The sequence below is a fragment of the Brachycentrus maculatus genome, unplaced genomic scaffold (genome assembly GCF_059751285.1).
Source record: "Brachycentrus maculatus isolate JH-2025_06_01 unplaced genomic scaffold, ASM5975128v1 h1tg000564l, whole genome shotgun sequence".
Lineage (NCBI taxonomy): Eukaryota > Metazoa > Arthropoda > Insecta > Trichoptera > Brachycentridae > Brachycentrus > Brachycentrus maculatus.
In genome coordinates, this window is record NW_028281307.1 from 350,046 (window position 1) to 494,224 (window position 144,179).

Sequence of the window (144,179 nt, forward strand, 5' to 3'; positions counted from 1 at the left end):
ATTAACGGACCACTTACCATTGCATCAATTTGCTCCAGTGCCCTACGAGCCATAGGGTGCCGATGTGAAATAAATAAGAAAAATAAATAATAAATAATAAAGATACAGGTATAATATTTTGAAATTTCGCACGCCAATGCAATCTTATGTTTATTCAAAGAACAAAAGTTTACATACAATGTACACAAATAAAATAAACAATTCTTTTAACTTTCACCCTTATCATAAGACTTAGATATAACTCACTTTGTATATTTCCATTCGATTTTATAATATTGTGGAATAATAATGTATGTATACATTGTGCATTTTACTGAAGGTCAGTTTTTCAACCTATGTAATAACTACCATAGGTTGCAAAAATTGTTTTATGTAGACATGCCAAGTCAGAAAAGAATGCATCTTTTCCAGAATCCTAAGCTATAGCAATTAGATATATATTTCCTCATTCTATACTACAAGTCCTTATTAAAATAATTTTGAAATTCATTCTAGTTGCACCTATTTAACAAACATTGTATATTTTAATCTTTGTATATTTCCGTTGTATATTTATTGTGTATTGTTCGGCATATATAGAAAATTTTAATTGGCATTTATTTATTTTTTTAAACAAAAAACAATAACGATATCTATCCACACTAACTACAAAGTAAATGCTTTAAATATTAATAATGTTGAGATATTGTTTAATTTATTTCTTGTTTTTTTTTCACATTTTTTAATATTATAAGCTTATGTTTTAGATTTCACTTATCGAGTAATGAGTAATCTTGCAGCATTTAAACGGAGCAACGTCATTCTGAGAGGTTGGTTCATGCATTTGATGAGCCTTCATTGGTTTAATTGTGTCGGAATTACAAACACCTTCATTCACTTAAAAGATGCAAGAGGAAAAAATTATGTATATTGAATTAAGAGACATTTCTTGCATGTTAAAATCACCCGTTATTATTTTTAAAATGATTTTTATCATTTTTGTAGGACTTACCATTTAAATAAACCATATTGGGTACACCAAAGCAAAACCAAGAAGAAAAATGCATGGTTTTGAAAAGTTGGTAATAATTCACCCTAGGCAATGCCATAGGCGTCAGTTTCCCTCTTCTAGGACCCCAAGTTTTGAGATTTTATCTCCCGCATTCGAAATTTTACCGGCCTCAAGGATTAAAGTAAATTGACTTAAATGTTGTAATTAAGATATAAAAAGTTTTATCCATTTAATATCTGCTTTATTTCTTTACAGATTTCGACAAAAATTGTATAGATTTAATCAAATAAAAAATTACGTTATAAATATTTACCTACTACATAATTTTATGTGTCATTAGTATCAATATTTAAAACACAGATTAAGTTGAAAGCTTTAAATTTGGTGTTCGTGAAGTATAATAGCTGAAAAACTAACCTGTATTTAATATTTGCAGAAGATAAGTAGACTTAGAGCGGAAGTTTTGGTACATCTTATCACTTTTATAGAAATTGATGTTCATGACTCATTGGCACTTAGTGTTACAAGATCATATTTGTATTTATTCACAAATTCAAAATCATAATGATATGTAATGAATACATCTCTAAACCATTTATAAAAGATGCATTTTTTTAATTTTTATTTCTTGATAAAACCTCAATATAAATTATTTTTATTTTTGTAGATTTCAAAATTAAACACTTTACTTATATGAAATATTTGATAGACAGTATTGACATATAAAATATAGCGTACTTAGTCTTAGTTATATATCAACGGATTAATTTTTACATGGAAATCTTTTATATTTTTTTTAAGTATGTAACTTTTACACAAAATTAAGGAAATTTTATTTATAAAAAAAAATAAAGTGCGTTTAACTGAAAAGAGTGAATTTAAACCAATTACCAAGTGAATAAACTGACAGAAAACAGTAAAATCTAGAGCAATAATACATGAAATTTAATAAAATAATATCCTTAAATACGATACACTGACGAAAAAGTTGCACTAGTATCACACACAAAGTCCTATTTGCTGCTCCTCTTCTTCCTTCAATTTTTAAAATCCGTTATTTTGTCCGAATTTCAGTTCTACCCCAGCCCATTATACCGAGTATCATATTTGATACATGAAAGTATAACCCTTATCCTCTCCCAATGGTGCATAGGGTACTATATATGTAGTATCACAGTGTTTCTTGATCGTCAATTACATGAAGTGGTGGGACAACAATGGTGCAAAATGGCTTGGTTGCAAAAACAAAAACATAACAACACAATACTTTTATTTTCATTGGACAATTAGCAGAGCAGTTATATAAGATTTTTTTGGTCCATATAAGGTCTATTGTGACCTCCCTCTGTTTTACAGCTCACTGCCAAGATCTACATGAGTCATGAAACTCACGACCTGTCTTGGTGGTAGGAGCTTCACCTTCTCGGAGTCCAGTAGAGGTCCTCCAAGGATTTGACTTCGTTTGCGAGCGAGTGCGTCACAATTATAGGGAATGTGGGTTGGCGTTTCGTTATATAACATACAAACATTTCAAAAATGGTTATAGCATTTGTCGTGGATATATAATGCTTAATGATACAGTATTCCAGTAACGAGTTACCTCTCTACTAGAGCGTACTGCTTGTTTTAGGAAAGGAGTAGGAACGCTTTACAAAATATATTTTAAACTGAAATTATAACTAAAATTTATTAGGTTAAAAAATTAGTAAACTCAAAAAAATGTGTGTTATAACAAAGTAAATTAAAAAACGAAATATGCATTAACCATATGTTTGTAATCTAAAAGTTTGCGAATGAACGGTTTGAAATTATTTTAATAAAAATATAAACAATAATCTTAATCGTCAAAGATGAAGAAGAATATGGAAGTCTGGGCATTTGCGGAGCTGACGACCGTCATAGGCTGGTTTAAGTGATCACTTTACACACGTGTAACATTCACCTATTCTACCCATTATTGACAACCACACTACTCAAATTCTTGGAAGTTCTACATATATGAACCAACTTTGAAACATTGTTCTTGAATAACTAGAATTTCACTAGAGACATCGATTGGTGAGATGAAAAGGAGCTTTTTATTGAGCAGAAACTCTTATATTAGTATATGAGGTCCGAATCCAGGATTATAATCACACACATGAGAAACGCCAGAAAACATAATTTTCATTTTTATTATTTTAGCTTATAATTTGACCAGTTAATTTATTTACAACATTTTGAGCGTGTTCAAATACTTGTTCACAAATTTGGATTATCTCCAATTATAGATTGAATAATTGGAGATAATCCAGATTTGTGAACAAGTATTTGGACGCACTCAAAATGTTGTAAAGTAATTTTAATATTCATTTTTATATCCCTTTTTTAATTTTAAATCTTATTTAAATAATAATAAAAGTATCCTCATTTAACCCTTATTTGGATGCAATGGTGCTTAGGCACTGCATCGTATAAAGGCAATGTTATCTTGATCGTTGAATACGCGAAAGAAAGGGCAAGTCTGCGCTTCATGTAATATTCAAATATTCCAGGGTAATATTAAATAAATTAAAGAGTTATAAATCACTTTTATTATTGACCCCTCTAGGGATCTAACCCGGGAACTTTAGCACAGTAACCAATAGTACCGACCAATAAAGTATAGAGGCGGTAATAGTTATAAAATGGCTAATTTATGTAGCGTCGATTTCGTGAGAAATCACCTTAAAGGCGCTTGATTGAGTAAATTTTAATATTCGTCATAATTTTACACTATCTAAATTTCCAAAGGAATGGGGAGTAGAATGGAAGTAGGAATAAATAAAAACAACAATTTATAAACAATAACAATTAAAAATATAAGATGATATAGATCAGTGGTCTCCAAACTCAATAAGGATGTGAGGTACTTTCAGAAATTGAACTTTTGAAATTCCCTTTTTATAGTATTTTTTATCTTGGGCCCTTATCGTACTATATATTATTTTTTATGAGTTTACATAAATAGAAAATCAAATTAACGATGAAACAAAAAATACGTACTTTAAATATTTATTTAAAAACATAATAATAATTTTAAAAAGGTGTGATTAAAAATATACATAGTAATACAATTTACTAGGCAAATTATAAAATTTATTAATCTAATTAAAATATAACTTTGTTTTAAAATCACTATAAATATTTTATTTGCTTCTTTTTCAAAATAACAATCAGTCTTAAAAAAGAAGCGGTTAGCTTCCAAACCGGTGGGAATTATAATTAAGTTAGAATGAAATATTTAAAGTGATTTTAGAAGAATGTTTTGTTTTAATTATAATATGGAAAATCACAAAGTTGGTGCTTCAAATATAAATTATATTAAATTAAAGAATAAAAATCCTCGGAGAATAAAAAGCCTCGGCGAGCTACAAGGTACACCTGCCAAATTAAGAAATTTTATACGTACACTTTGGTGTACCTCTAAAATTTCTTGATTAATAATAATTCTGGAGGTCCCGAGCTCGTTTTCCAGGGGGGGGGGTCAAATAAATATAAATGATTTTTTTTAGTCTGATATTTATTCAATACTACCCTGGTCTGGTGCGCGAAGCGGAGGGCTAATCACCTTTCCTTCATGTGTTAACCATCAAGATAACACTGCGTTTATATGATGCAGTGCCCTATGCACCATTTGGGTGCATAGGGCCCTATGCACCGGATAAGGGTTGAGAGAGAGAGAATTATTATATCCCACATTTTGAAAAACAAACAATATTATGAAAAATAATTGTTGAATTAATAATGAAAAATTGTAAAATGTCATATACTTATTATACATTGAATTTCATCGCGGCACACCTTTATCTGGCTCACGGCACACCAGTGTGCTACGGCACTTCTGTTGCGGAGCACTGCTGTAGACGATAGTTGAGAGGAGAAGTCGGAAGAGTCGGAAGATGTTCTTATTGAAGGGTGTAAGCAAAGCTGAGATCGGTTAAAGCGAGTTCATTTTGCGAACGCCAAAACAGGCAAATCTGACGCAACACTGCCCGTTAGTGACGGTCACAAACCAACATCGCCTAAACATGGTGGCCACATGGCTCTTTTTTGCTTTTGGAGTCTTCTTCTTCATAGCTGTGACGTCAGGCAGGGTGGTGTCTTGATGCAGCATATATCGCCCCCGTTGAAGCAAAAGTCGCAAGTTCAAAACATATTTATTTCGTTTTCCACTCTGAAAATTCAAAACGTGTGAAAGATCAGGTATTTATTGCGTGATGTTAAGAATTTTAATGGCTTTTTTGTCATTTTAAGAATAATTCTTTTGATCTTACTCTGTAGTTGGGTTGACATTGCCATTTTTTAACAAAATATTACCTAATTGTGAAGGTCAACATGATTAAAATGGTTTTTATTTTGTAATGAAATAAGGGAGTGAGAATTTTTTAATATAAGTATAAAGTTTTGTTGTTGAATCTACAAAAAAACTTCAGTCAAAATGTCAAAACGATGCTAAACGACAAAGAAAAATATATAAATCAATACATTGACTCAAAATTAGTTTAAAATTAATTTTTATTTATTCTTTACTCGCATGTGAAACAAATCCATGATCATTGCATATTCATTCATCTTTCAATAGTGGATTAATGATCACTTCATCCAGTTAAATGCCAGGTCGTAAGCCCTGGGATGCTAAGACTTCAATCTTCATTCGTGTAAAAACGGTAAATGTTTTATCTCAAGTTGAGACATCTATAATATCAAAATTTGTTGTTATTTTTTAATTTGGCATTCACTTTGTGGTAAAAAACTATTAAAATATAAATCAAACACGTTTTTTACCCCTTGAATATTATATTTTTACTAGTAGTTTCCATTCAGTTATTAATATTTTAGTTTATATTCAAACCCAAGATTTGCATCTGTAGCTTCCAAAACTAGTCGTTACAATATAATACTCAAGTGGTAAAAATCAAATTTGTTAATAGATTTATATTATCCACTGACACTTCGTGATGGAATTGCAATTTTAATATATTATTAGATTAAAACCAATATTTTTAGCTTTTCCACTTTATTTTTATTTGACCAGCGACCGGGTTTCGTCGTTACCGACATCATCAGACTGGTCTGATGATGTCGGTAACGACGAAACCCGGTCGCTGGTCAAATAAAAATAAAGTGGAAAAGCTAAAAATATTGGTTTTAATCTAATTATATATCAAATTTGTTATTTAAAATTCAAAATTATTTATCGATGTAACAGTAAAATTTCTAATTTTGGTGTCTTGATGTCCTGGTATCTTCAAAGTGGCATACGACTCTTATTCCCTGAAGTCCTGAAGATGGATACAGAATCATCCTAAATGGAGACAGGCCGTCCATCTCATATCGCTCACTCCTTTCAAGAACGTCATATATCAAAAATCGTCAATTTTCGGTTGTGCATGTTTTCGGAATGTCCAGAAACTGTACATATCCCAGCAAAAGCGACACATTTTAAAATTAATATTTACCCACTACAGGGCAAAAAGTATTGTTAAATTATTTGTTTTAAAAATAGTAAATATTTTTTTAATGGAGAAAAAACATTCAGGTTTTACCTAAAAAGATCTGTTGCACAGTAAAAAGTCCGATAAGTGGCTTGATATTTATTTTTAATACATTGTTTTATATTTTTAAACTTTAAAAACGGTCTCCTGAAAAATCAAGTTTTTTGATTTGTGACGTTTTTGAAAGGAGTGAGCGATATATGCAATTACTGGGGTGCATTAATTGTAGTCTCGATGAGAAGGTGTAGTGGAAGATTCCATTCACGATAATTCTGGTCTGGAACATTTTGGCTTGTCTTCAAGCTCCTGGGTGAACCAAATCTTCATTTCAAGGGATACTGGAAGCACACTATCTAGAAAAACATTAAACAAAAACATGTATATTATACCGGTGTGTATGTATGAGAAGATGCATTAATGTGGAAGAAGCGAAGATTGTGTGTAAGGACAGATTGGTGTAGGGGTTGTATTCTCTCTGCCTACCCTTGAGGAGAATCGGCGTGATGGTTAGTAGATTATATATATATATATATATATATATATATATATATATATATATATATATATATATATATATATATATATATATATATATATATATATATATATATATATATATATATATATATATATATATATATATATATATATATATATATATATATATATATATATATATATATATATATATATATATATATATATATATATATATATATATATATATATATATATATATATATATATATATATATATATATATATATATATATATATATATATATATATATATATATATATATATATATATATATATATATATATATATATATATATATATATATATATATATATATATATATATATATATATATATATATATATATATATATATATATATATATATATATATATATATATATATATATATATATATATATATATATATATATATATATATATATATATATATTTATACACACATCGCCATTCGTCATTCTACCAATTAATTATGAACCATTGTGACTAGAATTACTCATTGGGAATATATGAACGATTTTTTTCTCTAAAATAAGTAAATAACTGCACTGCTAAGTTAGTGAAAAACGCTACTAATTATTGACAGTTTCGTTTTATAAAGTGGTCACTTAAACTAGTCAATGACAGGTCGTAAGCTTTAGAAAATTCGAGTGGAGTTCTGAATTTGTGAAGAAAGATCTGCAGATGAAATAATATTGTGAATCTAAACATAATTGAAGGTGACTGTTCCTTTGGAATTTGCTGTTCGTGTATTCATAATGATAAGGTTTAAAAGTACTTTTTTTTCTTTCTGAATTTGCCACTCATCTTATTTCATAAGACTATAATTTTAATAAATCAAAGGGCAAAGATATTTTACATGTAAATAAAACCGTTTTTAATTAATGTTTTACGTAGTAAATACCACTATTCATTAAAATCTACTGCGACACGTGTTTCGATCCATTCCGCATCATTTTCATACACCGTATGCGAAAATGATGCGGAATACATCGAAGCACGTGCCACAGTAGATTTTAAGAAATAGTGGTATTTACTAAGTAAAACATTAATTAAAAATGGATAGATTTTACCACAAAGTGACTGCCGAATCAATTAATGACAAAATAAATAAAACTGATGTTAATTTAAATAATCTGGAAAAAATTAGAAATAAGTAGAGCAACTAATGAAGACTTACCCATATTAAAAGACTAATCAAATTAAATTAACTTCAAGTCCGCTCTTAAAACTATTCCCATCGTGATTCCTTTATCTTTTTTCTCTCTAATTCAAAGTAAAAAAAAAACATAATAATAATAGTCATGAACTAGTGTTTTTAGTAGTATTACACTAAGTGAACGATGAATGATAAGGAGAGTGTTATATTACTGTTGTAATAAGGTAATAAGGTAATAATAATGCTTTTAGTGTAAAATTATTTTGAGGTCCGTCTAATTGTGTATTATTATAACATCAGCTTCTAATTTACAAGCAGCATAGTACGAGACGTAATCAGTTGATTACGCTGGAAAAGGCCATCTTTTGTGTTCAGTAATCGAGCAAACAGTTCCAATATTCTTGATTTATTACCCGTTCTTTATACCGAACAGTTTGAACAGCTGCCGCCACTGCGTTGCATTCTCACAACTCCAGAACAAAACCATATTTACCGAGACAAACATCGAAATATTATCAAACTCGAGCCGTATTATAAATTAAAAGCAAGATTTTGTCCAAAAAGACACGTAAGAGAACGTCTATTGACATTAGGGCGCTTTGTTGGACGACCTAAAAGAATCTGTTTGTTCTCGATCATAAAAACACTTGAATAACACTAACAATGGACGATATTTCACGTCTACGAGATTCTCGAATCTTGCGTCTCGAGAATCATAGCATGTGTTCCTGAATAAAGCTATCTTTATACTGTTAAATTTAAAAAAATCCTTACTCAGTACCTACATTTTAGGACTGCGTAAGGATTTTTGCTGTGCCATTCGTCAAAAAGAATAGAATTTTGTATCAATTTTGTTAATTGACTCGGCAGTCATTTTGTGGTAATTTACATTTATTTTTAATTATGGAAATATGAAAAATTCTTTGAATCTAATATGACACGTGTTTCGATGTATTCCGTATCATTTTTTGTCGGGTTGTGATCCCGTGACTAGTGTCGCAGACTCTTGAGTCTTTCTGGGTTCGAACCCACTCAACTACAATTTGATACCTATTTTGAATAATGAGTCGCTTAGGCTCACAGAAATAGTATGAATAATTGTGAATAGTTGTGACTTGTGTGAATAATTGTATAATGTGACTAGTATGATTCATTTGGAGCAAGTATTTTTCTAAATAATAAAAATACGAATATTTATCTGAAGCCAAGTATAAATTTTAGAGTTATGTCCTTACGACGTTGAAGGGTGACGAGAGATTAGAGGCTGTTTCTTTGATAACAGAGGGAATGTTTTAGTCATCGTCTTATTTGTTAGTAATGGGTTTCGAATTTTTTTTTATGAATTTAAATTGGATCAAAATGTTAGAGATTATAAATTTTCTGATGAATATTTTTAAGGACTACTAGGTTATTGTTGTTTCTTATGCGATTGTTATATATTAAATGATTATCTAAGTCTTAAAAATATGTTATTACTTAAACAAAATTCATGTTCTCTAATTCTGATTTCAAGAAAGTCGTTTATATAAAATTAACTTAGTGTAAGAAATATTAAACAAAGGAATGCAAATATCAAAATCTTATTTCGCCAAATGTTGGTCATTTTTAGACTAATAAAAACACTATTGAATTTTATTTTTGCAGCAATAAACGTCATAAAAAAGATTTAGAAAAAATTTATGAACTTTTACACAAGAAATATGTATATGAAATTATAGTTATTTAAATCATAAAGAGTAAACCCACTCACAATTAGGAAAAGGCTTATAAAGTTATAGAGTTATAGCCTAAAGAAGAGCACGAGCCGTATCCAGATTTTAGAATCACTTGGACCTCAGGTAAAATAATGAAAAGATGTAATGTAACGATTAAGAAAAACATAAAACAATAAAGTTAAAAAAAATTATTACTTTTGCGAGAATTAATATTGGTATGTAGATTTTGTTTTATTTTTAAAATTTAGCACTAAAGATGTCTTTAAATTTGTTGCTCGTTTATTATTTTTTTTTAAAAAGCGTTTTGGATGGTCAGAAACATGGGCAGAATTACATTTCTTTTGTATAAATGCATGGAAAGTGATCACTAGCGCCAAAAAATGAAGAAACTCTGTAAATGCCCGAAGACTTTTTTTATCCCCATTAATTGTTTTGTCTCTTTCAGATACATTTCGTCAATTAATAATGATAATTTTATTAAAAATAATAAATGTTGATAATCTGTATATTTAGTTTTTTCCCATATTTTCGTATAGTACTACTTCCATAGCCTAAAACCTGATATGTTTTGAATATTGAAAGCATTAACTTTGTGGATCTTATTGATATATTATTTTGAAACCCAACAACTTGTAAACTGTTCCTTTATATATATATATATATATATATATATATATATATATATATATATATATATATATATATATATATATATATATATATATATATATATATATATATATATATATATATATATATATATATATATATATATATATATATATATATATATTTAGTAATAAATGTAACCCTGAAGAGGGCAACAGGTTGTTGCCGAAACTAGTTGGTAAAATAAAAATGTGAGTGGATCAGAACACAAAGTATTTTTATCTCTCGAAATAATATAAAACCTGATAATCCAAAGGATTAAAACGATCAAATGTTACTAAACAAGTTAAATATATTAGATTATGATCCCTTTATGTAAATACGAATTTTTCATTTTCTACTTGTGAAATGATAATTATATAAGAATTAGAGATTTTTTGATAATCTTAAATATGTTATCCTAAAAATAGGTCCTTTGTCCTGCCTCAACCAATTCTAAAGATTATCTGCTTTTGATGGTAGAATCCATTTTAAGAAATGGAATAAAGTCATGCGGCTATTCTACAAAAACAAATTTGGTACAAAATCTTCAATATTTTTAATAATTTTTTTATATATATGTATAACCAAAGGGATAAAACAAAATTAGTACATAACCATATCAAGTCGCTTCTAGTACGTGGAATATTGTGAGTGGATTTCATAGTTGAGCAACAAAATAGTAAAAAGTATAAGAATCCTATGGTCTTCAACAATAACAAAGGTTTGATGGTACCAAGAGTGAACAATAAATATGGAAGTAGAAAACTTCTATATCCAAATCTTTCCATTTTTTATTTGGTGCCGTCGGAGGTAAGTGAGCAAACAAAATTATGAATGGAATGGGTAAATGATCAAGAGTTTATATTGTAAATAAAAATCATTAATTTATTCCGCAGTCCTTTTGTAGTAGTACCTATCGATTTTTAATTTAGGTATTATTTATTAAATAAATACCACTATTTCTTCAAATCTATTGTGACACGTGTTTAAATGCATTCCGTATCACTATCAAATACCGTTCGTAAAGCTAATTCTAAATTTTAGGGTTGTGTCCTTGGGACGTTGAAGGATGAAGACAACATCTCCTACCTCATCTTAATCAAATAAAATAATAATTACTTCTAAAATAATTTTTTTTCCTATATTATATTATGTTAAAAAAGATATAAGAATTTAAAAAGAGTTCCACTGACAAGACACATATCGCTCACTCCTTTCAAGAACGCCATAAATCAAAAATCGTCTATTTTCAGTTGTGCATGTTTTCGGAATGCCCAGAAAATTTTCTGTATCACAGCAAAAGAGGAATATTTTTAACTTAATATCTACCCGCTACAGGACAGAAAGTGTTGTTTTTGCATTTTGAAGAAAATGTATTGTTTAATTTTTTTTTTAAATATTTGAAATATTTTTCAAATGGAGAAAAAACCTTCAGGTTTTACCTAAAAGATTTGTTGCACAGTAAAATGTTCAGAAAGTGGCTTGATATTTATTTATAATATATTGTGTTATATTTTTAAACTTTAAAAACGTTCTCCTGAAAAATCAAGTTTTTGATTTATGACGTTCTTGAAAAGAGTGAGGGATATGGTAGTTTGGTGGTTGTCTACAAAAAATATGTTTGAATTATGTATACGAATTTTTAAATGTACGTTTATGTATGTCTATATTTAGCCAATAAATTAAACTAAATAAAAACATATAAGTGTGTAATTTTTATATGCGTAATATTTATAATTTTGAAAATAACAAAAAATTTAGACAGATTGTTTTTCAATTTACCTAAATTGCTAATTAATGTATAAATGATCAATTAAACGTAATTCCTGATTTGTTAGATATATTTATATTCGTTTATACTTAAAAAAATAATTATATAACGCTCTCCGTATCATTCATCGTTCACTTTATGTAATTCCACTTTATTTTACTTTTGGTATTACACAAAGTGAATGATGAATGATAAGGAGAGTGTTATATTACCATACTACATAGTTAACAAAGCTTATAATGTACAAAATAAATTTGTTAAAAACAAAAGGTATATGCGTGCAATTTTTAAATACGTTATAGTTAACATTGTGAGAATAACAACCAAAATATTTAGACGAAACGGTGGTAAATTTACTGCAATTGTAATTTTTTGTATGAATGATAGATCAACCTGTTTTGTAAGATATGTAAGTTTATTCTTGTAAATATTTAAAAAAAAAAGAGATTATTTAAAAAACGGCTTATTTGTGCAAATTTAAAATACGTAATAGTTATAATTGTGATTATAGCTACCAAAATATTTAGAAAGATATGTGATGAATCAACTTAAATTGACAATTATTGTATAAATGATAAATTAAACGCAATACCTGATGTGTAAGCTAAGGACCAACACGTGCGATGGCCTTTTGGTGCAAGGAACGGGTCACAGAGCGAGCGTGTTGGGAGCCTAGAGAGCCTGCTGGGACTGCCTCGTCCGCCGAGAGAACTACATCTTATGGACTTGTCGCCACCACACATGGAACGGATACTCCTCTGTGGCCAGACACATATGGGATATACAGGTGGTGTCATTTTAATTTTTAAGATAATTATTTTGATACTAAATATCAAATGGATTTACAACATTTTGAGTGTGTCCAAAGACTTGTTCAAAGAGTCACTTTCATATTATTTTTTGACATCTCATCAAAGATGATCTCTGGCGTTTCTCATGTATGTGATTATAATCCAGGATTCGGACCTCACATACTAATATGAGAGTTTCTGCTTAGTAAAAAGCTTCTTTACATCTCACCAATAGATGTCTTTAGTGAAGTTCTAGTGATTCAAGAATAAGGTTTCTAAATTGGTTCATATATATAGAACTACCAAGAATTTGAGTAGTGTGGTTGTCAATAATGGGTGAAATTGGTGAATGTTACACGTGTGTAAAAGGATCACTTAAACCAACCTATGAAATGCCCAGACTTCCATAGTCGTCAGCCCCGTAAATGCCCAGACTTCCATATTCTTGGAAGTTCTATATATATGAAGCAATTTTGAAACATTGTTCTTGAATCACTAGAACTTCACTAGAGACATCTATTGGTGAGATGAAAAGAAGCTTTTTATGGAGCAGAAACTCTTTTATAAGTGTGTGTAGTTTTTAACGTGAGGTCCGAATCCTGGATTATAAACACACACGACAAACGCCAGAGAAAAACATTTTCATTTTTATAATTTTAGCTTATAATTTGACCGGATAAAATTAATAATTAAATACAATTTAGAAGACTCTTAAACTCAGTGTTTGATTTCAATATTTCATATGTATGTTGAAAAATAATACCACCTGTATAAAACATTGCTACAAATGCTTGTTGCAATAAGGTGTGTTTACCAACAACCAATACTACTACCCCACAGAACTATTGTAGAAGGCGAAACATATGTCTACTAAGTAAATAGTTATGTCTGTTTTGATCTCCTCATGAAGAAAGCAGAATTCTAGACATTTCGGAAGACCACACAAAAATTACCTAAATTCAAATTGCACGTTATAAAATGGTATCTTTCCGTTCAGATCAACATTCAAGAGAGAGATTTTTCTTATTTTATTTATTAATTTTGTTTATTTATTTTATCATATACATAATTATGATAATGTGCCCTCACTGAGTTTTTCAATGCCGAATGCACATTTTCAAAATTTATGTAACAATGTAAGAAAATTGTTTATGCAATCAAAAACGACATGGCTGAATGATGCGATCTATTTCAGATCTGCGCACTTCCATTATACACTTATGATTAGCACATATCAATTTTTATATTTTCAATGACTTTGTATATAATGGAAGCAGGTTGTATAACTTTGTTTTTTAATAATAATAATTTCTTTTGACCATAAGAGGTATATGAAAGATTTTGTTTCATATGTTTCTATGTTATGGATCTTTAGTTCTATGAACGTAACCATAAAGTTTTTCAATTGATATTAAAGTATCAAGGTTTTTAATATCTCAACATTGATGAAAATTCTTCCATTCTTCCTTATTCCCATGTAATAAAAAATGTTTATTGACATTGTCCGCCTCCGTAGTGTAATGGTCAGCGCGCTCAGCTACCGTTCTGGAGGTCCCGGTTTAGATTCCCAGAGGGGGGTCTAATAAATATAAGTGATTTTTTCACTCTAATATTTATTCAATATTACCCTGGGCTGGTACCTGAAGCGGAGGGCTGATCACCTTTCCTTCGTGTGTTAACGATCAAGATAATACTGCGTTTATATGATGCAGTGCCCTTTGCACCAATGCCCTTTCGTTTTGTTTAAAAACGATCAATTAGTACAGGATCATTGTTGTATTAAGTATAGTAGTAAAGGACAGCTTCGTTAATCTTTCGTGTTATAATCATTGATTTCAAAGTTTTCAAAATAGCTAATAAAAGTATTATTTCTCATGACAAGTATTGTTTGTAATTTAATTTAATTTGTTCTAACCGTTATTATTTCATAATAATATATTTGTGAGGATAAATAGTAGGTATGATTTCTCCCACACGCGAGCTGGAGAAGCGATGTATCGAGACCACAGATTGATATGGCAAGAATAAAGGATAGTATCGATGTCGAATTGACCACCTGAAAAAATACTGCACCGCAAGTGTGTCAACGTCTACTTACTGCAACAGTAGTACCTACCTGGACGTAATCAATAACTATGAAGTACCAAATTATTATTCAAATCTATTATACAATACTTACAATGTACTGTAATTAAATCTACGCCTACGTAAGGAGCTAAAAACATAAATGTAATATGAAAATAAATCAATTAAATTAATATTATTTTTTGACATCTCATCAAAGATGAAGAAGAATATGGAAGTCTGGGCATTTACGGGGCTGACGACCGTCATAGGCTGGTTTAAGTGATCACTTTATACACGTGTAAATAAATTATCTGGTCAAATCATAAGCTTAATAATAAAAATAAAAATGTTATTTTCTAGCGTTTCTTATGTGTGTGATTATAATCCAGGATTCGGACCTCACACACTAATATAAGAGTTTCTGCTTAATAAAAAGCTTCTTTACATCTCACCAATAGATGTCTCTAGTGAAGTTCTAGTGATTCAAGAACAAGGTTTTTAAATTGGTTCATATATATAGAACTTCCAAGAATTTGCGCAGTATGGTTGTCAATAATGGGTAGAATTGGTGAATCTTACACGTGTGTAAGGTGATCACTTAAACCAGCCTATGACGGTCGTCAGCCCCGTAAATGCCCAGACTTCCATATTCTTCTTCATCTTTGATGAGATGTCAAAAAATAATTTGAAAATAACCCCTGTAATTGGAGATAATCCAGATTTTGTGAACAAGTATTTGGACACACTCAAAATGTTGTAAAAAAAGTTACATTAATATATCGCATTTTGACCCTTCTAGAAATCGGACCTGCTCAAAACAGTGAATATATGTACATTAATGATTATCTTACTAGGTATTGAACCAGAGATTTCGTGCATGTTTGCTAGTGGCGCTTTATTTTTTTTACACAATTTATTCGACGTCTACGTTTTATTTAAATCGTTCGTGCCATTTTTTTAGTTTTCTGGTGGAAAACACTTGAAAACACGTGTCTCTAAAACTGTTATTTTTAATTTACGACTGATTTTTTTCGAGGAACATCAACTTTGTCGAGTTCTTTGCCAAATATTTTGTCTTTCGCGATGATAATTTCGTGTAAGAGTAATTAAGTCGGGTTATTTCGGAGTCATGTGACCATCGCGGCAGTGAGTCTATTCTGGACCCTTGCCTTAGGCCTATGGGCAGTTTTGTCACCGCGATGTACGCGTCAGTAGGTAATTCGGTAATGATTATGTTGATTCTACGTTCGGGAGGTGTGGCAAGTGGCCACTAGCACTGGTCAGTGTTTTTTCGATGTCGAAACGAAACACATATTGAATTGAAAGGGAACTGACATTATTGGTGTTTTGTGGCAAATGTGAGTGATTTTTATTATTTAAAATCAAATAAAAATTTACTTTATACATCACAAATATTTTTTGAAATGCCTATTTGTTAGAGATCTTTCCCTTCTATTTTAAATATATATATATATATATATATATATATATATATATATATATATATATATATATATATATATATATATATATATATATATATATATATATATATATATATATATATATATATATATAAATATATATATATATATATATATATATATATATATATATATATATATATATATATATATATATATATATATATATATATATATATATATTTATATATATATATAAATATATATATATATATATATATATATATATATATATATATATATATATATATATATATATATATATATATATATATATATATATATATATATATATATATAAATATATATATATATATATATATATATATATATATATATATATATATATATATATATATATATATATATATATATATATATATACATATATATATATACTCGGTAGACACTTAAAATGTTTATTTATTGTAACTGCAGACAGTTGGTAGAATTTCATATTGAATTGTTGGGTAATATATCCAAAATAAACAAGGTTTGTTGGATGGCATTCTACATTTATTTGTGTATATGTTAATACGTGACCCGTTTCGTCTTCTTAGGACATTATCAAACACTCAATGAGCGTTGTTACCCAACAACTTAAAATGTTGATATTTCCAATTAAATGTAGCACATTCTATTGGAAATATTTGCAACATTTATAAGCACTCCATCCAATATCATACAATGGGTTTTCTTTCACCAACAAACTATGTAATCATAATTTTACGAGTGTGTTTGCTTAAAAAAAAAATTGAATAAATTAATAAAAATTGTTTTGTTTTCTGAAAGGGTTCATATAATTTATAAGATAAAATCATATGACATCAAAATGAAGACTAGTGAACGGCAGATATATTTGTATCTCGGGCTTTTTTGTAAAAGACAAATGAAATCTCACGTGGGCGCTACTTATCAAAATAGAAGATTTGTTTACGTGACAAAAGCGTCCTTGGCGGCCCAAGAAATCGGAATGCACACAATGTTTATATATATATATATATATATATATATATATATATATATATATATATATATATATATATATATATATATATATATATATATCGTAGTCATACAGGTTAAAGTGACCAAGTGAATTTTTCACAAAAAACGTGATCATTGACTGTTTGATATCTTACTAGCTTAATATTGTCCTGAAAAAAATCCAAATGATTAGATTGATAAACTTGGAAGTATAATATATTTACTTGTTGAAAATGACTAACTGCGTTGATGTTTATTTTCTTGCCAAGCAAAAGTGACTTAAATGGTCCTCCTGAACATTTTACGATTCGTTAGTTGGTCACTTTCTCCTGTACGACTACGATATATATATCGTGGGTATACTGGCAAAATACAAGTAGTTTGAAATGATTTATTTACTTATGTGGTGTTAAAAGTAAATTCAAGTTTAATAGCTGGTATTAATGCAGGTTAGAAATCATAAAGAACACGAACAGGGATTTTAGAGTTAACGTTTTTTGCCAGTAGGCCCACGATATATGTGAAATTTATATAAGATTATTTTCTGAATTTTGTTCCTGAAAATAATAATTTATTTATACCATGTTTATTCATTTGGAATTTTCAGTGAAGCGGTTGTCAGTCATGGGTACAATTTAAAAATTTAACACAGTCTATAAACAAGTATATGAACTTATTTTATTATAGACTGAAACATTTTTTACACAGTGTAATATATTTTACACAAATGTTACACAGTCTATAAAATAATAAATATGTAAAATATACAACTTTTAAGTATTCTTTGATTTCTGTGAAAATTGTTCTGTGTTTCCGTTTGTTTTAAGTTCAAAAGTAGTGTTATTGATGGTGGATCTTTGTAGAAGACCGTTTGCCCCATTGATTATGCCCGCTTTCCATCGCCCCCCTAGACGACGTCAGTACCTCAAGGGAAGCGATATTGCCCACTTTAGGGGTCACCGTTCATCCGTCCCCTCCGTCACTGTTACCTGATCATAAATAAATAATACATGTAATGTCATTACCTACTTTGCTTGCCAACATTATGAGATAATCTGTCATCTGATAAGCGTACATGATGGCTTCCTCGACATTCATTACCCCTGACAACAGCTGCGGACTGATTTCGGAGACTGAAGAATAAATTGATAAATTACACATAGAGATTCTACTCACTCATAACTTCTCACGTACCTGCAGTTATTATTTGGCTAATCATAATACCTATTCATTAGTAATTTAAAAATAACACATTATAATCAGGGGCGTGCATTCAATATAAACAGAAAATCAGTGCCTTCTCTGCCTTACTAAGAGCAAAAGTAGGCCCTGATTTTCTGTTCATATTTTATAAAAAGCTTATTCAAATCAACCACATACTGCCGAGAACTCACATCGCTGAGTCCTTTCAACAACGTCATACATTAAAAAAACATGATGTTTCAAGAGATTGTTTTAAAATTAAAAAATATAATGAAATGTATTACAGATAAATATCAAGCCACTTATTGAACTTTTTTACTGTGCAACAGATCTTTTCAGGTAAAACCTGAATGTTTTTTCTCCATTTAAAAAGTATTAAGTTTATTTAAAAAAATATTAAACAACACCTTTTCTTCAAAATAAAAAACTACACTTTCTGCCCTGTAGCGGGTAAATATTAAGTTAAAATTATGCAGCTTTTCCTGGAATATAGTACATTTTCTGGGCATTCCGAAGACATGCACAAATGAAAATTTACGATTTTCGATATATGACCTCGTTGAAAGGAGTGAGCGACATGTGCAAGAGCGTTTCAATTATATGATACATTTAGGAAATCCAAAATTTGAGTAGTGTGGTTATCTTCGAAACAAACATTTCGTCTGAAAATGCTTTAAGGATGTTATATGAAACAGTAGGGAGATATAATTTTCCCCCTCCCTATTTGACATTTACGACATTTTAAGCACTTATCTCAGTTACATGCTACGAAAAATGCCTCTATTAGCGATTACGATTATGTTAAAATGATTCTGATAGTCGAGTAAACATAAGTACACTGTTTTTGAGAAAATACTTCTTCTTTATTTGGATATGTATTTTTCCTTATTGGTAAAATATTTTTTCATATTTAAAAATATCAATAATAAAACGGATAACAAAAGTGTTACATTGGCAGTATTTGGTTCTCCTGTGATGTATTAAAGAAAAATCCATCCAAACAAAATGTGGGATTGTACCATTTATGTTAATCCATAAATAAAAATAAATTACAAATATCGTTAAAAATAAATGTATTTCTTTATTCTAATTTGACAAAGCTGTTCAAAAAATATGAATAGCATAACAATTTACTGAACAAATGATAATAATATTAGTAATAAACATGTTTTATGTGCGTGAATGGCAAATCTTCAATGTTTTCAGCAGAAAATAAGTAATTTGTTTTTCACTTTTTGCGTTTGTTAAAAAAATATCGGTTTGATAGTTTGTCTTGTTTCGATTATTGGCCAGTATGAAATGAAAACTATCGATTTGGTTTATGATAGCGTCTAACACATTACATGAAGATCAAGTACTTCTTATTCTTGGATATAGGAATGAAATGTGTTTGATGGGATAAAGATGGTGTGGTTATTCAGAGTGAGGGGCTTCGTTGCATTATGGGAAATGAACTTAAGGAAAATAAGAATAGTAGCAATGGCTAGGGCAATCATACTTGCATACCCGTACTCATACTGGGTTGTGTCAGCTGATAATTCAAGCCGCACGATATTTGTATGAGCTCCTCGACATCAAATATTTAAATTCATGTCATTTGATCACTGCAACAAAAATTATCTTACTAAGGGGCAATAATTAGCACGAATTGAGAAATAGTTTAAAATACACTGAATGATACTATAAAAAAAGTTTGGTTTATATGTAAAATAATATTATATTTTGTATATTGATTAATCATGTATTATAATATCATATAAATTTACTGATCTTTATTGTTATATATTCGATAGTAAAGGCTCTAGTGCCGTGTAAATAAATAAACTAAAAATATAAAAATAAATATTGATAACCAATCCGCCAATACCAAAATTCTCTGCTTTAGAAAGGCACCTGATTATTTTCAAAATATGGGGTCTACTGGCACTCTGTTGGCAAAATTGCGAACTATACCGTATATTTTTTATGATAACGTTGTCGCCACTGGCGCCACTGCCTCCGTCCGAATTCGGCAGTAAATTTCTGTCATAATATGGTCGCGCTGTCAATTTTCGTAGTCTCTTTCTGACAGTTGCTTTAATTTGATATTATTTCCGTGTCAAAGTTCAATGTTATCGCCATTTGATAAGTGACCATTCACGATAACTATTTATAATTCCCTAAGCAAACTGTGCAGTGATAATACAACTAATATTGAATATTCTCGTCAAACAGCGCGCGCTCTCAGCCTTACAAACGAAGATAGAAAAGTAATTTAGTGAGTGAAAATTCATATATTTTACATTGGTTAAGTGTATTTTATATTCTTTATTAATTATTTCATGTATTTACGACAAAAATAATCATTTCGATGTACATATTCAAGTAAAAAAAACGAAAACATGAACCGGTTCCAAAAAAATATAACGTTTTTTTATGTTTCTCGTACCTGCATGATTTTACGTAATCGCAAAAAATATAATTATGTATTTTACACTATGTGTTATTGTATTAACCTTGAAACCGAGACATGATAATGTTATTTGTGTTATGATGTTTAAATTATTAATTATGAAGGATCGTTTGTAACATTTTCGGGTTGGATATCGCTATCATTCGATAGCTAAATTTTAATTATTTGTTTTTTGATAAATGAAAATCGGATTATTTACTTTAAAATGTTAATATTTTAATGTTTAAATTATTATCTGCTTTATTTACGTCTGCTTATCTGATGCTGTTACGATTTTTGTTTGTACTGTAAACTTAAATATTAGAAACATATTTACGTTACTTATAATAAACAATGTTGATTCTAGAGATAGAATATTTCTCAATAATTACTTTTTACGTATATTAATGATTTACTGTATTTACAATTTTATTTTAGCAAATAAAAAAATAAACACTGGTGACCATCCACATATATTTATATTTATACATACTTAAATACGTAGTTACGTATATTTGGATTAGTTTTAATATTAGAATACTTCCTAAGATAGTCATAAAATAAACCGTCACCCAATTTCAAAATTCACTATTTTAAACGATGATTTGAATATAAAAATAAAACACTTGAAACAAATCACTTTTAATTTTATTAAAGTAAACGTGATTAGTTTCGAAAACGTCTGTAGTTTTCGAAACTAGTCGTGTTTACATTAATAAACTCAAAAAGGGGTGGATGTGGAAGTGTTCTATTTTGATATTTAAATAATGTTATTGCACTAAATTTAAGCCAAATCAATAAATAATAGCTTTTGATGTTGATATTTAATTCCATTTTTTTGTTATTAGAGACAGTTTTAAAACACATTTACTATCTGTTTTGTGTAACTTACTATGTTTACTTAATTTTATCATCAATAATTATTTTCTAAATTTTGGTGAATAATTCTAGGTTATTTTCTACCACCCTCATGTTTGATTATTTTGTGCATAGTTATTTGACTAAATTAATCCCCTTGCCAGGCAAGGTTTATCAAACATCTCGGAGTGTCCAAATACTTTGTGAATACCTAGGTTAGAGTGTTATTATTGAGTTTAAATTAATTTTTATATTCATAGAGAATATTAGCAAAAATAAATTTATGTAAGTACTTATATATTTTTAGACCATTGAGAGTCAGTGTATTAAGAAGTTGTATTGCAGTTTAAAACCAGGAAATTCAACTATCCACTTTCATGTACTAATTGCATTGGTTTGCCTTGAAAGTTGTTCATTATAATTTACATACTGTTGATCATCCATAATACATTTAGTATACAATGAATACATTACTAAATGGAATAACACATATGAATATATTAGAATAACATTCCAAGACATTTTGAATTGAAAAAATAATCTTAAATAATTATGCTTTCATTCCTATGTAAAATGTATCAGATATTTTAACCACTTTATAGTTTAAAAAAAAAAAAATTTGGGTTATTATTCTATACAAATTGTTTCAAATTCATACTATTTTTGTGACCTTACGATTAAAAGAAGATATCAAATTGTTGTACAGTGGGTTTGAACCTAAAAACCCTTGACTCAAAGTCTGCAACACTAACCACAGGACTACAGCCGAAACATAAAGACACTGACTGAATAAAATATATTTATTGATTTGGCATTAACTTTGTGGAATAACATGATGATTTAAATATAAATATAAATTATTTGTACAATAACACTTTTTGAGTTAATTAATATAAACATGACTTGTTTCGAGAACTATAGACATTCTCATCAACAGTTTTTATTTTCACCTGTGATGAGAACATCTGTATTTCTCGAAACTAGTTGTGTTTACATTAATAAACTCAAAAAGCGGTCTTTAAAACGTTTCTTTTTTGTATTTGAATAAATTATATGATTACTCTTACATATTTATATTATTTTTATTGTTAATTTATTTTCAAATAAGTCGAGTACATGAAGGCAATGTCAATAACTTCTCAGCAAACAATGAAAAAATCAAATGTGAAATATATTCACATTGTAATTAAAGTATGTTATTAAGTTATTGGCTTTTTGCTAAAAACGGTTCAGTGTTCATAAAATTTAAATGACAATTGCTCGTATTCTTGAATCACATTTGACAACTGATTTTTAACATAATTAAATTCTTTCAAACATATCCACATAATACTAGACAACAGCTATAGAGATGGCGTTTGATGTATTGAGAGAATAAAATCATATATTTTTGGAAAATATTGGTCAGGAATTGTAAAAGGGTTATCAGTAGAAGTAAATAAATAATCACAATACTGCCACAACAATAATTAGGTTAAAAACATTTTTTTTACAATTCAGTAAATCATTATCTTACATTTTGACAGTACAACGTAAACTGTAATAGCTTGGCATACGTAACTTGTAATGTTAAAAGTAGATACATCACAGACAATGCATATGAAATATTGCACAGGTCGGTACTAATAAATTATAATTAATGGGAATTAATGTTTAACAATGGTGGTATGTTTGCTTTAGGGCTTTAGACACAGGTTTCTACTCCGTGGTCTACCATGGTTGTTATGTCTAACGGTACTAGAACACTTTTGATGAGGAAGACGGATACGCGCAAATGGAAACAATAATTTATTTTCCTAAAATTACAAAATTATAAGGGCGAAAAGAACAAAGCGACACCAATAAACAAAGAGCTAGCGCGACGTATATACATTTTAATTTTAATCTCATCTTAGCGCCCAAATATTGGTCCACCCTTTATAAACGATTTTAAAGGAGTTACATGTGGTGGGGACAATATTGTAAACAAAATAAAAGTCGATGAACTGCGTCTCTGTTCTTGTGAACTGTTCTTCTCGCATACATTTACGAATATAATTTTAATACACAAATTCTCATAAAAAATACACAAATTTAGAAGGAACCAATGGTTCTATCATAAACCACGATTTTCATAATAATCAAGGGATTTTTGAAAACTTAGTACTTAGAATGATATTTTGATTACACGCAAGCTTGCATTTGATGAACAATTCACCTTTACTAGGGCAAAAAAGTAAAATTTTCTAATGATAATAAAGTCATACAAAAAAAGAGAGGTGAGCTTTAAGTCAACTTTTGTTGCGGTATCCTCTCTTAGTCTCTTTCTTCTTCTTCTTTCTGTGCCGTATCAGGCCCCGCCGACATTAGCAATCACTCTGGCGAAGGCTTCTCTATCTTGCGCATCCCAAAACAGTTCCCTCATATGTGTCATCCCGGTTCAATCTCTTATGCTGCATAGCCAAGATGTTTGCCTTCTGCCAGGACCACGCTGCCCCTCAATTTTCCTCATCAGTATTGTTTTAAGTAAACTGTACTTCTCTCCCCGTAGAATGTGACCCAGAAATGAAAAGTCTCCTTAAGCTTAGAATAAGCTTGTAAATAATTAAATCATTATAAACTTTATAAAATTAAACAACTTTGTTTTAACCACTTTTTTATTATTAGTACACCTTAACCTACCGGTTTCGACAAGAACCTTGTCATCATAAAGGTTTATTAAATTCTCAAACATTAAAAAAACATTCAATTTTTTTTATGGAGTGTGTGGAAGTTTTTGATAAAGAAATGTAATTAATTATGAGTATTTTAATGTTTTTAATGTTTTGGAATTTAATAAACCCTGATGATGACAAGGTTCTTGTCGAAACCGTTAGGTTAAAGTGTACTAATAATAAAAAAGTGGTTAAAACAAAGATGTTTAATTTTATACAGTTTATAAAATGTGCCACAAAGTATCTGCGAAAAACATTCAAGAAATAAATCATAATAAATAATTTTTCTAGAAGCGCTGGAAGATGGCTTCTCCTATTGCCGTGAACCTCGACAAGCCGCGATACGATCAAGGAACTTACTGGGGAAGAGCCAAGCACTTCCTGACCATCACTAATCCGCTCAATCTCCTCGCCACTTCGGGTGACTTGGAGAAAGCTAAGCAGGTCATACAGAAATACAGGTGAAAATTACTTGCTTGTCTTGTATTATTTGTGGACACTATCTGCGGTTATACAATAGGGTCAGAATCCGTTACACTTTACGCTGTGTAAAAAGGTGGGGTCTGATCTTCACATTTCATTGTAACGTAACATTTGTGGCAAGCATCCGACTTCGGATGGAGCACTCGGAACAACCAGCGAGCAGCTCGGCTTGCTGTACTGACTATACGAATGCTCGCATCGTAACGTGTTACGTTACGACGAAATGACTCCGGTCAGACCCCACCTTAAAGGTCAGGTTTTAGTCCTGTGGTTAGTGTCGCGGACTCTTGAGTCAGAGTTTCTCGGTTCGAATCCACTTTCCATAAAGTACCTTCTCAGATCATTTATTTTGGATCCCCGAATGGGTTTTATTTTATATATCGTAGTCGTACAGGAGAAAGTGACCAAGTGCATTAGTTTACAAAAACGTGATCATTGACTATTTGATACCTTACTAGCTTAATATTGCCTAAAAGAAATCCCAAAGCGATTATAAACTTAGAAGTATAATATATTGACTTGTTAAAAATGACTAACTGCATTGATGTTTATTTTCTTGCCAAACAAAAGTGACTTAAATGGCCCTCCTGAACTTTTTATATTTTATTAGTTGGTCACTTTCTCCTGTACAACTACGATATGTCAGGCAGCTAGTTAATTTGGGTATTGGCAATATAATTTAAGGACCTTACTCCAAATTTAGTAGTGTTTATCGGCTCCACATGTATTTTGTTATGTCCTCGGTATTATGATTATGAATTTCTTTGAATGATTGCAGAAAGGATGGTGAAGTTCCGGCAGAGCTCGGAGTGGAGGGGCTGTGGAGGGCCAAGAACCTGTACGACTCGGCCTTCCATCCCGACACCGGGGAGAAGATGCTGCTGCCGGGCAGGATGAGCGCCCAAGTCCCGTGCAACACGGCCATCACCGCGTGTAACCATTTCTTTCTTAATCTACGGCTTATGTAACACTGCTTATCCTGGCCCTACTAAGGGATCTACTTTATAAGTTTTATAGCCTTTACTTACTTGTGAGTGGATTCACTCTTTATGTTAACTATAATTTCTTGTAATTCATACTATCTCACTAAGATTGCCTGCGAAGGAAGGCAACGGGTCAGTTTAATTTCACATAGCGTGTGAAGAGATGAAAAAAATCTACAGCATTGCAATTTAGGACATTGAAAATGTCAGTGTCAATTGCGTGACTTACTGTTACGTTCAACAGATGGCGCTGCCATCGCGGTTGTATTGTGCTGGGTGTTAATGTAGCGGTGTTTTGTTGCAGGTATGTTAATGTTCTACCGTTCTACTCCCGCCGTTGTATTTTGGCAGTGGACTAATCAGTCTTTCAATGCGCTGGTCAACTATACCAACCGCTCGGGGGACTCGCCCATATCGCAAAAGTAAGTCTTATCAAGCTTATGCTTTGACCGTTTTTTTTTATTACATTTTGAGAGTGTCCAAACACTAGTTTTGAGCATTGTGCTAATGTGAGCATTCAATTCACAAAATAAGGTTTCTCCACTAATGGGTTATTTTAAAATAATCACACCCGAAATGTTGTGAATAACAATATTTTTATATTATCTTGTTCCAGACAGCTTCTCACCTCATATGTGTGCGCCACAGGAGGTGCATTGACAACTGCTCTAGGGCTTAATGCCCTCACAAAGGTAACCCTTCTTTTTTTAATAAATGAGTGTGTCTATACAATAATTAAAATATTTTCTTTATATATTATGCATATTCTTGTGCTTTCCAGACCATGCCAAAGGTTGTGGGGAGATTGGTTCCGTTTGCCGCTGTGGCAGCCTCCAATTGTATCAATATTCCAATGATGAGAATGAAGTAAGTACTTTGTGGTATGAGCATCTGCTCTTCACCTTCCCCTCTCGGTGATATGTATTTACTGCAACTTGACTTATAAGAAAATCAATAAAAAAATATAGACACGGGCTCAAAATGTTTGTATTCCTCCGTAATACAATTATGTATTACATGAACGTATAATAATATTAAGTTATCGATTTGCAGCGACAGAAATAAATAATTTTTGAAAAAATCAGGGATAAAATCACCAATACACAAAAAAGTGTCAATTTATGAGATTTATTTATAAATATGGATAAAAAAGAATTTGTTTACCTGCATTTTTCTTGTATGCGAAAATGATTCTTACCGTGTGAAAAATGTTTGATAATTCATTCTATATTTGAATGCATTATTTTTAAACACGAGAAGTTTCTCTGTACGCTTTTTTCTATGATTTTCAAATTTGCATAGACAAAATGTCAAAAAGTCTTGCCATAGGTGAATGTGTAAACATTTTCATATTATTTCTCTGCAAAATGTCAAAATGGTGTTGCGTGACTATGAATGAGGTAAAATCATGGTAAATTTTTGTTTATTTATATGAAGGTGAAATGCGAATATAATTTTTTTGTGGAAAAAGCAGGGAATAGTAAATATCAAGTTTTACTCTATACCAACCGAAATGTACATGACAAAAATGTTTATAACTTTTTAACTAACCAGTCTGGGTGTATGGACTGAAATGAATGTCAGTGTGAATTTTCCTTAAAGGAGTATGCACGTTAATGAACTTCAAAGTCCGTCTGTCAGTTAGTATGATGTAACTTGTATAGCAATGACATCTGTGGATATTTGTGTGTAATTTTGTCATAATTGAAAAATATTTCCAATACGTTTTTTAAAAAAAAATATTTCTACATAATTTCTATCTACATAATACATCGATTTAATGAAAAAAAATTTTTTTTCGCGTAAAAAGAACCCACTCCCAAAGAAAGTCGGACATCAATTTTTGTACTCCCGGAAAGGGTAATAAAAACATCTGTAGAGTTTTTGTTTTTATATTTTCTCATGACTTCATTTAGTTGTAAAAAGTATAATATTAAAGTTAAGAATTATCTGACCATTTTCAGGCCCTATCACCTGTGATTGGTCGGCTTAATTAATCTTGGTTTAATGCTTTGCAGGACTAATCTCCTATCAGTTTACTTAAAGATATTTTAACACATTCAAAATATAATTTAAATTAAAAATTGCCGGGTGTCTTTTTCTAGGGAAATATCCGAGGGTGTCCCGGTTGAAACTGATGCTGGGATGCGGATAGGACGTTCTGCTTCCGCAGCCAAGGAGGGTATTGCACTCGTCACCATGTCAAGAGTCTGTATGGCTCTTCCGGGAATGGGTAATAATGCTTTTAATCTTTTAAGCTGCTGTGTTATTCAATTTTTCACTTGAGAGTAGATATTTCTAGCAAAAAGGCTGGAAATATCTACTTGTATTGTAAAAAACAAGCCAATTTTACAAAAAAACAAAAGCTATGATAATAGTTTTCCATGAATTGATTTATCAGTCACTTTGTGGTAAAATCTATCCATTTTTAATTAATCTTTTACTTAGTAAATACATACCAGTATTCCTTAAAATCTACTGTGACACGTGTTTCAATGCATTCCGCATCATTTTCAAACACCGTATACGGTGCATGCATCGAAACACGTGTCACAGTAGATTTTAAGGAATGGTGGTATTTACTAAGTGAAACTTTAATTAAAAATAATAGTTTTTTTTTTAAATTCAGAGTATTTATTTGTCTAGGTGCTATGTTTGCTCAGTACTTTCATACTATGAAACAATTAAAGGCATTCAAAATATAGTTACATCGTAGAATGCTTCGTATTCCATGGTCCGATATGGTCAACAATGTTAATGTGATCTTTGGAGCAAGAGTAAGAAGACAGTTGCTGACTGATCTGATGCATGTGCTTAGAGAAGAGAAACCTTTTACACCTAATCATGAAAGGCAAAATAGAAGATCAATGAGGTGTGGGCAGAAGCCAGATTTCTTGTTTTTATAAGCGCCCTTGAGGTATTATTTTATGGAAATGGCCTTATATAAATCATTCAAAATTATAATTTTGATTACAACCTCTTACAAGATTTAAGTAAAGTTATAAAATTATGCCAAAAATACAGTGTCATTCTGGAAGTCCTGAAGAGCAGAAGATGGACATTTCCTTAGAATGTCACCTGACAGCATTACCCCATGTCTCTTCTTCCGACTCCGAGGATTCCGGCGCCCCGGAAGGCCGCTGACGGCCATTCACCGACTATATTCAGCGGAACTTCGGGATGCCGGTCGCATCTGACAGGAAGCCAAAGAGATGGCGCGTGACAGAGTGACTTGGAGACATCTCTTGTTGGCCATACGTTCCACCTAGGGAGCGAACATGGAACAAAAGATAATACTATGATGGTTGATGCATTGTTGCAGTGTTGACGCCCGTGGTGATATCGCTGCTGGAGCGTCGGGGCGTGTTTGCGCGGCGCCCGTGGCTGGCGGCGCCGCTGCAGGTGTCGCTGGTGGCCGCGTGCCTGACCCTGGCCACGCCGCTCTGCTGCGCCATCTTCTCCCAGCGCGCCGCCATACCCTCCACGCGCCTCGAGCCCCAGCTGCAGGTCAGATCCTTATATATCTCACTATTAATAATGATGCATATGTTTCGTCACTTGTGAACAATGGACAAGTGTTAGTCGACGTCTGGGGGACCTGACATGACACGCACACAAGAAGAAACATGATTCTCGGTCATTTTATCTGTCTCTGCATTTAGCATGATACACATTGTTGTATGTATTTTAACCAGGGCTCCGATTCCGATTCCCATATTTACTAACAACACGACTCCGACTCGAAATAGCTCAATTTTATCAAGTTGTTTCCTACCTTTGCATTTATCCATTTTTTTCATGTTATAGAGATAAAAATAAAACAAGTTCAAACTTTAGTAATTATTTTTTATAATTATTGAAAACAAATTTGCTTCTATTAAATCTGTATTCGTAAAGGCCTTCAAATCAGAATTGAGAATTTTAAAAGCCGAAAATAACCTCTGATATCTGCAATTACAAAAATTAACAGAGATATTGAGACAATTTTGTTTATGTAACGCAATGATATCAACACACGGACGTGACCAATGCAGAGCGATGGCTAGCAAAAAACTGCGCGCCAATTGCGTGCAAACAAAAGGAGAAACAAATGCTTCTTTTCAAAAGAAGACAAACATATTTTCGTAGACTTTCTGCATTAAATGGATCTCGGTGATTCACCATTTCCAGAAAGTTTAATATTCGTGCACAATACACATTCATAAATTTTAACAAAAAAGCAGTCGGAGTAGCTCATTTTTTTTTGTCTCCTCAACTCCAATTCCGACTCAACAAGCCTGATTTTAACAAATCACTGCATTCTAATATGCACGTATTTTTATCTACCTATATAAGTAAAAATGTTATATTTGTTCAATCTATATCTTAAATCTACTAAAGTTATTCATCGATTGCCTTGATAGTTAACTAGCTATAGTTAACACACTATCTGCGGGCAGATTTGCTCTCATAATAGAGATAAATATCTCTAAAAAGAAGTGATAACATTTAACCATACTGTATACACCGATACGAGATCAAAAGATGCCGCAAATGTCATGCGTAAAAATAACTTACACGCAATTTACGATGAGTCGAGTGAAAAGGTAAAATTACCCTTCCTGCCGAACACCACCAGTCGAGTGAAATGGTAAAATTACCCTTCCCGCAGTGTGTTCATTATAAAATTGAGTTTAAAATGTATTGTTATTTTTATTTTCAGGCCGAGTTGAAAAAACAATTCCCGGAAAACGCTCCAGCCCTTCTTTATTACAATAAAGGATTGTAAACTTAATAATAATCTGAAGGTTTTACACGTTTCTTCTTTATCATTTTTGCTGTTATATTGCATTTAGACTCTGCCATGAAACTATAGCCATATTTATGCTCAATGATTTAATATACGCTGCTTACCCTCGTAAGGAAATGATGTTATGGTTAGTTAGGTAGTTACAGTTTTGACAGACACCGTGTTGTAGTTGGGTAGACGCTCGACTACAAAACTGGCGTCGCGGGTTTGATTCCCGCCAATTGCGAAATAAATTCAAGAAAGATTTATTTTCAAATGGTCTGAGTGTTTGTGATGTATTTTTCACATTTACCTTCCCTATCCTTACTATCCTACCCGCAGACAAGCCTCTAAATGTACAGGATTTGCGGGTTATTCCTTTAAAAAAGACAAAAAATATTACATCAATTGAGTAGTTCACTTGCAAACCACGTTATGTTAAAAAATTATGTTTTTTATCCAATGGCGGCTATCGGTAGAAAATTAAATCTTCTACCAATTTGAGTTTTTTGAGAGATTTTAGAATGTGAAATGTTGATCAAAATAGCAAGTTTTGCCAGAGTATTGATTTTTCCATACCATTTTATTCCTAACTTAACAAGTTTTGGCAGATTATGTTAAATACGGAAATGAAAATTTTAAATTTTCTACCAATTGGAGTCATTGGCTAAAAAAACTTAAATTTTTAACATAATGTGGTTTGTAAGTGGACTAAAACGGTAATGATTTAAAAATTAATGTGTTTACATGAAAAAATCATTTTCACCATTTACCTAAAATCTTTTTCATCATTTACCAAACATTTCTTTGGTGTACTTAACTTTTATACCATATTTCTTGATGTTGTAATTTTGAAAGTATATCCAGAATAATACTGAGTCAATTTTAATAATAATAATATGTTAGTAAATTGACTAATAATATGTAATGAAAGTGAATTTGTATGACAATAATATATGTTGTATTTGTGGTCCGTGTTTTGTCGTGTTATATGTGCGTTGCATCGTATGGATGAGTTGCTGCATCCGGGAGTATAATATAAGCCCTGTCAAATTTAGTTTTACTAAATTCGACGTGTAGTGCCATCTGTGGACTTCTTTATGAAGCTTCGTTAAGTTTTAATACTTCACATTTTAAATTTTAATCAAATAGGTATTTGTCTTGGGAAAACTGAAGATTACTTAAAACGTGGTGACAGTTTTATCCCATTTAAAATAATGATTAGTTATTTTTGGTTAGTCTATGATATCGTAAAAAAATTGTCAAAAAAGTTACTTCATATGAATAATAAACAAACAAAAAAATATGAGCACAAAATATGTAATAGGCTGTCAGGATTTTTATTGTCAATTATTTTTACCCTACAAATATAGATAACATTTTTCATTGCCTGTCTTTGAAGTATGAATACAGTGGAACTTCTATATTCGCCATCATCCCGTTTCTGAGGGAATATATTTAACTATTTTTCCCTAAGAACAAACCGGGGTGTGGCCCATGGTTAGTATTGCGGACTTTGAGTCAGAATTTTTGGGTTCGAACCCAGTCTACCATAACATAAAACCAATTCTTAACAATGGGCCCTTAGGCCTGCCATAAATGGCATGACATCGAAGTATTTGTGTATATAATGAAAACACAAATATTTGTAATTAAATAATAAAAACCTAATTCAGTTAGTACATTATCAACCTCAAATGTGTCAAAATCCAAGATGTTTACAAATTTTGAAGATTTTTTTGACATCGAAATTTGCCAAATACATATAGGGGCTGATGTGTATAGTGGTTCCATTGTCATTACAGCATCTCTCCCTTATTGCAAGGTACTTTATTTGGGATACTATTATATTTCAAGTAATAGATAGCTATTTTACTAATTGCCTCAAAGAAAAAAGTAACATCATTAAATGGTGTTACGATATTATCATATTAATTAAAAAAATACTTATATACATTTGAAAAAACAGTGTTGATTGATAGTGATTGAAAGACAATACATATTAAAAATCATAATAAAAATGTCACGTATGATATTTTAAAAATAAATATAATTATTACTTGTATCATTTGTATAACTGTGTCTTGTTATTTATTTTATAAGGAAAATGTATTGTTTAAAACATTTATACAAAGATACTATTTGTGAAGGTCCTCACCAAAACGTTACAATTCCATTATAAATGATTTTAAGTAATCAGGAATTCTAGCTTGCAAAATTGTTACGTTTTGGTGCGATTTAATGATTTCATATTGGTTTAACACAGGATTGGTCACGTGTTGTTTTTTTTTTTGTGAGGTCAAGGGACCTTGCATCCCTTATGTCACTGCGACCATATTAGGTCTATTGTGATCTCATTCTGTATCACAGCTCACTCTCAAGACCTACATGTGTCATGTAACTCAAGACCTGTCTTGGTGGTAGGAGCTTCACCTACTCGGAGTCCAGTAGTGGTCCTCCAAGGATGTGACTTCGTTTGCGAGCGAGTGCGTCACAATTATAGAGAATGTTGATTGGCGTTATACAAAATCTGCATACTGGGGAGTCATGTAGTCCAATTATTCATGTAGTCACGTGTTGTTGGAACTTTAATTAAGATTTCGATAGAACACAGTAAACAGAACGGATTTGCATTTAAAAGTTTTTTCAGTGCATTATTGGAAATGTAACCTTTTGGTGAGGACCTCCATATTTGTGAATAGGTAGTTAAATATTATTTTAGGATATTAAGTGAATGAATTGTTTTTTTTTTGTGAAGCATGACCAAATATAAATGAAACCTTTTCTGAGGATTTTACTTTGGTGTTTTATAATATGGAAACAAATTGTGTAAGGTGGTTTAAAGTTAAGCTAGTTAATTCAATTCTTCCAATTTTTTCTACATAGACCTTTTTATTTTGTGGGTCAAAATAATTTTTCCGCCTCCGTAGTGTAATGGTCAGCATGGTCGGCTACTGTACTGGAGGTCCCAGGTTCGGCTCCCAGGGAGGGGCGTGTCAAATAAATATGAGTGATTTTTCACTCTAATATTTATTTAACATAACCCTGCGCTGGTGCCTGAAGCGGAGAGCTGATTACCTTTCCTTCTTATGTTATAACAATCTTGATAACACTGCAGTGCCCTATGCATCATTTGGTGCAGATAATGGTTTTTGAAGATTATTGTCAATTAATAATTCAAAAAGCCGAAATGGGCCTTGGTGTTCAAAATAAATTAGTTTATAGAATTATCCACAGCTATACAAACTATTTTATGTTTTTGTGTTGCTTATTCTGCGCCTACTTAAAACTTTTTTCTGAACTTAAAACATTGATAAAAATTATGATGTGGGTCATGTTTTATATAAGGCGTTGGTTGATTTGAATATGCACTTGATACGAAATAATCAAATTTTGGAGAAAACAAATGAACTTTATATTGTTCAGTCCCAAAGTCATACATATTGTGTCAATTCAAGCCTGTTTTATTTAAAAATAGACTCATTATGACATCTGTGGACATCTTCGCATAGTTTGTTTAATTATTTGTGCAATTATCAAAATCACAATTCAAATTTTAATAAAAATATATACCTATGTTATGTTTTAGCAGAACTGATGATTGACATTGACTTAACTGGCTCAATTTTTTTACCAGACCCGCAAATTGGTAGCGATTGTATTTTAAATTCTGATTTTAGTTAATTTATGATATTGAAACAAAAAACTCAATACATACTCAGATACATTTCACATAGTTTGAAAGAACTCGTTACCCAAGGGAGATAAGTAAATTATTGTATTTGAATATCTGTATTTGTGACATGGCTCATTATACATTTATATTCATGTTCATTCATTGCATTCCATTTTATAGGCAAATATATATTACTTATAAAAATATATTTAAAAAAAAACTGTTTTCCTGCAAAAAATTACATATTTTATAAATTTATTTTATTTTACTTTATTAAATTGTATATCATACTATATATATTATATGATTTTTTTCTTTATATTTTAATGAATTTGTTATGTTTCTGATGGTGTATGAGTATCCTGATGTATGTTCACATGTTATTGATGTTTAATAAAATAAAGTTAATTTCATGTTTTATTTATTTATTAACCCTCTTGTACACAATGTATATCGCTCACTCCTTTCAAGAACGTCATAAATCAAAAATTGTGAATTTTGAGTTGGGCATGTTTTCGGAATGCCCAGAAAATGTGTTATATCCCAGCAAAAGAGGCATATTTTAAACTTAATATTTACCCGCTACAGGGCAAAAAATGTTGTTTTTGCATTTTGATGAAAAGGTATTGTTAAATTATTTTTTTTAAATATAATAAATATTTTTCAAATGGAGAAAAAACCCTCAGGTTTTACCTAAAAAGATCTGTTGTATAGTAAAAAGTTCAGTAAGTGCCTTCATATTTATTTTTAATACATTGTATTATATTTTTCAACTTTAAATACGTTCTCCTGAAAACTCAAGTTTTTTGATTTATGACGTTCTTGAAAGGAGTGAGCGATATGTACATTGTGGGTTTATTGCCATCAATCAATATTCACTAACTAACTAAAAATACACTCGTAATATGTGTAGTATCATAGGTGAGAATTCTCAATTTGATTGAGCGTGAAATCCAGTGTTTGATTCCACCTATGGTCAGAAGGTAAAGCTATTTACTAAAAAATGTTCTTAACACGTTGACTGTCATAGCAATTTTCTGAAATCCACTCTAAAAAGCCAGTATTGATTGTCAAATCAAACACAGATTTTTTGAGTCTACTAAGTTGTATTTTATTGTTTGAAAACGTTCATTCGATTGAAAATGCCATAACTAGGCGAAACAATTGTCACAATATTAATTTTTATGTGTATTAGTCTATAAAGTTGTATTAAATTGATAAAAAAAAAAATATATAACTTAGTGGACTCAAAATGTGTTTGATTTAACAATTAATACATAAATTAAAATGGAATTCTACAAATTAAACGCCAAATCAATAAATAATAAATATGTTCATATTATTTTTGACATCTCATCAAAGATGAAGAAGAATATGGAAGTCTAGGCATTTACACCAAAAGTAATAAGTTTAGTGAACACTGGTTTAAACCAGCCTATGATGGTCGTCGAAACAATTATAATATACCAATCTCTTTGTTAAGCTCTAAACAATGTGAACATAATTATCAAATCCCGTCACCAGCGGTTTGTAGGCGTAAAAAATACCCTTTAAAATGTGTTAAGATTAGTAGGAGTAAGGCATAATAAAAATCAGTTATACTTTGTTACAGTTTATTAGACTCCCATCTGAAATACACATAACTCATTCTCCAACTCTTGGCAATATTTATAGTACAGAGATTATCTTCTCCTTATAACGTTTCTATATAATAAATAAAAATAATTTAATAAACACTGATTTCTTTACAAAATGATTAACATTTATTTACGATATTTATATTAGAATTAGATAGAGCTATGTTTTTATTATAGTATATAAAACACACAAGATTAAGTGTTCATGAAGCCTTTGAATACAATGAAGTATAAATTATTAAGAACGCCTTACAAATAAAACATTTTATAGACTTAGAAAAACAAACAAACTTAGACATACAAAAGTCCATTACAAAATAAACTGGCTTTAGATATTTACTAATTTAAAACTCAATGCACTAATTTTTAAACTTAACAAGGTGTAGTTTCTCAAATAACAGTGAATCGACAGAATAAACACGAAAATGATAAATACATTGTTTATGTAATACAGCACACAGATCCTGCTGTTTATTTCACAAGAATATCACTACATGGCGCTTCAAACTCGCTCGTGAATTGGCACCAGGATATTGTACACATACAAGTTCCAAGCAGTATAGATAGCCAAAGACACGGGCAGAATGGTGAACGTTATACAAGTGTATAAGGTGATAAATTTAGCCAGCCGATGACAGGTTAAATGCCCAAAACACTTCCATTTTCCCTTCCCATATAATTGACTCATCTCTGTGAGAGATCGGTTATGAATTATTTTAACAATCTCTTAGAGTATAAAACCAGTATTTGTCTTCTCACAAAAGTTTGGTAAAAATCTAAATATTGTAAATATGTATATTGCAGTTTTTGGGACTCTAACCCTGTTGCGTTAGCCGACATCGTTGATAATGTTAATTTTAAACTTTGGTCTATAAAGGATAATTATCAAACTCGTAGGAAATTAAGTTCTTTGCATTTAAAGATTTTATTTATATATTTAACAAACTTTATAGAAGGAAAATCACAATTACGATATGAATTTAACATATCAAAGGAAAAATAAATGTTGTATGATAGGAATGGAACCCGGGTCGCCTGATGTCTCCTTAGGTGATCTATCCACTAAACTGCAAAGACATCCATTAGAACCTAAAGAAACACTTTTGTCATTGTATATTTTAACACCATCTATTGTCAACTATGGAAACCAATTGTTAATCCTTATCCGTCTGTAAGAACCAGAAAAATATAGAATTTTTTACAAATGGACTATAGATGGCAGTACTATATTTGTAAAGTGTTTAAAATATCAAAAATCGCTTTTATAGCAGATAAATTTGTTATAGCAGATGACCAAGCGAGGTAAAATTTAGTTATTGACTTTTCTAGATGACAACCGAGCTACTTTATGTTCAAAGTGATCACTTAAACCAGACAATGACACCTCGATATACTGTACTATTTATAAGAATTTCTGGTCGTGGTGGCGGTTGTATAGTCGAAGTGATGTATAAGAGAAATATTTTTTTTACGAGCGTCTTTTACAAGACGAAATAACTAGTAAAATAAAATAAATTCAACAGAATTGTCAATGTATAAATGTAGAAAGTGTCAATGTATTAAAAATAACGTAACCAGGGGGTAGACGCACTTCTTTATATATTATTGGGGAGAGCAAAAAGTATTTTAACTAAATAAAGAAACATAAATTAACATACGGCATTCATTTTCTTCTTTTGGTATGTAAACTAATAAATTACACAAAATTATCTCATCAAACTTTTAGAAATATATAATTGTAATGATTTTAATTTAAAAATAAATTAATACAGTTTTTAACCTTTGAGCGAGTATGATATCTCAAGAAAGTATGCGTAGGAGGTACGTCAGATACTTTTATTCCCAAAACATAATTCTTTATATGTAAATGACTTTTCAATATAAAGCATCAGTTTTAATTTACCTATTTTACATCCCATTACATATTTGTCTTGGAAGAAATCACTCCCTCAAGAGGTTGAATATTCGAGATTTCTTTAAATATCCGAGATTCTAATGAAATACGACATTTGGTAGTACGTTTCGAAATCAGATTTACAGAATAAAATAACAACTTTATAATTTTTTTCACATAAATTTGGAAAGTAACCAACATCATTAGACCAGTCTGATAATGACCGTTACGACGGAACTCTGTTGCTGGTCAAATAAAATTCATGTTGAAAAAACTATATATACTTAGTTATTATTTTATTCTATAAAATGCAGTTCAAGTAAGAAATGTCAGTACAAAACCTATATTAGATTTATTATTTTCAACACCAGTCAACAATTGTAAAATAATATTTTATTACAATGTATAAGATGTATTGATTATAATCGATGTTAGTTCCGCTTGGTAGAAAAAAAAACAAATGATATGCTGTTTTTTTTAAATATTTTTCGTATTTGAAATGGCCGCTTTTAAGATTAAACCATAGAGCTATTTCCAGACTTTTGAAGTGAAACTTTTGTAGGCAAATTGGCCTGAATCAGATAAAAATTGAAACGATTATCTTTCTCAGAATTCGAACGGCAATTGAAAGGAAAGAGTGGAAAAATCGTTCTACTATCTTCGTTGCATACGTCATAGAGAGACGTTTACTACGTAGCACAGAGAACCAGTAGACCTTTGCATATTATACTGTACATTAGCTGGATACGTTGTAATATCTATTAGTAAACAATTTCCACTACTGAAGGTTAGATATTTGTCAGGAAAAGATCTGGACAAAATGCCAACGATAATGAGTGGTGATTACAACATCAACTTCAACTAAGACGAAGGTCAACCATTGATAATATTTTTGGATGTAAATTTCAAGTGATAAACGAACACTGATAAACGTCAGTCTACAACCAAATCAGTCACTACCGTCGACGCATTATTCTCTCGTTATTTAGAAAAATTGCAGTCTAAATTATGTATTTGTCATAGTTCAGCTACCAATTCTTTCTTAGAGTATGAATTCACAAAATTGGAGAATAAAAGAAATATTTCATCTAATTAAAAGAGATTTTCTTAATTAAAATTCCATACAACCATTTTCTTATCCTGAAATAATAATATGGACAACAAATGCAAAGAAAACACTGCATAAAATCAACTGTTTCTAGAACCTAAAAAGTTTCACTTCTAACGTATAAGAATCATAATTTTGCTCAATGAAATGTACAGTGTCTGATTTTGAACCTCACTAAATTAAAATATGACGAAACTTCCCGACATTAAAATATAAAATTATATATGGACTGTTGTGAACTAAGAGATATTCACTGGAACTGATTCACTATTTTCAATCAGAATGTATTCATATAACATAATTAAAGCAATACAGAATTACTCGTTCTTATGTTACATAAAATTTATGAATGTTTTCAATACTTAGAATAAGAAGATATTATTTTCATATTTTTACATATCACGGACTACCCAAGAAAAGTAAAAAAATTTACCATATGAAGTTTTTATTTTTTTAAATTATATTTGAAATTATCATTAGTATGTAAATGATTCATTATTTCTTAGTCAGGGTATTACATTCAGAATTTTTATATTATTTAAAACGTTAACTAGAATTTACAGCAATATATTGCAAAAACAACAGTTTTAAAAACGCATTATTTTGGTCATTTCTCGCAGTACCTACATATGCTCATAACGCTCACTCCTTTCAAGAACGTCATAAATCAAAAATCGACAATTTTCAGTTGTGCATGTTTTCGGAATGCGTAGAAAATGTACTATATCCCAGCAAAAGAGGCACATTTTTAACTTAATATTTACCTGCTACAAGGCAAACAGTGTTGTTTTTGCATTTTTATGAAAAAGTATTGTTAATTTTTTTTTTAAATATACTTAATATTTTTCAAATGGAGAAAAAACCTGCAAGTTTTACCTTAAAAGATCTGTTGCACAGTAAAAAGTTCAGTAAGTGGTTTGATATTTATTTTTAATACATTGTATTATATTTTTAAACTTTAAAAACGTTCTCCTGAATAATCAAGTTTTTTTTATTTATGACGTTGTTGAAAGGAGTGAGCGATGTATATAAATGATTAAATTAATCAAGAGTTAGGATTTTTTGTAATCGGTTATTACGCATGGTTTGCCCCTGATAAAATAAAGATGCACTGGAGTGGTATTTTTTCCAGATTATGCACAAGTGACAAGTTATAGACTCATAGTAATAACATACATAGTATCGATTTGGAGTAAAAAAACGTAATTAATAATACATTAGGTACTGTTACATACTTAAGGAGTTGTTTTTAGTAAAAGCAAAATACAATAATAATAAAAATAATACACTTAGAGCTACGTATCTTTCAGCACCATTATTATTACAAAACAAACTTAAAATTACACTTACGATTTCGAGTTTAAAAAAAAAAGAAATTCACACACATGTTAATAAAATAAAGTACAAGGTTTCGATTTATATAAACAACTTAATCGGTAGTATACATTTCACTTTACACATATTACAACTCGAAGTATTTACAATCATGGTAAATAAAAACATTGTTTTATTAAATAATACTAATATTTATATAGAATGACTACGAATTAATTAAATCATACACGTTTACACACATGATTTGAATATTTGCGAAAAATAATAGCGTATTGCGTCAACAGATGGCACTTTGTTTAGTAATATTGTCACCTGAATGCAGAACCGCCAACAGCTGCATATGGGGAAATATAAAAGCGGAGGTATTAAACATAGTTTTTTCAGCTATTTACTATTATTTTATTTTAAATATTTAGATTCTTAATCTTTTGATAGCTATTAAATTAAATTAAGAATATTCTGTACCACAAAAACAGCAGCATAAAGTACACAATATATGAAAAAAATGAAATTTACTTGAATGTGACAAAGGATAGTTCTGGGCTCAGGCTCATGTTTTATTTACTTATTAATTCTTTAAGGCGGGATAGTCACTAGCCCACAACTTAATTTTCTTTTATTTTCCCAGGTAACGTTTTACGTAATTGAATTTTTTGCTTAAAACTCCGTTTTCCCATTAAAAAAAGGTTTTTTGCGAAATAAATTGGAAGAAAATCAAATTTATATTTTAAAAATTTTTTCTCGAATTTGTATACATACATACATACACACACGTACAGTGTATCTCGGCGGCGTAATGGTTAGTTAGTTTGTTTTTTTTTTTCAAAGAAAAAGGTTAGTTTATTTCCTGATATATTGAATTTCGCGCAAATTGACATTGAGATTGCGTAAACATAAATCAAAGCTTGGAACAAACTTCGTATAAAAGGCATTCACCAATGTAATGATATATCGCTCCGAAAGAATATTAGACTTAAAATTTACTCTACATTTTTGTTGTTGTTGCAAAAATATTTGAAAGATAGATTGCAAGTCAACCAGACGGCGAGTCTTGCTCCAGACGCGCCGTGACGTCGTCTACGCGTCATTTTTATTTGGTTTCATTGTGGAAATTCAAATGGATAGATTTTAATAATTTGGTTATCTCTTAGTTCTCAACAGATGAAAATGATTATCATGTGAAAGGATCAGGACCGTCGAGGCGCTGTTTAGAGCTGCCCAAAACGAGGACAATTTATTTCAAGTGATATTCGACGTCACGGGAACCTGACATTTCACGCACAGAAGAAGATTCTCTTGTCATTTTTATATTAATCTATTTGCTCAGAAAAAAAGCGAAATTACCATTTTCAATAAAATATATAAAAAAATGCAATCAATTGGTGATCGCATTTTTAGTGAAATCAATCGGTGAAATACATAGTTATTTGTTTCTATAATGACAAGTAGGTCTAATAAATATAAAACGTAAAGCAATCAAAATATTATTGGATTTTTAATATCTTGTTTATTGAAAGGAAAACGGTATTTGAGTCGAGGTTTGTGTTTGAAAATTGGAATGAAGTTGTATTAGAGTGGGGTCGTATCTAGAGGCTCAGACTTGAAGTGAATGTGCAAGTGTTAAGGAGTCGTCATTTTTATTGCAGGGTAAATATTAATAATTTTGTTGAGAAAAAAGTTTTTTTTTAAAAAAAGTAGGCACAGTAGTAAAAAAAACATTTATTGTATTTTTCGTGAAGTTTTTTCAGATATAATTTTTTAAGGTATCATTCTGATCAACATACAGGGCTATAGAAAAAGAAATCTATTAAATAAATGTGTTTTATGCTTGAAAAAGGATATGTTTTTTTGTTGTTTTTTTTTTGTTTTTCAAAAACGAAGCACAATCTATACATTTAGAAGAATTGGTACATTGTTTAGTTAATTAATTTTTTATAAAAAAAATGATCCCGTATATTTTACATACTTTTTTTTACTGCTAAAATTCAAATATCCTAAAAACGTCTCTATGTTATATCAAATAAAAATTTATTTTAATTGAAGCCTATGTGTAAAAAAATAAGAAGTTCGGTAAATAAGGAACAAAAGTAGGTTACTTATAACTTACAAATAAAATACACTAACAGATTGTTTTTAAATCTTTTTCACAAATATGATTTTTTTTATTCTTAATTTTGAATATTCCTACCATCGAGATAAATTAAGACCGAACTAAAAAGAAGTATTTTTTTCACTAATTATGTTTAAGTAACGCAATTAAAAACAATAGCAATTAAATATGTATCATTCTATATTGCTCTATGTCGATAAATAATGACAACATAAGATATAGAAATTAGACTGCTCTCGTGCGTAGTATTCATTTCCAATGAAATTAACGGTAATTACCGTAAACACAAAAAAAAACAAAAAATCTACGTAAAATTTGTTCAAACGCAAATACGGCAGTTAGTCAGAGAGTGTTTTGTTTGTACACAGTTTATGTTTTAAATAATTTATTAAAATAAGTATGTTAAAAGTAACTTTTCATTCATTTGATGACATATCGGATTATTAAAACCTTATTCCAAAGAAGAGGTAATTGTAAATACACGTGAAAAGAAAAATCTTTTTTTGCATAAAATTTTAATTTTCAGTTTCATTTTCACAAGCTGTAAAGTAACAAAAAATGTGGTTACAGTCGAACCAGAATATAAGAGAGCCGAGACATTTTTCTCCCGAAAAGAGGTTTTTTTTATCCAGGCTTTCTTTTACAGAGAGGTAAAATGACGGGACCTTCAGCCAACTCTTTCAGCCTTAGATCATAGGACTTGTTTCAGTGTACATGACTATCGGAAAATGTACGACGATAACAAAAGCTCTCATTTTACCAAATACTTTTACAACAAACACTTAAAAATAATTGTAACATGTTTTTGTGAACATGAAATATTGGTAAAAAAAACTAAGACACATGTTAGCTGTAACTACATTCTTTACATGTGTTGCCTCGGAGCCCTTACAGATTGATTGTCCGCCGTAAATTTTACGAATGTCCCTAGTCTAGCGATATATCTGACCTCATATAATTATTAAAATAAAAATTCTCTGAAAAAACAGGTATTTTTTGTTGATTGATTAATATAAAATTTAATCACGTTTTAGTAAAAATCGCCAAAATTTCGACCAGAGTTTATGTAGAATAAAAACTAAAAAAAGCAGCCGGTGGCCATTGTTTCTGATAAATAATATTACTTTTATATTTGGAGATGTTTTTTTTAACGGAGTGCGATTTGTTCAAATTAAGTTAAATACATCAAATTGGTTCATTTTGACCTCGAAATTTCTTGAATCATAATCATTAATAATAATTTCCTATTTAAAATAAATTATTTTTAGGCCAAATAATTTTTATTTTTCATACAAAAGAAGAAACAAAATGTACAATTTTCAATATTTGGAAGACATTCACATCAATATATTACAATACATTTAATTTACAGTTTCGAAGCCAAATAGCGCACGCATTTACTTAAATACTTCTTTATTTAGCTTTTACCATTCAATTAAGGTACTATTTTATACAGCTACACACCAAAAACAGCAAATAAACTTACATTGCCTTAATACTCATATATTAAACTACACGTTATTTATTACTCGTACATTACACATTACATTACTTATGTTTTGTTTCACTGATAGAGCTTGGCAATAATGAATAGGTAAATGAAAATAAATTTGTAATTAGTAGCATTATGGTAAAATTTCGTATATTTGTGTGCGTGCGTGTGTGTGTGTGTGCGTGTTTGCGCGTGTGTGCGCGTCTGTGTGTGTGTGTGTGTGTGTGTGTGTGTGTGTGTGTGTGTGTGTGTGTGTGTGTGTGTGTGTGCGTGTACGTGTGTGTGTGTGTGTGTGTGTGTGTGTGTGTTTGTCTGTGCGTACGTGTTTGAGTGTGTATGATGCGTTAAGTTCGCTGGGAACGAATAAATGTATGAATTTGTGTTATTTACTCCCTTTCATAAGCTTGTATTGTTTTCGTGCATAAATATAATATATGTAGATTACTCTTTGGTATAAATACAGTGGAACCTCTCATAACGAGCACCTCTCATAACGAGTAATTCGCATAACGAGCGAAAATGAATGTGAAAAAGTCGCTCCCTTAGCGAGCGATGTTTTGCATAACGAGTAACAGAGGAAAGGCAAGTCCCTTTTTCAAGATATTCACACGTGAACCGGGACTTTTGCGGCTTGAGAAGGAGGTTTACCAAGAGGACCCTCTCTTCGGCTTGGAAAAAGCCTTGGCCAGAGTGTTATCCAATGTGAGTTTGATACAGTAACTGTGGAGTCTACAGTCAACGAGATTGTGTCATTAGCCAATATCATACACCTCGAGGTGGATAAAAACGATATTGAAGAGCGTGTGTAAGAGTGCAGACAAGAGCTAACCACCGAAGAATTTATGGAGATGCATTGTGTTTCATAACAAGAAATTATGAAGGAGAGTTTATTAATGGAGGAGGAAGAAGTAGCAGAGCAACAATATTCTAGTGCAATAAGAGAAATGCTGAAAGCATAGGAAACTGTTGCATCGTACATAGCATCACTTTAATATGAAGGTGGCTATTCGTGCTACAAAATTATTCTATAATAATGCTGTGACACATTTTCGCTGAATTTTAAAGCGTTGGCAAAAACAAATGTCTTAAAACAGTTTTCTAGATAAAGGGATTAACTATTTGTCATTAATTAATATTTTTCTTAACATTTTTTTCAAATCTAAGTTGAATACCATGTTTTTACACTCCTTAACAAATAATAAGTAATTTTATTTGAATAAACTTATAAAAAATATAAATTTATATAAAATATGGTATTTTACATTGATTTGTATGGAAAAAAATATTTCGCTTAACGAGTAAGATGCTGGAACGAATTAAACTCGTTATAAGAGGTTCCACTGTTTATTAACTAACTGCGTCATTTTACTAGAATGAATGAAAATAGAGTGTCCGAATAATACGGATGCTTTAATCTTGTTTTGGTAATTCATAAATATGTATCAACAAGTCACGGCACAATGTTTTAAAAACGCTAGGAGTCAGTTGTAATTTTTTTCCACATACATAAATAATATTTAAATACAATCAGTGAACACGTTTTAATTAAGTAGTATTTTTTAAAATATGTATTTAAAGTAATTTTTTGACACATGGTACCGGTAAAATGTGTTTCGTGAATTAAGATTTATTGTTGAGTTTGTCAGTAATGCAAATGTTTTTAGTTCGTTCAACTGAATACTGGATTTCTAATACTGAAACGTTCTTGAAATACTCCGAATGTTCAAGGTGAAATGAAATCTCTCCAGAATAGTTCGCGACAGGAAGAAATACACTTCGCTTTCATTTAATACAGATTACTCGTAATTAATTTGCTTAATACGTAGTTATTGCCAGTCTCTACGAAAATGAGCCATATTAGTTATTTCAAGTCGTTTTGTAGCTTAAGTTTAATTATGATACAACGTGTAGGTTAGTGAAGCGTTACAAATCCCCGTCGATTTACATAAACGATTCCTCGTACACAATTTACCTTATATTACATTTAATATAGGTTATTACGCTAAGCAAACTTCTTAGAACTACCTGTTCGGCTGGCTGTGTACTCCTTTACGGCGAATATACACGTCTCTCGGTATGAACACGGATAGGTACACGTCAATTCGCTCAAGTTATAATCCTCACTATCGGAACACACACACAGGAGATAGACCACATCGCAGTACGACTAAACTATATACATATGTATAATATTTAATCTAAAACGCTTATTCGTAGATTGCTTTGATTATAACCGCTACGGTTTCACAGTAAGTCGTATATTCGATGCAGCGCAGTAAGTCCCGTTTAGGCCCTAGAGACTGGTGTCCTCGGCTCCCTGCGGGGGGCGCCGCGAGCGTTAGAGGCTCGCGGGGGGCTCGGAGCCGCGCCGGGCGCGCGCCAGCGCCTCCAGGTCGCCGGAGGAGCGCCGGCACGACGCGCAGAACACGCTGCGCAGCGTGCTGCGGAACGCCTCTCTGAAGTCCCGGTTGAAGTAGGCGTAGATGAGCGGGTTGAGGGTCGAGTTGAAGTAGCCGATCCAGAAGAGCAGCGCCACGACGGGCTCGGGGCAGAAGCACGCCTCGCCGCACACGCTCACGGACACGTACCACAGGAAGAAGGGCAGCCAGCACAGGATGAACACGCCCATGATGATGCCGAGCGTGCGCGCCGCCTTGTGCTCGCGCTTCATCTTGCTGATGGAGCGGTCCCGGCTCGGCGTGCCGTGGCCGAGCCCGTTGTCGTGCGGCAGCTCGCGCGAGTTCCTGTGCATGAGCATGGCGTTGCCCTGCCGCAGGTGCATGGCCTTCTCCTGCCGGTTGGCCTCGCGGAAGATGGCCAGGTACGTGAAGATCATGATCGTGCACGGGATCCAGAACGATATGGAGCTGCTCACGACCGCGTACGCCTTGTTCACCTTGAAGTCGCACACCTCCGGGTGCCGGGACAGGTAGGCCAGGTGGTCCTCCGTAGTGTACCAGCCCATGCGGATGGGCAGGAAGGAAATGATGGCGGGCGACAGCCACGTGTTGAGTAGCATGACGGCCACCACCTTCTTGGTCATGTTGATGGGGTACTTGAGCGGCTTGACGATGGCGTAGTAGCGGTCCACGCTGATGCAGCACAGGTGCAGGATGGAGGCCGTGGAGAAGTAGACGTCCGTGGAGTTCCAGATGTCGCACATGACGGAGCCGAACATCCAGCGGCCCGTGAGCTGCACGCTCGCGTTGAAGGTCATGGCCACCATGGCCACGAGCATGTCGGCCAGCGCGAGCGACACCACGAAGTAGTTGGTGATGACGCGCAGCTTGCGGTGGCGCATGACGGACACGATGACGAGCAGGTTGCCCAGGATGGAGGCCACGATGACGAAGAGCATGGCGAACCCCTTGGCGGCCAGCCCCAAGCTGTCGGTCCAGGCCGCGGCCGGCTCGGCGGACGGCTCCAGCGTCAGCTCGTCCTCCATCTGGAAATGCAAACGTTCGTAACATGTTATTAAAAGTTATTGGATTGGAAGTATAAGTCCTATGTGTGTTTAAAGATATACATTATTTTACCGATTTCACATATCGCTGGTTAAGTGCCAAAAGGAGACAACGAAAAAAAATTATTCCAATAATTATATCTAAATCGTCAAAATTTTCATATTTGAAAGACATCCATGGATCCAGCATTAAAAATTGAAATGTCCATTTCTAATGCTGGAATCATGGGTATATTTTTCTAATATAAAAATCTTGACGATTTGGATATCATTTTAAGAATAAAGAGTTTCTTTTGCATTGTTGCCCTTTGGTATCTAATCAACAATAATTTTAAATTCAAATTGGAAATAATGACAATGATCATGAAAATGTTGAAATTGGTTAAGGAAATTTTATATTTTTTCATTAATTGATTCGGCAGTCAGTTTGTGGTAAATCTATCCATTTTTAATTAAAATTTTACTTATTAAATACCACCATTTCTTAAAATCTACTGTGACTCGTGCTTCGATGTATTCCGCATCATCCGCAGCATACGGTGTTTGAAAATGATGCGGAATGCATCGAAACTCAAAACTAAAAACACAGTAAGGCACATTTGTTTGTAGTACCTCCTTTTTTCTGCATTTCTGAACTAATAGATTCTACTAAGTCCAAAAATGCAACAAAAAAAACGTTCTACAAAAAATGTCCCTTACTGTGTTTTGAGTTTGCACAGCCGAGTAGATTTTCAGAAATAGTGGTATTAAAATTGTATTAAAGTACTAAGTAAAATTTCAATTAAAATGTTATATTTTTATTAGAAAAAAGTAGAATAATGGAAAAGAGATAATAAGAAAGAATTTGATGATTTGGAAGAAAATATTGAATGTTATGATGAAAATGTTGAATTTCATGACCAAATCCTGTTAGTTAATAGGCTTACCTTTGAATAGAAGTTTCCAATGAGCCTGTCCTTAAGAAATCGATTGTCTCCAGACCACTTTATTAATTGTAATTAAGTGTTATTATTATTATATTTATTGCTTTTGTTTTCTGAACTACGGATTCACGAATTCGCCACCGGAAAATGTTCCAGACGGTTAACATAATCTTTAGTCCTTTTCTGTCGCGAACTGCGGCTCTTACCCTTGATTCTATTACCGGATTTCCCAAAAAATGATCTACTACCGGTTAATCTATACATATTTTACAAATTTGTAAATTTTCATTACAAATAAAACTTCGAATCGCGCATTAAATGCCAAAAGAAAACTTAAAATCACTTTAGAAAGAGGTTTTCACATCGTCCTCATTTCAGACAATTTAGTTACAAAAAACGGATAGATTTTTTCCATCGGTGCCGGTGAACTGCCCGGTGTTATCTGAAAAGAAGAAAAAAGGAAATAAATCAACAATAATTTCACTATAACTGGACATCTCAGAGGAGGGTTGGATGATTTTAGGGCTAAAAATATTCCCAGAGTAGATATAAATATTCAACCCTTCGATCCTCCGTTCCAGATTTATGGACATTTGCCTCAGTAACTTAACTTATTTTGGCGAAAATACCTGAGACGCTCTTTGTTTTTATTCCGGGAATATACAGAATCGTACGATTTATTGATACAAATCTCTTTGCCTGTTTACGAGTAGACGCTAAAGCATAAATGCTTTCGGAATATAAATGGCTTAATTGAGAGACCTTTGCGAATTTTAAGTTTTACTTGGACGGGCTTTCTTTGCCGCAAAATGGACAACTTTGCGCCATTTGAATGATTCTTTTTTATATCAAAGTCGTGACCGAATTACAAAAAATGTTCCTCAATAAACAAAATAATATTATATACACATAATCATATCTTTGATCTATCCCACAAGTTCCCAACCTTTTTAGGTCCAGCGCCCTCCTGCCAAAAAAAAAATTCAACCAAGAGAATGACTGTACGTCTCCACCATAGACAAAGCGGATGAATAAAATAACATTGCCATACCTAAGACAGCGTCGGCATAGATTGTTTCACATTCCTATACACAGGACCAACCTGCCGATGGTTATGCCTGTAGGAAGAGCTACCGCTATGTTGAACAATATCACATTGGATATTGATCTGTTCCATGTGTCCGAAGGAGTTTTCCGAAGCGGGATTCTTCTACACCTTTAAGTCTTATTGCTTACTTTTATTATAATATATACGCCTTGAATATTGTTTGTAATGTATATATTATTTTTTTATTAAATAAATTGAAAATTGAAAATTGAAAATTGAAATAACTAACTAGCTAAACATCACGCCGCTTCTCCGCAAGGGTAGGCAGAGGGAATAGAACGCCACACCACTCTGTCATGTTTGTAAGCCCTGGGATGCTCAGACTTCCATCTTTATTTGTATAAAAATGAATGTTGCGACCTTTTTAAGGCCCAATATACGATAAATCGCGCCTTAACTTTCTTAAAACCCATGTAAAATTTGACGCAATCGACTTTTTTTGCTTACAAAACAGTTTTTGTATTGAAGACATAAGTTTTTCCTCGAAATAAATTTATAATAATGAAAAAAAAGAGTTGTTGAAAGGTAATGAATGAGTTTCAAAAAAATGTGATTTTTTTCAAAATATATTCTTAAAAAAATCAAATTTCAATAAACATATAAACAAAAAAAAACATCGTGCGCAGACCGGTTTTTCGCGCAGCCGTTACGCAAAACGAATCACCCAAATCGCGAGTTACCCCTTGATGTTTGTTTTGTGATAAAACCACTGGATTGTGATAAAATAAAACGGTAATGGTCCATGGTCTTTGGTGCGAAGTACGAAGACTACCCACCTGGGTACCAAGTTCCTCGAATTACGCTCCGAATAAAATTTGGGTTGCTAAAATTGATAATTATTCAAATAACGGTCATAAAATAAAGTATATACTTCCTTCGGGGAGAGTGCCCTACAAGACTGTTCGAAATATTAAAGAATATGTTTATTCAATAGCCTTATTTCGCTGAAATTGTTTTTCGCAGATCAAAGTAATGAATAAATAAATATTAAAGTCTTCGTTTCTTGGAAGTTACTGACAAAATTATTACAACTCCTTAAAACTTTTACATACCTCCGCTGAATTGAAATTTGCTATTACAAAGCATTTTAAGAACGTTAAATATAAGTTGGTAGGTAGCGATCTAAATATAAACGTTAAATTTAAATTGAAAAGTAAATATTATAATCTATGTATTAATACCGAGAAAAACATGGCACGATCAGGTATGCCAAATACTTGAAAGTGGTCAGGTTAGGAGTCGTAACAATCGGCGGGTATGTATGAGGAGATGCATGAACGTGGAAGAGGCGAAGAATATTTGCAAGGACAGAGTGGTATGGCGCTCTATTCTCTCTGCCTAGCCCTGCGGGGAAGCGGCGTGATGGTTAGTTAGTTAGTTAGTTAGTTATGTATTAATGAAATTAAACAGTTACAATTTATCAATCTTTAATAATCTATAATCTATAGATATATTCCAACAAAGTGGTATTTGTGAAATTTCGTGTGAAGATTGCGATTTAAAATATATAGGCCAAACCGCGAGAAATGTAAAAATTAGAATTAAGGAACATCGTAGCGGTCTTGTTAGTAATTATTTTTCGGAATTTGCAAATCACATTATAGATACAAATCACTCATTCCACTCTCATAAACTAAGATTATTACAGTAATTAAAATGTAACTTTGTATTAAAATCGCTATAAATATTTTATTATAACGTAATTATAATATCTACATATTTTTTTTGGTATACGTACCTTTATATTTTTTTGTTAAGTGGAAAAAATATATATACTAGTTAAAATGTATTTTTTTCAAAACACAATAAATATTTATTTATAACTTAAGTATTAATCGGTCTTGATAAAGAAGCGGTTAGCTTCGAAATTGGTAGAAGTTATAATTAAGAATGAAAAATAAAGAAGGATGATAAAAGTCTTTAAGACGACAATGTTATCCTTTATTTTTAATGGTTTGAGCTGTGTTGAAAATATTAGGCATTTTCTATGCATTGCTTTATTTGCAGATGAATACTAAAAATACATACACAAATATTGACCCCTTTAGTCAGAGTCGCACCCTTATGTCGCGTCAGGTAGACACACAGTCGAGGGTACCGACGCACGAAGCCTCGCAGATTGGAAGAGGGATATAATCCCTTGAAGCCTCCGGATGTTCCCAGGTGGCAAATTAAATTCGGATATCCGCCTTCTAAGGGAATTACGCGGAATCACGTGACTCCTTCGCTTTATTTGTAGTAGAAAACAAATTTTGTAGAAATATTTCTGCACGAATGACATTGCAGAACTCAATGTCAGCGGGTGAGAGATTTATGCATTACATTCTGAGAATCTGTTGGCGTAAATTGATGACTTGGTGAACTGAATTCTACTTCAAAAACGGATTCAATTTGTTGAATTTTATACGAATCGTTTTTTTTCTGTTTTACTTTTTCCTACTTAATAAGTTACAAGAGGGATGTTTTAAAAAAAAAATATATATTGAACAATTAATTAAATAAAACTAAGATGAAGAAGAATATGGAAGTCTGGGCATTTACGGGACTGACGACCGTCATAGGCTGGTTTAAGTGATCACTTTACACACGTGTAACATTCACCGATTCTTCCCATTATTGACAACCACACTACTCAAATTCTTAGAAGTTCAATATATATGAACCAATTTGGAAACATTTTTCTTGAATCACTAGAGCTTCACCAGATTCATCTATTGGTGCGATGACAAGAAGCTTTTTATTAAGCAGAAACTCTTTTATTAAATGCTCAGACTTCCATATTCTTCTTCATCTTTGATGAGATGTCAAAAAATAATATGAAAAATACTCCTATAATTGGAGATAATCCAGATTTGTGAACAAGTATTTGGACACACTCAAAATGTTGTAAAACCAATAGTGTAATCTTGCGTCATTTAAGTAGCTAGTAACGTCTTTCATGAAGGTGTTCCTATAATAATAATAACATCAAGTACCTACACGCTACACTAAAATAACATATCATCATTAATAAAAAAGAGTTTAATCTAGGAACGTCAATCAAAATAATTAGTAAAATCACGTTAATATGCTCACAGCATGTAAAGAAATGCTCAAATAATTTTTTCAAAAATAAACAAATGGTGGGATCATTAAAAATAATTAAAATCTATAAAAATATCGATTCAGGGATATTAAAGGAATACTATTTTAATTAATAAACTATTAGCATCATTTCAAAATACTACTACCCTCATTAAAAAGAACTTCTAAGATCATTTAAATGTACTACTAGCGTCATTAAAAAAAGCTTCCAATGCTAACCTCATCATTTGAATTCGTCATCAAAAAGTAATTATAGCGTCATTAAAAAGAATTTAAATGGTTTGAAAGAATTACTAGCGTCTTTAAAAAGAACTTCAAGGTCATTTTAAAGTACTTCGAGTGTCATTAAAGAACATCTCAGGTCAATAAAAAGAACTTCTTAGATCTTTAAAATGTGCTACTAGCGTCATTAAAAATAATTTCTAAGGTCATTTAAGGTTCTATGTACTAGCGTAATCAAAAAGAACTCCTGCGGTCATTGAAATGTACTAATAGAGTCATTAAAATAAACTTTTGAGGTCATTTAAACTACCACTCGTATCATTAAAAATACTATTTGTAGGTTTAAAACTATTATAAAACCGAGGAAAATGTATGAAATATTTATTGCTTTATTTTCTGCTTAAATGGCGTTACTCCCACAATAATTTAGCACCGTCAGACGTCTTAGTCAAGTAAATGACTTTGCGTATTTTCATGTGATTTAAATTTCTTTGAAAATATAATACAATACCATTTATTTGGAGTTCTGATTTAAAATGTGCTACTAGCGTCATTAAAAAGAATTTCTAAGGTCATTTAAAGTTCTATGTACTAGCGTAATCAAATCTGCGGTCATTAAAATGTACTATTAGAGTGATTAAAATTAACTTTTGAGGTCATTTAAAGCACCACTCGTATAATTTAAAATACTATTTGTATGTTTAAAACTATTATAAAACCGCGGAAAATTAAAGAATATTTATCGCTTTATTTTCTGCTTAAATGGCGTTGCTCTTACAATAATTTAGCACCGTCAGACGTCTTAATGAAGTAAATGACTTTACGTACTTTCATATGATTTAAATTTTTTTGAAAATCTAATACAATACCATTTATTTGGAGTTCTGATTCCAGATTGGGAATTTATGGGTTGCGATCGGTTTTCATTTATTTTTTGTTCGCGATGTGTAAAGAAAAATATGTAACCACTGATTGGTGTAAATAAATATTATAAAACTCATTTTCCCTTACATCTGGGACCATTATCATCCATGTTCTTTGAAATATGAACTGAGTTGAATTTAAATAACTCACGAGAGATTACTTTTTCTGATTTACGAATGTTATTTTCTACACTAAGTCTTTACTTATCAACAAAATAATAAAAATGTTTTTGTTTATCTTTATCAACAAAAATATTTAAAGATTTAAACTAAAGGTGTCTTAATAGAGACGAGGCATATTTTTAATACAAAGGAATATGAAAGTCTGAGCAATTCCTGAGCTGGTTTAAATAGTTTCTTCATAAACTGTGAGATTTTAAATATCCTGCCAATTTTGAAATTATTTTTATAAAGCTGTATATATTCAATGTTGTAACAATCGTTCTTGTAGCTGAGTTGGAAGTGACAGACAGTGCTGCCATCCATTGAATGTTATTGAAAACTTTAGTGAAGTTAATTACTTTCTCTACTCACTCAGTACACATAATTACGTGGTTTCCTCCCAGCAATGAGCAAATGCTGACGAAATCCTAACACAGATTTAAATAAAACATTTTTTTAGTTGAAAGAAACAAAAGTCCACTTAATGATCCATAAACCTTGTACATAATAAGCAAGGTAAATAATAAATGAATTTCCCATCTAAAAAAAAGTTTAGGAGTTTCTTGAATGTTTTTCGCAGATACTTTGTGGCACATTTTATAAACTTTATAAAATTAAACAACTTTGTTTTAGCCACTTTTTTATTACTAGTACACTTTAACCTACCGGTTTTGACAAGAACCTTGTCATCATCATCAGTATTTGAATCTTTTTAATGTTTTAGAATTTAATAAACCATGATGATGACAAGGTTCTTGTCGAAACCGGTAGGTTAAAGTGTACCAACAATAAAAAAGTGGTTTAAACAAAGTTGTTTAATTTTATAAAGTCTAGGAGTTGGTCATTTTAGGGACCAAGCCTTCGTTGTACCGGGTTTTGAAACATAAATTTACCGTGAATTCGTGTTCTATCATCGTGACTGCAAATACATATATTCCCCAGGGAACACCTATATCGTAACACCTATAACACTGATGCGTAATTTATTGTTATTATACCATTTAGACAACTTTATGGTGCAAATGAAGGATAAATCAGATCCAGCTTATTCCCTTATCATATGCCTGAATTCTCTGAACATTATAGAAATTTGACAGTATTTTCATTGAATTATCGTCGTAGAACCCATGTAGGTAAAACAAATTATACAAATGCAATACGATTTATTTGTACATTAAAAGCATTGTTTTATTTGTTTTATAGTAAAATTACACTCTCTTTATCATTCATCGTTCACAGATGTAATACCACTTAAAAACATTGCTTCATGACTGTTGGTTTCATGAAGTAGTATTTATTTTTTAAACGTAAAGTTATTGGTAAAGACTTACCCATAATAAATAATCAATTGAATTTATCTTCAAGTCCACATTTGAAGATTTTTTTATGTTCTTTCATTCTGTTTTAAATAATATTTTTTATTTATTGTTTCGGCATTCGATTGATTTGTAAATGTAAACAATTGTTTTTTAACATTTATAAAAGTATGTATGTAAGTAGCTTTCGAAACCTGGTAATGAAGTAGTGTTTTTAAGTGGAATTATACAAAGTAAAAGATAAATGATAAGGGAAATGTTATAAAAGGATTCTTTAAAAAAATTAAAAGAAATAATAAACAAAACATTTGTTTTACAATACTTATTTTGTGTTTTATCATTATGTCGTTCAGTTAAATTGAATTTGGTCCATGTCATATTTCATCGAGTCATTATTTGTTGCAAAACAAGTGTTAAAAATATGAAAATGTCCAGATAACTGATAACAAAGAAAAGATAAGGGTGGTGTCGAGTTTTATCATTCAACCCCATGTAACTCGATATGCAATAAAATATCGCTCGACCACAAAGCGCGGGTGGAGACGGGGGGATGATATTGTAAGGGTGTTTTAACTTTTAACAAACTTTAAAAGGTTGTTAACGCATATAAACATAAAAATTTTCAAGATAAATATCCTCTGAACTGAGTAACTTTCAAGCTATATTTAAAGTAAAGTTTTCCAAACTTTTAAGCTTCGTAGACCACTTGCCTGATTGAAAATTAATTTTCCTACAATTTTTTAGTTCAAATCGACGGCCCCTACGTAAAGTACTCTATCTGTTACTTTACAGGAGAGAGCTTAGAAGATTTTTTTACGTATATTTTTTTATTAATTCAATGTTTTATCTGAAATTCTAATCTCGATTATACATTAAAAAAACACGATAAAATGATTTAAAACTTTATGCTTTGTAAAAATTAAGTTGTTAGCGTTTTAAGAGTTCAGTTCATTTAGAAAATTCGATGTAGATAGCGTCTTATACGCCTGATAACTAGGCGTAATTTATTTGAATTTTTTGTTTCTTTTTATTTGTATATAACGGTCAGTTGATAACATACACCAAATATCTCAAAATTGACAAAAATGTAATTAGAACACTTAACGTAGGGCGAAATGCTTAACTACAAATCTGGATTATTTCCAATTGATGTCATTTTTTGACATAATTCTTTGATGAAGAAGAATATGGAAGTCATTTACAGGGGTTACGACCATCATAGGTTTGGTTAAGTGATCACTTTACACACGTGTAAGATTAAAAAGTTCCACACATGATTAACAACCACACTTGTCAATTTTTTGGAGCTTCTAGATATATTGATCAAACACAGTATGTGCGAGTTCACAATAGCCATATAATATATATTGGTGGAGATATGTACATATGTAGTAGTGGAAATAATCCAGATTTGTGAACTAGTATTTGGACATACTCAAAATACAGTGGAAACCTTCATGAAATGTACCTATAATATATCTTAAATATTTTTAATAATTAAGTTTATAAAAAATATTAGGTTGTCTAGCTTGTGTGTTAGCTTAGAGTGTCAGTAATAAAGACTCTAAGAGGCAAGAGTCTTCGAGATAGAATAAGAAACGCCAGGATCAGGGAAATATGCGAGATCGAAGATGTCGTTAGGTGGGGAAGACAACGAAGAATACAATGGGATGCGCATATGAAGAGAATGGTACCATCCAGACTCCCCCACGTCGCACTGTACGGCCAACCGTATGATAGACGACTCCCGGGAAGACCACCAAGATATGGGTCGATAGCTGGGAATCGACATCGCAGGAGGCTAATCCCTCTTAAAAACAGGCCACAAGGCCTACAACAAAATGAAGAAGAAAAAATCATTTATTTAAGTTTTTTTTAAGTTTTAGGTAATTTACGCCAGAATAATTTTAAACATGTCGAACACATTCTATAAAAATGTATTATGTAACACGGAGAATAAGTTAAGGTTTTGAATCAACTAATACAGAGCGATTTGTTTGATTTTATATTTAAATTAAATGAATTTATTTCTTCCATTTAGAAATAAATCGAAAGAAGTCAACCGATTTCGGATAAGTCATTGAGTTTATACAATTTGCACATGAAATGAAACATTCATGTCTATTGAAAGACAGAAAATACATTTTCTTAGAATCAAAATCCTTTCACTGAAAAATGTGTTTCAATTTTCAATATTAAAATGTATTTAAAAGAACCTTTGTATTGATTGAGTGAAATAGGAAACAAATCACACATGAATTGGCAGTGATACATTTGAAAATGCTTTAAAAATGTACTATACTAACATATCTATGTAAAAAAAAATACTATTTTTTTACCGATTGCTTTTAGCACAACGTTGTATTTATAAAGGTGCGTGTGTTTTAATTTTTATATGTGTTTATATATAAATCAGTTTTAATGTTTTTATTGACATCTCAACATAGATGAAGAAGAATATGGAAGTCTGGGTATTTGCCAGGCCCATTACCATCATAAGCTGGTTAATCTTTATCGAGAGATATCAAAAAAATGTACAATTAACTGCTATGTGAAGAAAACTCAAATTTATGAACAGGTATTTAGACAGACACAGATGTTGTAAATAAAATGTAAATGTTCCTTTGCTAAAAATCTTAAATTTTTCAATTAAGTCACAAGTAAAAACACCTCTGATAGCTAAAAACATACAAAAACACGTATTTTATTCCGCGATGGCAGCGCCATCTGTTGAACGTAACAGAAACTTGCGCAATACAAGACATAGCTCACTTCAGGTGGCGTTTAGTCAAAAGTTGCAGTAGGTTTGATAAAAAAATATATAAAATTCTTAAGTTTGGAATAAACTAATGTTGTCAATTGGATGAGATAGGTATCTTGGCGTAGTTGCTTAGACGCTCGATCGCGAAACTGGCATCGTGGGTTTGATTCCCACAATTGCATAATAAATTTAGGAAATATAAAATATTTATTTGCAATTGGTCCGGGTGTTTGAATTTATTTTTTACATTAATCTTACCTATCCTTAATATATTACCGGCATACCAGCCACTACAATAGTTTTTGTGTTTTTCCTTTGAAAACTAAAAAAAAATTTATGTGTTTATCTTTTGAACCATTATTATAGTATAATTGATTTTTTTGTGATTTTTGTGGGTTGTTAATTATGAAAAAAAATACAATATTAACACCTTCAAAATTCATAAAAATTTCAGGACAACATATTATGAAAATAAAATAAAGAGTAAGTTTAGAAAATTTTGTAACAAGTATAATTTTTGAGAGACACCCTCATTTATGTCCTTAATCAACGATATTGTTTTATATTACAAAGTTTTCAAAATAACACAAGTTCTCGTTAATAAACCTCCGTCTGAGTTGTTTTGTGTCTGAAAGTTTCTTTTAAAATTTAAAGAGGAAGACCCGACACGGAGAGGAATGAAGTTTAATAGAAATGCAAATAAGGCTGTATCCTTATATCACCCTTCTAGAACAAGAGAAACCAAACTCCGAAATCGTAGATAGTTAGTTGACCTCGCCTAAGGGTTTGTGAATGACGTCTTTATCGTTTAAGAGTAACAAAGTGAAAGTTTCCATTATTTATTGATTCGCCATTAACTTTGTGGAATGATATGATTATTTTATTAAAATTAAACATTTGAATATTTATTTATTTATTGAACGGCTGAAGCCTTTAAAGTAATACATATAAAATATATACAGTATCTAACACAAAAATAAAAAATACATTAATGAAAACACTAATAGAGAAACAAAAAGCCTTGTAACAAATAGTCTTATAACATAAAATCACAATGAAAAAAATAAAATAACAAGCAGTAAGCACTAGCAAATACACATCTCCTTCAAACACTATCGGTGAGCAGTAAGAGAGAGTGAAACACAACGTTTAATTTTATCCATTATAACATGGAGAAGAAATGCTGAGAAAGTACAATCATAAAGTATAATATACCACTTTAATGAGTTTTATTTATATTTACGACTAGTTTCGAAAACGACAGATGTTTTCATCTTCTGGTACAAATTAAAACTAACGAAATAAAATGTTTTTAGGTGTATAAGTATATAGGTTAAAAAATATAGGGAGGGGGGTTAAGGAACAAGATTTTTTGTAAAAGGAAACATTGATAATAATGGTGACGTATTTCGAAACAGTATATACTTAATTAATGTTTTATCTGAATTTAATATTATTTGTATTATTTAAATTTATTTGTATGTTACTCATTAAAGTGGTATATTCAAGTGTTTAATTTTAATAATAAAAAAGTGAAAGTTTAATTCGTTCTATTATGAATTTCTCGATTCTACAACATTTTGAGTGTGTCGAAATAATTATTAACACTCAAAATATTGTTAATAAATTAACTGGTCAAATTATAAGCTAAAATAATAAAGAGAAAAGAATAATTCTGGCGTTTCTCGTGTATGTGATTATAATCCAGGATTTGGACCTCACATACAGATGAAAGAGTTTCTGCTCAATAAAAAGTTTTTTTCATCTCAGCAATAGATGTCTTTAGTGAAAATCTAGTGATTTAAGCACCATGTTTTGAAATTTAACCATTTACATATATAGAAGTTCCAAGAATTTGAGTAGTGTGGTTATCAATCGTGGGTAGAACTAGTGAATGTTACACGTGTGTTAAGTAATCGCATAATCCAGTCTATGACGGTCGTAAGCCCTGTAAATGCCCAGACTTTTATATTTTTCTTCATCTGTTGAGATGTCAAAAATATTTGTCTTATTTACATTAATAAATTCAAAAGTGGTCTTATACAAATGTTTTGTTTTTATTTTTAAATTAATTCTTTTTCATTTTGACGTGCTTATCTTCTACTTGAAATACTCATTCCTTTCAAGAACGTCATAAAACAAAGAACTTGATTTCCAGAGGAACGTTTTTAAAGTTAAAAAATATAATAAAATGTATTAAAAATAAATATCAAACCACTTATTGATACAGATATTTTTAGGTAAAACATGAATGTTTTTTGTCCATTTGAAAAATATTTAGTAAGTATATTTAAAAAAAAACAATTAAACAAAATCTTTTCATAAAAATGCAAAAACAACACTTTCTACCCTGTAGCGGGTAAATTTTAAGTTAAAAACATGCCTCTTTTGCTGGGATATAGTACATTTTCTGGGCATTTCGAAAACATGCACTAATGAAAATTTTTGATTAATGACGTTCTTGAAAGGAGTGAGCGATATAATAACTATTTTTATAATACGCAGGTGGGTACAAATTGCATTTTAAATTTTGTCAATTTAGTGATGTGGAATATTGCTCTTTAGTCAATTTATAGAATAAGTCGCGAAATGACGTCTTACTTGACCTTTAATTGTCTTTCTTTTTATCGATTTAGAGTTTCATGAATATAAAATGTGGTAATTATTTGTTCCTCATATTGTGATGAATTGTATTTATTTTATTTTTATTTTATTTATTATTTTATTTTAAACTTCATGTACAGAAAATAAAAAGTACATTGGCGGGCTTATTGCTAAAAAGCAATATCTTCCAACCGACCAAAGACGGACTAGTGATATTGATCAAAACGTTTGATACCATATATAGCCGTTTGCAATCAGTGGGCAGATAGTACTTGAACATTTAAAAAAACATAAATTACAAATTGACATTTAAAAAGAAACATAAATTAACAAAAGACGATAATGAGGAGGGCAAAGGAAGAAGGGAGAATAGGGAAGGAGGTAGAGGGAGGAGGTTTGATCGACAGTTAGGATTCTAATGACAGATAGTAATGTCTCAGACGTTTTTAAAAGTTAATACATATTATTGTCTGATGTAATAGATTTTATCAAAAAACTAAAAAACAATTAATTAACAATTAGACAAAAAAGTATTCTAGGATTCTAAAGATAAATAGGTAGAATTCGGTAGCAAGTTTAAGAAAGAGAGGAGGGGTCAGGGGAGGAGGAGATGGACAGTTAGGGTTCTAAGGTAAGATAATGATGTTTCAGGCGTTTTTTGAAGGTTAAGATAGAAGGTGCATTTTTTACATGTAGAGGTAGTTCATTCCAGAGTCTAGCCGCTTGGACAGTAAAGGAATTACTGAGGAATGCTGTGTTGTGGCAAGGAATGTTATGAAAGTATGTTACTTATTTACAAGCAGTATCTGACATCTGATTTCAAATAGCTATTTAAGATTCAAATATTGACCAGTATCACTAGTCTGTTTTTATAAGTAAAAAATATTGGTTTTAAGCAATAATTCCCGGTATGAACAAGAAATTTAATAAATAAATATATCATACAACTTTTTTTTACTACTACTCTTGTGGAAAATTGAATTATTCTATAAATATAATCGACAACGGAAGGTGTGACCATAACAAAAAAACCTTTTAAAGATGAATTATAAATGTTTCAGATAGACGAAAGAATTCAGGGGGAAGGGGTTTAAGACCCATCAGAGATTAAAACCTATCACGGACTGGCTTAAGTAAAGGGTTGACTTGGTATTTAACTCTGAAATACGAAGATACATCTTAAAATATAAGATAAAATAAGAGTAACCATAAAAGAATAAAAATAAAGATTGAATTTTGTGAATTTTCAATGAATAATTTTGCGAAATATCAAACGCTTTTCTCTGTCTAAAAACTGCATTATACTCGTAGGAGTTAGGTGACATTTATTCTCATCACACGATATTATTCTATCTTGCCTCGGCTACAAAATGGATAGCCACATAATTGAATTGAATTCATCAAAAGGTTATATCTTTTTAATAAAATTCTTGATCGATCTACGACGACATTTAATCGAATGAAAAATAAAATGGATAAAAGTTGATAGTTTTGCTATCGCTAATCCTTATAATGGATCCTTAAATTACTGTAAAATGGTTAGTATTCTTAAAAAGATATAGAAAAATTATAATAAAAAAAAATCAGGCAAGTCTTCGAGATAGAATAAGAAACGCCAAGATCAGGGAAATATGCGAGATCGAAGATGTCGCTAGGTGGGAAAGTCAACGAAGGAGACAATGGTATGCGCATGTGAGGAGAATGGAACCATCCTGACTCCCCCACATCACACTGCACGGCCAGCCCCATGATAGATGACTCCCGGGCAGACCACCAAAGAGTTGGGTCGATAGCTGGGAATCGACAGCACAGGAGTCTAATCCCTCTTAAAAACAGGCCACAAGGCCTACAACAAGATGAAGAAGAAGAAAATTATTTATTTTAGAGTATTTTTTAAGTTTAAGGTAATTAACGCCAGAATCATTTTTAACATGTCAAACACATTCTATAAAAAATATTATGTAACACGGAGAATAAGATGAAGAAGAAGAAGAAGAAGAAAAAAATTGTATTCGTAATTATTCAATTATTTCAACTCAAAATTTTAACAAAACTTGAGCGGTTTATTTATAAAAATTGGAATCAAATTGTAATCAAACCGAAAAACAAACGGGGTTCGCAATATTGACCAAAGACCGTTAAATCCGATACTACTTTTATTATAAAATACTTAAGTTTCAGGTAATTTTTTGTGTCTTCCTATGTAAGCCATAAGTAAAATTAACTTAATTCAAACAACTCAGTAACTATGGTATATTGCTAACTTTGAGTTATAGAATTGTATACATTTATCCCTTTGAACGAGATAGCGAGTCTTACTGTGTAGAATTTTTCTCTCTAAAATTTCACGAAATTACATTAAATTTGGAGCTTATGTAGGAAAATGATATGCAATATTAAGATACAACATTTTGAGTGTGTCTAAATACTTGTTCACAAATCTGGATTATCAGCAATTATAGGAGTATTTTTCATACTGTTTTTACATCTCATAAAAGATGAAGAAGAATATGGAAGTCTGGGTATTTGCGGGGCTGACGACCGTCATAGGCTGGTTTAATTGATCACTTTAACCAGTTTTTGACGGTCGTCAGCCCCGCAAATGCCCAGACTTCCATTTTCTTCTTTATTTTTGATGAGATGTCAAAAAACAATGTTAAGATACTCGGATGTAAGGTAATTCTAAATGAGAGATTCAGAATATTTTTTTAAAAATATTAAAAGCTTTAACTTTGTGGTCTCACTCATTCTGAATGCGTCATTATTCATTTGTCATTTTTTACCAGTCATCCCTTCACGTAGGTTAGACTTTGGCCTTTAGTACATGTTGATCTTCAGTTCTTAGTGCATTTGATTAATATTTTGTGAATTTGGAAGCTATGGTAATGACATGTCGCTCACTTCTTTCAAGAACGTCATATATAAACAATCGACAATTTTCACTTGTGCATGTTTTCGGAATGCCCAAAAAATGTTCTGTATCCAAGAAAAAGCGGCATATTTTAAACTTAATATTTACCCGCTACAGGACAGAAAGTGTTGTTTTTGCATTTTGAAGAAAAGGAATTGTTAATTTTTTTTTATGTTTAATATTTTTCAAATGGACAAAAAACATTCAGGTTTTACCTAAAAAGATCTGTTGCAAAGTAAAAAGTTCAATAAGTGGGTTGATATTTATTTTTAATACAATGTATTATATTTTTAAACTTTAAAAACGATCTCCTGAAAAATCAAGTTTTTATTATTTATGACGTTCTTGAAAGCAGTGAGCGACAAATTATTGTTTGCATGCTGGCGAAGTGATTATCGAGATTATCTAGTACTTCTTGAAACCGGTAGACTTAAAGCTTAGTAAGTGGTTATATACTAAAATTACTTACAATTTTTCAAAAAAACTATGATAACTGAGTCGTAAAAAGTATTGTTGAAAAGTTAACGTCTGAGAGATGAACGGATATATAAAGTGTTCCTTACAGATAATATTATGAGTAGGGTTAGAATTTATGATATTTTTTCAGCAATTTAATATTTCACATGTTCTTTTGAAAAACACTACAAAAAGATAACATAAATAATCGGTAATATGTTTATTTGAAGACTATATAGCATTAAAATTAAAATACGACTGAACTTTCACAAAATGAACAACAAACAGAATGTATTATAATGATTGCTTTGCTTTTTCAGGAGGCTTCAGAATAAATGAAGAGCCTATCTTTCTGATTGATGTGAGTTATAAATGTCCGAAAAATGTTTTCATTTCGATTCTCCTGCGTATTTATTTATCGGCAAAGCCATATTTTCCACTTTACGACCCTTGGCAGTTTTTGGGGCAAATATGGCACGAAAAGGCAAAATAAGGGCTTTAGAGGAAAACATAGTATCACAGGGATAATATTTTATAATTATACTGAATGAAATAAAAGTATAATTATAAAGCTTTTTGTTCTTTTATTTTATTTGATCAGTGACCGACCGAGTTTTGTCGTAACCGATATCATAAGACTGGCGATGTCGGTAACTAGAAACTACTTAAATGCGAAAGCTTAGATGGTCAGCTGTAGTGTCCCTCTGAGACAAAATAAAATTTCACTCATTCGTGGAAGCCTGGTTATAACAGACACCAATAGTAAGGTACAGAAAAGGCTATTGAGTTGGTATAGGCACATAGGAGGCAGAGAACCTGATCATATTATGTCATCGAAAGACATCTAGAGAAAGATTAAGAATTCATAAATGTTGCAGAAACAAAACATTAAAGGCCATCCCTTGCCTTAGTGACGTTGCCCATGATAGAAAGACTTACAACCTGAGGACGAGGATACCTGACCCCTAACAGTCTACAAAGACGATAAGTTGGGATAGAGCCAGGAAGATGATATATATATATATATATATATATATATATATATATATATATATATATATATATATATATATATATATATATATATATATATATATATATATATATATATATATATATATATATATATATATATATATATATATATATATATATATATATATATATATATATATATATATATATATATATATATATATATATATATATATATATATATATATATATATATATATATATATATATTTATATTATTATTATTATTATTATTTTATTTTTTTTGAGACCTTAATATCGATGAAGAAGAATATGGAAGTTTGAGCATTAACGGGACTTACGACCGTCTTAGGCTGGTTTAAGTGATCACTTTACACACGTGTTACATTCACCAATTTTACATTCACCAATTTTACCAATGATTGACAACCACACTACTCAAATTCATGGAAGTTCTTCCATCATATATGATCCTATTTCGAAATATTGTCCTTGAATCACTGGAATTTCACTAGAGACATCTATTAGTGAGATAAAAGAAGAACTTTTTACTGAGCAGAAACTCTTTCATTTGTGTGTGAGGTACGAAATTTGGATCATAATCACATGCATGAGATACGCCATATAAATATGGTATATAAATTTGTGTTAGTAAATAAAGTTGATGTTTACGTTATTTCTTATGGGCACTTGGGGGTAGTTTGTGAAAGTTACATGTCGTAAATTGAAGCATCATCGCACTTCACGCCCTCATACCTGTACCGGGTTTTTTCTCAGGACCGCGGAGGCTGGCAAGATATATTCGTCGACGAGTTACTCTAAATGTTTTTCCATCAGAACCCTTTGAGTGCCATTAGGGCTGCGCTAAATAGAGATTTATGGAAATCGGCCACCTGAGCGGCACCACGCCACAGCCAGCCCTAACTGGGCGCTTCAGGAAGGTGAATATACAACATTTTTGGCGAAAATTAATTTCAAAATCAAGCCTTCAGTCATGAACGAATATAAAACAACGTTATATCGGATGAATCAAAACAAAAAACGCGCACCACTCGAAAACAAACCAATTAACCAACTAACCACCACGCCGCTTTCCGTAGGGGTAGGTAGAGATACTTGATACACCAATACGCTACACCAATCTTTCTACGGAAACAATCTTTGCCTCTTTGACAGTTAGTAAATTTATAACCGTGGTGCTGATGTCTTATTTCTTCTAGTTCTAGATGCAATATTGTATGAACATTCTAACAACATTAATGCAAAATGAAACTATAGTAATTGACGATCAAGATTTATCCACTATGCAAAAAAAAACCACACCCCTCGTTTTTTTCACAGAATATTTTTATAAATGAAAAATGAATAATGTCTCAATGAAAAAAAAAACTTAAAATTATTGCAAGTAAAATCTTGTGTTTTAAAATAAAATAGGGAAATGAACTTCAAATGAACCTTTATTATTGTTTTTTTACAAAGTTGTTTATGCCCTTGAGGTCGTATTTAACGAAAAATGGACTATTTAAATTATTTAAAATTATTTACAACATTTTGAGTGTGTCCAAATACTTGTTCACCAAATCTGGATTATCTCCAATTGCAGGAGTTATTTTCATATCATAATATGAAAATAACTCCTGTAATTGGAGATAGTCCAGATTTGGTGAACAAGTATTTGGACACACTCAAAATGTTGTAAATAAATTATCTGGTCAAATTATAAGCTTAAATAATAAAAATTAATATGGTATTTTCTGGCGTTTCTCATGTGTATGATTATAATCCAGGATTCGGACCTCACATACTTATATAAGAGTTTCTGCTTAGTAAAAAGCTTCTTTACATCTCACCAATAGATGTCTCTAGTGAAGTTCTAGTGATTCAAGAACAAGGTTTCTAAATTAGTTCATATATATAGAACTTCCAAGAATTTGAGTAGTGTGGTTGTCAATAATGGGTAGAATTGGTGAATGTTACACGTGTGTAAAGTGATCACTTAAACCAGACGATGACGGTCGTCAGCCCCGTAAATGCCCAGACTTCCATATTCTTCTTCATCTTTGATGAGATGTCAAAAAATAATATTTAAAATTATAGTTATTAATACATAAAAAACGTGTTTCAAATTAAAATAAACGGTTTAAATAATACCTATATATTCTTTATTGGAGATGTGTTTCAGATTTAAAAAAAAATATGTAAGTATGTATTAAAATCTGAACAGAGTTTTTTGAAGCACGCGTATTCCTATTTATTTATCCTGTGATATGATGGGCAACATAAAATTTCGCATGGAGATAATTTCGCATAACTATTTAAATTATTTAAAATTATAGTTATTTATACATCAAAAAACGTGTTTCAAATTAAAATAAATGATTTAAATAATACCTATATATTCTTTATTGGCGATGTGTTTCAGATTTTAAAAAAAAATTATGTAAGTAAGTATTAAAATCTGAACAGAGTTTTTTGAAGCACGCGTATTCCTATTTATTTATCCTGTGATATGATGGGCAACATAAAATTTCGCATGGAGGAAACAATATTTTTTATGGTGATTCGAGGGGCCTAATGGGTAGTCAAAAGAATACAAAACGGGTTTAATGTGTTTGAGCTAATTTTTTGCACTCGTTTCAATTTGAAGTACAGAATTACGTTTGGCAATGTTTTTTTTTGAAAACGTTAAACCATGGTTTATGATGATTGAAGCGTACTGATTTAAATCAATGATAATATTTTAATGGGTTGCCAGTTTGATATTAAACGTGTGAAAATTAATTAACATGAATAATATAAGGACTTAGGAGACGACCAACATTACACAAACCAATAATACAAATTTGAAAAAAAATGTATTTTGAGTCGGTATAAATTTTTGTACTCAAGGTAGTTACAATCAATATATCTCTATATCAAGAAGTTGTAAATGTGAATGTCATTGTCAAGTTTAATTTATGAAATTTACTATGAAAATTAACTAATTTGAGGTTAATTTTTGTCATAAAAATAGAGTGTAAAATCAATAATATTTATTTTCACCCTCCCATCTAGGAATCGAACCCGGCACCTCTAGAACGGTAGCTAAACACCCTTATATTTATTTAATATTACTCTGGACTGGTTCCTGAAGCGTATGAACTTTTCCATGTCAATTTCAAACTGAGAGAAATGTATAAAAAAAAACTAACTAACTAACCATCACGCCGCTTCCCCGCAGGGGTAGGCAGAGAGAATAGAGCGCCACACCACTCTGTCCTTGCAAACATTCTTCGCCTCTTCCACGTTCATGCATCTCCTCATACATACCCGCCGATTGTTACGACTCCTAACCTGACCACTTTCAAGTATTTGGCATACCTGATCGTGCCATGTTTTTCTCGGTCTTCCTCTGCTTCTTTTCCCGCTAACATTCGCCTCATAAATTTGTTTTACCGTTCTTTCCTCACTCATTCTTTCTACATGTCCAAACCATCTCAACACACCTTTCTTAATTTTATCGATAATGCTTATCTCAGCTTTGCATTCCTTCCTTATTTCACTATTCGCACATCTATCATACATCGTTTTGTTACACATTCTTCTGAGAGATCGCATTTCGACTGCATTCAGTCTACTTTCATCCTTCTTTTGCCAACTCCATGTTTCACTTCCATACATTAGAGTTGGAATCAGGAGAAATGTATTGAGCATATTAATGAAGCATTATCAAATGACTAATGATTGAGATATTAAAAATGCAAAGCGTAAAAATATAAAATTAAATTAATCATTTTACGAAAACAGTCTAAGAATATCAATTATTTAATTTACAATAAAACTCTATAAATTTTTAAACGTTTAATTTCATGTTAACCATTCCGGGAGTATGGACGTAAATGAACATCGGTGCGAATTTTTCTCAAAGGAGTATTGACGTTAATGAACGACGAAGTCCGTCTGTCAGTTAGTATGATGTAACTTGTATAGCCATGACATCTGTAGGTATTTATGTATGTAATTTTGTCATAAAATAATACCTATAGATGGTGAGTTTTATTATTTTAACATAATGACTATCTTCATAAAAAAATTTCGTGAAAAAAAAACAAGTAAAAAGAACCCACTTCCCAGAGAAAGTCGGACGTCAATTACTGTACTCCCGGAAAGGTTAATAATTTCAAAGCACGATTTCTTTGAATTTTTCAGAATTGTACTGATTGTTAATTCTCGTATCAGACGTAATTTAGATTTTTATGATTTTATTTTATAATAAATTTTTGTTAAATATTTTTTAAAATAAAAACATTTTTAAGGCATCTCGGAAATTCAAAATGATTTAGTGGTCGCGTGTTGATAATTTTATGAAAATTTACTGGGAGAGATATTTTCCAAAACCACTTATTACTCATATTTTATTTAAAATATTAGTTAATGTCTAGCGGTTTACAAAAAGGTATAATATTATTATAAATCTTTTCGAACTGAATTTAAAGGTTATAAATCTTTGTTAAGCTGTATAATTCTCACAATTTTCTCTGAGAATTTAATTAGGTTCCTTATTAAGATGTATAACAGATGTCTCAACTATTCCCAGTATTATTTGTATACGAAGATAATATAAAAGCTTAATTAATTATTTGCCTCCATAATGGAATGGTTTGTACGCTCGGCTTCCGCTCGGATTTCCACGGGGGGTGAAATAAATATTAGTGTTTTTTTCACTCTCATATTTATTCAATACTACCCTGGACTGGTACCTGAAGCCGAGGACTGATTACCTTTACTTCATGTTTTAACGATCAAGATAACTCTGCGTTTATATGATGCTGTGCCCTATGCACCATTGGGGTGCGGATAAGGGTTTGAAGAATAAATTATAGGAGTTGAAAACCTGTCTTTGGCTAGATAAAGTGTCACGTTCTGTCCATTATTGAGCATTAATTTTAACAAGACGTTAATGAAAACTAAAGGTAACAAGAAAAGTATTTATTAAGACAGAAGAGTGTGACGTTCTATCTTCTCTGCCTACTCCTGCAGAGAAACAGCGTAGTGGTATTAATAGTAGCAGAACTTACATATATATATATATATATATATATATATATATATATATATATATATATATATATATATATATATATATGTATATATATATATATATATATATATATATATATATATATAAATATATATAAATATATATATATATATATATATATATATATATATATATATATATATATATATATATATATATATATATATATATATATATATATATATATATATATATATATATATATATATATATATATATATATATATATATATATATATATAAATATATATAAATATATATATATATATTTATAAATATATATATAAATATATATATATATATATATATATATATATATATATATATATATATATATATATATATATATATATATAAATATATATATATATATATATATACATATATATATATATATAAATATATATTTATATATATATATATATATATATATATATATATATATATATATATATATATATATATATATATATACATATATATATATATATATATATATATATATATATATATATATATATATATATATATATATATATATATATATATATATATATATATATATATACATATATATTTATATATATATATATATAAATATATATTTATATATATATATATATATATATATATATATATATATATATATATATATACATATATATATATATATATATATATATATACATATATATATATATATATATTTAAATATATATATATATATATGTATATATATACTTACATATAAAAATATAAATGTATTTATGATAATAAAAATGTAACTTTGTTTTAAAATCACTATAAATAGACATGACTAGTTTCGAAAACGTTTCTTTTTATGTTTTACTAATCACCTGTCAACGAAAATAGCTAGAGTTTTCGAAACAAGTCATGTGTAATAAAATAAAATTTAATAAGTGGTATTATTAATTTATTTATTTATTCACACAAATACCCGAAGGGCTTGTTTTTTACTTGTAAAAACAAGTAAAAATTCAAGTTCCAAAAAAAGAAAGAGTTGTTATAAGTATAAGACAAGAGCATTCAGATACATAAAATAACAAGAGAGTATGATCTACATTACAAAAATTACATGAATAGTCTAACTGACAGAAAACTATAGGGTCATGCTTGTTTATAGGCCGTTATGCAAGTGTTAGTTAAAAAAATTACATGTCATTCCACAAAGTTAATCCCGAACCAATAAATAATTAAATTTATTTCCTCGTTTGTTTTTTTTCCGCACGCGTAAAAATAATTCATGAAGTAATAAGCAGGAAAGGTATGTTGTACCCTTCCCGCGCTCCCTTTCCTCCCCTAATCCACATCCGGTACATGTAACCTTCACTCTTCACTCCGACAGTCGACCAATAAATCCCCAATAACCTTCCGCTACCCCTATTAACATTTGCCCACCTTTTCCAACCCTTATTCGGCCGAATTTTTAATTGAATAATATCTAGGGAGACGCAAAGGTCAAATACTAGAATTTTTAATGAATTTACATTTTTAAAAGTTTTTTTTTGTTAAAAATATAAGTAAACCTTATCTTTGGTGATAGCAAAAATATCGTCCTAGGTGTTATAAAAACATAATAATAATCTAATATAATTTATATTTGAAGCATTAACTTTGTGATTTTCCATTTTATAATTAAAATTTTCCTTTGGTTTAAAATCACTATAAATTTATAGTGATTTTAAAACAAAGTAACATTTTAATTATATAATAATAATCATTCATGTTATTGATACAATTAATGTATTACATATAGAATTAACTTTAAATCAATTAAATTTTAACGATAATATTCCCATTTTAATTTGTACGAACCGAACGTTTTAATAAAGACGCTAAATATATGAATATATCCACCCCCAGGGAGTGGAATTCCACCCTTCCACATCAGCGGATTGCGTTCTATAGAAGAATTAATGAACGAACCTTTCTAGCGCAATCACTCATATTATGACTGGGGATGATTTGATAATCAAAGAATTCTCTCGATCAGGTCGGCCATTTTTTCGACTGGAGGGTGGAATTTATAATGTACGTATGCGAATGAGTTGCTTAATGAAATTCAGACTATTTTTACGATTCTTTTTGACCTCGAAGAAAATACATATCAGTTATATTGTGCATACCCAAATACATATTCGTACACATCCAATCGTTATTCTAGCTACTTCGATTCGGATTTAATAATTTTTAAATCCAAACATGAATTAACCCTTCACTGCATGACTTTTTTATTTTAAATAAAAAAAACTATTTTATCTTACTCTAAACATTAAAGGAAAAAAATAAAAATAAAATAAGGAAAAACTTTTTACAATGAAAATTCAAGAAAAAAGGGATGTATCAAATTTGCAACATCATGCAGTGGTTATCCTTTTGAGATATTGTATGGAACAAGTATGGAATTCAATAATCAATTCAATATAAATCAATTTCATGATGAAAATAAGTATTTTGTACATTTATTTTTTACGTTTGTGAGTACTAATTTATATGGTGATAGTTACAACAATATTTTCATATCATTTTTATACATTTATTATATAATTTTTATAAATGTCACTGGCGAAAATTTATCATTCATAAAACTAACAATCAATTAAATATTGAGTCAATCAGATGAAGTGCTCTATGCATCATTTGGTAGAAATAAGAGTTATAGTAACAAAATAAATTAAAACAATTATTTTTTAATAATTAAGTAATTTTTTCAACATGAATTTTATTTGACCAGCAACCGAGTTTCGTTGTAACCGACATCAGCAGACTAACGATATCGGTTATGACAAAACTCGGTTGCTGGTCAAATAAAATTCACTTGGAAAAAATAACTTAGTTCTTATTTTATTATATAAAACGCAGATCCACCACGAAATGTCAGTACAAAACTTAAATTATTTTTTAATATAATTTAGTTTTGAAGCACTAACTTTGTGATTTTCCATTTTATAATTAAAATGTAACTTTGTTTTAAAATCACTACAGATATTTTATTATAACTTAATCATAATGTCTACCGGTTTCCAAGCTAACCGCTTCTTCATCGAGACTGATTAATCAGTCTATATTAATCAATCAATCAAGCTTCGAATCCGGTAGACGTTATAATCAAGTTATAATAAAATATTGAGAGTGATTTTAAAACAAAGTAAATATTTTTAATAATTATTATTTACTTTTGACTTCATTTAGTTGTTCGGGAGTCATTTTGTGGTAATATTTATCAATTTTTAATTTAGGGTGGTCGAAAATAATCCGGGATCCAGTGAAGGATGAACTCATCTTCTTAATCATTCTTTCATATGCTTAAGGATCAACATTGTTTCAATATGAAACAGTGCCTTATGCACCATTGGGTACAAATAAATACAAGAAGAAGATAAATTTCTATTGATCATATTTCATTTTAATATCAATCTTTATTTTTCACCAAATTATTAATTTAAATAATTTTATAAAAAAAAATAATATCAACTTCATGAATGAATGATATTCCATTTCACATTAGGGAAATAATTAAAACCGATGTTATTCCAGTCACATTTTCTAAGCGACATGTTTAGTGATTTAAATGATTCACGTATATGTTTGCTAAATACAGGGTGTTTTTGAAAATGATAACCAATAAAACAACGTAGATAAATAATCATAGATGTTATTTAACGGCCAACTATTTTTTACCCTCAAACGTACCTAAATATTAACTTTAAAATGATAATATATGTTTTTTTGTTAATATTCTTACAGTTTTTGCAAACATTTTGTCATATGTTTGTCATATCGCTCACTCCTTTCAATAACGTGATATATAAAAAAAAACTTGATTTTTCAGGAGATCTTTTTTTAAGTTTAAGAATACAATAAAATGTATTAAAAATAAATATCAAGCCACTTATTGAACTTTTTACTGTGTAACAGATATTTTAAGGTGAAACTCGAAGGTTTTTTCTCCATTTGAAAAATATTAATTTTATTTAAAAAAAAAAAATTAAACAATGCCTTTTCTTCAAAATACAAAAACAACACTTTCTGCCCTGTAGCGGGTAAATATTATATTACAAATATGCCGCTTTTGAAAGGATACAGTGCATTTTCTAGGCATTCCGAAAACACGCAAAACTAAATATTGACGATTTTTGATATTTGACGTTGTTGAAAAGAGTGAGCAATATGTAGTAGATGGACAGTCCTCGTTTGAAAACATGTATAATGGTATAATAGATCAATTCACTGGCTTTTTATGTACAAAACTTTCTCCCTCTTCTGTATAATATTATAAATGTTTAAATTTCTCCTAAATTTTGAATTACGATCACGATCTCTAAGCGTGATGTATAGAACATGTATTCTGAAATAAAATATAAAAGCCATTTCATAATAATATTTATTTCATTAAAATCTATCATCACTTACTGAATAAAATTTTTGTAAATCGTTGTTAATGCTAACATCATTTTAAAAAAATACTGAATACCTATAATTCAAAATCAAATATACTCCTATGACTTATAACAAATTTTAAGTATTAAATAATTAAATTATGATAATAATAACATTTTGAGTGTGTCCAAATACTTGTTCACAAATCTGAATTATCTCCAATTAAAGGAGCTATTTCTCATATTATTTTTTGACATCTCATCAAAGACGAAGAAGAATATGGAAGTCTGGGCATTTACGGGGCTGATGACCGTCATAGGCTGGTTTCAATCAATCATCCTACACACGTGTAACATTCACCAATTCCACTCATTATTGACAACCACACCACTCAAATTCTCGGAAGCCCCATATATATGAACCAATTTTGAAACATTGCTCTTGAATACTAAAACTTTACTAGTGACTTCACAAGTGAAGTTTTAGTGAACATGAACATATAAAACATTGAATCATACATAAGCCTGAATTTATTTTAATTAATGTTGCTTTACAGTTAGAAAATGAAATATTTCAGTGGTTTTACATTCAACGTTTTGTAGTTTTCAATCCAGACACTGTCTGGTTATTATTACAATAAAATATTTGACGGATTCTCGTGTTTCTGGTTAGGTCATAAATATTAATCATTTGCAATAACAAGGGAGAGTCTAAAATATTATTGAAAATTTTGTTTTAATTAATTACATCAAATAATTAACTCCTTTCCATCATCTTTATGAATTTTGTAAAAATATTGCAATTTTGTCAAAAAATTAAAATTGTAACTCTGTGGTCGTAGTAATTATTTTTCTTTTCTATCACATAATTACAAAAAAATTAAAATCAAATAACTGATTGCTTAAAATAAAAGTAATCTTCTAAATTCTTATGTTTGAAAACCAAGTCATTAATATTTTTTACTTTCTAAATGGTGAAGCCCTTAACTCTGCAAACTTTGCAGTCGATAATTTTTCTATAAAGTTCTCTCGCCCAGAAAGAAAATTCTTTTATCTTTAAATGTTATAATACTTTGAGAGTGAGAATAAAGGTCTCGTTTTATTCTGTTATCGCTCCTGAAAGAAAAGTTTATTGCCTGAAAGAAAGATTCTGTAATTGCCACTGAAGTGATATTTCAGCCTGAAATGGAGGCCGATCATTACTTTTTTATGAAAATGCGTCTGAATGGTACATTTAATTAAAGGTTGAATGATGTATTTAAAGGTACGTTTTCAAATAATTACAATGATGAAATGATCATTAAATTTTATAAGGGAAATACTTTAAAAATCATCAAAATTTATTTACTGAAAACAAAATGAGTCTATTGTAACAAGAAGGTTATCATATTTACTTTGTAATTATTTTTTTATGTACACATATATTCTTTAATTTCTTATTCTTCTTTTACATTAACATCTATGTATGGTATATAAAATTAAGATATGAGGGATAGAAGGGACATATTGCATAATGAAGCGGCTAAAATTAATAAATCTTAGTGATTGAAGGGTAGTTACTGATTTGGTTCTGTTATATAAAATTCTTAACAATTTTTTGGACAGCCCCCATCTCCTTGATCAAATAAAGCTTAGCGTGCGTCGAAGAGGTACTAGGCAAAATCTATATTCGTAGTATTTTTACATAATGCAATCTACGCCATGTTCTCTCCGATTCCGCGGCTTTACATGTTAGCCAATGCTTTTGAAAGTATAGATTTATTTAATATATTGTTATTCACCTTGAAGTCTGTACTTTTTTATCATTTCTTCTCCGTGTGTTAATGGATAAATATAAACGATGTGTTTCACTCTCTCTTGCTGCTTTATTTACCAGTGCTTACTATTTGTTATTTTATTATTAATTTATGTTTGAGACTTTTTGTTTCTCTATTGTGTATTCATTAGTATATTTTTATATTAGATACTGTATATACAACATTTTGAGTGTGTCCAAATTCTTGTTCACAAAATTTGGATTATCTCCAATTACAGGAGTTATTTTCATAATATTTTTTGACATCTTTGATGAGATGTCAAAAAAGATACTGTATATATGTATTATGTCAAAGGCATTAGCCGTTCCATAAATAAATAATTAATATAAAAAAAACATAAATAAATAAATAAATATAATGTTTTGACGACGATAAGAGTATGTTATAAAATTAGGAGAGTAAAATCTCGATCAGTGTTTATACAATATATACGTAATACTTACATAACCCTAAGATTTTATTCTTGTCAGTCAAGGGTAGATATATGGTCCAATTAAAGATGATGTGGCTGATGACTCAATATATTTTGTTTATATCTACATACCGTAAAGACTTAATTATATACTTCGCTTTATATCCTTTTTTTACAAAATAATTTAATAAATAGCGAAAGTAGGCCATAAAGCTTTATTGTGTTTTACCCCTATAACCAAAACATGTGGTATAAGTTTTATTTTGTTTGATTTGTTTTAGAATAAAAATTTTATTATTTTAAAAAAATATATCAGAAGTATTTTATGAATTTCTGACTTCAAACTGCTTTTCTGTGGTACGTATAAGTAATATTAGATATGGTAGAGATTGAAGCGAACAATTGCCTGTATACAGGGATATCTGCAAAACGCCTTAGCATGATTCAAATTCCAAAAGTTTGGTACTTAGATAAACGAGCTGCGTGTTCGTATTGTAATCCGCACCAAAAACTTCAAACTAAAACATGTGTTATATGTGTGGGTGCGACATGTATACGACCAGGATCGCATGGGCGCTACCCAGATTGTGATTAGTTCGTAAGAGTTTTGGTCGCCAGGGGTGGATTTTGATGAGGAGGTTTGACGCATTTACTACGTAGCAAAGATAAATATGTGAAATGCAATGAATGCTTTGACAAGGCTCTTTATCTGCTGTGCTGGTTGTAGTTGTGGTTATGGAGGCGTCTGTATACTCATACCTCGGGTTAGAACTCGAATTTAGCTGACTTACTGATATAACTAACAATTAATCCCTATCGCTGTCAACACTGGAGGATTTTTTGAATCTCTATGATGGTTATTTTAATTAGTATTTGACAGTGGCAGCTGTCAAAGAAAAATAACCCAGTTAAATGTTGATATAAGTTTTTTAAATTTTATTAAATATTGCTATTTAATTCATATCAAAATGCTTAATAAAGGTTGTTTATCAGAAAGCTTTCTGAAAGTAGTTCTGAAAAAGTAGATCATATTTATCTTACTTTTAATCGGTAAGAAACATTTTATATCCATAACTTCAACTTTATGATTTTTTTTATTAATGTTTAACTTAGTAAATACCACTATTTCTTAAAATCTACTGAGACACGTGTTTCGATACATTCCGCATCATTTTCAAACACCGGTGTTTGAAAATGATGCGGAATGCATCGAAACACGTGTCACAGTAGATTTGAAGAAATAGTGGTATTTACTTAGTAAAACAAGATAGATTTTACCACAAAGTGACTGCCGAATCAATAAATGAAATTTAAATAAACTAAGTCCAGAAGCAATATAACGTCAATAAACCTTTAAATTTATTTAATGAGAAACGAAAAAAATGTGTTCTTGGACATTATAAAAATGAAAAGATTTGAAGGATGCATATGAAGTCATTGGTTATTTATGAATTAATGTCACATGACATAAATGATTTATTAAATCAAGTAGTATTTTTGTAATCTATTTTTATGTTGGATTTGCTCTTGCTCAGTACGCTACTCTCGTACAATCATCTAATCAAGGTTTTTCAGATACAGCTTTTATACAAATGTAGTGGAATTTCTGCATTCTGAAAGCTCTTTAAGATTGTTTGTAAAAGCTTTCAACTTCTCTAGTCCTTTATGTAAAACTATTGGAAAAAATTCGAATGCTACTTTGGAAGGACATTAGAGAAAGCTGGCTAGCAAAATCCGCTTCCATTTGAAATTAAATAGTGAAAAGTTAACAGTTTCCTGAAAACTTTAAAATTTTTGAAATATATAGAAACTTGAATTAATTTTCTGAAGGTAATAAAAGTTTAAATGAAAGAAGAAAGAGGTAGAATGAAAATATTATGTTATGAGTTTGATCGATTTTTTTTTAAAGTTTCAAGAATTCAAGTAGTGTGATTTTCAATCATGGGAAGAATGTTACACGTGTGTAAAGGGATCAATTAAACCAGCCTCAGAGTGGTCGCAAGCCCTGTAAATACCCAGACTTCTAAGATTATTACTTATTTTTTTGATTTTTTCCATGATTAATTACTTCAGATATCAATATCAACTATAAAATAAAAATTTATGTTATTATGTTGTACTGGAAATCGAACGAGCATATACCGTAAGTCACAAATTACATAAAATGCAGACAAGAATGAAAATAATTTAAACTGTTTTTTTTTTATTTTATTTTATTTTCTCGAGCGATGCTTTGCACTCTTTGGTGGAAAAAAAGTTGTTCCAATGTAGTTTTATGTGCACGTTTTTTTTTCATTTTATTTCCGTTCCCGAGATTCGGGCAGCTAGAGAGAATGAATAAAATTAAAAGAAAGGAAAAAACAGAGAGTGCTAGAATAAAATAAAATTGAAAAAAATATACGTTAAATTACCATAGTAGCAAACGAAAAACGTTGGACGTGAAACATTCAAGTCTGGAAATGAACAATGTTGTTTTAATATTTCAATTAAATTGAGAATTAATAAGGTATAATTAGGGAATGAAATGTCCATATTTAAGAAAAGTGCCGATGAAGACAGTAATTAAATGACACTCTCCTGATCATTCACCCTTACACAAAGTGATTGATGAACGATGAGAGTGTTAGAAAATATTATTTTAGATAAACGTATTTTTATAGATGTCTTAAAAATAAATCATAAAGAAGTTATCATTATGTTTTAATTTTTAAATCAAACACAGATTTTTTGAGTCTACTAAGTTGTATTTTATTTTTAACAAATACATAAAAATGAATATCATTGCAATTGTTTCGCCTAGTTATTGCATTTTCAAACGAATGTGAAGATTAAATGGACTGACGATCCTTATGTAGCTATACAATTCTAGGTACTTAAGTAATAGTAAAAATTTTCACACGTGCTGTTATAATTTATGGGATTAACTATTGTTGTCTCCTATAAATTATTACTGCACATGTTAAAACTATTACTTACCTACAATTGTATAGCTACATAAGGACCGTCAGTCCATGTAATCTTCACATTCGTTTGAAAATACCATAACTAGGCGAAACAATTGTCACAATATTACTTTTTTTTGTTTTTTTTTTAAAAAAATACAACTTTGTAGATTAATAAAAATTGTGTTTGATTTTAAAATTAAAACATAAATTTAAATGAAGTTCTACAAATTAAACGCCAAATCAATAAATACATAAGAAGTTATTAAGTCAGCAATGTACAGGGCAGGGCTTAAGACTTGTCTTTTCTAGTTTGAAACGTTCGCCATTGAAATCACAAATCTTCCATACTTTCTAGTTTCTGGAACAATTTTTTTATCTCAAAAACTTCGTCATCTCTGTTAAAATACCAAATAAGTGTTGAAAACCACCCAAGTTTGAAGTTTCATTCAGTATTCGTGTCCCAAGATAACGATCACTTAATTTTGATGAAAATTCGTAAAAAAAATCGTACATATAAAAAAGGTGTATTTCATTATTTGTGTAATGGTCAGTGCACCTGGCCACCATGCTGGAGGTCCCGGGTTCGATTCCCAGGGGGGGTCAAAATAAATTTAGGTGACTTTCGTTCTCATGTTTATTTAATATCACCCTGGACTGGTCCAAGAAGCGCAGGATCTTGCCTTCATGCAATAACTATCAAGATAACACTGCGTCGCTACTATGCAGTACCCTATGCACCATTGGTTAAAAAAGAAAAATGAAAGAAATATATTTCATACAAAACTGATTGTAGAATTTTTTTCCAGCAATCAAGGCGCAAGCGTAAGAAAATCTGTAGGGTGTTTTTCTGATAAGTAAGACTCGATATTTTCAGATTTTTCTCACAAAATGAATCACGATGGAATATAATCGCAATAATATGAGATTTTCAGGAGCCACCCCCCGAATCCACCCCTCCGCATGGTAACGGATATTCGCATTGCTACGCGCGATTTAATATACTACCCCGAAGATGGTTCGACTCGTGAACTTGCGCTAATAAATTTTCCTAGGTCGGTTGAGCAAAGAAAAATTGGTCCCTTCTATAAGTAAGGGCTTATCACTTCAGCTATGTACTGAGAAGATACTGATATTAAATAATTTGATGTACCTGTTATCAAAGTTGTTTAATTTCATGATTTAACGCGTACATATTTAAGCTGAGATAATAAAAACCATATTCTAGATTTAAAAAAATAATAATTTTACTATTAAAAATTATACCCTCATTCGCACCCGATGGTGCATAAGGCACTGCATCATTTAAACGCAGTGTTATCTTGATTTTTAACACATGACGGAAGATGACAGCCCTCCGCTTCAGGCACCAGTTCAGGGTAATGTTGTATGAACATAATACTAAAAAGGACCTATATTTATTTTCATCCTTCCCCTGAGAATCGAACCTGGGATATTCACCACGGTAGCTGAGTGTGCTGACCATTATTACACTTTGGAGGCGGACAAGAAAAAAAGATAAAACACAACAAAACACAACTAAAAGAATACAGTTCAAATAGTATTTTTCTGCTTACTTTTATCTACACTTAATGATGCGTAGGGCATTCCATCGTTAAGGTAATGTCATTTTGGTCGTTTAAACATGAAGAAAATATTACACATGCACTACAGGTTTTAGCCTCTTGGCTTTTAAAAAATAAATATTTGATATGTAAATTTAAAAAAAAAACTTCAACTTTTCAACCATAGATGTCTACTCTGAAAATGAAAATGTGAAGTGTATTTGCCACTCGAAATATTTACATTCAAAATTTCATCAAACTATTGTGATTCATGGGTAGTACAAACGATGAATGTTGTAAAGTACGCAGTGTAAAAAGTAATCACTTAAACTACGACATTTTGAATGTGTCCAAATACTTGAATACAAATTTGGATTATCTCCAATTAGAAGTTATTTAATTTCATATTCTTCTTCATCTATGCTGAGATGTCAAAAATTAATATCGCTTGAACTAGTTGGAAGGTCGGAAGCTTTGCAAATACTCAGACCTCGACTATCCTATCTCGTCTTCAACTTTGGTGAGATTTCAATTGAATTTTATTTAACAAGTAGGTAAAAAAAACAAGTACTTATACGAATGTGATTTTTTTGTTCTTCGTTATGATACACTGTGATTCAAGTAAACCAATTTTTTTCAGACTATTTTTGAAGCAAGTATGTCTTTTTTTAGAATTTAATGTTTATAAATTACAGCTTTAGATATAAAATTTTGGCGTGTACTCTCAACTTGGAGAATTTCTACCCCTTGAACAGTCCATAAGATCTCTTATATCCGAGTGATTAATTTTTATATTTCTGAAGCTTTTCCAAAATATAAAGCGAGGTCTGTAGACCAAGAGGCACCATCGATCATTCTAAGACAGGCCTGGCCAACCCAAATAGCATCCCGGGCCGCATCGATGACTTACAATTTTCCCAAGGGCCGTATACAGACATTAGATTTTTTTATAACAACGAATTTCATACTTATTGATTTTTTGTAAGTACCTATAAAATATAATTTGAATGCGGAGGTAATCAGAAAGTAAAATCATGGTAATTGTGAAGAAAGAAAACATTACTACGACCAGAAGTGAGTAGAAAACATACAATGAACCAACAAAAAATGTATTGGTATAGGAATAAACATTTTGTAAAATTTTAACGATCAATATTATTAATCAGGACACATGAATCAAACAACATTAACATTTTTATTTTAATAAAAACCAATTTATAAATGACCACACAGTTTGAGATTTGAGTTTCTTTTCGCTTTTCGAGATTTTTTGAGATTGCGTTAAATTGGCAATGCTGAAGAGATTGCGAACGGATATTGTTCACTGTTTTTATAACGACATGCATGACTTGGCTCATAGAATACTCGAAGGCATAAATTTTCTTGATGCATCAAACCATGTATCACTAATATATCACTGGTTTAAAAATATATTCTTCATACATGGCCGCGGGCCGCGAGTTGGCCACCCGTGTTCTAAGAGCTTAGAAATTACATATTTACAAGCACAAACAAACCCATAATCTTCATTCCGGTCCACCGGTACGTAGCTACTTATTTAGTATCACGTAAAAACACAGAGTGGACGATAAAACGGAAGAGACGGAGAATTTAAAATGAAACTACAGTACGCAATGTCAATAATTCATTTTATACCAATATAAAATGTTTGAACAAACCCAAGTAAGAATTTTGGAAATCGAAACCACCGAATTACATAGTTTAAAAATAATTGAAGTAATTAACAGATTTTTAAATCATCGTGGGCAATAGGAAAGACATCGATTAATTAATGATTTTTTACTGTTTAGTATGCCAACCAGAGGTTATTTTCATATTATTATATCCATAATTATTATAAATTTTGATCCATACTATATGCTGTTTTCAATTCAATTTACGTATAAAGGATGATTCCTTCAAAATATTTAATTTAGTAATAATATTTATGTTTTTTTCAAAAACTTTTATTTGTAGTAATTAATGAAATTTTATTATCAAAATTCAATTAATCTTGAATAAACGAAGAAACTTCTATCTACAAACATATATGTATCATATATCCAAATGTGACGCATATTAAGTTTTTTAATTATTATATTCACTGTCACGGAATCCAAAAACTTTGTTAAAGGATTTATGATGATAAAAAGTTTGTACAAACAACATTTCACGATATTTTAAAATATATCTCAAAACAGATTTTCGGGCATTTTTCGTACCTACCTTCATATGTGGAGGTCCTCACAAAAAATTACATTTCCAATATTGTACAAAAAAATGTTTTAAATGCAAATCTATTATGTTTACTGTATTCTATAAAAAAATTAATAAAAATTACGACAAAACGTGATCAATTCTGTGTTAAACTAATATGAAATCAATAAATCGCACTAAAACGTAACAATTTTACAAGCCAAAATCCCTGATTACTTAAAATCATTTATAATGGAAATGTAACGTTTTGTGAGATCCTCCAAATATACATTTATAATATCCTCTCAAGATCTTTCAAAACTATGCTTCTATGAATTGTATGTATGTCCCTACTAGAATCAACATCACACATACACACATACACACACACACCCGCACCCTCTTACACACTTCACGCATGCACATTTTCTCTCATAAATACGTGCTCATTTTCTAGATCTACACCTAATATTTTGTACTAATCGTTATGTTATAGTGGTTAACTATAATTGGATTGTTTAATCTGTATCTTTTAATGTTTTGTTTTACACATGTTGCTATTGTTAGCCCAAGTAATAAAAAAAAATACGGATAGATGGATGACCGCCACGTTTCTATTGATTCTAAATTCCTCATCATTTCTCATCCTCAAGACGTTTAGATATAAATCAAAGCAATAGCAGGGGCGGACGCAAGGGTTGGGGATGTTATCACATTGAAAGGGGGCGAATGTGTCTTATATTTTCACATGCAAATGTGTGAACATTCAGATAGTGAAGGATGATTTATGAAAAGGAAATGTAACCTCGGAGTTTACAGTATTAAGGATTTCAGTTTCCTGAATGGAAAGGAAGATTTAATGCTTTTAAAATGGATTTAAGGATTTGCGTTATCATTAGAATAAGTGTTTTCATCAAATTGCTATGTGCATTTCTTACTGAGCATTTAAAAGTCTAATCTCTGCTACTGAATGAAAACATAGCATTTTGCCGTGTATCATATATAAATTCAATTAGTAAATAAAACAGTAAACTGACTGAAAATTGTATATAATATTTAATTATTAGCTGTCAGTAACTTCAAATTATTATGAATTTTGGACCAATACCCAAAGCAATGTAGCCAAATAAAGATCAGAGTATCCAAAACTTTCAACATGGTTTTACAATGGAAATATCCGTAAATAAGTAAGAATAAATAAGTGATTTTAAATAAGATTAAATTTATATTAGTTTTATTAAAAACTTTTAGAGTTTTTATGTGAAATAGCCACAGTATGAATGATACTACCATCAAATTGAAGTCTGAATTAACTTTAAAAAGGCAAGGTTATTAGTTCCGCACTATTTTTAATGAAGTTCTGGTCCAAACTCTAATTTTATAAGTGGAGCAAGGAGTTGACTGAACAAAGATAAAAGCACACTGTATGCAGTCAAAATAAGATTTTGCACATAAATGTATATCAAAATGTATGATAGATATTATTTTTTGACATCTCATCAAAGATGAAGAAGAATATGGAAGTCTGGGCATTAACGGGGCTGACGACCGTCATGGGCTGGTTTAAGTGATCACTTTACACACATGTAACATTCACTAATTCTACTCATTATTGACAACCACACTACTCAAATTCTAGGGAGTTCTATATATACGAACCAATTTTAAAACATTGTTCTTGAATCACTAGAGCTTCACTAGAGACATCTATTGGTGAGATGAAAAATTGAAAATATTCTCTGGCGTTTCTCATGTGTGTGATTATAATCCAGGATTCGGACCTCACATACTAATAAAAGAATTTCTGTTAATAAAAAAGCTTCTTTTCATTTATACAACAATATTTGGACACACTCAAAATGTTGTGTATGATAGATGTTCGAAAAAAATCGAATTTAAGAAAGGGGCTTTGGAATCTACTACATTGGAGATAATCCAGATTTACGAACAAGTATTTGGACGCACTCGGAATGTTCTATGATTTAATCAAATCAATTAAGCTGTCAACTCTTTGGGAATCCCAGATTTGTGTTTCCATGTACTAAGATTGCTACAATTTACTAGATTAACATCAAATTTTATGTCCCATAAAGACTCCAGTGCTCCGGGTATCACTATCCGGGTGATCACACTTAACCCAAAATGAAATTTAACGACAAATTTTAATTAAATACAATAATTATATTTTACAGGCCCCCTTAATTAGGAATTTCTGAAGGAAAATTTAATGAAAATTGTTTTACGTTAATATGTTTATATTAAAGAAAACATTATAAGCCAAGGCATGGCGAACATTTTGTTGAGTGGTATTAAGGATAAAACATCCCTTACCCTTCAGTCAAACGTAAAATTATTATTACAAATTGAATTTATTAGTATATTCACTGGCTGTACCCAAATAAATAAAATTGAAAGCACACATCACTAATATGTATATTTGATCTTAGTGGAGCAATAGAAATATTAAAAAATCTATGAAAAAACAACAATGCAATCGAAAACATTGAACTAAATTATGAAAAAAATATTTTTTTTTACCACTTGAGTGTTGTATTTTAATGACTTGTTTTGGAAGCTACATATGCTTACATCTACGGGTTTGAATATAACTAAAGCTAAGGATAAATAACAATCTGTTTTAAAATATGTGTGTAGGATAATAAGTGAGGGGGGGGGGGTTAAGTTAGAAAAAAATAAAAATGCTAAATTGAATCAGTTGTCAGTAAGAATGTTTCTACCATGAGCAATGTTTAATTTTACATGTATTGCTATAATAATACGTCTAAAAGGATGGCGTTGCAAGTATGTTAAAAAAGCTGATTTCAAAAGATTTCCATATTGTAACGTTGTTTTATGAGGTTCATAGAAAACGAAATTACATTTCTATTTTTATTTATTTATATTTTATTTATAAAGAGTGACGCAACATGAACTATACATAAACATAAATCAGTGAGAAATAATGTTTTTTCTTTATTTATTTATATTTCTTCGCATGAAAATTATGTGGTAAAGGTATAAGTATTTGTCCGCCTCCGTAATGTAACCGTCCGCACGCTTGGCTACCGTTGTGGAGGTGCCGGGTTTGATTCCCAGGGGGGGGTCAAATAAATATAAGTGATTTTTCCACTTTAATATTTATTCCATAATATCCTGGACTGGTATCTGAAGCGGAGAACTGATCACATTTCCTTCATAAAAATACAACATTTAGGTGAGTCTTTTAGTCAGAATAAAGATTTTGCCCAAAAGTTTTGCCCAAAAATACATGGGCATTTAAATGTCTCAATTATTATATATTGAATAGTGCCTTAAAATAGTTTCTATGCCACAATACTCAGTAAATTATTTGTGGATGCATTTTTAGCGGTTATCCCCTGTCAAGTTGGGAGATAGCTTTTGGCGTAGCGACCCTAATATAGCGAAACTCCCAAGTAATAGGCCTACTGCGACACGAACAACCTAGAGCAGGTGTCGGCAACCTCTTGGACCAAAAGAGCCAAATGTGAGTAGCAAAACGAAGTTTTTGGGGAACCAATTTTTTATAAAAAATAATTGATTTATTATTTCCGTATTCAATTTGTGGAAAGTCATGATGAAATTTTAAAATACTTGTTGTTTTCTTCTTTATGACCTGTATTTATGTTTTATCTATGTACATAGAAATTTAGATTTTAATAAAATAAACTCAAGTGGTAAATAGCAAGAGTTGTTTTTTTTACAATTACAAAAATTGAATTGAATTTATTGAATATTTGAAGCCACTACAAGTATTTTTCAGGTAACATATTTTTGAACAGAATTTTTTTTCCAGATTTATGCAACTATCGTAGATGTTTAAACAGCGCTAAAAAAATATTTCGATAATTCCTTTTTCTGTTAAGATAAAACTTTATTTTTAAAAGTACTTTCTAATATTCAAAGGTTTATATATTTAACAAGGCATTTTTAATAAATATAGTAAAAAATATAGAACAAAACTAATGTACATATTTAAAAGCTATAATTTATTTTATGCATAGAATAATTTGAAAAATATACATTTTTCGATATCTCAACATGGATGAAAAAGAATATGGAAGTCTTAGCGTTTACGGGGCTAACGACCGTCATAGGCTGGTTTAAGTGATCACACACATGTAACATTCACCAATCACTAATAATAACACTACTCAAATTCTTGGAAGTTCTATATATGCTTATGTATATTATCCAATTTCGGAACATTGTACTTGAATCACTTAGAATTTCACTAGAGACATCTGTTGGTGAGATGAATAAGCTTTTTTACTGAGCAGAACTCTTTCATTTGTATGTGACGTCCGAATCCTGGATTAAAATCACATACATGAGAAACGGCAGAAAATAACTTTTTTGACTTATTATTTAAGCTTAAAATTTGACCAGATAATTCATGAGTGGGTCCAAATATATGATTATAATTTTATTAAAAAAATTATTTTGAATTTGAAAAAGAAAGAGCGACGAAAATTGATTAAAGAGCCACACGTTGCCGACCCCAGACCTAGAGCGAGTACTTAGTACCCAGTGCCTACCCCGTCCGAACTTAGTTCGCCGGCAAAGTGCCGAATAGACTGAAATAACACTTGATTTATGGCGGAACAAGCAGGTTGAACATCAGAGATGATTTAGGTGACTGTTGTACAAGAAATAGGTCGCGAACAAATAAATCTTGGTAATTTGAACGGAAAAACTAAACCCGAAAATCATCACTTTTTTTCAGACAGTGACAGCTGTTATGTTCTTTAAAGTGGAAAAAAAAATATCGTGCATCTTTGGATTAGAAGCAAAAAATTTTGCTTTTGACGAATTTTTTTTTTGTACATAAAGTACCATCGTCATTCACCCTCGTAAGCTTAAAAATCAAATTTAACCTAACTTTAAGTTGCAATTCATAAGTTTTAAATAAAATCACAAATAATGTACCTGAATGATGAACCCTGATTGAATGTATGCTTCTTGCTCTTTCCTGCCTTTTCTGTATTGCCTGGTTCAAAATTACGTCAATATACTTGCGACGTCAAAATTTATAGTTTTTCTAGCATTTCAATTATACATACTTTTATCCCTGACATCGTCCTAGGATTTTTTATTTAAATCTAAACTGTCTAAGCCATGGAAACCTCTCCAATGCCCACGGGGTCCATATGGACCCAAATATAAAGTATTATATTATTGATTATTGCTTGACTACCCTTTTTTTTTGGCTTGCAACATTCCTTTTGTAACACTGACAATACTGCTTCATACCAGTTTACATTTATTTCGTTATTTCTAATTTCCAATATTTATTTTCTTTAACGAAAACCAAAATTAGATATTAGAAAAAAAATCCTGGGAAGGTAAGCAGTCAAAAATTTCTGGCGTATATAGACCTTATGGACAGTCGATGGTTGAGTTTTACTTAGTAACTGGGAGTGTATATTACTGAAAATGGCAGCCTTCAGAAGGAATTAGGAGTGCGCTTAGGATTTGTAAGGTCCGCATTTACTAGTATGAAGTCTGTCTGGAGATCAAATTTAAACTCGGTGAAGACCAAATGCCACCTACAAAATGCCTGCATTGATCCTGTTCTCTTATACGGCTTTGAAACATGGCACCTTACAAGAGTCCAGAGCAGCCGTGTACTGAGCTTTGAGAGCAGGTGTCTGCGGAGAATCTGACGTGGGAAGATGCAAGTGAGTTGGCAGCCGACAGAAAAGCATCGTGACAGTTTGTGAACTCTATATATATAAATATATATATATATATATATATATATATATATATATATATATATATATATATATATATATATATATATATATATATATATATATATATATATATATATATATATAATATATATATATATATATATATATAAATATATATATATATATATATATATATAAATATATATATATATATATATATATATATATATATATATATATATATATATATATATATATATATATATATATATATATATATATATATATATATATATATATAAATATAAATATATATATATATATATATATATATATATATATATATATATATATATATATATACATATATATATATATATATATATATATATATATATATATATATATATATACACATATATATATATATATATATATATATATATATATATATATATATATATATATATATACACACCTAGGGAGCGGACGTGGTTTAATATAATTAATATTTACTTAGTAAATACCACTTCTCCTTAAAAGCCATTGTGACACGTATTTTGATGCATTCTGCATCCTTTTTGAACACTAAAAATAACGCAGAATGAATCAAAACATGTGTCACAATAGATTAAAAGAAATATTGATATTTTTTCAGTAAAACGTAAATTTAAAATGGATAGATTATACCAAAAAGTTACTGCCTAACCAATTTATGAAAAATCGTTCTAGAAATTTATATGTTAATAACATTAATTGTACTTGAATTTTTTTTCATTTATAGGTTTTCGTAAATTATTTGAATATATGTGGCTATTTAAGTCAGCAAAGGACCAGAATTAGTAATCCTCGATCCTTGTTTGAGTTTAGTGTCATCCTGAAATGACGCCGTAACCCTCTAGCCATAATATTTAACATTCAAGACACGGATACCCGTGGGAACATTATATTATCTGTAACCATTCACAATCGATATTTTGCTAGAGCTTCGCACCCCTGAAGGGTGACTGTACACATCACTATAGGGGCTGTTAGCCGGTAGTAAATTACTAGAAAATTGAGGGATGAAAACAACGTAAAATAAAAACATACAACCGTAAATAAACAGACAGCCCCATAATAATATTTACAATTTCACGAGCGTCTCCGAAATTTATTCACAGATTTTCTGGGGATATATTCAGTTTTTAAAAATATATTTTTCTGTATAGAGGAATAAACATTTGACCTGGGAACAAAGAAGTTATAACATTTATGACTACAAATTTGGATACACCAAAATAATTTTTAAGGCATTGAATAAATGGATAAAATTATTTCTTGAATGTTTTTCGCAGTTACTTTGTGGCACATTTTATAAACTTTATAAAATCAAACAACTTTGTTCTAACCACTTTTTTATTAGTAGTACACTTTGACCTACCGGTTTCGACAAGAATCTTGTCATCATTAGTTTTTTTTTTATTCTAAAACATTAAGGACATTAAAATACATTCCCTTGCCAAATGTGTGTGTAAGTTTTTGGTAAGGGAATGTAATTAATTATGAGTAATTTAATGTTATTGATGTTTAAGAATTCAATAAACCCTGATGATGACAAGGTTCTTGTCGAAACCAGTAGGTCAAAATTGTTTAATTTTAAAAAGGATAAAACTATATTTAAAAAAATAATACTAATAACATGTATAGCATGTTAGACTTCAGCCTTAAGTGCATATTTTTCTGCAATTTTTAGTGCATGTTGGATTTTAAGCACATTGCCATAGATGAGGATCTACCTATTTATTTTTTAAATTAACTGAAGGACTTGTTATAAGGTTAAATATTGACGATTTCTTAATACGGATATACCATATGTCCGTATTTAAAAAAATGTCACGTGAAAATAAAAAAATAAAATAGCACGTAAAAAAGAAACCATCATTTGGATAATTTTATTTTATCATTGGAATTTGTTTTACCGGTTTTTCCTTTTGTTTAAAAAACTTAACCGCACTATATACTCAGAAATTAATGTATCGCCAAATGTTTACCAGTAAGTCGTGTATGATACTCTTTATTAAATCAGCAACAATGGATAAAGACAGAAAAACAAATAAATACCTCTAGGAATACTGATCTTTCAGAGCAAAAAAAGGTTTCAGTATCGCAAAAAACTTGCCAAATAATTGTCTCAAAATATATTATGGTAGCTTTGAACGGGATACGAATTATCGTGGTAATAAATTGGGTGGAAAAACATTTGTTGTAAAAAAGTACCGCTTAGATTGGGAGACCTTGTTTATACGGTGTAAATATAAACAGAGGGGGTAATGTGATATTTATTACATCAATATTTACTCTTGTAATGGCTAGGACGAAAGAATAGTGAACGCGTATTTATATTATATAACAAAACGTAGACATAGATATCTGATAAAGGACAAACCTACAAATATAGGTTGAATTTCCCGGCAGCCAACAAACACCAAACCGATTTTCAACAGAGAAATTTATTTACAACATTTTGAGTGTGTCCAAATACTTGTTCACAAAATCTGGATTATCTCCAATTACAGGAGTTATTTTCATATTATTTTTTGACATCTCATCAAAGATGAATAAGAATATGGAAGTCTGGGCATTTATAATAATTATAAGTCATAATATAAGAGTTTCTGCTTAATAAAAAGCTTCTTTACATCTCACCAATAGATGTCTCTAGTGAAGTTCTAGTGATTCACAAACAAGGTTTCTAAATTGGTTCATATATATAGAACTTCCAAGAATTTGAGTAGTGTGGTTGTCAATAATGGGTAGAATTGGTGAATGTTACACGTGTGTAAAGTGATCACTTAAACCAGCCTATGACTGTCGTAAGCCCCGTAAATGCCCAGACTTCCATATTCTTATTCATCTTTGATGAGATGTCAAAAAATAAGAGAAATTTATCATCATAATACACGAGGACACAATAAAATACATGTGGAGCCAATAAACACAACTAAGTTTGGAGTAAGGTCCTTTCAATATATTGTCTACACCCAAATTAACCAGCTCCCTGATATATATAAAATAAAACCCAGTCAGGGATCTAAAATTAATAACCTGAAAAAAATACTCGAAGGAATGATAGTTTTTTGTGTAAGTAATTAGTTATATTTTCTTATTTGTTTCCTTTAAATATGCTTCTTATCCAATGTGTTTTAAACCTATTTACTATACCCGTTTATTGTTTTATATTCCGGATTTTGTGAAATAAGGAAGGAATGCAAAGCTGAGATAAGCATTATCGATAAAATTAAGAAAGGTGTGTTGAGATGGTTTGGACATGTAGAACGAATGAGTGAGGAAAGAACGGTAAAACAAATTTATGAGGCGAATGTTATTGGGAAAAGAAGCAGAGGAAGACCGAGAAAAACATGGCACGATCAGGTATGCCAAATACTTGAAAGTGGTCAGGTTAGGTTAGGTTAGGTTAGGTTAGGAGTCGTAACAATCGGCGGGTATGTATGAGGAGATGCATGAACGTGGAAAGGCGAATAATGTTTGCAAGGACAGAGTGTTCTGGCGTTCTATTCTCTCTGCCTACCCCTGCGGGGAAGCGGTGTGATGGTTAGTTAGTTTTTTTTTTGGATTTTGCCCAATGTAAGTTTTGTTTAATTTCTTATCTTTTTTTACTTGCTTATTTGTATTTCAGTCTCGTTAACCTCAATTTTAAAATGAGTAGTGGAAATCACTCATCGGTAATATTTAGAATATGATTTATGCATGTGATTTATTATTTTTAAAAATAAGTATGCAGACGTCGACTTAAATTATAAGACCTCGACTATTCAGAATAAAATGGTAATGAAGAGTTAGATGAAGAAGAATAAAGATTTACTACATTTTGGGTTGTCTAAATTCTTGTTCACAAATTCGGATTTTCCACTTAGGAGTTATTTTTACATTATGATGTTCTTTCATATTTTATAAACTAGATATAATAAAATGATGATGTTACCACATTAGAAATAAATCATATAAATAAAAATAAAAATTGTATTATATGTATAGAGCATGACGTATTTTTTAAGAAGTGCTATAGAGTATGAATGATGGAAAGAAATTAAATTTATTAAAAATACTCGTTTCAATTATTGCATTAAAGGTTTGAAATGTCAATGTAAGTAAATATTTATAAATTAATGTAATTTAATATTGTAAAATAAAACTAACTAACCATCACGCCGCTTCCCCGCAGGGGTAGGCAGAGAGAATAGAGCGCCACACCACTCTGTCCTTGCAAACATTCTTCGCCTCTTCCACGTTCATGCATCTCCTCATACATACCCGCCGATTGTTACGACTCCTAACCTGACCACTTTCAAGTATTTGGCTTACCTGATCGTGCCATGTTTTTCTCGGTCTTCCTCTGCATCTTTTCCCGCTAACATTCGCCTCATAAATTTGTTTAATATTGTAGTTAAATATAAATTAGTAAACTTTGTTTTATAAGTGTATTAAGTTAACAAACAATAAAAAATGTAAATTTATTGTCGTCTTGAATAATGTTATTACAATTAATTAATCTATTAAATAATAATGAAAAAGTTTTTTGCCAAATGTTTTACTATCTAGACACGTGGAAAAATGAAATGTTAAACCAATACATTTATGAATTATAGAGAAGAAGAAACACCGATTTGCGTTGTCATCACTAGAAGTTGGAAGCTCTGTTCCAATTCCACCACAACCCCATAAGAAAAACTTGCTATCCTTTGGATTAGTTTTAGGCTGAAATTACTTGCCAATCTAAGTTCTTGAATTAACTACACTTTAAGACCCGATTTCATCCTTTTTTGTTGAAAGAAGATCGCAGACAGAATAAAGTATACGAGATGTAGACACACTAGCCAAGACAACTTGCCTGAAGGCAAATAATAATTATAAAACCAATATATTTTCGATATAAATAAATACCTTGTAAATACCAAACTATGTAAGTTATTTTAAAATAAAAATTAAATTAACTAACTAACCATCCTGCCGAACAGAACGCAACACCAATCAGTCTTTGCAAACAATCATAGCCTTTTTCATATTCATGCATCTCCTCATGTATACCCGCCGATTATTCCGACTCCTGACCTGAGCACTTTCAAGTATTTGAAAAACTTATTCATGCTTAATTTTATTCGGTCTTCCTTCGCTCCTATTAATAACTAAATTCCCCTTAATTTTTTTAAATTTAATCTCTCAATCGATTCGGTACGAATCATTTAAGAAATTATATCATGTTTTCAAACGTTTCTCGTATGTGTTAATATAATCTAGGATTAGTTTCACATACCCAAACCATCTCAATACGCCTTTTTTAATCTTAATAATTTCATCGATAGTATCTCAGCCTCGCATTCTTTCCTTATATTGCCATTTAGACGTCTTCTTTATATCGTTTTGCCACACATTTGTTTGAGAAATGCGTGTGTGTGTCATATAAAGTATTTAATATAATAACACGTTTAAGAGGACATTTCAATTACATAAGAATGGTCTAGATATTCGCTTTAGGAGTTTCGTAATAGATTCGACTATCGCGGGTGCACAGGAAGTTGCCTACACGTTGGGACATAACTCAGCGAAGATAAGGCTGTACCGCCAGCAGGGGGTGGGTGGGGAGCGGTTGGGTTGGGGTAGGCTCGGGCAGGGTGGGGTAGTGAGGCCGAGTCGAAGGACAGAATAACTTTCTGTCGCGTGGGGCACCGAACACTAGTGGCGAACCAAGATTTAAGAAAAAAAAAAGCTTTTTTGAAGTTTTCTTGTTATTTTTATGAAATGCTTAACTTTTATTATTATTTATTGATTCGGCATGAACTTTGTGGAATAACATGTTGATTATCTTAAAAACAAACCATTAATGCTTTTCTAAAATACCGCACCATTATTATCCATGTTCCCAATACAAAAAATCCCGCCCCTTAAAACCCCCCCAATATTTATTTACCATACTATTTTTTTGTTCGATAGTTTTAAGTCAATCACATTTCGATGAAAACAACTGTACTTTTCGAAACAAGTCATGTGTAATGAAGTAAAACTCAATAAGTGGTTTTATACAAGTGTTTAATTATGAAGTAATTCAAATGAAGTATAATTTGCTAATGAGTAAAACAATACTTTTAATAATTGAATTTTTTTTATTTATTATTTCGAGAAATAAAAATGCTTTGTGTTCTGATCCACTCACATCCAAATGTGAGTGGATCAGAACACAAAGTATTTTTATTTCTCAAAATAATATATCAATATGATCCACAAAGTTAATGCTTTCAATATTCAAAACATTTTTTTTATTTGTTCGTGAGCATAAAACCGACAACATTAAACGGTAAAAATATAATTAATTATGTACAAAAGTATTTAAGTATCTAGCATAAAATGAGTTATGCTTTTAAATCGACGGTATTGACTAGAATAGCCAATGATTTTTGCAAATTATTCTGCGATATATTTTTGATGACGAAAAATACACGACGCATAGGCAGCCATTTATACTAATAAATCAAACATTTAATAATCGATTTATGTTTTGTACTAACATTTCTTGGAACTGCATTTTATTAAATAAAACAACATGCCTACTGTTTTTTTTTCACTTTTATTTTATTTGACCCCTGAACATATTTTGTCATTAACATCATTATAAGACTAGTGGAAGGTTAAACGAAATTCTATTGTTATATAAGCAACAAGGCAGAGGTTGAAAACCATGATTTTATGTAATACAAAATTAATTTAAATTGTATGAATTTGAGTAGTGTATTATAACAGTTATAAAATATAAGATAATTTTTTTTACAAATAATGGATACTTAAATATCATGTCGATTAAAGAAATAACTGACGGAAATTTCGTGTTTCATAGAACACCGGACTTTTCCATACAAAAGTGTGGTAGAAAGAGTTCTATCAACGATTTCAGATTCACATACGAGTATATTTTAAAAAAATGAGTCATTTCCTACTTAAGGCTCTCGCCATATCTAAAATGTAATTATTGGTATAACACTACTTAAATTAAATTATTTTAGTAGAGAAAATATATTAAATCACGGTTTTTAATGCCTGCCTTGTTGTGTATACAACATGATGTCAGTGACGCTGAAACTCGGTCCACTGGTCAGATAAAAAACTAATGGAATAAACTATAAAGTTGTTCACAACATTTTGAGTGTGTCCAAATAATAGTTATTTATTTTTTCACTCATCCCACCGTAGAATTGTCTCTAGTGAAGTTCTAGTGAAGTCAAGCACTGTGTTTCGAGTTTGATCAATATATCTAGAAGTTTCAAGGATTTGAATAATGTGGTTGTCAATCGTGGGCAGAATTGGTGAATTGGTAACACGTGTGTAAAGTGACCACTTAAACCAGCCTATGACGGTCGTCAGCCCCGTAAATGCCCAGACTTCCATATTCTTCTTCATCTTTGATGAGATGTCAAAAAATAATCTAACGTTGTTATTTTATTTTTAAGTAATCTGTTATTATGTACGGCTCGCCACTGTCTAAATTTAAATTGATGTATAAATTTTCTATAAACATAGACAAAACCGCATATAATCATATTTAACTCTGTAATGAATAAAGGTGTGTTGAGATGGTTTGGGCACGTTCGCCGTATGAATTATTTATGAACAATGGCGATGAAGCAAATATACGATTCGGAATTTTCTGATAGTAAAAGCGGGAAACTACCCAAGACACGACACGGTCGAGTTATGACCATTTTGCGGCTGTATCTCGAATATTCTGAATTTCCATATACATAGTGTCTACAATTTGACTGTGGAATTGTAATTTACAATTCTCTAGCCTTCTTCTCTTCTTTAAAAAGTACTGTGTATATTAATTTCATCCATTATTTAAAAAAAAAATTACAAGAAAAATGTAAATTAAAATGAATGAATATATGTTATATACTAATATTACCAAATTTTACTAAAAAAAATATAAAAGTAAAAATGACTGGTAATTTTTTTTTTAATTTTTAACGTCCAAGTGACTCTGGAATCTAGCTACGGCTTATGCAACACCGTTTATTATGTCCCTACTCAGGCTTCCACTTTATAAGTTAAATCGCCTATGCCTACGTGTGAGTGGATTTACTCCTTATGTTTAAAGTTACTACAATTTCATGAGCGAAAATTCTAGAAATGACTGGCCACAAAGTAAATGCTTTAAATATTAATAATATTGAGAATTTTGCAACAAAAAAAATCATTGAGACGGCCAGTAACAGGCACACGTTTTTTTTTTAATGTTGTTGAATGTAATATTTTTGGTAAATATCGCTCTATAATAAAATAAGCATGACTGCAAAAAATATAAAATGGGGGTGCATTTTTATCATTTACTTAACTGTCGCTTGCCGTATATTAAACTTTTAAAGGACGGTCATAATCGAAATCTTCTACTTCTTCTTTGTGTATCATGTCAGGTCCCCCTTACGTTGACTATCACTTGAAAGTGTGCGTCCCTATCTTGGGCCTCAACTGTTTTGATCTCCGTTCAAGGTCGTATATTCCGGGAGATCTGCGTTCTCCTCACACCTCGTCAGCCCTCTATTAGGTGCAATAGCTCGTACTTGTCTCCTCTCAGCACATGCCCCAGATAGGACACCTTCCGGACCTTGATATCAGTCAGCATTGTATTTCTACTCATGCTCTTTGGAGCATAATTACGTTGCTTTTGGTAAATTGACGTAATATTTGCACCTTATAGTAATCTGACCTAGTTTAAAAAATATGTATCTACGATGAATATCAATAAAGTTAAGGCCCAGTGTTTGTTAAATCTCAATTTAATTTTCTCTAAATCCTGGTAACATTTTACATAATTGATTTTTTTCTGAAAATACCGTTTTGCATTGAAAAAGTAAGTTTTTCTTATACATACATGATAAAATAATATAGTTTTCAAAAGAAATGCGTTATTGAAAGGTAAAGAGTAAAAAAAACAATATTTATTCTAAAAAACAAATAAAAAATCCAATATTCATTATTTAAAAAAATCAGGCGTAAACAGACGTGGGGCCTGGAATTCAGTATGTGCGAATATTGCCTTAATTGATGGAAAGCAGTTTTTATAATCTGAAGTAAGAATGGTACATTAAGACGACAATTAAGGAAGTTCCAAGTATGTAAACTATTATTTTAAATACTTCATAGTAACTGCGAGCTTCTAAAATAAAAAAATCTTATATAATCCAAAACAAAAAGGTTTTAAATATGAACCCTTCAAACCTTCTCCCTAGACCTTTGACCTATATCTTTTTAATATTTTTGAAGCCATAATATTTCTCTTTAAATATATTTTTGTCTTTGGCGCAACTATTTCCGTCCGAGTTGATATTAACGCTGTGCAAATGTTGAATGTTGACACAGGGGGATTGAATGGCTAGCACAAAACTGTTTGTGCTGAGTTTTAAGCTCAGCTGTGGTACTTCCAGCTGCAATGGATGTTTTGGCACGACGAAAGAGTGGATGGTTACGTACGAATTTGTCGAAAGAGTAAAGGGGTGTAGTTAAAAAAATATATACGGTTCGTTAATTTTATTATTTCAGTATAAATTGACTTCACGTGTTATACAGCTCTTTTTTATCACAATTAAGAGTACATACTTCTATTCGTTGGTACTTTTTCCCATAAATAGTGGTGCATCAGGCACCAAATTAGATGGAACAGCGAATTAGGCACTGTCAATGGGTATCACAACGTAATAATCACGTTCAAATTTTTATTGATAAACTAATGTGGAACAATAATATAAGGTTACAACATTTTGAGCGTGTCCAAATACTTGTTCACAAATCTGGATTACCAATAATAGGAGTTATTTTATCCAGGATTCGGACATCACATACCAATGAAACAATTTCTGCTCAATAAAAAGCTTATTTCATTGCACCAATATATGCTTTTAGTAAAATTCTATTTGATTCACAACCACACTACTCAAATTCTTGAAACTTCTAAACATAATATATATATATATATATATATATATATATATATATATATATATATATATATATATATATATATATATATATATATATATATATATATATATATATATATATATATATATATATATATATATATATATATACATATATATATAAATGATTGTCCTCAATCATGGGTAGAATTGGTGAATGTTACAGTGTGTAAAGTGAACACTCAAACCAGCTTTGGAGGTTCGTAAGCCCCATATGCCCAGACTTCCATATTATTCTTCAATTATGTTGAGATGTCATTTAAAAAAAAAAATCGAAAACCGATAAAAGTCAGTCCACAACCATATAAAGTACTGCCATCAACACAGTATTCTCTCGTTATTTACAAATTTTGAAGTCTATTTTATTTCTACCATACTTCAACTATTTAAAATACTAACAATTTCATCCTAAGGGAATAAATTAATGAACGTTGATGAATATTTTATTTAATAAAGAGAGAGATCTCCTTCAAAAGAATTTCATATAACCATTTTCTAATATTGGATTCTTAAGCAAATAAATGCGTAAAATTAACTGTGTTTAGAGCCTAAAATGTTTCACTTTTATCTTGCGACAGTTTTAAGTATTTTTTAAATTTATTTTTTTGTACATGCAAAAAAGTTACAAGACCAACTGTAAACTGAAAACATTACTGCGTGTCTTGTGCAAACACTCATACTCTTACATGTCGGTTAAAATGAAATGCAATATAATTTGTATTACCTTTTCAGGTTTCGTTTCTCTAGACCTTTCATTCCCTCCTAATATGCTCATTTCTCACACAGCTAAATAACGACTTTCCGCACAATCTCCTTAATGATCGCATTTCCTGCTTTTATCCTTTATTTTTCATTCTACATTGCTGGTCAAGGTACATAACGTTAGGCTTATATTTGCGTGTTTCTCAAGATTACATACTCTGTCTTACAAAGCACCTTTTGTCTAAAAAATAAACAATTTTATTTTGAAACGAAATAAAATCTCACGTAAGGGTAGCTTGGTAGCATGATTTTGAATTAAATATGCAATAAAAATTGCATCTCTTTGTTATTTTAAGCCGTTGGTTGGTTGGTTAGAGCATCTGTAGTTCTCGAAACAAGTAATGTTTACATTTACAATATCAAAAGTACATATTTTTAAACTCTCTTTATCATTCATCGTTAGTTTTGTGTAATACCACTTATACACTTTACTCGACGACTGCTAGTTTTAGTATAACCATTACTGCATAGTATCATTATCTTAACTTTAAAGGAAGAAAGTTTTTTAAATAATCTCTTTTTTTACTGACTAGAGAGATGATGCCGATAACGGTACTCAGTTGCTGGTCAAATAAAATTAAAGTATGAAAAGCTACAAAAATGTTGTTTTATTATTATTTAAAATGCAGTTTCACCAATTTTTATTTTTATATAAATTCGATCGATTATATTTCATATTAAGTGAATACTGATAAATTTAATACTGTGTTATAATGTTTTTATAAGCAATGAAAAATAATAAAAAAAACCTTTCAGGAAAGAGAAAAAAATGTTTGTGGTTAATTTCAAAATGAAACTATAGTTCAGTAAAGCTTTTAGAGAGCTGGATATAAAACACGAGTGAGAACGAAAGCACAGCTTTAAAAAAATTCTAAAGCATACTTTTTTAAGAAAGTGCCGTAGTATACAAAAAGATGATGTAAGGCATTATGAGGAATAAGAAAATAATCCCTGAAAGCTGAAAAGTGTAAGCCTAGTAAGCTTTAAGTTGTACGTGATAACGGGCCCTATTTAGAATCATCAGGGAAATATGAATGTTTTTATAAATAATAATTATAAACATTTTTTCGTTAAAAGCTGTATTTTATTCACAGATTTCATATGAAGACCTACCTATGAAGGAAAAAAACCATGACCAAAAATCATATTTTTATCCAAAATAATAACAAACTCTCAAAAAGTCTCATATCACTCATTAAATAAAATGCGTTATGATTACTCTATCAAAAAGTCTCATATCACTCATTAAATAAAATGCGTTATTATTACTCTATCAAAAAGTCTCAAATCACTCATTAAATAAAATGCGTTATTATTACTCCATATGTAATAATTTATTTCTGCATTATTTATATTGTGGTACGAGTATTGTGTATGTTTTCATGTAGTATGCTTTTGGTGATTTATGTGTGATTTAGTAAATAAGAATTTTACGGTGATATTTGTGAGTAATAGTATTTTTTAATGCAAATATTCGGATTGTTTAAGCGTAGAGATCTTTTTGATTGATATTATTTATTATTTATTGTTATTTTATCTGAGGACGTGTAAATTTAAAGATCGTTTATTATTTTTATGTTTTACTGGATTTTGGTGAAACGTTAGTACTTTTTTCAAATTTTGTTATTCGTTTCACCCCATTTAATATTCTAGAATTAAGATTTTGAGTATTGCACCGTAAACTAAAAGTAAGGTAAGGATAGTTCTAGGCTACTGAGGACACCTACCTTAGGCCGTATGGTAGGGTTACCGATTTACCGCAGAGTTTATGCTGGGGTTAAAATAGTTCCGTTTTATATCCCCCGGGAACTTGAATTAAGGTTGGTTTTGCTGAAATTCATATTTAAACTATTTTGGGTAAAATTTCACATCAAAAGAGAATTTAATCTATAAAATGATGAAAACCAATTAACCTTTGAAGTTGGTCTTCATGAAAATTATTTCGCAGTAGTTTGAAGCCCTTCTTTTCATGTTGATCCTTTCAAGTATAAATTACAACTTTCCTTCACAAATTTAATTTTACTAGGCATTCAATTTCAGCCTACTGATGATTTATTCAATGAGATTCTACAAAATTCTTCTTATTGCATCGATCCACGCTGAATGTTGGCAACCATCATGGTTATTTTTGCTTTACTTGCAACCGCTTTAAACAGCAATTTTATCGCTGCAGTGGAACCATTCTCGCATCAAACCAAGATAAACTATTCGTATTTTCCTGCGTTGTGTTTCCATTTTGTCTTGCAATAAAAACGTACTATTTTGTAGTTCTCCATCTTGATCAAATGTTTTTTTTTTCATCTTCTTAATATCTTTATTTTTTGTAGTAGTCTTTTGGGTATTAAAATACTTTATTGATATTTTGAGCATTTTTCGACATCACAACATATTGAATATCCAAGTATAATATTCCAGCTTTTGCTGTTGTTTTCCATATGAACTATTTTATTAGTTCCATTTCCTATTCATTTAGCGGTTATAATATCCTTCACCTTAATTTCTTTCATCTATATCCTATTGTACAGTTTTTAAAACCCCCATTTCAGCACAAACATAAAGTATTTTATGTGCTGACACAAAAATACCACTAGAATCTGTAGTAAAAATACAAAGTATTAGCTATTCGCTAATTATGTCAAATAATATTAATATATTATTAGATTAAAACCAATGTTTTTAGCTTTTCCACTTTATTTTTATTTAACCAGCGACCGGGTTTCATCGCTACCGACATCATCACCACCAGTCTGATGATGTCAGTAATGACGAAACCCAGTCGCTGGTGAAATAAAAATAAAGTGGAAAAGCTAAACATATTGATTTTAATCTAATAATAATAATCCAATAGATGTCTCTAGTGAAGTTCTAGTGATTCATGAACAAGGTTTCTAAATTGGTTCATATATATAGAACTTCCAAGAATTTGAGTAGTGTGGTTGTCAATAATGGGTAGAATTGGTGAATGTTACACGTGTGTAAAGTGATCACTTAAACCAGCCTATGACGGTCGTAAGCCCCGTAAATGCCCAGACTTCCATATTCTTCTTTATCTTTGATGAGATGTCAAAAAATAATATAATCTAATAATATATTAAAATGCAATTCCATCACGGAATGTCAGTGGATAAATATAAATCTATTCAAATAATATTTATTCTTACTCGTAACTTATTTATTTGTTTCAATAAATACATAATAACAAATAAAAATAATTTGCCCTCACTGAGTTTTCCCGTGCTAAGGACACAATTATATTTTTTTTTTTAAATTATGATAAAATTGAGAATTGATAAAGAAATTAAAGACGACATTCCCAAATAATACGATTTAATCAAGATCTACCCACTTCTATGATCCATTTGTGAATAGGTTTTTTTTTTAATATTTAATATTTATTTTAAATGACTAAATGGATAATGCAAGAAGATTGGAAAACTTTATTGCATAATAATTAAAGTTCTCACGATCAATAAAGGTATGTGTTAAAGTTTGTTTGATGTGTATATTTTGAATCTTACGGAATAGCAAGGTCAAAAGCGCGCAGTATAGGGAACATGAAAAACTTGAGCCCCGTAGATATTGTTCCATCTCCAGAAAACATACTTTGCAAATTTAGGCTAAAATTACGAGCGAAGCAGGGTTGTAAACCTACCATTACATGAAATGCAAATATTTACATCTTAACGATATTAAAGACGAAAGCATAAACAAATTACCGTATATTGCGCGAGTTCGGAGATTAACGAGGCAAACATAAAGTTTATCTACCATCTTACAAGACGTGAACTGAGACAAAAGATTAAAAATAAATTAAAAAAGGACTTGGTAATTTTTTTTAAGGCAAGTTGAATTTTGTTAAAAAGTCTTATCACAGAAATTAGATGTCTTAAAAAATCCCGTCTTTTTAGGATGTAATGTCGTCCCTTTTAATTGGATTTGTCTCCGCAATAATTTTTTAACTACTTCGGGTCGTGGAGGGTGTAGAAATAGGGAAAAGAAAATTTAAGGGCTTAGATTTAAGGGGGGAGTCGTTAAACCCCCCCGATTTACGATTAGTTTTTTTTTATCATGCCGTTTTCTGAGCATAAAAAAGTTGGCCTTACTTATGTTGTATGAGATAAAATTTATGCTGAACTAGAAATAAAGTCATGGATGTTTTATACAGTAAAGTATGCTCATTGCATTATATTTTGCATATTAAAAGCATTGTTAACTTTGTAGTATGGTTATAAAACACTCTCCTAATCATTCTTCGTTCATTTTATGTAATACCACTTTTAAAAAACATTGCTTCATTACGACTAGTTTCGGAATTATCATTTCATCATCAGGTCAAATATAGATTAAAATAAAATTGTTACGGTATGATATTTATACAAAAAAATGTTTTTAAGTAATTGTACAAAAATGACTTGAGACATTCAGGAATATGGATTTTTGGTTTTAAAAAAATATATTTTATTGTTTTGTTTTTTTTTTTTTAAATACATATCATTACTCCTACATTGAATTCTCACTTCTCATTAAAAAAATGTACCTACATATCGCTCACTCCTTTCAAGAACGTCATAAATAAAAAATCGACAATTTTCAATTGTGTATGTTTTCGGAATGCCCAGAAAATGTACTACATCCCAGCAAAAGCGGCATATTTTTAACTTAATATTTACCCGTTACAGGGCAGAAAGTATTGTTTTTGCATTTTGAAGAAAAGGTATTGTGTAATTATTTTTTTAAATAAACTAAATATTTTTCAAATGGAGAAAAAACCTTAGGTTTTACCTAAAAAGATCTGTTGCACAGTAAAAGTTCAATAAGTGGCTTGATATTTATTTTTAATACATTGTATTATATTTTTGAACTTTAAAAACATTCTCCTGAAAAATCAAGTTTTTGATTTATGACATTCTTGAAAGGAGTGAGCGAGCTATTTGTTGATTTCAAGCATCTTTATAACGTTTTAAAAATTTGATAAATTAGAGGGTTTATCATGGATATCATTGTTAATATAATATTTAATTATCTAATGACAAATTGTAAAGCCAGCCTTAATTTGTATACCTACCTTTATTTAATGAGACTTTAAAAAAAACTTCACTATCAAAAAACCAATGTAACAGCAGGCCAAGAAATTTAATTAAAATAATTATCTATGTGTCTTTAAACAGATGATGTTTTATTTAGATTGTTTCGTTATCAAATAACAAAATAAAAATGCACGACATGTATATTTTTTGTACCCTAAATATTTTTAAAACCCCAACGTACAGTAAAAAAAACAAAAATTCTTGTTTTACGTTATCTACGTCTCCATTTTATTTTTACGGCTTTTAATACCGACCTCTTAAGAGCTAGGATTATATTTTATGTCAGCTTAAAAAGGATTCATAGAAACCCCTTAATCTTAAATAACCATTTTTCAACAACATAAAATTATTTTTAACTAAGCGAATTACGTTCGTTACAACTTCGTTTTATCGAAAAATTAACGAGGGTCTTAAATAAATTTTAAACCTTTGCCGTAACAAGGGTTAAAGGATATTAAAAACTTTTTTATAAAAAAATAAGTGCTTCATTTAAAAGAAAGTATTATGATATTATCTTGAAATTTATAAAAAGTTTTAGTAAAATGTTCTCAGCCTATTTTTGTATATACTTTAAAGATTGGATGGTAATCTGTGTTGTTTATGTTCATAATAATAAATTTTCATTTTTAGTAAAAATAAGGTTAAAAATAATAGCAAAGAAAAACGTAATAATCTGTGAATCAGTTTATTATCTTAGTTCAATAATCAACTCTCCAAGGTGTTTACAAAATCGACTTACTATAATATAAAATAATACTCAATTATTATTAAAAAACTCTCAGTAAGAATTAAAAGATGAATGCACAAAAATATTTTTTTTCTATGTATGCTTAAACTCGTTTGCAAATGTTTATTTTAAATGAATTCTTTTTTTTTTCTGAAAAAAGGCCTTTATAATAATATATTACTGGGTTGAAAGCTCAACTTCAAAATTATTTACATTCGCTATTACGGATATTTTCAAAAGTCTACAGTGAACCAAAAAATGTAGGTATACAGGCTAGAGATTTTGTCATCCAAGGTACACTGGTAACATATAAAGTGAAATGACTTACAATAACGAGATTGTATAGATGATGATAGATCTTGAATATTTGTCTGAAAATGAACGACAACAAAACTTAAGTGAAGCGAAACCTGGGCCCGAATAAATTGTTAGAAGAAAGTAACTACTTAAATTAATCTGCAAAGCAGACACAAAGATAACCAAATCTCTTCTTAGAACTTCAAAAATGAGGACATTGAAGGGCGTAACCCAAAACACGCTAAGAGACCAAATAAGGAACACGGAAATTCGAGTCAGATGGGGAAGACAGTGAAGACGATTCTGGAATGTCCACGTCAAATTTAAGAAAATAGATTGCCTCAAATTCGTCTTCAAGAGGACCTAAACGGAAGAAGATCACTTAGAAGACCTCCGAAGCATTGGCGTGACTGCTGGCAGTCCACGTCACAAGAGACGGATAATAGAACAAACAGATCCAAGGATCAAAATAAAAAAGAAGAAGAAGAAGTAGAAGGTTGTCAATCATAGGTAGAATGGTGAATGTGAGACGTGTATAGATCCGAACGCCGTATTATATTTACATACTGGGAAACGCCATAAATCATTTTTTTTTTGAAGCTTATAATTTGACCAGTTATTCTAATTCGCATATTGACACTATTGTCATGAGATTTATATAAGATATTTAAAATTTGAGAATTTTGATTGCCAATCATGGGTAGCACGGTGAATATTGCACTTGTGTAATATAATCACTTAACCAGCATATGACAGGTCATAAACTGTAAATACCAAGACTTTTATATTCTTTTTGTCTATTTTTTATCTATATTGAGATGTTAAAATGTAAGTTATATTGCAGTAAACAGAAATACGATGTTGAAAATAATTTTATGGAAAATAAAAAATTCTTTGAAATTTGTTTGGATTACCGTACAGGCATTTTAAAAGAATTGAAGATAAATTTGTGTTTTGTTGTCTTGTTTATATTGCCGAGAGCATAAATCTCGCGAAATTGAAACAGTGGAAAAAATAAACAATTATTATCATTCGCAATAAACGAAATGCGAGACAAAAAGATAAGTCGCCTTGTTCTAGTGAAGATAAATGCCGTGCTTCCTGATGAATGCACAGGAAGTTGTGTTGTTTGGTGATTAATTATTGGGCCGCTCTGTGGGCGCGTCTCCCGGCGCCGGCCCTGCGCCCTGCGCCCTGCGCCCTGCGCCCTGCGCCCTGCGCCCTGCGCCCTGAACCACTCGGCCCTCCCTACGGCCCTGGACTGGGATGCCGAACGGTTATCTACGTTTAAAAAAAAGAATTATGCACTTACATAAATGCATGTGATAACAAATGTCGGGTTGTGGTCCCGTGGTTAGTGTCGCGGACTCTTGTCAGAGTTTCTCGGTTCGAATCCACTCTACAACATTTTGATACCTATTTCTAATAATGAGCCGCCTAGGCTCACAGAAATAGAATGAAAATGAAATATTTGTGTAAATAACACAAATATTTCTCTTTAAAAAAAATGTAGGTGTGTGTGTGGAATTTCTACATATATTTTTATACTCTTGACACTATACATGTGAGTTTACTGAAGCCATCTATGGTTGTATCGGACATATGCAAGATCTTAAAGGTAGTTTGTGGTAAAATCTATCCATTTTTAATAAACGTTTTACTTAGTATATACCACTATTTCTTAAAATCTACTGTGACACGTGTTTCGATGCATTCCGCATCATTTTCAAAAACCGGTATTTGAAAATGATGCGGAATGCATCGAAACACGTGTCACAATAGATTTTAAGAAATAGTGGTATTTACTAAGTTAAACATTAAAAAAAAAACATAAAGTTGAAGTTATGGATATTAAATGTTTCTTATCGATTAAAAGTAAGATAAATATGATCTACGTTTTCAGAACTACTTTATTTTTGGATCTTACACAGCTACGAAAGCTTTCTGATAAACAACCTAGTATTACTTAGAAAAACATTAAGATTATTCTTCCCCTGAAAACATTATTTTTCATTTTATAATGCTTATAATATGACCGGTTATTTTTATTCACTTTGCATTTTAAGTGTGTCCAAATACATCATAACTTCTATGTTTCTTCTTTATCTTTGTTGAGATGTGAAAATATATTCTAAATGGAGAAAACTTAGATTTGTGAACAAGTTATTTTACACACTAAAAATGTTGTTAAAATAGTATTGAATAGTTTATATTGTAGGTACGTTTAATACGCCCTTTCCATTGAATGAAAAATGGGCAAATTACCTCCACGACAGCGCTCAGCGTTATCATCGATATAAGGGTCAAACGAAAATAGATATTGACACTCAGTCTCACTATTTTGTCCCTAAATCTTCACGGGCAGGTGACTTTCTATCGGGCACGCCTCGGAACGGAATACGAAATACGTAAAGCTCGAGTTACATCGGATAATTTATACGTAAAGTTCAGAGGTAGAGTGCATACTAAGCTTTAGAGTTGATACTTTAGGATAGTGATAGTAGCACTAAAGATAGTTGCACGTAAAGTAGAGTGAAGAACGCACGTGGAATAAATAAGAAACTTAACATCGTACTGTTTTACCACATGTATTTTTTTAGATATGCAGCATATACCAATGTTTTCTTTAACTATTTCTATTTTACATTAAAATCTCAACATGACTGAGTAAGATATGAAAGTCTGGGTATTTACAGGGCTAAAGTAAATAAATAAAAAATTTAATAACACATAAAAAACAAACAACGAAGAAAAAAAAACTTTTATTCATTGATAATTATAAACAATGAGTGCCTCTCTCTCCAAGCCCAAGGGCCTAGTCTTTTTTTAGAGAGAATCAACGTATTGAGTATTAAGATATATCAAAAGCAGAATTATGTGGTAAATAAATAAAATTATATTATTTATTGATTCGAAATCAACTTTGTATAATGACATGTTAATAATAAAAAAAAACACTTAAATAAAAGTTTTCTATGCACCTGTAGATGAAGACATCTCTAGTTTTCAAAACTAGTCGTGTGTAATTAAAATTAAACTCATTTAGTGGTATATATTTTTACAGAATTGAGTTATAATATTTTTTGTAAATATATTAAATAAGTAATTTAAAATAATTGTATCTATGTAAGAAATTATATGTTGTTATGTATTGTGTCAGGTTGTGGTCCCGTGGTTAGTGTCGCGGACTCTTGAGTCAGAGTTTCTCGGTTTCGGGAAATTATATGTTGTTATGTATTGTGTCAGGTTGTGGTCCCGTGGTTAGTGTCGCGGACTCTTGAGTCAGAGTTTCTCGGTTCGAACGCACTCTATCACGATTTGATGCCTATTTCTAATAATGAACCACTTAGGCTCACAGAAATGGTGTGATATTGATGTATTTTTGTAAATAATTAAAACACAAATATTTCTCTTTTTTAATATAAATAAACAGTTATAATCGTCGCTCAAGATACTATCAATTGATGGTCAGAATCAACAGGCATATTGTGACAAATGCTCTAAATATCACTCTCCTTATCATCTATTACCATTATACGCCCTTAATATCCTTTACCATTTATATTTCAAGCACCAATTGACAAATGTCTGTTGAAAAAATATATGATTGTGATGGAAGATAGGGGTAGTAAATAATAGTATTTAATTCTTTCATCTTTCTTTCTTTAAATGTTTACTTAATACTTATAAGGGGTTAGTTAACACTTTCCTCCTAATTCTTCTGGAGATTTACGGTAAACTTAAAGTAAATTCGGGCACGATCATGACAGGAATTGATCACCGAAAGGAGAAAATAGTTTCAGATTCTATTCTAGATGTATCCGCCCGTGAGTCGCGTGCGACAGCAGTATAAACATATAACACATTGACTGAAGAAATACACCAAGCTTACGTCTCAAACCCCATGAGCATTGATGGGAAAATGATCTTTAAAATATAGTCTGAAATAATTCGTTGGTATTGAGGTTCAATATTGCTGTTTTACTAAATATAATATTAACACAATATTGAAAGTAAAAAAGTTTGCTTTAAATCGATACAAATAACTCATTCGAAACCGGTGGTCACGTGTTAATAAAAGTGGTATTACACAAAGTAAACGATGAATAATAAGGAGAGTGTTAAAGTTAACTTTGTTGGTCACTTTGCTGTAATACGTTCCATTTTTACATGAAAACCATTTTTTTTTAAAACGTGGTATTTACCAAGTAAAATTTAAATTCAAAGGGAATGTCATACGTTTGAATTTTAACTTATGGGTAAATACTTAAATATTAAAGCAATATTTTAGTTTCTTAAATGAAATAAAGCATTTAATATTAATGTCTCTGAAAATGAAAAATTATAAATAATCAACTGGTTAAATAAGAATTATTGAAAGTTAATATATTCATTCAGTTTTTTTTCTTCTGAAACATTATTTAAAATGATGTTTCAGAAGAAAAGATGTTAAAGACGAAGTTTCAGAGACGAATCTCAACTATAAATATTTGAAAAAAACTATAAAAATCATTGAATGATGACTGCGCCAACTGTCCATCAAAATTATCCATCCATCAAAATTTCATCCAATATCCGAAAGAAATTCAACAACATTGCATATATATATATATATATATATATATATATATATATATATATATATATATATATATATATATATATATATATATATATATATATATATATATATATATATATATATATATATATATATATATAAATATAAAATATAAAATAATAAATTGAAATATAAAAGTTCTACATATGTATAAATGATTCAAATGTTATTATGTTATAAATAAAAATGTAAATATATTAAATGAATAAAAAAAAAAAAAAAAAAAAATATATATATATATATATATATATATATATATATATATATATATATATATATATATATATATATATATATATATATATATATATATATATATATATATATATATATATATATATATATATATATATATATATATATATATATATATATATATATATATATATATATATATATATTTGTATATATATTTATATATATTTATATATATATATATATGTATATATATATATATATATATATATATATATATATATATATATATATATATATATATATATATATATATATATATATATATATATATATATATATATATATATATATATATATATATATATATATATATATATATATATATATATATATATATATATATGTATATATATATATATTTATATATATATATATATATATATATATATATATATATATATATATATACAATTGTTATCTGTCCTCCGAAGTGGCTCTAACTTAGCATAATGGGCGGAATAAATCCTGAAATTTACAGCCTTCATAAACAGGGCAAGTAAATTATTCCAACAAGCAAGTTAAAGGACAATGGCGAAGGTACACGGTGGGGCATTATATCAAGGAACTCCTATCTTCTTGGGATGGATGTTATGCAGTTTGCGGCTATTGTGAGTTTACCAGACACGAAGAAGTTAATCAAATCCTAGGGCTTATCAGCTAACGGCCTTGTGAAATATTTAGTTGTCAAAGGTACTGACGTTACACCTTATGGTTAACACATAAGGCTTGAATGGAAGCATAGATGAGGTCATTGTAATGTTAGTTTATTGTATCATAATAAAATATCAATTATACAGCCTTTTCACCTATTTTCACCAATAAATATGATAGGTTTATACTTTATAGAGTTACAAATATAACGTCCCATGATAAAAATAAGTTAACGAAGTTATTTTCAAGGTAATACAATGCAAAAAACTCATACAGAGGGTTTTATTGGTAAATACGACTATTTATTAAAGTCTTTTGTGATACTGTAAATCAAAATGATGCTGATTACATCAAAACTCGTGTAACAATATATGTTCAGAACATGTAGTATTCACTAAGTAAAACTTTAATTAAAAATGAGTTTTTTTAAACATTGAAGTAAGGAATTTATTATTTTAAGTAAATAAAATACATTTTGAAAATATTGTAAACATTTTGAAAATTTTGAATCGTTAATGTTTAAAATTTAAAAAAAAAGAAGGCGACTATAAAAATTAAGCATAAATTAGTATTTATATATATGAGGTTTTAAGACACGTCTGTATATTGTGATTGTTGAAAATGAACACTTGAATCCGCCTTAAAAGTTAATTTTGTGTATTTTTTTTTAACTTCAGACGGTGGTCCTTTTATAGCAAAAAAAAGAGTTTAAAATATTGTTGACATTTTATTTCCGTTTGATTTCCTTGAAACCATTTCTTCAATTGCCTTTTTTGCTTTTGTATTTTTCATTCCACTCAAATTCTAACTTATTAAATAATCATTCACTCAAAACATATTTATTTAAAAATGTAATTCATTTGACAGTCTGGACCTTGGACAGAAAAGCTTCCTTCATGTTTGTAATTGATGATAAGTTCTTTATAGTATACATTTCAAAAAGAAAACTGAGGCGCCATAAACAGAAAAACTGTTATGAAATATAATAGCTGTTAACATTTTTAGTTGTACATTTTGTAATTTAGTACATGGTTATTACGACTCCTGTCCTGTCCACCCTTAAGTATTAGACATACTTGATCATGCCAAGATTTTCTCGGCCTTCCTCTGCTTCTATTTTTAACTACATCAATTTTTTAAATATTGTCTAAATGTCCAAAACGTCTCAATACACATTTTTTAATTTTTTTATCGAAAGTGCTTATCTCAACCTTGTATTCATTTCTTATTTCATTATTCAAACATCTACCAAACATCGTTTTGCCGCACATTCGTCTGAGTAGTCGCATTTCAGCCGTATTCAATCTTCATCCTTTTCTCGTACACTCCATGCTTCACTTCAGTTTAGCTTGTTTTTTTGTTGCTATTTATGATTTCAGTGGATTGTTTACTGAGTTATAACTATTGTATAAAGAAAAATAATTAGTTTTGAATAATATGTTTTTCGTAAAATACTACGTCAAGGGTGCTTTAGGCGTAGAAGAGAAGTATTTTTCAAAAATGTTTTTACCGAACGTAGGGATGCCCGTATCATTAGTAAGTAATGGGATTATGGAAAAAGAAATTCGTATGAAAATATTATTTCGCGATCCCTTTAACGTTAAACGGCTTAGTTGAGTCTTAAATACTTTTACTTATACTATGTAAAAGAATTGAAAATGATTGAACTGTTTCGCTCCTTTATTCCTTTTTCCAAGTATTCATTTTGCTAATGTTTTCATCCAAGAGTTGTACGTTTTATAATTACTTACCTTAGAATACTTTTGTTCCTATATTAATTTAAAAGCTTCTCTCTGTCTTTCCAAGAATAATAAAGTACGTATAATATATTTCTTTCACGAAGGGGAAAATGTAAAAACATGTATTAAAATCGGATCTCGGGGGAAATAAAGAAAGGAATTTAAACAGATCATGGGTATTTACAGGGAATCAAGAGAAAATATCCGAATGCAAGTACCTATAGGAAAATTCATCTCATTTTTTTAGTATTAAAAAATATTAAATGGAAGTAAATTATTTACGTCTTTAAAAAATATTTTATAGATACATAAAAATAAATTCATTTAAGTTGGTGTATGTATAATTATGAACCGAACAAAAGAAAATAAATACTTTTCTTTTTAAATACTCTTCTTTCCATTCATATTACACTTTGTGTAGTAACACTTTAAATGAATGATAGAAGGGTGTTATATTACAATACACAAAGTGAAAAATGCTTTTCATGTACAAAATGTACACTTTTTCTAAATTTGTTTATTATTGAAGCTGCATACAAAACTGCAAATCGTGTTACCAGGCGTCTCCCAGTATGTAAAATAATCCGGCTAGGATCTTGAATACATCGTAATATAAGGGTCACTCCAAAATAAAAGCATTCTCAATCTAATCATAGGTGGCTCCAGTGAACTCACGTGTACAGTGTCATGAGATTTATGATATGTGTATGAGTTCCAAAAAAAATAGTAGTGTGGTTGTCAATTATGGGTAGAATGGTGAATGTTACATTCGTGTAGAGTGACCAATTAACCAGTCAATGACAAGTCGTAAGCTTTGTAAAAACCCAGACTTGCGTATTCTTCTTCATCCATGTTAAGATGTCAAAAAATGAGAGGTTACTCTATCATCAATACAAATTCCGTCAATTTTTTCAAGTATCTCATTCAAATACATAATTTTAATTAAAGTTTTACTTAGCAAATACCACTATTTCTTAAACTCTATTGTGACACTTCTTTCGATGCGTTTCGCATGATTTTCAAAAACCGTATTTGCGGAATGCATCGAAACATGTGTCACAATAGCTTTTAAGAAAAAGTGGTATGTATTAACTAAAATTTTAATTAAAAATGGATAGATTTTACCAAAAAGTGATTACGGAATTAAATATATAATTTTGTAAAATAAACATTTTCTCAATCACGTACATTTTGATTTGAAAATAACTTCGATATATTATATTGTACTGGCACATATTATCTCCATTTGATTTGAATGTTATAAGGTTACTGCAAACGAAAGTTTACATGAGATTGTTGCGTCTGTTTTGACAGTTGCAGTTGGGATAACTATAACAGCTTTGAACTGCATGTGCAACGTATTCACTCTAAACTTCTAGCGCAGCCGTTGGCGTCATGTACTCAGAATTCTGAGTTTGTAATAGATTTCGGAAGTACATTTCATACTGCAAAACTAAAATTGTATTTAATTTATATAATTTATATTTGAAGCACTAACTTTGTGATATTTTTTTTTATAATTCATATTTAACTTTGTTTTAATTGTTAAATGGAAAATCACAAAGTTAGTGATCCAAATATAAATTATATGTTAAATTTATAATTTAAATATGTCAAAACACACAACACAGAGAGCATGTTAACAATTTTTACCCTATGAGTAAATTTTATTAAACTGCGTAGGACGCCACACAACGTTTGTGGAACAAAAATATAATTGGAAAAATATGCGAATAAAAACACAAATAAAATGGCTTTGATATTATTATTTGAAGCGCTGTTTTTTATCAAGCAAATATTTGAACACCATTAAATTCCAAACAAAGAAATTAACGCCAAGCCTCTAATAAAAATCTTCTTCGAATCTAATTTGGTTACGGTACGTTTATTTTTTTTATAAATAAACCACGACTGGTACTTTAACGCTTGTTGATCTATGAGAAGCCTATTAAACGGGACTACTATAAAAAGATACAGCCTGAAACATGGCAAAACACCCTCCTGCGTTTAACGATGTGAAAACAGAACCCCTAAAGCCTTTCTTTCAGCAAATATTTCAGCCTCCCCTGTCTCCGCACTTCCGGTCTAGATTTTTATTCTACTGAAAAGAAACAGTGCTGAGTTTTGTTTTGATTTACATAAATTACAGCATTTTTAAGAGGAACAGCGAGAATCTGCGTCTGCGAAATAATATAAGAATAATTTATAAAACAAAATCCGGCTCGAAGGACTATTTTTCAGACCTCATTAATGTACAGTAAATTAGGCCATCGTTATCTGTAATTTGAAAATGTTAATTTATATTCTCTTTGGTGACTTTGATTTTAAATGTATTTGACAATTTGAAAATACATTTATACTTTATTCAAGATGGTTTTTTCATCAATTTGTGACGAAAAATCGAAAAAATTAAAGAAAAATATTAAAATATTTGAAAAGAACTTTGACTTACTAACTAACTAACTATCAAACCGTTTATCCACAGGGGTAGGCAGAAAAACAGATCCCCATTCCACTCTGTCTTTGCAAACATTCTTCGCCACTTCAATTTATGCATCTACTTATACATCCCGCCGAATATTTCGACACCTAACCTGACCGTTTTCAAGTATTTGACATACCTGATCATGCCAAATTTACCTTGGTATTTCTATACTCTTTTTCCAACTACATTCGCCTAATAAATTGATTGTACCGGTCTTACGTCCCTCATTCGTTTCACGTATTTGAACCATCGCTACACACCTTTCTTAATATTTTCGATAATGCTTATCTCAGCCTCGCATTCTTTCCATATTCACCATTCGTACATCTATCATACATCGTATGATAGATGTATCGGTAGAATAATTTTGTATGATATAATATCATATCAACTATAATCATACATCGTAGTATGACAAATGCTTATATTATATTATTTATTGATTCGGCATTAACTTTGTGGAATGACATGTTGATTTTTTTTTAATTAAACACTTGAATATACCACTCTAATGAGTTTAATTTATATAAACGACTTGATTAAAAAACTTACAGATGTTTTCGAAACTAGTCGTATATATAAATAAAACACATAAAAGTGGTATATTCAAGTGTTTCATTAAAAACGAATAATGTTTTAAGTAATTTAAACATTAAATAATATCCGCAAAACTTATAATTAACAAAAACACGTAGCAAGGGAATGAATATTTTGAAAATAAGCGAGAACGGCGAAGAAGGTGTTGGCCCGACCAAATTAATTCAAACTTTTAAGTCTTACGTGACGGTTATGACTACACAGATAAAGGGGTAGTTAGTAGAGGAAGCTAGGAGTGTATCTCAGGACAGACGAGTGTTACGTTCTATCCACTCCTCTACCCCTGCATAGAAACAACTTGACGATGGAAATAGTAGTTGAATAATATTAAATTAATGAATTCATATACTCACTTGTAATCTGGGAAACATTAAATCGCTGTGATAGTGTGCGTTGTTGGTTTTGTCACGTTTCCTTAAACAAAAGAAACAAAAAAAACAAATTAATTAAACGTAAATCATGTATATTCAATTATTACAGTTAATATATTATTTTTTGACATCTCATCAAAGATGAAAAACACATTTTTTCTATGTGTTCAAGATCAAGATATGATGCAGTGCCCTTTTCACCATTAGGGTGCGGATAAGGGTTTGAAGAAGAAGAAGAAGAAGAAAAAGTATGTTTTTATTGTACACAAATATTATTAAAACTTTTATTGACATCTAAACATGTAAGAAGTTGAAAAACAATAATTAAATGTTTTCAAGCTGAATACGACCAATTTAATTATGCCCAAAACAGCAACGAAAAGCACAAACAGTCCACAGTAGTGAGGAATGAGGAGAGCGGAGAGTGAAGAATGGAGAATGGGAGGCGGAGGAGTAAATACAATTTATAATTTTCAAGCCTTGTGACCCGAATGTTTAGTCAAATACACGGTATGAAATAACTTCACGTCATTAGGTTTCAAATGTATTCATATTTTAAGTCAAGAGAGATCAAAACGTATTATTTATTTTACTTATTACTAAACTTATGACTTAAAAAATGATAAAAACGATAAAGAAGGATTAATGTTTTGTACTGATATTTCTTAGTGGAACTGTATTTTATATTGTAAAACAACAAAATGTTTTTTTTTCTATTTTAATTCTACTTGACCAGTGATCAAGTTTTGTCGTTACCGACATCATAAACTGATGGGAGGGTCGAATTTTTTTTATTTTATTCACAACAAAGCAGGGGTTGAAAACTATAATTTTTGTATAATAAGAAATTAAAATAAAAAAATAATATAAAAAATCCATCAAATATAAGTTATTGTAAAAAAAAATTGTTACGATTTGATTACCAATCAATTCATATATTAATTTGAAATCGAAGTAATATTTATAGTTTTGACTTGAATCACTTATTGTTAGATATAAAATACGTTGAACTAAGAAGGTATCTGAAGGGTAGATCACCTGAGCGAAATATATATTATAACATTCCCACATAAAATAGTATGCAAATGAAACAAATTATATTTGAATATTTTTGTTAGTTATTTATATATATTTTTAAAATACAGTAAATTAAAAAAGACCAAAAGTTATGTCTCACCGAGTCTCCCTCAGTTAGTAAAAAATCATAAAGCTCACAATTACTTTTATAACGTGAATTCTCCCTGATTTATGGGGTCCATAGCACTCGCACGTTCACATATCAAGGTTTATAGTACGCGATACGCAATCAAGGGTTGATTTAACCCTGTATATATCGCTGCGGGAAAGTTACTCTCGCGAAAAAAGCGATGAATTAAAATGATGACTTTAAAAAATGGGATAAAAAATGTTTTGCTGAGGCATATTATCTTTCCTTAGCGATAACCACATATCGCTCACTCCTTTCAACAACGTCATATATAAAAAAAACTACATAGATTTTTCAAGAGATCGTTATTAAAGTTAAAGAATATTATAAAATGTATTAAAAATAAATATCAAGCCACTAATTGAACATTTTAATGTGCAACAGATCTTTTTTTGTTAAACCTGACTGTTTTTTCTCCATTTGAAAAAAATTTGTACATTAAAAAAAATAATTAAACAATACATTTTCTTTCAAATGCAAAAACAACACTTTCTGCCCTGTAGCGGGTAAATATTAAGTTAAAAATATGCACCTTTTGCTGAAATATAGTGTATTTCCGGGACATTCCAACTGGGAAAACATGCACAACTGAAAATTGATGATTTTTGATATATGACGTTGTTGAAAGGAGTGAGGGATTTGCATTCACCATTTATAAAAATGGATTACCTTGATTCCTAATAACAAGATTCCGCAATGAGTTTGAAATAGTTGCCTTTACACGTACCTATGTAGTTAACGTGGCTTGGTTAATACCGTATAAATACATTTTGCTTATAGTCAGCTCATTTATTTATATTGTCAACACTGGGTACTAGACTCGACTAACGGCTGCATTTAGGAAGGACTTTCTTCTCTCTCTCTCTCTCTCTCTCTATCCGACCTTGTTTGTATAGTTTTACCCATGTGATAATATTTGTAATTGCCGAAATAATATACTCCTTTTATATTCAAAAGTAATGAATAAAAATATATAATTTAAACTATATTATAACATAGATATCTCAACATAGATGAAGAATATTGAGGTCTGGATTTTAAAATGTAAAAAACAGCTCCTTAGTGGAGAAACCCAGATTTTAAACAAGGGTTTGAATACACCCAAAAAAGTTGTAAAGAAAATAATAATCTGATCAAATAATAAGCTGCATAAAAAAAGTTTTCTAGTGTCTCTCAGTAGGTAAAAAAATCAGGTCAATCATAATCTTGTATTCACGTAAATAAAAGTCTCTGCTAAATATAAACTTTCTCAAATCAATCATAGATGGCTCCAATGAATCACACAAATAGCGTCATGAGATTTACGATATATTTAGGAGTTCCACAAAATTGAGTAGTGTGGTTATCAAGCATGGGTAAAATGCTGAATGTTGCACGTGCGCAAAGTGATCACTAAACCAGCTTATGACGGGTCGTTAGCCTTGTAAAAAATCAGATATTTAAAATCTTCTTCATCTTTGTTTAGGTATCAAAATATAAAAGTAACTCCTTAGTGGAGAGTTGAAATTTGTGAACGAGGATTTCGACACACCAAAAAATGTTATGTATAAGACAGACTTTGCCAAGTACCAAAGCACGTGGGGCTTCTTGCCCACGATCTTTCTCACGCCTTTTGCCTTTTGATTGCGCACACAAATGCGAAGTATAGCGCGCACGTGTAAAGGCAATTATTGTCACGAAGATGATAAGTTTATCCTGATTGATATGTGGAAAATTGTAATGGCAAGGTTAAAATTGTATTTATTCACCAGGTTTGAAATACTGCGTCCGCTTTCTGTACATATAAAAGCGAAACGACAATTTTAACGGTCAAGTTGATTACTACCTCCTGCACTGAATTCCACCGTCCCCATTCCTGGTTTTATCACACGGACACATTATTTACGAAAAATTCTACCCATGCAAAAAGCCAGCAATTTTGTTTATTAAAACGTGTCATATATTTTCTGTTTGCGTCAAAAGAGATGAAATAACACATTATAATTATTTAAATATGAGATGCATAAAACGGAAAAAGAAATTTGTGCACTACTTTATAATTATATGATGATGTAATTTATTTGTCGTATATAAGATCCACCATAGATGTGTCAAACAAGATTATTTAAAAAAAACTTGAGTTTTAATCATTTACATACTCGTGCATATAACATATAAAACATTCGAGATTTTACTTTCGACATACATATATATATTACACAGCGTATACAGTGATTAATTAAAACAGCACATGATAAATCGTATGCCATGTAAACACCTAGAAATCTTTATTATCATCTCAATAAAAGGAATTTATAAAAAAATCTCGATTTAAATACGTTCCAAGTGACAAATTTAATTTCGTGACAGACATCTGCGGTAGAAAATTGTAAGTGAAATAAGCGGAAAACTGAGGAAAACTTAGCACAATCAAGTATTTAAAATACTTGAAAGAAGTCAGGTCACGAGTCAGAATAATCGGCTTGTATGTTCAAAACACAAATGTTTAATATTACGTAATGTATTGTTTCTCAAGAAAACGTACAGATGAATGTGAAAGAGGCAAAGATCGTGTGCTGGTAGATTGGTGTGGCGTTCAATTCTCTCTGCCTACCCCTGCAGAGAAGTGGGGTGACGGTTAGTATTTTTAATTGAAAGATCAGAGCTTTAAGTAACACTTAAGATTATCTTGATTTATTTCACATACTAGAAAACCCCGGAACACAACATTTTCAGTGTAATGTACTTTTGGATCAATTACTTTCATCGACAATATTTTGTACAAAAATACTGAATTTGCTCAACGCACGACTTAAATTGGTTTATCTAGGTTCTTTTGCAAAAAAATGTTGAATCATCACATAGATAAAAACGCGACCAAAACGCGAGTGAAGACAAAGTTTTGTAAATCAGGCAATAAAGAAATATTTGATAGATAGATGTGAGAATATAAGTGATTTTTTCACTCTCATATTTATTCAATATTACTCTGGACTGGTACCTGAAGCGGAGGGCTGATCACCTTTCCTTCATGTGTAAACGATCTAGATAACACTGCGTTTATATGACGCAGTGCCCTTTGCACCATTGTGGTGCGGATAAGGGTTTTATTATTATTATTTATATAAAGTGATTTATAAAGACATAATGATATTTACAAAATGTACACAATATAAAACTCCAGACTAACATATTTTTAAATGGCTTCTTCATCTATGTGGAGATGTCAATAGTCTTATTTTTTTGTTTGTTTTGTTTTTTAAACAAAGTTTCCCTTGCGTATTCTATATTCATTAGAAATACGCATTCTATTGCCAAATAATAATTTAACGTTGACAAAAATAAAACACTTCTCCTTAAAATCCTACTTGTAGAAAATATTTCAAAGATATTTTTAAAAAAATATGAAAAGTACAATTATTAAGATAAACAATATATTCTACAATATAAAAAGGGAGAAAAGGAGAATTTTCCTGTTCTTATGAACCGGATGCGGCCACAAGGAGGCTGTATTCAATATCCGTCGGAATAGAAGAGGATCCAACCGGATGCAAACTACAATCCGCAGGAAGGTTTAAGCGGATACCGGAACTACCACTTGAATTATTCGACTGCAACCTATTTTCTCGAACATATTAAGTCATTTTAAAACTTAAGAAATTACTAACTTTTTTTCTCTATCAAAATGTACTATAAATATCAAGTTAATTTGAACACACTGAACATTGGTTTCCTGGATTTTTATTTCACAATTACTAGAAAAATAGTACAAGTTAAAAACATGTCATATAAAAAGGACCTTTTAAAATGCCAAATTTTTTTGAGTACTAAACTATGCAAAACTAAAAATAACAAAAAACTTTTCGTTAATTTTTGTTTAACCTGTATAATTGAAATGCTTTTTTTAACAAAGAATGACACAGAACGAATAAATTTTCTAAATAAATTTGAATCCGTTCTGAACATAAATCAATCTTTGTTTTAACATTTATGTATATATTAGACGGTATTTTAAAATCAGGATATTTGAGACCATTTAGGTTAGGTTGATTTTAATTTGATTATATAAATAAATTGTTATGAAGGAACACAGTGCCTATCTAAATAATTTAAGTTGTCAGAAGATGATTTGAGTCTAGAAGAATTTTGTCAAATTCAATAAAGATTAATGACTTTGTCGAGACGTTCAAAATCAAATTAAAATAAATGAAAATATGATTCATTACTTTGACATAAAATTTTGTATTCATTATCAATGTTGAAATCAACATTTAAAATGTAGAATTACGTTTGATTTTGAAGACTTTAAAATATCCTGTGCTTAAGAAAAATATAACTTAGAGATCAATATATTTTCAAAATTTTGAGTGTCCAAATACTTATGTATTAATTTTAAATCAAACACAGATTAATTTGAGTCTACTAAGTTGTATTTTATTAACAAAAACACATAAAAAAATTATACTTTGACAATTGTTTCGCCTTGTTAGGGCATTATCAAACATTCGTTTGATAATGCCCTAACAAGGCGAAACAATTGTCACAATATAATTTTTTATGTGTTTTTGTTAATAAAATACAACTTAGTGAACTCAAAAAATCTGTGTTTGATTTAAAATTAGTACATTAATAAAAATGGAGTTCTACAAATTAAACGCAAAATCAATAAAAAGTCCAAATACTTGTTCACAAATCTGGATTATCTCCAATTATAGGAGTGTTTTTTATATAATTTTTTTACATCTCATAAAAAATGAAGAATAATATGGAAGTCTGGGCATTTATGCGGCTGACGACCGTCATTGGCTGGTTTAAGTGATCACTTTACACACGTGTAACATTCACCAATTCTACCCATTACTGACAACCACACTAAATTATTTTTGAAACATTATTCTTGAATCACTAGAACTTCACTAGAGACATCTATTGGTGAGATGAAAATATATTTTCTTGGTGAAAAAACGAAACGAATTTTAACCTCAGAAAAATTGATATTGATTTCATTTGACGTTTTAATCTGAACGCATCGTATTCTTATGGTGTCTCATAATCCAGACGGTGGTTGATTTTTTCTCAAATGTTTACTGGAATCGGAGATACAGCTTGTCAAGTCCAAATTATTGATTTTTGTTGTAAACAGTCCATGGGGTAAAGAGTACCTAACAAACTACGAGTATTATACATTTTATAATTTTTTTAAATTATGAAGTAAGGGGATCTTGCATCCCTTATGTCACTCCAACCATATTTGATCTATTGTGACCTCACAGTATATGTATTTACATGTACGTACATATAAAGTAACAAATTAATGTTTAAAAAATGTGCCCTCGTCTCGGAAAAACTCAGTGAAGGTACATTATTGTAATTTGTAGTTATGTTTATAAAGAAATGTAAATAAATAAACATATATTCAAATACAGTATTGTGTATTACATGTGTTATCACATGTGTTGTAAAGTACTAGTATCTGATGATAGGAGTCGATATTGAACACACTTTCGAAGCAATTTCCCGTCATGTTAGAAAAATGCAATATCCTTCAGAGCTTGCTTAATCGCTTCGAGAGAAAACAGTGAGAATCAAGGAGATGGAAGACGCGCGGAGTGTGGAGAAGAAAGGAAGCCATTATTTGGTGTCCGCTGCTCATGTCACGTTATCAAAAAACTCATCAATCGTTTTTCTTGTGACCAACAAGTCACTTTTGTTGTCAGTGAGGGAATTTATTTTATTTTACGCATATGTGTAACATATGGCTCACTCCTTTCAAGAACGTCATAAATCAAAAAACGTGATTTTTCAGGAAAACGTTTTTAAAGTTGAAAAATATAATACAATTTATTAAAAATAAATATGAAGCCACTTATTGAACTTTTTACTGCGCAACAGATCTTTTTAGGTAAAATCTGAAGGTTTTTTCTCCATTTGAAAAATAACTAGTTTATTTTTAAAAAATAATTAAACAATACATTTTCTTTAAAATGCGAAAACAACACTTTCTGCCCTGTAGCGGGTAAATATTTAGTTAAAAATATGCCTCTTTTGCTGGGATACAGTACATTTCTGGGCATTACAAAAACATGCAAACTTGAAAATTGACGGTTTTTGATTTATGACGTTCTTGAAAGGAGTGAGCGATATATATTGCATAAAACAAAATGAATTCTAAACATTTTCAAATATTGACATCTCAAAAAAGATGGAGAAAATTATGGTTTATATAACTAAATAACTAAACATCACGCCGCTTCCCCGCAGGGGTAAGCAGAGAGAATAGAACGCCACACCAATCTGTCTTTGCAAACATTCTTCGCCTCTTCAACGTTCATGCATCTCCTCCTAACCTGACCACTTTCAAGAATTTGGCTATCCTGATCGTGCCATGTTTTTCTCGGTCTTCCTCTGCTCCTTTTTCCAATTACATTTGCCTCGTAAATTTGTTTCACCGTTCTTTCCTCGCTCATTCGTTCTACATGTCCAAAACATCTCAACACACCTTTCTTAATTTTATCGATAGTGCTCATCTCGATAATGGTATTTGTAAGCATATGTATTATTTTTTGACATCTCATCAAATATGAAGAAGAATATGGAAGTCTGGGCATTCACGGGACTGACGACCGTCATTGGATGGCTTACACACGTGTAAATAATTGGAGATAATCCAGATTTGTGAACAAGTAATTGGACATTGGACACACTGTGTATGTGTTTTATTACCGTACCAGAAAGATATAAATGCTTTTAATAAACAAAATGTAATACGACAATAATGAAATTTGTAGTTCATCTCCCTTAGTAAAAGGATGAAATGATCGCGTGGAAACAGCTTGGACGGACTTATGAACAATTTCTGAACGTAACTGTCATATTCTGATTCTGATAGGAATGTCCGTTATTAAATACCTATATTTTACGAGAGCAATTTACCGAGGGTGGAAATCGAAAACGACATACGAGAATTGACGTTCTTACGAAAATAACTGAGTTTTCGATTTTGAAAGTTATATATTTCAGTTTAATATATTGCTCACTCCTTTCAACAACTTCTTTTATATAAAAATAACTTTATTTTTCAGGAGATCGTTTTGAATGTTTAAAAATATAATAAAATGGATTAAAAATAAATATCAAGCCACTTATTTAACTTTTTACTGTACAACAGATCTTTTCAGGAAAAACCTGATTTTTTTACCATTTGATAAATATTTAGAATATTTAATAAAATAATCAAACAATACATTTTCATCAAAATGCAAAAACAACGTTTACTGCCCTATAGCGGGTAAATATTGAGTTAAAAATATGCCGATTTTACTGGGATGAAGATAAAGTCTGGGCATTTCGAAAACATGCACAACTGAAAATTTACGATTTGATATATGACGTTGTTGAAAGGAGTGAGTGATATGTCAATCATTGATAGAATTGATGAATTGGTGTGTAAAGTGATCACCAAAACCAGCCTATGACGGTCATAAGCCCCGTAAATGCCCAAACTTCCATATTTTTCTTCATCTATGCTGAGGTGTCAACAAATATTGAAAAAAGTACCTCCAAATCGTAATTGATTTTAATATTATTTATTCAAATTAATACTACCCAAATTTTAACTAACATACTGTTATTTTAAAAATTCATTCATCAAATATATGACAGGTTGAATAAAAAAAAACATGCACCATCTTTTTACAAACCTTTCTTAATTTTATAAATAATTCTTAGGCATAAATTCTTTTCCTATTTCACTATTTGAAAATCTATCACACTTCGTTTTACTCCACATTAGTCCGAGAGATCGCGTTTTGACTGCGTTCAATCTAATGATATCCTTTATTTACCAATTCCATGTTTCATTTACATACAATAGGGCAGGTATCAGTATTTTATGTGTACTGGTAAAAACGGTTAAATTTACAATTAATAAGGTTTTATAAAATAAAATAACAACGATGTAATACTTTCCACATAAATTTTATTTGACCAGCAACCAGGTTTCGTCGTAAATGACATCATCAGACTGGTCGGTTACAACGAAATTAAGGTGGTGGTCAAATAAATTTATGTGGAAAAAATTAGTTGTTATTTTATTGTATAAAATGCAGCTCCACCAAGAAATGTCAGTAAACAAAACTTAAATCTAATAATCTTTTGAGTTTATAAATATTAATAATTAACTGGTGTCGGGTTGCGGTCCCGTGGTTAGTGTAGCGGACTCTTAAGTCAGAGTTTCTCGGTTCGAACCCACTCTACCTCAATTTGAGTAATAATGAGTCACCTAGGCTTACAAAAATAGTATGAAATTGAAATATTTGTGTAAATAATACAAACACAAATATTTATCTTTTAAAAATAAATAAATAATAATAATGAGTATTAATATAAATTATTTTTCTAAGAATATGAGATGTTGAATAGAGAATATTCAAGCAATAAGAATTTAAGTGCTTTTCTCTGAATCCATTACAATAAAAGGCTAATTCAATAAAAAAGTAATAAAGCTAATGAAATGTCAGAAACTTTATGTTACACAAAATGGTTCCTTTTCGCCTTCAAGGCAAAATTATTACTATTGAGTAAGTTATGTGTCTACCTTTCTTTTGAAACACATTTTTTCTTAATTATATAATTTACGAATATTGCGTGTCTGAATTATCTGCCCACTTTGAAAATGTACACATATATATATATATATATATATATATATATATATATATATATATATATATATATATATATATATATATATATATATATATATATATATATATATATATATATATATATATATATATATATATATATATATATATATATATATATATATATATATATATATATATATATATATATATATATATATATATATATATATATATATATATATATATATATATATATATATATATATATATATATATATATTTATATATATATATATATATAATATATATATATATATATATATATATATATATATATATATATATATATATATATATATATATATATATATATATATATATATATATATATATATATATATATATATATATATATATATATATATATATATATATATATATATATATATATATATATATATATATATGTATATATATATATATATATATATATATGTATATATATATATATATATATATATATATAAATTTATATATATATATATATATATATATATATATATATATATATATATATATATATATATTATATATATATATATATATATATATATATATATATATATATATATATATACATATATATATATATATATATATTATCCATCATCTAGTCCAGACTTTTTAGTACTCCCCCTAATCAAACGTCACATAACCTCATCGAACGTTACCCAAACTAACATACCATATTAAATTTAACCTAGCCAAACCTTCCTAATGAAGGAGGACAATTTTATTGAAAAAAAAAACTTTTACGCATGCAAGCTTCGCTATGTGCCGTTTTTTTTTTAAATTTAGGAGACATTTCATCGTAGATTTAATATAACCACATATAATGTAGAAAAAATACGAGTATGGGTGGAAAAGGGTCTTTCTGCCTCGCGTATAAGGTTTTATATTATTTATTTCGGCGAATGTAAAGCCTTAATTCTTTATTCTGAAGAAACCTCTCGCGGCTATTACTGCCGTAATGGGGTGAATTAAATCAACCGAATGCCACCCGTCTTACTGAAGGCATTGCCATTAAATTGGGATGAAATACGCCAAATGTGAAATATTACCAAATTTTATCCTTGCTTTCCCTAAAAAGATTTTCTTCACTAGCAGATGTTCAGTGGTTTATTTAAATATTGGATTTTTAGGAACATTTCTAGCGTAGCGATTACCACAAAAAACAGTTTGTTAGTGAATCATTTGAAGTGAAAGTTAATATAATTTACGGTTATTTTTTGACATCACATCAAAGATGAAGAAGAATATAGAGGTCTTGGCAGTTATGGGGCTGGCGACCGTCATAGGCTGGTTAAATTGATCACTTTACACACGTGTAACATTCACCAATTCAACCCAATACTGACAACCACACTATTCAAATTCTTGAAAGTTGTATATATATGAACCAATTTTAAAACATTGTTCTTGTATCACTAGAACTTCACAAGAGACATATATTGGTGAGATGAAAAGAAGCTTTTTATTGAGCAGAAACTCTTTTATTAGTATTTGAGGTCCGAATCCTGGATTATAATCACACACATGACAAACGCCAGAAAATATAACTTTAATTTTTATTATTTAAGCTTATAATTTGACCAGATTATTATGAACAAATCTGGAGATAATACAGATTTGTGAACAAGTATTTCCCAACAAACTGTTTTTTTCATATTATTTTTTTTACATCTCAACAAAGATGAATAATAATATGTAAGTCGGGGCATTTACGGGGCTAATGATCGTCATAGGCCAATTTATGTGTCAATCAAGCGTAGAATTAGTGAATGTTACAAGGTGTTATGTGATCACTAAAACCAGCCTAGCCTTTAATGGCCGTTAGTCCCGTAGATGCGAAGATTTCCATATTCTTCTTCATCTATGAAAAGATCGTAAAAAAATACATACATTAGTGTAAAATTCGAAATAGAAAGAAATATATTTTGAATAGTTTTATGATTAAATTGTTATTTTCTCAAAAAATATTAATTTTAAAGTTATTTAAAAAAATAAACTAAGACAAAAGACATTTTTTATAAAATGTTAAAATTAAGTCTATTCTACGTAACGGAATTTTTGTTTCGTTTTAAAACTTATAAAATAACGTTGTGCTTTGATAATTCAAGCAAAATATAACATCAAAGTATTTTGAACCGCCGCAAAATATTTGATGGTAATTTAATATGTTACATTTACTCCGTGTATCGTTTACACAAGGTAAATTCGTATTTTTTGCAAAGTAAGCATCGTTCGTATATTTTTCTTATCAAAAACGATTTTCACACGAGGCTGAAAGAATTCCCCGCTACCAGGGTGTCAGAACACCCTCCACGCGTTACGAAGGTTAATCCCATTTCTTCATTGAGACCTTCAAGGCGTATGCGAATATACTAACTATAGGCTATAGCTCTACCAGCTAATGCCTAGTTTTACCTCCAATAATCGAATCATTCTAGTCATTGCTTCGGCATTCACTTTGTGGTAAGAAATGATGAAATTGTATATGAAAAAAACATGATTTTACCACATAGGTTATATTTTATTTTATTAAAACGACTAGTTTCGGATGTTATGCTTCCATTTTCAGGTCCAAATATAAACTTAAAATAATTATATGTTTATATTTAGACCTTAAGTTGGAAGCATAACTGCCGAAACTTGTCGTTGGAATAAAATAAAATGATAAAAAAAGTGTTTTTGTTCTTTTAATTTGTTTTTACAGAAAATCAATAATATTGCTGAAACGTACCCAGATAGCAACGAAATTTAAGTGTAGCGTGTGCGGTATGTATTGAAAACATTTAATTTTATAATTAAATTAAGTTCTAGTGATTCAAGACCAACGTTTCAAAATTGGTTCATAAATATAGATCTTCCAAGAATTTGAGTAGTGTGGTTGTGAATAATGGGTAGAATTGGTGAATGTTACACGTATGTAAAGTGATCACTTAAACAAGCCTTTGACGGTCGTCAGCCCCGTAGTTGCCCAGACTTCTATATTCTTCTTATCTTTTATGAGATGTCAAAAAATAATATCGAAAATTAAAATCAAAGATTTTTGCAAAAAATGTAAGATACTATTCGTCTTAAACCTTCAGCTGGCAGTACTTTGGTTATGAAGGTTTTTACATTATTAAATAATATAATGGGTTTTGTATGTGAGAATCTTACTAATGCTTTTAATATTTGAATGGTTCCGCGCTCTCCTATAAGGGCGGCGTTTGCAATTCCTCTGCAGTAAATATTATATACCTAAGGGGTGGGCCGTAAACCAAATCGCCTCGAGTTCTTAAGTGTTACTTTTAAGACTCCATAATATCCAACATAAACCAATCACAATTACTTTATGTAAGCTCTGAAGATGATATTATTTTTTATGTAATGAAAAATTATATCTATCTAAAAAATAATTTTTACTAAAGACATTAACGTATGTTGAGTAACACACAAAAAAATCAATAGATCAATATCTTGGAAAAAACTATATATTTTTTTTAATGAAGGAAAGGTTCACATTTCAGTGAAGTAAGCGATTAAACAAAAATATTTTAAAGCCAGTACGAAGTTTAAGTGGCAAATTGGGAGTCGAATCTAGAACCTTTGACTCTTTGTCTTCTAAGACCATCTTTAAGACGAAGAAGGGCTTTTCATTTTCATTGAAATGTTAACAAATTAAATAAAGTAAAACAATTTTTGTTTGTTAATAATTTGACTGTGACTAATTTTGAGAAATTTAGTTGTTCTCATCAAGTATTCAAAATTACAAACAAAACGTTAGAAAATCTGCAGTTCTCAACATTAGTCGTGTTTATATTAATATACTTAAAAACTTGTCTTTTACAAGTGTTATTGAAAAGTCGTGTTATTTTATTCAGTTAAACTTAAATAATAAATCATAACAATTAGGTCGAGTTGTGGTCACGAGGATTCAGAGCCAGAGATTTAATTATTATTTATTATAACGGGTCGCTTATATAATTCACAGTAGTAGTGAAATGGATTGTTCCTCATGCATGTATTAAAATGATACAAATGTACGAAAAGTAACGTGTACCCTGTACACGATATTTTATCATCAAATGTAAAGAATTATAGAGAGTACTCTACAAAATGTTAAACGCAAGCGACACATCGCTCACTTCTTTCAAGAACGTCATAAATAAAAAAATCGACAATTTTCAGTTGTGCATGTTTTCGAAATGCCCAGAAAATGTACTATATCCCAGCAACAGTGGCATATTTTTGACTTAATATTTACCCGCCACAGGGCAGAAAGTGTTGTTTTTGCATTTCGAAGATAAGGTATTGTTTAATAATTTTTTTAAATATACTAACTATTTTTAAATGGAGAAAAAACCTTCTGGTTTTACCTAAAACAATCTGTTGCACAGTAAAAAGTTCAAAAAGTGGTTTGATATTTATTTTTAATACATTACATTATATTTTTAAACTTTGAAAAGTTTTTTTTTTATTTATGACGTTCTTGAAAGGAGTGAGCGACATGTCCTAAATATAATGAAAAATTCGTTAAGAGAAATTAAAAAAAAAGACCTATCGAAGACGAGCGATATAACAGGATAATCTAATTTGACTGTGGTTTTTTCTACTTTTACGGAATATACCCAGAGGCCTATTTAGTTTCATTGAACTATCACGCCCAGATATGGAGTCGAGGCGAAATGATAACAGCGCCGCTATGAAAGTGGTATGCTCGTGTAATTAGGCGTTTAGTAAGGAGATTATGCGCCTACTAGTTATATAAGGAGATTATGCGCCTACTAGTTATCAAGGGGTGCTTGGAGTATGAAGTGAATATATAACCTCTCTACTCAAATGTCAACCTCACCTGCATGTGGTGCACCCTGCTACGCTGACGAGGCTCTGACGACCGAGAGTCTCCCGGAATAAGGAGGCACCTCTACAAAGCCAACGGCCTTTGGGGCGGATGAGCCAAGTAGAGTGGGGCAATCTCTTGTCCTCAAGGTGGGAAACTGCCTTGAAAGGGCGGATGAACCAAACAGTGTGGTCAACGGCTTGAGGATGCAGAAGGCCAGAGGGATACCACTGCATTAAAGATCCTCAGGATTCCCTAACCCTGGTTAGCCATAAATGTCGATCAACAACTTAAGACTTACTGATCATGGACCTCGGACCCCAAGATCCGGCAGGAGAAGGAACAAGGCTTCTCAGGTCGTCAACCAGCGAAACCCTTGTGACAACAAATTCAACATTGGTACTTGGAATGTTAGAACCATGCTACAACCGAGCAAAATCGAAGAAATCTCACAACAAATGACACAAGCAAAATTAGATATCCTAGGTATCTCTGAAACAAGATGGGCGGGAAATGGCGATTATGTCAAAGACGACTTGAGAATAATTCATAGTGGATGTGAAAAAAGAGGCAGCAAAGGTGTAGCAATCATTTTGAAAGGTGGATGGAAGAACAGCGTCCTTAACACTTTTCACGTAAATGAAAGAATCATTATGATAAAGCTACAAGCCCAGCCCACAGACATGTACGTCATACAAGTGTATTTTCCAACATCAAGCTGCAACGAAGAAGAAATTGACACCATGTACGAACAACTTGAGGAGCTGCTGAGACTTACCGAAAACAAATCAAATGTGATTATTATGGGAGACTTCAACGCCTCAGTCGGAAGTCAAACAACTGATCAAGAATGTATCGGAAAGTTTGGTTTAGGAAATATGAATGAAAGAGGAGAAAAAATGATAGAATTTTGCAAGCAGTCTGAGATGATCGTCACCAACACAATGTACGAAGTCCCCGAGAGAAGGAGGTACACGTGGAAGGCCCCCGGAGACACGAGGAGATATCAAATTGATTACATTCTAGTAAAGAAAAAATATAGAAATCAAATACGATCTAGTCACTCATACCCTGGAAATCAAATAGATAGTGATCACACTCTAGTCAAAGCGGTATGCAATATTAGATTTAAGAAAATAATCATGGCCAAGAAAAAGCACTGGTGTTTGGAAAAATTAAAAGATATAAAATTAGTAAAAGACTTCCAATCAACTCTAGTAAAGATTAATAATGAGACAGAACCAACTTCTTGGGAGACAATGAAAAAAAACATCAATGCAGCATGTGACGAAAGTATTGGGAAAAACGTCCTAGAACCCAGGAAACCATGGATGAATCAACAAATACTAGAATTAATCAAGGAGAGAAACAAACTAAGGAGTAAAGATTATGTCAAATACAAACGGATCAAAAATCAAATTACAGACCAATGTCGCAATGCAAAAAATGAATGGTTACGTGAAAACTGTAAAGAAATCGAAAGCCTATTACACAAAAATAATATCGATAAAGCATATAACAGAGTTAAAAGCCTAGAATATACACCTAAAACAAAGAGCAATATCGTTAAAGACAAAAACGGAAACCTATTATTTGAAAATGAAAAGGTAGCTGAGCGATGGAAGGAATATCTAGAAGATCTGTACTGTGGAAATGATATCGAAGACGAAAGGATTTATTTGGAACCAGAAGAAGAAGTAGATCCCGATTGCAAAGGACCACCCTTGACAAGGGCTGAATTCGATTTTGCAGTGAAGGCCTTAACGGATAGAAAAGCAACTGGGATAGATGATATACCTGCTGAGGTTTTAAAGAATGTAGACGAACGGACGAAGACAGCACTATATAACATCATAAGTGAGTGCTACGAAAAGGGAAAATTGCCCAACGACTTCGTAAAGAGTAAGTCTATAACAATACCTAAAAAGGGAAATGCAGCAGACTGCAACAACTATAGAACCATAACACTTCTATCCCACGCATCCAAAGTGCTCCTGAACACTATAAAGGGCAGGTTGAAAAAGAAAGTGGAGGAACAGCTTGGAGAGGATCAGTTTGGTTTTAGAAGTGGAGTGGGAACACGAGAGGCAATTTTGGCACTGAGACAGATACTGGAAAGACGACTGGATGTGAATCTTATAACATACACGACCTTTATAGACTTAGAGAAGGCTTTTGATAGAGTGGATTGGTACCTCTTGTTTAAAGTCATGAAGAAAAGAGGAATTGATTGGAAGGACAGAAGAATCATCCTCAAATTGTACAAGGACCAATCCACTCTCATAGATATTAATGGTTCCTCAAAAGAAGCCAAGATAAGAAAAGGTGTGAGACAGGGTTGTCCGCTGTCACCCTATCTATTCAATTTGTTCATAGAGGAGGCCATTGAAGAGTTGAAGGAAAAAACAAATGGAGTAAAAATAAACGGTCAACAAATACATTGTATAAGATTCGCTGATGACATCGCCCTGATAGCAGAGGACGAGAGTGACATGAACCACATGTTAAACACTCTCTCTAATGCTCTGGATAAGTTCCATTTGAAAATTAATGCCGCCAAAACAAAATCAATGATCGTTGAAAAAGAGCAATCTGACCTCCATCCAACAATACTTCTCGGAAATAGAGTAATTCAACAGTTGGATCAATTCTGTTATCTGGGTAGCACGCTAACATATAACAATAAATGTACCCTAGACATAAAAAAGAGGATAACGCTAGCCAAGCAAACTTTTATGAAAAAGTACAGCCTCCTATCAAAAAAACATTTAAAAATTGAAGTAAGAAAAGGATTCATAAAGGCTTTTGTTTGGAGTGTTTTGTTGTATGGGTGTGAAACCTGGACCATCCAAAAGTACGAAAAAGACCGGCTTGAAGCATTTGAGATGTGGGTTTGGAGGAAGATGACCAAGACATCATGGGTTGTAAGGAAGTCCAACGAACAGGTGTTGCAGGACGTAAAAGAAAGAAGAGAGCTTTTAAATCATATTTTGAAGAGGAAGGCCAAGCTAATAGGGCACTCAATTAGAAATAGCACCTTTCTTAGCAACATCTTCGAAGGAAGAATCTTGGGAAAACGAACAAGAGGCCGCCCAAGAACTTCATACTTCCAGGATTTGAAGCGGCTCATGGACGTCTCCTCCTATTCGCAGCTCAAGAGGATGGCGACTGACAGAGACAAGTGGCTGACACTACAAGGCGCTGCCTTTAGAAGATGATGATGAGTTATCAATAATACAGACATGCTAAGCAGTGATGTGGGATGTAAAAAATATAATTAATCTATCATAAATAAAAAATTATTGAATAATCGTTTGTACCAACAAAAAACTTTTCAAACTCTTTTTTTTTAAGGTTTAGTTTTATATGTAAGTGAAACAATTTTTTTTTTACAAATTTCATCCATTTAACATTGGTATTTGCCAATTTTTATTTTATTTAAACAACACTAGTGAATACGGATGTCTGGGCGTTGCGGGGCTGACAACCGTCATAGGCTGGTTTAAGTGATCATTTTACACACGTGTAACATTCACCAATTCTACCCATTATTGACAAACACACTACTCAAATTCTTGGAAGTTTTATAAATATATGAACCAATTTTGAAACATTGTTCTTGAATCACTAGAACTACATTAGAGACATCTATTGGCGAGATGAAAATAAGCTTTTTATGGAGCAGAAACTCTTATATTAGTATGTAAGGTCCGAATCCAGGATTATAATCACACACATGAGAAACGCCCGAAAATATCATTCTTACTTTTATTATTTTAAGCTTATAATTTGAACAGATAATTTATATACAACGTTTTGAGTGTGTCCAAATACTTGTTCACAAATCTAAATAATCTCCAATTAAAGGAGTTATTTTTCATATTTTTGACATCTCATTAAGAATATGTGTTACTGCTAACGGTACCGGAACACTTGTCATTGGGAAGACGAAAACGCGCAAATGAAGATAATCATTTATTTATTAAAAATTACAAAGTATAAGTATGAAAATAACGAAATTACACCAATATATCGAATATTACAAAACACAAGGGGCGAGAAGAACAAAGCGACACCAATATAAAAAACAGAGCGAGCGCGGCGTATACACGTTTCGAATCTTATTTAATCTGAGCACACAAATATTTGTCCGCCACCCCTTAAATACTATTTTAAAGGCGTTGCACGGGGTGGGGACAGTATATGTAACATTTAAAACTTACTGAACAGCGTCTCTTTGTTCTTCTCGCGTACATTTATTAATACTATTTTTAATACATAATTATTCTGTAAAATACACAAATTTTGGCCGAAACACTCCCCTCCGTGAAACCAATCGGTTTCACCAAACGGTTCCCTTACTGAAATTCACTCGAGTGTTATCAATAAACATTTCAAAATATGTAGGTGACAGATAACACAAAAAATAGAAATCACATTATCATTAACAAAAATTTTAAAATAATGCCTTCCTTCACAAATAAGGGTCCGTATACACGATAAATCAACTTCAGGGAGGCTCTTTTCTCTGAATACTTGTCAAAAAATATATCTCCTGTTTCTAGAGCTAAATATGTGGATAAACAAAAGTCATAAATTATACTAATACTGATGGATACATCGAGACGTTTTAAATTTCGTCGCCAATTCTGACGTTTTCATGGCTGACGTCGCCCTTTTTAGGGCTAAAGAAAACATACTTCACTTGAATTATAGGTCCAGTGTTATTTGACGCGCCACGTGTCACATGACACGTTATCTCCCCGATTCATAGAATAACAAACGAAACCCATTTCACCCTTTTTAACTAAATGCAGGCCTCGTCAACCCAAGTTGATGGCCAGATGTGAAATGAACATACACATTGAACCAAATATAACAAAATATATCTGTAAAGCATAAACATTGTAATCAATTTTAACAATCAAAATTATTAATAAAGACACATAATCAAACAATATTACCAATTCTATTTTTAGACAAAACCAATTTTATTAATGACTACTCAGTGCGAGATTTGAGTTTCGTTTCACCGTTATATATGCATTTTATGTAATTACAAAAACTTGATTGGTCTTGATTACCTAAACACGATTTAAGATACATTCCGATGAACCCGATCATACAAAAATACATTCGTCTTACATGACCGCGGGCCGCGAGTTGGCCACCTTGCTTTAAGGGATCTGTTATTTGTTTTAAGTCAACATAAATCGTCATCACACTCTTAAATTTAGACCTTTTTTCTTATCTCTATATTATTTTAAAATATTATTGAAATATAGTTCAGTATAAACAATCTTTGCTTTTAGTTTAATGAAATTTATGAAGGTATTTACTGGTATAATACTTTGCCGAGTGGAGTTTTTACCCACTTAAGTATCTTTTCCCATATTTCAAATGAGGATAATGGTCACGCTGAGTAAATGATCGATATCATTTACAGTCATCGATATTTCGCACAGTTTTGTAATTCTATAATATGACTTAAAAACAAATTTTATACCGATTAACAAATGCAACATTATTAAAGTGACTTTACTTAGTCGACCAAATTTTACAAGAGTAAACACAATCAGCGCTTCTAGAGGCTGCCCGGATGACAGCAGCGGAAGTTGCCGCTCAAACAGCGGCGGCACAGCTTGTCGCTCCATCGGCGGCATTACAAATCTCCGCCCCAGAGGTGGCGGCACAGTTTCCTCCCCAAACGGAGGCGAAGGCGGCGGCACATTTTTCTGCCCATTCAGTGGCAGCAAAGGTTGCGGCTCCATGGGCGGCCTTACACATTTCTCCCCCGAGGGCGGCATCACAAAATGCGGTCCCGAGGTCGGCATTACACATCGCGGTCCCAAGGACGGCAATACAGGTTGCGGCCAGGAGGGCGGCATTATAAATTTCCGCCCAAGTGGTGGCGGCATTACACATTGATCCCCCGAGGGCGGCATTAAACATTGCTCCCCCGAGGGCTGAATTACACATTGCGCCCCCGATGGGGGCATTACACTTAGCGGGCCCGATGACGGCACTACACATTGCTCCCCCGAGGGCGGCATTACGAAATGCGGCTCCGAGGTCGGCATTACACATTGCGGTCCCAAGGACGGCAATACAGGTTGCGGCCAGGAGGGCGGCATTATAAATTTCCGCCCAAGCGGTGGCGGCATTACACATTGCTCCCCCGAGGGCGGCATTAAACATTGCTCCCCCGAGGGCTGAATTACACATTGCGCCCCCGATGGGGGCATTACACTTAGCGGGCCCGATGACGGCACTACACATTGCTCCCCCGAGGGCGGCATTACAAAATGCGGCCCTGAGGTCAGCTTAACACATTGCGGCCCCAAGGACGGCAATACAGGTTGCGGCCAGGCGGGCGGCATTATAATTTTCCGCCCCAGATCAGGCGGCACAAGTTGCTGCCCACTTGCTGGGAGCACATAGTATTCAGACAGCACAGGTTGCCGCCCTAGCGGCGGCGAAGGCAGCGGGACAGGTTCCCGCTCCATTGGTGGCACCACAAGTTGCTGTCCACTCGGTGACAGCACAGGTTGCCGCCCTAGCGGCGGCGAAGGCAGCGGGACAGGTTCCCGCCCCATTGGTGGCGCCACAAGTTGCTGTTCACTCGGTGACAGCACAGGTTGCCGCCCTAGCGGCGGCGAAGGCAGCGGAACTGTTTTCCGCCCCATTGGTGGTGCCACAAGTTGCTGCCCACTCGCTGGCAGCAGCGGGTACTCAGACGGCAGCAGTAGATGGTTCACAGATGTCAGCGGCGAAGGTTGCACAGACTGCGGCGGGGACTGACCGGAGCTGCACTGATCCGCCCGTTGTGTAATTTGATGCAGGGCGGATCGTTCAGATGTTCTTGATGACACTTTCATCAAAAGTTGACAGTGAAGTTCTTCCGCTTCCAATGCCTTTTCTTCTGCCGCCAGTCGTGCCTTTTCTGACGGTAGTTGCGACTTGTCAGCATCCGCCCTTTCTTTTGCGAGTCTTGCTCTCTGCCTCGCTATCCTCACTTTACCCGCAGAATACTCCATTCGCGCCTTCATGGACCACGTACTCCAACATATGCTGGTGGTCACTGAAGTAGTTCGATTGGCTTCCATAGTGTTCCAGATCCGGCTCGAAGGACCAATTTGTTACTGCTAACGGTACCGGAACACTTTTCATTGGGAAGACGGAAACGCGCAAATGAAGATAATCTTTTATTTATTAAGAATTGCAAAGTTATAAGTGTAAAAATGACAAAATTACACCATTACATCGAAAATTACAAAACACAAGGGGCGAGAAGAACAAAGAGACACCAATATAAAAACAGAGCGAGCGCAGCGTATACACGTTTCGAATCTTATTTAATCTGAGCACACAAATATTTGTCCGCCACCCCTTAAATACTATTTTAAAGGCGTTGCATGGGGTGGGGACAGTATTTGTAACATTTAAAACCTACTGAACTGCGTCTCTTTGTTCTTCTCGCGTACATTTATTAATACTATTTTTAATACATAATTATTCTGTAAAATACACAAATTTTGGCCGAAACACTGTTATTTATTTTAAGTCAACATAAATCGTCATCATACTCTTAAATTTAGACCTTTTTCGTATCTCTATATTATTTTAAAATATTATTGAAACAGTTCAGGATAAACAAACTTTGCTTTTACTTTAAGGAAATTTATGAAGGTATTTATTGGTATAATACTTTGCCGAGTGGAATTTTTACCTACTTAAGTATCCTTTCCCATATTTCAATGAGGTTAATGGCGCGCTGAGTAACTAATCGATATCATTTACAGTCATCTATATTTCGCACAGTTTTGTAATTCTATAATATGATTTTAAAACAAATTTTATACCGATTAAGAAATGCAACATTACTAAAGTGACTTTACATAGTCGATCAAATTTTACAATAGTAAACATGGTCAGCGCTTCTAGTGGCTGCCCGGATGACGGCAGCGGCCCAGCTTGTCGCTCCATCGGCGGCATTATAAATCTCCGCCCCAGCGGTGGCGGCACAGTTTCCTCCCCAAACGGAGGCGAAGGCGGCGGCACATTTTTCTGCCCATTCAGTGGCAGCAAAGGTTGCGGCTCCATGGGCGGCCTTACACATTTATCCCCCGAGGGCGGCATTACAAAATGCGGCTCCGAGGTCGGCATTACACATTGCGGTCCCAAGGACGGCAATACAGGTTGCGGCCAGGAGGGCGGCATTATAAATTTCCGCCCCAGCGGTGGCGGCATTACACATTGCTCCCCCGAGGGCGGCATTAAACATTGCTCCCCCGAGGGCTGAATTACACATTGCGCCCCCGATGGGGGCATTACACTTTGCGGCCCCGATGACGGCACTACACATTGCTCCCCCGAGGGCGGCATTACAAAATGCGGCCCCGAGGTCAGCTTAACACATTGCGGCCCCATGGACGGCAATACAGGTTGCGGCCATGCGGGCGGCATTACACATTGCTCCCCCGAGGGCGGCATTAAACATTGCTCCCCCGAGGGCTGAATTACACATTGCGCCCCCGATGGGGGCATTACACTTTGCGGCCCAGATGACGGCATTACACTTTGCGGCCCAGATGACGGCATTACACATTTCTTCCTCGAGGGCGGCATTACAAAATGCGGCCCCGAGGTCAGCTTAACACATTGCGGTCCCAAGGACGGCAATACAGGTTGCGGCCAGGAGGGCGGCATTATAAATTTCCGCCCCAGATCAGGCGGCACAAGTTGCTGCCCACTTGCTGGCAGCACATAGTATTCAGACAGCACAGGTTGCCGCCCTAGCGGAGGCGAAGGCAGCGGGACAGGTTCCCGCTCCATTGGTGGCACCACAAGTTGCTGTCCACTCGGTGACAGCACAGGTTGCCGCCCTAGCGGCGGCGAAGGCAGCGGGACAAGTTCCCGCTCCAATGTTGGCGCCACAAGTTGCTGCCCATTCGCTGGCAGCAGCGGGTACTCAGACGGCAGCAGTAAATGGTTCACAGATGTCAGCGGCGAAGGTTGCACAGACTGCGGCGGGGACTGACCTTTGCTGCACTGATCCGCCCGTTGTGAAATTTGATGCAGGGTGGATCGTTCAGATGTTTTTGATGACACTTTCATCAAAAGTTGACAGTGAAGTTCTTCCGCTTCCAATGCCTTTTCTTCTGCCGCCAGTCGCGCCTTTTCTGACGGTAGTTGCGACTTGTCAGCATCCGCCCTTTCCTTTGCGAGTCTTGCTCTCTGCCTCGCTATCCTCACTTTACCCGCAGAATACTCCATTCGCGCCTTCATGGACCACGTACTCCAACATATGCTGGTGGTCACTGAAGTAGTTCGATTGGCTTCCATAGTGTTCCAGATCCGGCTCGAAGGACCAATTTGTTACTGCTAACGGTACCGGAACACTTGTCATTGGGAAGACGAAAACGCGCAAATGAAGATAATCATTTATTTATTAAAAATTACAAAGTATAAGTATGAAAATAACGAAATTACACCAATATATCGAATATTACAAAACACAAGGGGCGAGAAGAACAAAGCGACACCAATATAAAAAACAGAGCGAGCGCGGCGTATACACGTTTCGAATCTTATTTAATCTGAGCACACAAATATTTGTCCGCCACCCCTTAAATACTATTTTAAAGGCGTTGCACGGGGTGGGGACAGTATATGTAACATTTAAAACTTACTGAACAGCGTCTCTTTGTTCTTCTCGCGTACATTTATTAATACTATTTTTAATACATAATTATTCTGTAAAATACACAAATTTTGGCCGAAACAATATGCTTCCATATTCTTTTTCATCTTCGATGAGATGTCAAAAATATGAAAAATAACTCCTATAATTGGAGATGATCCAGATTTGTAAACAAGTACTTGGACACACTCAAAATGTTGTACAATATTTTTTCATGTAATCAATACAACAATTTTATTCGATCAATATTATATTACTTGATGCTGAACTACAAGAGAAAAAAATGTATTAATAGTGATTAAGCTTAGCAATTTTCCTCTGCCGAATGTAATACAAGCGCTGATATGGAAGAGCAGATAGGGAGGAAGAGGCAGCAGGTGTTCCAGAAAACAAATTATTGGCGAAAAATCAAATCTAGATAATGTGGTAATTCTACGTAACACTTTACTCGCCTTACTGTAAGTATCTACCTAAGTATCTATCAAATGTACCTACACAAGTCGGGTAAGGGCATGAATACTCGTATACACCAAAATAGTAACACATTTCGATTAATTGATATTTTGTTATTACGTAATTCTCAGGGTGGCTGAAATCAATTATGTTTATTAGGGACATTTATTTAAAACAATTTTCTGTAAAATAAAGATGTGTTAAAATAAAGTTAAATAAAAGTCTACTCAAAGGAGAACCATTCAAATAAAATAATTCAGTTAAAATATAATGAACACTCTTTTTATCATATCATTCACTTTGTGTAATTCTACTTCAAAAACTCAACTACGCGACTAATAGATTTGGAAAAAAACAGATCTATACTCGTAGATTACCTGATGAGGGAATAGTTACGGTAAAGTAGAGTTTTAAAGTGGCATTACGCAAAATAAACGATGAATTATAATGATTTATTAATTAATTATATTTCACAACACAGCATAATACCAAATTACTTGATATTTTAGGTACTTTTTTCCAACCGGTTTCGAAAGGAGCCTTGTCATCTTCAGGGATAGATATATATTCAGGTAAGAAATATTTTAAATTAGAAAAAATATTTTATTACATATTTATATATTCATATATATATATATATATATATATATATATATATATATATATATATATATATATATATATATATATATATATATATATATATATATATATATATATATATATATATATATATAAATATATATATATATATATATATATATATAACGTGGTAATATTTTCCTTTTGAAAATTAAGTGTAAATAATATGTAAAGTGGGTGTATAATAATAAAATAAACAATGTGTTGCTTTGTAATTAAAGTTTATTCTTAATTTATCTTTATAATAATTTTTATATCTATCTATCTATCTATCTATCTGATTCTGACAGTTAATAATATTATCGGAAGTCTTTTGTTTTATTCTGAGCGACGCATGCGGCATCTGGTGGTAGAACTGTTTTATGTAGGTACTTTTTGTAAGTACTTAATAAAATGTATAGGTAGGTACCTAGTTATTTTATTACATCTCCCCCCTTGGGGATGAAAATTCATAGTAAAATTTTCACTCGTCCTCCGGATCATCTTCTTGTAGTGAAGGGACTGGTATAAGTTTAGTGATATGATAAAGTTTAATTTTTTTTTTTTTTTTTCTTTCTTTCTTTTTTTTCCTTTTTTTTTTTCTTTTTTTTTTCTTTCTTGTTTTTTTTTTCTTTCTTTCTTTTTTTTCCTTCTTTTTTCTTTCTTTCTTTTTTTTGTATTTTTTTTTTTTCTTGACCCTTTTAAAGTAGACACAGTTTTTTTTCAATCCATTTGTTTTTATCTTTTGAATTCCTTCATTTTTATTCTGACCTCTTAAAGTATCTTCTAATCTAACCAAATTTACAACTTTTAATTGTTCATCTGCATTTTCATTCGAGTTTAATACTGGATTCCTACTTAGACAATCTACTTCTAAATTCTTCTTTCCTGGAGAATATTTTATTTTATCTTTCGTAGAAGTTTTTTCTACTTTATTTTTATTTTCATTTTTCAAGCACTGTTTCTGTGTTATTTGTATGTCTTTATTTTTATTCTGATCTTTTAAATTATCTTCTAATTTAACCAAATTTACAACTTTTAATTGTTCATCTGCATTTTCATTCGATTTTAATACTGGATTCCTGCTTAGACAATCTACTTCTAAATTCTTCTTTCCTGGAGTATATTTTATTTTATCTTTCGTAGAAGTTTTTTCTACTTTATTTTTATTTTCATTTTTCAAGCACTGTTTCTGTGTTATTTGTATGTCTTCATTTTTATTCTGATCTTTTAAAATATCTTCTAATTTAACCAAATTTACAACTTTTAATTGTTCATTTGCATTTTCCTTCGATTCTAATACTGGATTCCTGCTCACACAATCTGCTTCGAAATTCTTCTTTTCTGGAGTATATTTTATTTTATATTTTGTAGAAATTTTTTTCACATGATTTTTATTTTTAATTTTATCACTAGTTCTTAAATTTCCACGTCTTCTTTGACTATCTTCTAATCGTTTTCTTTGATCATCTTCTAATTTTTCTCTCTCACACCGAACATATTGTAGTAATTGTTTTAATACATCTAATGTTTCATAATCCATTTCCAATTAACAAAATTGTCGTTTTATAACGTGGTAATATTTTCCTTTTGAAAATTAAGTGTAAATAATATGTAAAGTGGGTGTATAATAATAAAATAAACAATGTGTTGCTTTGT

The 144,179-nt window shown here is 30.9% G+C and overlaps 2 protein-coding genes across 5 annotated transcripts; one reads left to right on the top strand and one right to left on the bottom strand.

The window, feature by feature from the left end:
* Positions 1-16,426: 16,426 nt before the first annotated feature.
* On the top strand, positions 16,427-32,757 carry Sfxn1-3 (Sideroflexin-1-3). Of its 4 annotated transcripts, none has more exons than XM_088273275.1 (9): positions 16,427-16,559; positions 25,149-25,318; positions 26,119-26,273; positions 26,628-26,745; positions 26,940-27,015; positions 27,105-27,190; positions 28,429-28,556; positions 29,646-29,830; positions 31,026-32,757. In XM_088273275.1, exons 2-9 carry the CDS (start codon positions 25,161-25,163, stop codon positions 31,089-31,091), a joined length of 972 nt encoding a protein of 323 aa, XP_088129401.1. In that variant the 5' UTR covers positions 16,427-16,559; positions 25,149-25,160; the 3' UTR covers positions 31,092-32,757. The 4 variants fall into 4 exon arrangements, with proteins under 4 accessions (XP_088129401.1, XP_088129403.1, XP_088129400.1 ...); XM_088273277.1 differs by having other exon boundaries at positions 16,489-16,559; positions 25,152-25,318; positions 31,026-32,061; XM_088273274.1 differs by lacking the exon at positions 16,427-16,559 and adding an exon at positions 20,852-21,132.
* Positions 32,758-45,924: 13,167 nt separating this feature from the next.
* LOC148301435 (octopamine receptor beta-2R-like) lies at positions 45,925-117,065 on the bottom strand. The gene is made up of 3 exons (XM_088273272.1): positions 117,004-117,065; positions 48,733-49,171; positions 45,925-47,788 (listed from the first exon to the last, which is right to left on the bottom strand). Exon 3 carries the CDS (start codon positions 47,786-47,788, stop codon positions 46,682-46,684), a length of 1,107 nt encoding a protein of 368 aa, XP_088129398.1. The 5' UTR covers positions 48,733-49,171; positions 117,004-117,065; the 3' UTR covers positions 45,925-46,681.
* Between the last annotated feature and the right edge of the window lie 27,114 nt (positions 117,066-144,179).

Bases quoted from the DNA above. Each gene is read 5' to 3' on its own strand.
- LOC148301435 (XM_088273272.1), bottom strand. From the start codon at position 47,788: ATGGAGGACGAGCTGACGCTGGAGCCGTCCGCCGAGCCGGCCGCGGCC.
- Sfxn1-3 (XM_088273275.1), top strand. From the start codon at position 25,161: ATGGCTTCTCCTATTGCCGTGAACCTCGACAAGCCGCGATACGATCAA. The intron at 25,319-26,118 runs GTGAAAATTACT...GAATGATTGCAG, and splicing joins CAGGTCATACAGAAATACAG to AAAGGATGGTGAAGTTCCGG. The intron at 27,016-27,104 runs GTAACCCTTCTT...TGTGCTTTCCAG, and splicing joins GGCTTAATGCCCTCACAAAG to ACCATGCCAAAGGTTGTGGG.